Source organism: Ursus arctos, unplaced genomic scaffold (genome assembly GCF_023065955.2).
Source record: "Ursus arctos isolate Adak ecotype North America unplaced genomic scaffold, UrsArc2.0 scaffold_27, whole genome shotgun sequence".
Classification (NCBI taxonomy): domain Eukaryota; kingdom Metazoa; phylum Chordata; class Mammalia; order Carnivora; family Ursidae; genus Ursus; species Ursus arctos.
In genome coordinates this window covers 17,468,639-17,606,432 of record NW_026622952.1, presented here as the reverse complement: position 1 = coordinate 17,606,432, position 137,794 = coordinate 17,468,639, and the positions used below count along the sequence as shown (strand labels likewise).

The 137,794-nt window shown below is 37.7% G+C and overlaps 1 long non-coding RNA gene across 1 annotated transcript; it reads right to left on the bottom strand.

Moving 5' to 3' along the window:
* Nucleotides 1–20,013: 20,013 nt before the first annotated feature.
* On the bottom strand, nucleotides 20,014–88,224 carry LOC130541896 (uncharacterized). Its single transcript, XR_008955990.1, has 3 exons — nucleotides 88,168–88,224; nucleotides 50,015–50,110; nucleotides 20,014–20,127 (listed from the first exon to the last, which is right to left on the bottom strand). It is a non-coding gene; the product is annotated as an uncharacterized LOC130541896 (long non-coding RNA).
* Between the last annotated feature and the right edge of the window lie 49,570 nt (nucleotides 88,225–137,794).

Below are 137,794 nucleotides of genomic sequence, written 5' to 3'. Positions count from 1 at the left end.
CCCTACGGTGGCTTCAGCTCCACTCCCCAGGCTCTCCTACATCTTGCTATTTCTTTCTCTCCCTGATCAAGCCCATCATCAGTCCAGCCTGTCTGAAAATGGAACCCGCTTCTCCTCACTCACGGTAGCAGCCCAAGTCCTTGCAGTGACCTTGAGGACTTTAGCTGGTCCTCAGCCATCCTGCTCTCACCTCGCTCTAGCCACACTGGCCTGTTGACAACTCTCTCAACATGGCACAGCACACTTCCACCTCAGGATCTTTGCACTTTGGATTTTTTTTCCTGCCTTGACCTGTCTTCCTCCAGAGTTCTATGTGACTCAACCCCTCCTCCTGTGCTCTTTGTTCAAATGTTACTTGTGAGATAGTCCCTACACCCCATTTAAGCCTCTCACAATTACCCTGCCGTTTACTATCTTTTTTTTTTTTTAAGATTTTATTTATTTATTTGACAGAGATAGAGACAGCCAGTGAGAGAGGGAACACAAGCAGGGGGAGTGGGAGAGGAAGAAGCAGGCTCCCAGCCGAGGAGCCTGATGTGGGACTCGATCCCATAACGCCGGGATCACGCCCTGAGCCGAAGGCAGACGCTTAACGACTGCGCTACCCAAGCGCCCCCATTTACTATCTTCCTTACCAGCTTTATTTTTCTCATTTCAAATTGATCATTAATTGAAACACAGGTTTTATTTATTTATATAGCGTGTAGTCCACCCTCACACACTCCATGAGAATATGAGATCTATGAGGACAAGATTTTCTTAAATCATTTTGTTTAGTTTTGTTATTGCTTTATCCTCACAGTATAGAAAAAAATGTGGCATGCATAGGGTCTCACTTAATGTTTGTTGAATGAATTGAATGTATCCAAGAAACAGCTAGTTTTCCAAGGATCATGGGAAGGAATATTCCAGGCAAAAGGAATAGCTCAAACAAAGACCCCTATGAAGAGAAAAAGCTTGGCGTCTTTGAGAAAACCAGAGTAGGTCCACAGGACTAGAGCAGAGGAGGAAAAGGGGAGAGGGGTCCAAGATACTTCCTCCTGAGAAGGGTCAAAAAACTGACACGGGTCTTTCCTAGACCCTGAGCATTGTCTGCCATTCCTGATGCTTTTCTCCCTCCTCTGGAGAAGGACTCGGTTGTTAAGTATTGAATGAACTGTACACTTCGATTGTGGCACTTTCGGAACACCATACATTCTACTACCTAACGGCCCTCACAGGATCTGCTGCAGGACTACCATGCTACGGTGGCCCTTGAAAATCACTCTCTGCTGGGTTCTGCCTTTCTCTCCTTGCCCGTCACATTTTTTTCTGAAAACCCAGCCATTTTTGAGAGTCAACTTTTTCCCACAATGACACAGCCAGTATAAAAGCTCTTATTTTTCTAATAAACTATTCTAGGGAGGTGATCACCGGGTCGTCCATCTTTCCCTCTAACTAGAAAATAAGATTACATTTTTATTATATAAAATTGATGATTCCTCCCAAATAGAGGAACAGTTCTGGCGTATTTGAATCCACTGAAATTCATCACCAAGAACTGTAAAGAATTGGAAATTTTTATCCTACTTGCAAGCTAACAAGTTAGCCTGACATATTTTCATGGCTATAGGTAGATGGTATCAGATTCCTCATCATAAAAGACAACCTATTACTCAAAGCGGTAACTGCAGCCAGATCAACTGTATCTTTTCTGCTTGTTTTTCAAGCTCCAATTCCAAAAGAGCAACAGAAAGAAGGCCAGAGGATGCCTAGACATAAAATGGGTTGAATTACAGGAGAGGAACCCTAAGCTTTGGAACCCCAAATGTTTATAATGGGCAGTGATCACATTTCCCCTTTGCTCCAGAGGGAAACGTTATCTTTATTCAACTGGTGAATATGTGAATATGCCTGCCCTTTGCTCCAGAAAAACAAACTGTCTCTGTCTTCCATGGCTGCTGTCTGTGCAAACATATTTTAGAAGCCAATCCAGACCAAAGGGAAATCTGTGCCTTTTAAAATATACAAGAATGTGAGAGGCCCATGAAGATTTATCTCCTAACAATATCTGCTCATTTCCATCCCATCCTGGCTTCTGATAAACCTTCCAGATATCACTCTGACAGCCACTCTGCCACCTGACAGAGGCTGGGACAAATCCTTCATCTTATGTAGCATTTTATTGGGACTATTAGCAGCAGGAGTCCAAGCAGCAGCAATCTTAATTATGGCCTCTGGAATCCCAGACCCAATCACTTGGACAAATCCGTAGGCCATCAGGGTTAACCGTGGAAGGCCAGATAGATTTTGAAGTTTCTGTACTGACCTTTCTATCTGGCTGAAAACACAGATCCATGCACAGCAGGATGTATTAGCATTCGTACACACCCTGCCTTGCCCACACGTAGAAGGCATAGGGCAGTTCTGTCCTCTTAACCACCCTGCCAATGAGCAGAAACTGATCTGATAGTCTTCCAGGGCTAAGCTGACATCACTGATCACTTCAGCTAAAGTCAGGGACCAATTTTATTATTTTTAATCGAAGGACTCCCCATGTATAGATTACTGCCTGCAGGTTGCATATGAATAATGTGTCATGTACTCCCTTTATTAACCAAGGGTGGCCTCGTTTTGGAGAGATCTGACGTCATCTGAGAGCTCTCACGTCTACCTGTAAGGTATGAGTCACCATCTTTTCAGGAGGGAGGTAAGAAATGCTTGTCTTTCTATGAGCAGCATGGACCTGGGAAGACACGCGCCTCTGCAAAGAAAGTGGTGGCCTCCCGACTGACTGGTGAACACTAGGGTTTCCAGTTCAGTTTGAATAATGTAATCAATTCTTCTTCGGGAGGAAGCACTTGAGGTCAGAGTTCCAACCGTTCCTTTGGGTTTATACCACCAGCTAAGAGCCCTTTCTCTACCCCAAAGAATGCCCCAAAGTCAGATGAACAGACTGAAACAGTAACAACGCAAACGGAAAATGCATCACCGGCGCTGAAGCACCATCAGTAGTCCTGAGGAGGTCAATGTTCAATGCAGTCAATCTTCCAGGAGGAGAGTGGACCAACACTCCAAACAATGTAACCTCCCTCACCTGAAGACAAACTCTCCGCACGAGTTGCAAGTCTGACTTGGATTAGCTGCGTCTGCGTCAGAAACACGGGGGCCCTTCCTTGGTTCCCAGGGTGTATTGATGGATGTGATCCATGCCTGGTATCATGATAAGTCCGGGAAGCAGAGGTGACAATCTGGTGCTTCATTCACTTAGTCTCATTAAAGAACAGGCTCTTATTGTGTGTCTACGTGAGTGACCCAGTCTGATAAGCAGCTATGAACAATTCCCAGTTTCAGACCTCAGAAAGGGGTATTTTTAATCTACCACTCTGCAGCTTTCCAAGTGTCACACCCAACAACCATGCCATTGGCTAAGCCTCAGTAAAAATAAGACAGTTCGCCAAGGATTATAGCAGCCAGAGCTACACGAAGGACCTGGAGTTATGTCCACTAGCTGAAGTGAACCACCTACTCTTTCTGCATAGCTGCTACGGAGTTTAAGGAGCCCCAGCAGCCGAATCATACTCGTGGGTTTCAGCTCAGCCAAGCCATCAGTGAACCAGGCCTAGACACTGAAGAAACAAGACATACCAAGGACTACCCATCTGTGTAATAGATTCGACTACTCTTGCAATGTCTGCACCTGCCGAGGCTGTGGGAGGAACAACTGAATTCTACTGCTGATAATCGGCTGCAAACCTCTAGCTCCTGTGAGCTGTTCCTGCTGATTGTGCAAGACTTGAATTCAGCTGGTGCATCTCTTATTTTACTTCCTTACTTTTAGGTCCTTCACTGAGCCCGCAATTTTCCTTCCCCGTTCTGAGATGCTGTACTTCTTCTGTGAGGCCAGCCTGGGAAAGTGGGGATGCAAAGTGGGGAGCAGTTTCCACATTCCACTAGCGGTTTCCTGCATGCGGCTCTTACAATCAAGAGAAGTGCTCACGGCACTAAGGGACAAGGAAGTACAATGATCACACATCAATTTTTACTATACATACAGATGTAGAAACATCAACAACAAGAGAATATAGGATAGGCCCACAAGGTCACATCAGTTCCCTTTCCCTGCTATGAAGTCTTTGCAAACCTGGTCAGCTGCATCTAGGCACCTTTTCCTTCCCTTAGTCTGTTTATAATCATGCCTGAGGCAACTATACCCAAAAGCCATGAAAGTTCAAATTCCTCCCCATTCAAAATTCCTGACCACACTCAGATGGGTAGATACAGTCTTTGAGTCCCCCTTGGGGAGGGAGACCTCAACTATACCTCTGGTTATCATCCTCTGAGTAGCTGAGGTCAGCACCCGCTCAGGAGGGGAGGAGGGGAGTGCAGAGAGCTGGTCTCTGTGCCATTCACCAAGGCTTCACACTGACCTGTCGTTCTGAGCCCTGTAGCAGCAGTTCTGATTCCACCAAATGAACTTCAAAGGTTTTCACCCCGCCCAGTACTCTATGGGGGGAAGGGGACTCTGAAGGGACTTCTGCATGTTAAAGAAGAGTTATAGGATCCTGGGTGTTGGGCTATTGTCAAGATAAAGTTGTTTTTAGTCTCTAGCAAAACATTAAGGCAAAGTTTCTTGAGGAATTTCACCCATATCCCACCTCAGGGTCTGTGGGGGTGAGGGGTGTGGGGTGTTAGCTTGTGCTTGGCCCTCAGCTTACCTTCTGCTCCCTTGTCACCAGCACACTGCTTCCCAACAACACCCCTAAGCTCGCACTCACGCGCTTGCTCAGATGCAGCCACTTTTTAAAGGTGCCCACCCACTTTAATATGGGACACCTGGGGCCCTACTTTCACACTTAACATCTCTTAAGCTCTTGCCTCAACTCAGTATAAGGGCAAGGGAAGTTTTCAACATGGTGGGGCTGGCCACAGAAATTTACTTAAATTTCATTGGGTCAGTTTCTCATTTTCCAGTGGACTTGTTTGTTTGTCAGCATTGTAAATCCAATCTAGGCCAGCATAATCCAGAATACTAGTCAATGTCTCTTCTATGGCTGCCCAGGACTTTAATTTTCTCAGAGAAATCTGCCTCAAAGGGTTAACACTTTCTAATCACAGCCAGGATCTACTGCAAAAAAGAAAAAACAAAAACACCCCGCCCCAACAAACAAGCCAAGCTCTGAGGCCTAGACTGTTGTCCTTTACACCTGGCATCATAGTCCGCGGGGGGACTGGGCTGTGAGATGGCCCAGCTGCTGCCACTCTTCTTGTATGAGCTCCTCGCCCTCACATCCCAAGGGAACCAGGCAAGTTTCTAAAAATTAGCTTCGTTTCTCCGCAGAGTAGTCCCACATTTCCCTCTTCTCACACTCAGTGTAGACACAACTCTGTAAATGTTGCCTAAAAATGGTAGGAAACTTCTGCTTGCCTGGAATGAATCTTAACCTTAGCTGTTACAATGCAGCGGACTTGGGCTGACCATTTGGCTCTTAAGGAAGTTCCTCTGCCTCGAGGAAAGTCGACAACAATAACGTACCACTTAGGCAATTGTTTTTGGTCTGCTTCCTGATATTTTCAGCCTATGACCACTTCCCCCAGTTTCCCCTCATTAATGGTCAGTGGTGAAGGACCATTTATTGTCCAACCAATCACACAATTTGATCAACATGTTCAATTCCTATAGACTCCCCTCCTGTGCTGTTAATGAGACTATGAAGTCCTCATTCCTTATCTTCTAGCAAGGCAAGTCTTTGTCAGCATCCCACCCTCATTGCCAACACTGTCAAGGACTACGAATGGTCTGAAATATTACCCTACTTGTGAACTAACAAGTTAGCCTGTTTCATAGATATTGGTAGATGACATGAAACTTCCGGTCAGAGATGAAAGATAAATCATTACCAAAGCAACAGCAGTAGCCAGAGTGTTTGCATTTTCGTGTCAGTTTCCTGAGCTCCAGTTCCCACAGGGCCACACAAAGAAGACCAGATGACACCAGCCAATGTGGTGGGTTGTGCTACAGAAGGGGGCCCACAAAACCAAAATTTTTATAACATGATGTAGGCATGTTTGACTTTTATTCCAGGGAGACACACTTCTCTATCTTCCAAGACTGTAAGCAAATTTGTTGTTTGCTGTAGATAGACACTACTATCTCTAAGGCTATTTCCTGAATAGACAGTTCACAACAGAGGGCAGTCAGTGCCTTGCTTTCAAGACTTACAGAAACCCAGGAGCGTCAAAATTAGCTCTTTGTAGCTCTTCCCTGACAATACCACTTGAAAACTGCATAGGTAATGCTTTCTTATGAGATGAACCTTCCTTATTTTTTTAATTATTTTTTACACACACACACACACACACACACACACGCACATTTTAGTCGGGTTTCAAGAAGGGATGAAATTGGACTCTTGTGTTCAGTCAACCGTTTTCACCAGGAATCCTAATTCATTTGCAGAAAGAACGATTACCCAACATTTGCAGGAACGTGGACCGCACTGGAGGAGATTATGCTAAGTGAAATAAGTCAAGCAGAGAAAGACAATTATCATATGAAATGAACCTTCTTTATAGCAATGTTGCTTATATGACTACTTAGCCTCTACCAGCTGCTAACTTGCCAACCTGATCCACAGAATATAGACATTCAAAAGGTGCCTTCTCAATAATTCATGCACACCTTGACATCCATGGCACAGTTGTAGTAACACCACTCTTACTTTTCATCCTGGTGACTTATTCATTCCATAACTTTGAGACAATACCTCCCACTCCGCTTTATCTATTCTGCTCATCCCCTCTAGCAACTATCAGTTTCTCCTCTGTATTTATGGGTCTGTTTCTGCTTGTTTGTTCATTTGTTTAGTTTTTTAGATTCCACATATGAGTGAAATCATATGGAATTTGTCTCTCTAATTTCACTTAGCATAATACCGTCTAGGTCCATCTGTGTTGTCACTAATGACAAGATTTCATTCTTTTTTTTTTATAGCTCAGTAACATTTCATTGTATTTATGTATATACATACACACACATACAGTGAAATTACACACACACATACACACACACACACACATCCCTCATCTTTAATCACTCATCTATCAATGAACACTTGGGTTGCTTTCATAGCTTGGCTATTGTAAATAATGCTGCAATAAACATAGGGGTGCCTATATCTTTTCAAATCAGTGTTTTGGTTTTCTTTGGGTAAATACCCAGTAGCAAAACCACTCTTTTGTAATACAAGAAACATGCATAATCTTATTCTTAATTTGATGCACTTTTCCTTGGCTTCTACTGGTCTCCCCCCACATCCTAAGATCCTCACGTGCTTAGTCTAAAAACTCCAAACAATGCAGTTAGGAACTACTTCAGTCAGTTAATCATCCACACAACATTGATTGAGCTCCTACTATATGGCTAGAACTGTTCTAGTCACTGAGGATAAAACTATGAAAACCAGCAAGATTCTTACTCTTGTGAGTGTACATTCTATGGGAGTAAATATCAAAATAAACCAATAGAGGGCTAGTGTAATGGAGAAAAATAAAACAATGAAAGGAAGATAGATGGGGCTGAATTAGAATGATAGGAGCCATCTTACAAGATGGTCAAGGAAGTCGTTTATGGTAAGCTGATAATTGAGTGCAAAGCTAAGGTAACCCTAAGTAAGCCATGTCACCCACTATCTCAGGCAAAGGAAGCAGCAAGTAACCCGGGCTTTCTTGGTATTTTTGAGCCACAACGGACTAGTGTGGCTGGAACAGAATGAGGACTGGAACAAGCAATAGGACATGCAGTCCAGGAGGTAGCAAGAGGAGGGAGAGGGGGGAGATGCTTGTAAGCCATTTTCATGGCCTTTGGATCTTACTGAGTGAAAAGTCAACAGAGGGTTTTTTTTTTTTAAGATTTTTTTTTTTTAAGATTTTATTTATTTATTTGACAGAGACAGCCAGCGAGAGAGGAACACAAGCAGGGGGAGTGGGAGAGAAAGAAGCAGGCTCGCAGCAGAAGAGCCTGATCCCAGAACGCTGGGATCACACCCTGAGCCGAAGGCAGATGCTTAACGACTGCGCCACCCAGGCGCCCCTTTTTTTTAAGATTTTGTTTATTTATTTGACAGAGAGAGAGACAGCCAGCGAAAAAGGGAACACAAGCAGGGAGAGTGGGAGAGGAAGAAGCAGGCTCCCAGCAGAGAAGCCTGATGTGGGGCTCGATCCCAGGACTCCGGGATCACACCCTGAGCCGAAGGCAGGCACTTAACAACTGAGCCACCCAGGGGCCCCTCAACAGAGGGTTTTGAGCATGACATGATCAGATATATTTTAAGAGGATAACTGGCTATTGTAAGGAGATAGACTAAGGGGGTGAAGGGAGAAATAAGAGGGAAAATGTGGAGGTAGAGAATCCAGTAGGGAGGTTTTCATTAAATTATGTGAGAGGTGACGGAGGCTGGAATGGGAGGAGGAAAGTGGAGATGGTCAGAGTCAAAGCTAGAGGGTTTGCTGATGGCTTGCAAAGAGATTTCAAATACCAATGTGGGGACAATTGCCAGAATTGGGATGGGCAGGTAGGGTGAGTGAGGAATCAGGAGTCTGGTTTTAGGTATGCTAATACTGAGACACCCCATCCAGTAGGCAGTGAGTAGGTAGATCCAGAGATCAGAAAAGTTGTAGGGGTGAAAAAAATTTTCCTTCTTCCCTCCTTTGTTCTTTGGCCAGTCTAATAATTAAATTGACATGAGACAGATTAACAGGAGAAAAAAAATAATTTTAGAAGTATATGAAACTCAAAGAAGTGACCAAAGCAGGCAGCTTTTAAAATTTTTCAAGACAGAAACATTAACTTTGTGAAGAATTGACAAGACAAAAGGGTTTGGGCTTGGAGTAGTAAATTGGTGAAGTTAACAAGATTTGTTTATATAGTCTCCTTGATCCTAATTCCCTTTCTCTGGTGATAAAGATGCATTATACCCTCCTCTACTGGAAGGTACCTCACATGGGAGATTTACCTCCTGCTTTCAGGGAGGCAAAGGTGAGTTAGACTGACCTCCTTGTACCAGCTGTTACTAGAGTACCTTCAATTCAAAAGAATTAATATGACAAAATGGTGTATTCTGTTCTCTTTCAAGTACTAGGCAGGAGATCGACATTTGGGAGCTGTCAGTGTACACATGTATTGAAAGCCATGGCAGTGGAAGAGATCACCTGGGAAAGTTGTGTTTATAGATATAATTACAGACTCCCAGAGTCTAATGGAGGATAGTTGGAAGAAAGGCAGGCAAGGGCAAGCCCCCCCCACCAAAGGAAACTACCCTTAAAAGGGTACCCTTAAAAGGAAAAAAAAACCCATCCTGTTATTCTATACCACCCTGGAAGTAGCCCTCCACCCTTTCCCACATGAACAACTACCTGATAAGTAGATGAGTGCATGGACAAAAACCTGATAGGGTGACAGGCTCATAGAGGGCTAATCAGATTAAAACATCTCACACCAAAGAGCCTATAAAAACACCAAATCTGCAACCCTCTCAGGTCCCCTCGCTCTTAAGGAGCTTTGTACCGTCACTCAATAAACCTTGCTTTGCTGCCCACCACTCTTCCTCTGGTCTGCCTCTTCATTCTTCAAAGCAGCATGACTAAGAACCACTGGCACTAAAGGGAAAGAAATCCTGAAACAATACCTCCTCACCTACCCCTTTAACTACAACTCCCCACCACTGCCTCCTGTTCCTTTTTTGGTAACTGTGTCTGGGTGTAAGTAACCCACTGGTCAGCTAGGGCTTATGGATATTTTGAGGTGGATCTCCTAATGGGTCTGTTATTCAGCCAGGGAGGTGGTAGGGGTCACTGTGGGTCCTTCTACCTTATTCAGCTTTCCATTTCTCAAGTTGGTTGCCTAAAAGTAGCCTCTAAACTACCTAGAACATAACATGAGGTCAAGGGTGATACAAGAGTGACTTCATGCAATAATGCAGGAGGAGAGGTACAGTTGCTGGAGCAATGTCCTGACAAGGTGAGAGGGGACTGGATCCAGAGCTCAAGGGGAGTGGCCAGCCTGGAACAAGAGCTGAGAGGGACAGTCCTCCCATGAGGAAGGCACTGAAAATGGGACAATGTTGTTAGCCATGGGAGCTTGTGGAACTTCTCTGATTGATTTGATTTTCTCCCTGAAATAGGAAGCAAGATTATCAGGATGAAAACAGGAGACCAAGTGTTGATGATCTGAGGGAAAAAGAGAAGATGTGAAATTGTCATATGGGGGCATGGAAGAGAAATGGGACTCGGGAAACATGCTGGGATTGTGAGGAAGCATTAAGGGTTCACTTAAGTGTGCAGGTGGGGGTGCGGGGAGAGAATGTAAACTGATGTCAGTCAGGATGACGTTGTGCATGTCTCCTCAGCCAAATTCAGCTGCCCGGGTGCAAGCAGAACAGGCAAACAACTTCTAATTTGGGATTTTGACTTGGTATATTTAAGAGTGCGTTTTTAAAGGACCATGGCATCTAGGATGTTGGCAGGTGAAGAAGGGCCTGAGGGAGCCAGCCCTCTAGGGCTTCGGGCTAAGATGAGGAGGAACCGAGCTGTACATTGCAGGTTGCAATTATTACATCCCTTTCATGCTAGGGAATAAACAGTTCCCATTCTATTACCCCCATTGTAATGCTAATGACCTTTTCAGATTTACTTCAACCTCTCCTGTAGTAGGTGCTTACCCTGCGGCTGCTCCTGGGTCAGCGGGCATATGAGCCTGTGCTGAGCCCTTTGCACATGTCCTCACCTTCATTCTCACAAAAGCCTTATGAGGTAGATATGCTTATCACTGTTTTCCATTTAACAGATAACAGCACACATAAGATAGAGAAAGGTGGAATAGCTCGTCCAATCTCATGCATTGTTGTTACACTTCAATTTGAACCCAGCTCCCTCTGATTCAAAATTGGTGGACATAACCACTACATTTTGTGAAAAAAACCTCAAATTCAGCTGAATAAATTTTAAAGATCTTATTGCCTTTATTCAAAGATTCATGAAGCAGGCAGCATAGAATCGAGCAGGTAGAAAGAAGCTCCAAAGAGGTGTGCAAGACAAAAGATTTTATAGGCAGAGGAAGCAGGAATGGGGAAGCTGTACTTGGCAAAAACTGAACTGGTTCTTGCAAGGTTATATCCCTTGTCGGGGAGAAGAGGGGTCCATCAGGCAGATTACCTAATACTGATCAGGTGACCAGCATAGAACAGTCCTGATTGACTGTTTTAAGATTTTATTGTAATTAAGTCTCAGTTTGGTGACAGGGGGCTTAGCATAAGTGACTCCGTTTTGAACCTGTTGTCTTGTTCATTTTTAACAATTTCCCATTCTTCCAAAATACTAATGTTAACACCAAGTTAGATCTAGGGCATGGCTTATTTTCTGGAGCATCTAACACTAGTATTTATCATTCTTCTAATACCCAACAAGTGTGATTTCAACAACTTCGCAGTCAGGTTGTTCTGATAATAAAGATGGGGTTGCATTTCCATATCGCAGAAAAGACGTAGTTTGAGTTTACCTTGCTGGGAAACACCTTTCCCCATCACAAAATTTACTTCCATTTCCACATGAGGCTTGGGTGTCTTTTAAAAACCCCCATACTTGAGGAATGCTTCAGAAGGAGGCATGCCATCCACGTGCTCAGAATCTGACCTGGAGGGCCTCAGAATGCGGGAGGAGAGCTCACAGGTGAGAAAGAAAAAAGGAAAGAACAAAATAAGGGCACCAAAGACACAATTGCCAAATTTATAAATTTGAAAAGCACAGTTTTTACGAGGGTTTAATTTGAGTAAGAATATCTCTAAGTTTTACTCCCTGTGTGAGGGGAATAAAAATTTTTAAATACATTTTAATTTTAAATAAATGTAAATATTTACATCGAAGAGTATGACTAAAAGAGACCCATTAAGCCTAGCTGGTAAGATATTGAAAGCATGGAAGGAGTATCAAGAATTTCCTGTAAATAATGCCTAGCCGACCGGTGCGTGCTCGTTAAGGGACAATGGCAAGGGTGAGCTCTGAGCTCATTTTCTAAATTAAGATGCAGAAAACTACACAGCAAAGTTGCCTGAAAATCAAGATGAGAGGAAATATAACTATATATCCCCCAGCTACTAATAAAATTGTAACTACAATTATTCCTGATGGTTTACAAAACAGTCACAGACTCCCATGTTGCTGCAAAGAGAAGCATTTAGTGAGGATATCAAATCAATCTCTCTGTCCATTAAACCCTTCAGTGAGTCTGATGCCTATTGTGTTTCTAAACTTTTCAGGGATAAATTTTTACTACGTGGCTTCGTGCTCTAAATCCTGAGAGCATTCCAGGAGACTGGTGGTGTGCTCAGGGGGAGAAGGACAGTTCAAAGAATTCAACAGTTCATGCAGTTGCTAGAGCGTGATTGCTGAAGAAATCATATTTATGTGCTGAAACAGCCTCACAGATTTTACTGTAGGAATAATTGAGCTCTGCTATTATTTCTTGTTAAATCCTTTGAACTAGCATCCATGAGGAGATAAAAAAATGACCTGTTCATTTCCATATCTTGTGGTTTTTTAGCAACCCTGACAACTGCTCTCCTTTGAGAAGAATCTTGGATAATGCCTGCAGGAGAGACGGTATTAGAACCTAATAACTCCAGAGCTATTCAACGTAACTCTTGGCTGTGCACGCTTTTTTCTGAAGACACAGCACCCAGGAGTTGAAAGAGGAATGACTGAGTCCTCAGTTAAAGTGCAACATTTTAATCCACAATAGAGAGTGGGAGGGTGTTTGGGGAGACACTGGGTGAAATCCCACGTTGCAGTCATGAAGAGGCCCAGAAATCACCAGGTCATTAACACTTATCTTTCTTCTTGTTTTGTTTTGTTTTTTTTTAAGATTTTATTTATTTATTTGACAGAGATAGAGACAGCCAGCGAGAGAGGGAACACAAGCAGGGGGAGTGGGAGAGGAAGAAGCAGGCTCCTAGCGGAGGAGCCTGATGTGGGACTCGATCCCATAACGCCGGGATCACGCCCTGAGCCGAAGGCAGACACTCAACCGCTATGCCACCCAGGCGCTCCTTTCTTCTTGTTAAAACACATGGCATTGGGGCACCTGGGTGGCGCAGTCGTTAAGCATCTACCATTGGCTCAGGGCGTGATCCCGGCATTCTGGGATCGAGCCTCGCATTAGGCTCCTCTGCTGGGGGCCTGCTTCTTCCTCTCCCACCCCCCCCCCCCCGCTTGTGCTCCCTCTCTCGCTAGCTGTCTCTCTCTCTGTGTCAAATAAATAAATAAAATCTTTGAAAAACATAAAAATAAAAAAATAAAACACATGGCATTAATAAGCTGTGTTGGTGGTTCATGGTTCTCAAGTAAATTCCACTAAGATTCAAGCGCCCCTTCTCAAATATTATGCATATTGTAATATGAGAAGAAATATGAATAACTGTAAAATTCCTATAAAATATTTTTTTGGCCTAGAAATTTAGCTTGCTTATTTAAAGATATAATATCTCTGTTAGATTACAGAGAGGAACTGATCCTTCAAGCTTCAAGCGAAGTTAAAAAAAATGCTTGAGATTGGACATCTTCACTCACCTTCGAATTTACAAAGAGAATTTTGACTGGATGGGGTCTTAGGCAGCTTGGGCCGTCACAACAAAATAGCACAGACTGGGGATTCCAACAACAGACAATTCTTTCTGCTCAGTTCTGGAGGCTGGATGTCCAAGACGAAAGCAGCAGCGTGGCCATGTTCTGGTAAAAGGTCTCTTCCTCACTTGCAGGTGACACCTTCTCACTGTGTCCTCATACGACTTCTTCATGGTGGTGCTTGGAGTGTTGGAAAGAACTGACAAAGTTTTATAGAGCAGAAGCCTTAAGCTGGTGAATGGGACATCTAGAGATGCTGACAAGGTGGAGACAAGATAATGATGCTGTGACAGGAAACTGGTTTCCTGCAGTCAGAGAGCCTGCCGTCTGTGTGGTGCACTGGATGAGAAGAGAGAGAGGACATCTCTGTACTGGTGTCTCCATTGTTCGTAGACTTACATGGAAAGCCATATTTTCCCTCACGTGTGGCATGGCTATAATTGCATCTACTGAATAAACACAGGGTTAATCACTTTTTTTGTGATCCAGAAATCTCTCTCTGTCATATAACCCACAGTGTGGTCAGTCTGAGAACCATTAATCAGACAGCAGACAGAATTCTTAGGTAACAGAAATGAAGCATATCTTCTCAAAAGAAAAGCTATTTGTGTAGCCACAGACCCAGAATTTGGCTAAATGTAGCAGAAAATTGCTAATTATAGTCACGCTCAGTGGTCATTCCAGCATTAACATTCTAAGGATTAATAAGCATAAGCAATTATTATGCATGTGCTATGTCACCTGCAAATAATTGCTGGATAAAAACAGTATTCACTTTAGGAATATGTGTGATCCTTACAAACAACGCATGGCGATAACGGCCAGAGGAGACAGAAAAAAATTAAAGAACATGGTCAATGTTGATGTTCACTCCTTTCTTCTGAAAGTGTACTCTCCTTACAGCACCATAATCACAGCAGCAAGCAAACAATAAGAGCAAGTCATTTTCAAATTGTTTAAAAAGGACCTCATTATTTATTTATTTATTTATTTATTTTTAAAATGTATTTCTTTGACAGAGATAGAGACAGCCAGCAAGAGAGGGAACACAAGCAGGGGGAGTGGGAGAGGAAGAAGCAGGCTCATAGCAGAGGAGCCTGATGTGGGGCTCGATCCCAGAACTCCGGGATCACACCCTGAGCCGAAGGCAGACGCTTAACCGCTGTGCCACCCAGGTGCCCCAGCACCTCATTTTTAAAAATAGGCTTTCTCCTTTAGGCAAGGTACTTTCATGACTATATTTGAAGATTCTTTTCCAGGGAAGAACGGTAAAGCCTAGTAAGAAATATTACATTGAACTGCTTACATGTCTTAGTAAATTTAGTATTATCATCTTAATTCGACACGTGGAAGGCAGTTTAAACCACTACGAAATCTGTTATTGTTATTAGGCTATAAAATAACTTTATAAGCCTATACATGACTGTAAAAATCTAACTTCTTTCAACATTACAATTTCTGAAATCAAATAAAACCTTTCTAATTAAAGATAAGAAAGGTCACATTCAGCAAATGAGAACTGGGGAATTTAACAACAAAATATATTCTCTTATCCAGGTTGAAATAAATATTCGCAGGAAATTTCAGTAGCATAAAGGCTAAATCGATATGCTTAAAAATGTTTACATTGGCATCATTTTTTAAATTGATGTATAGTCGACACATAAAGTTACATTAGTTTCAGGTGTACAACAAGGTGATTCCACAACACTATACCTTATGCTGTGCTCACAAGGGAGGCTCCCACGTGTCCCCATACAACACCTTCACAATACTACTGACTCTGTGCCTTATGCTGTACCTTTCCTCCCTGTGTACGCATTCCGTTACTGGAAGCCCGTACCTCCCACTCCCCCTCGTCCAATTTTGTCCCTCACCCTCTCCTCCTCTCTGGCAATCATTTGTTTGTTCCTGTATTTAGGAGTCTCTTTCTGCTTTTTGTTTGTTTTGTTTTTTAGATTCCACATACAAGTGAAATCATACAGTATTTGTCTTTCTCTAACTTACTTCACTTAGCATAATACCCTCTAGGTCTATCCATGTTGTCACAAATGGCAAGATCTTATCCTTTTTTATGGCTGAGTATATTCCGGTGTGAGTGTGTGTGTGTGTGTGTGTACCAAATCTTCTTTATCCATCATCTATCCATGGACGCTTGGGTTGTTTCCATATTTTAGCTATCATAAATAACGTTGCAATAAACACAGGGGTGCATATATCTTTTCCAATTAGTGTTTTTGTTTCCTTTGGGTAAATACCTAGTTACACTAGTATCTTTTTAAAGCCTCCTCCATATACTAGCTTATCAACATATTATGAACATACTACCCCATATCATTTTATTGTAGAGACTTGGAATGCTTTATGTTCTGACCTGTAGTAGAAACGATTTGATTGCATAACAATTACCTATCATCTTCAGTGCATACTTCCTTTACCTGGTAACAATTGTTCCCTAAGAAACACTAGCATTGAATAGATTTTTTTTGTCACAAATTTTATCCCATTATCATTTTAATACTAAGTTTTATTTTAAAATATTAAACATAAAATGAACATAATCATTTTGAAAAAATGCTATATCACGAGCAGTGGGGGAATAAAACGAACACATTTACTTCGATATGTAAGCCTGTCTTGATATCCCCTTGCATTCTATTACTGCACATGAAAGTTTTGACGTTCGACAAAGAAAAATTGAGGAGATAGGAAATGTCTTTGTATATACACCTTTCATTGGCCATTTCTGTCTCCAGCCTGAGTTCTGATTTTTCAGATTACTCTTTAACTGATCACCCTCAGACCCGTCATTGTTTCTTCTTCCATGAAACTAAGAACATGGAAAATAGAAGTAGTTCATGTAAAAGTCTTTTATGCTTCCCAAGAGTGAGAAGGCTGGAGATCGTAACTGGAAATTTACCTGATGGCTTCTCGTTTTAAACACCTTCTAGGCTCAAGCGTGTGTTGATGGTCACCTGGGCCTGCCACTGCCCCTAGACACCACGCTTTGTTTCTGGTTTGCCTGCCACCTGGGTTGTTGGTTATGTGCTCAATGAACCTGAAGCTCTTCAACCTACAACAAATCGAGTTTTTAAAGGATGTTTCTGTAGACTACAAACATATGTATAATTGAATGCAATTTAAAGCCTCTCACCATTTGGCTACCTTTACACCTGGTAATGCTGACCGTCCCCCAACCTTAGGGAAAACATTTGACCCTATATTCCTCCTGTTCTTTAGAACCTTAATGTTTTGCAAACTCTAATATACATACGAATCATCTGGAGAATGCACCTTGTTAAATCATCTAGTTAAAATGCAAATTCTAATTAAGCAGAACTGCGGAAAAGGCTGAGCTTCTGAATTTCTAACTTGCTCCCAGGTGATGCCTATCCTGCTGGCCCATGGATCACACTTTTAGTAGCAAGCCTTAGAAGAGTGTTCTCAACGTGTGGTCCTTGGATCACCAGCAGCAGCAGCAGCCGCAGCACTGGAGAACTCCTTTGAACTCCAAATTGTCAAATTACATGAGACTTACTGAATCAGAAATTGTGGGCGTGGGGCCCAACAACATGTATTTTAATAGCTCCTCCGGGTGATTCTGATGCACTCTATAGTTTGAGAATTTCTGGCTTAGAGTATTATATATTAAAATATTTCTTCCACACCAAGTCATTAGACACAAGATGTTGAATATCACAGCAAAACTCACTTTGCACAGTGTGAAACTAAATACCTTCGACTGTCACTTTCTTTATGAAGAGTTGATATGTGAAAGTTAACTCTGCTCCCATGGTATGAAAATAGACCAAGGTATTCAAGATTCACTCCATACAAACAGGTTACAAGGTGCCAAAATGAGAAATAACAGAAAACACCACCTCAAAATATGACATTTTGGCATGTGCATTTTTTTGATTTGAAGACAAGGCCCAAGAGACTCAGAAAGAACTGTTTACCTTCCCCTAACTGCCTAAAAGAATTTAGATAGAGGGCCTTTACCAGGAGAAAGCTAATACCAAAGATAACTTTTTATCAGAAAGACGTATCTGCATGACATACCGAACATATTTTTACCAAACATTTGCTCTATTCATCTTCCTGTGACTTGTTTTCTTCCCCTTTGAAGCTCAAGACTCCTCCTCACTTCTCCTTAGCTCAGCATGGCCTATAAGCCTCCACTGCGGATTATCTTTGAGTCTCATGTCTTTGAGGCTCCCACACACATAAAATTTGTTTTTTCTGCTGCTAATCTGTCTTATTTCAACCTTATTATTACACAAGCCTAAGAACCTAGAAAGGATAAATGGAAAAGTCTTCCGTCCCAACATATGCAATGGAATGTCCACCGTTTCAACCACTAGGGTATGATGGCAACCAAAACAGACAAAAATATGTCCTCGTGCTCATATTGTGTGTAGACACAGAATAAATATTTTATAATATTCTGTTGTGTATAATAGCATGTATAAATTAATATATAAAGATAATATGCTATAAATACAATTATATTAGAAGATAGTAATGACAGGAAAACAAGATGGGACAAAGTAGAACAAAGAATAATATTTTAAATGTAGGAGTGGGGGAGGGGGTAGTTAGGGAAGACCTCACTGAGAAAGTCACTGTGAACAGAGACTTGAAGAAAGTAATGAGGGAACCATGTAGATATGAAGGGTGCCGGGAAAATCATTCAAAGCTGAAACAATAGCCAGTGGAAAGGCCCTAAGGCAGGAGCATGCCATGTGTGTTCAAGGAACAGCATGGACACCAGTGTGGCTGGTGAGGATGGAACAAAAACAGAGGCATTGGGGATGAGGGCAAGGTGGTCATCCAACACTTGATCAATGGGAGTCTGGAAACCCACAGAAATTGGGGTCTTACTCAGGAAAATAAAAAATGACCACCCTAAGGAGAACAAGCAGAGTGACCTATTCAGAGCTTGCTAAAACAAGGGAATCAGTCACCATCACTTGTATTTAGCAGAGATCCAAAGGTAGTCAAGGGGGGCAGGAAAACTTTACGGTAAAAAAAAAAAAAAAAAAAGAGAGATAGAGAAATCTTCAGATAGCGATCTGATCAGAGGATGTTGGCTGGGGGTTGGCTAACTAGGAGTGGGATGCCTTATGTAATTGGTTTGGAGATTTTGTTTGGCTTTTCCTGGTTGGCCCTGACTTGGAACCACGGGTAGGAGGGGAGTGGTTTTAAAAAAAAAAAAAAAAAGGAGAGAAATTTTTCAGTGTTTAACCAAGTCCTGACCATCCTGAACCAACTGCTGCAGAGGTTGTGGCATGGTTTCTGGGATGGTTACTGCAGAATTTGTGGCTCGTCCTCCCTGCCTAGTTGGTGCAGAGGTTGTAGGTCAAAGTTCTATTGTCATGTACAATCTGGCCATTGTCCTTTTATATATTCAATCTCTCACTTTGAGATGTAGTGGGATTATGAACAAAGGGAATGGTCACTGATACACTAAGATGATCATCATGGCTCTTATTTGCAGAACAGATGGTAGGGAGTCAAGGATGGAAGCAGAGAAACCTGCTTGGAGGTCTTTATAATAACCCAGGCAAGATGTGATTCTTCCTGGCAACCCAAAGTATTATTGGTGGAGGTGTGAGAAGCAGTCCACTTTAGAGCATCAGCAGGATTTGCTGACACAATGAACATGAGGTCTAAGAAAAAGAGAGGAGTCAAGGTTGACTACAAAGAATTTGACTTGAGTAAGTGGAAAAGATGGAAGTGCCATCAAGTGAAGGAGAAGACTGTGTGGAACAGGTTAGTGGCAGGGAAGATATGAAGTTCAGTGTTGGACACAGTAGCCTTAAAATGTTTACAAAGCATTCAAGTAAACATGTTAAGTAGGGAGTTGGATAAAAAGAGTTCAGGGTAGAAGTCTGGATGGCATGTAAACTTGGGAAGTGTCAATATAGATATTGTATTTATTTTTTATTTTGTTTAAAGATTTATTTATTTTAGAGCGAGCAGGGGGGAGGGGCAAGGGAGGGGGAAGGAGAATCTTAAGCACACTCTGTGCTGAACAGAGAAGCCTGATGCAGGGCTTGACCTCATGACCCTGTGATCACCACCTGAGCTGAAACCAAGAGTGGGATGCTTAACTGACTGTGCCACCTAGACACCCCAAAAGATTGTATTTAAAGCTATGACTGGATTGGACTTCCAAGGGAGTGAGTGTAGCTATAGAAGAGTGCCAAGCACTGAGCCCCTGAGTGACCTACAATAAGAGATCAGGCTGATGCAGCAGAAGTAGCAAGGAAGAGAGCGAAGGAGGGAGAAAACCATGAGACCAAAGTGTCCTGGAAGCCAAACGGAGAGCCAGCCAACTACATTACCTGCTGCTCCTTTTCCAGGTAACATGAACGACTTGACCACACTGAGTTATGTGGCGGTCAGAGGGAAGAGCAGCTTCAGTGGAGCAAAGGGGGAAAATGTTGACAGGAGCAGTTTTGAGCAAATCTGAAGGAAGAAAAAAATAACAATCATAAATATAAGTATTGATTTTTAGGAATTTTTCTGATAATTTGAGTATGACTGGAATCTTTAAAAAATCCAATCTGATACTCTTTGACTTTTAACTGGAAATTAGTCAATCATATTTACCATAATTCTGGATCTTTTAGACATGTTTCTGTCATATTAATGTGTGTGTGTGTGTGTGTGTGTGTGTGTGTGTGTTTAAGATTTTATTTATTTAAGAGACAGTGGGAGAGAGTAGAGAGAGTGTGAGCAGGGAGCGGCAGAGGGAGAAGAAGCAGAATCCCTGCTAAGGAGGGAGCCTGATTCAGGGCTTGATCCCAAGACCCTGGGATCATGACCTGAGCTGAAGGTAGGTACTTAACCAACTGAGCCACTTAGGTGCCCAATTTGTGTTTTATATTATTGAGAGAAATAATAGCATGTTGGTTGGTGATAAAAATAACTTAATAGAGAGATACTGATTTTGCTAGAGGTTGGAGACTCACTGGAGCAATGTGCTTGAGCAGTTGAGAGGCATGGGGGCCAGGGCACACTGGAGGGTCATCACAGACATGAGCTCTGGGTGAACACTGGGTGAGAGGAGTGTTGAACCAGGTTTGAGGAAAGAAAAAAAGGTGTGAATGTATCATTTAGGAGAACAGACCTGTGAAAAGGGAAATTCAGCATGGTTGTCCTGAGGCATTAGGACTCCCGGTGTTTGGTAAGGTAATTGTATTAATAAGGGTAAGCAGATAACTCTAACAAATGACTCCCAAGCCTCAGAGGCTAAATAAAGGCATTTTATTTCCCTATACCTTGTTATATTCCAGAGAGGTTTAAGGGGAGAAAGAGGTGCTCTGTTCCACACAGTCTTTTCATTGAGCATTTCCAACCCCTCTCAACCCACTCACTAAATTCAAAGTCCTCCACTAAAATGTCTTCATGGATCCGATAAAAGAAAAGAAAAGAAAAGAAAAGAAAAGAAAAGAAAAGAAAAGAAAAGAAAAGAAGAAAAGAAAAGGAAGAAGGGAAGGAAGGAAGAAAGGAAGGAAGGGAGAGAGAGGAAGGAAGGAGGAAGGGAGTGAGGAAGGAAGAAAAGAAGAAAAGAAAGAGGAAAAGAAAGAAAAGAAAAAAAAAGAAAGAAAGAAAGAAGAAAAGAAAAGGGAGAAAGAGAGAAAGAGAAAGAGAAAGAGAAAGAGAAAGAAAGAAAGAAAGAAAGAAAGAAAGAAAGAAAGAAAGAAAGAAAAAGAAAGAAAGAAAGAAATGGACAATTTCCCAGGATTTTAGGAGTCATACATCACATCTACCCACACTCCACTGACGAGACATAAGTTCCAGGTCTCCTGCCAGCTACAAAGGAGATTAGATGTGCTCAAGCTATGTGCCCAGAAAGAAGAGGAAACTGAATCTGGTGAAGACACTAAAGTGTAGGCTACAGACATGAATTTAGAGTGAAACCAGACAGTATGGTTGTGTTTTTTCCCAGACAACATTCAGCTGCATGGATGGTGTGAAACATAGATGTGGAGTTCGATCTGACCAGGCTGCGGGGTTTGCAGGGCAAGCACAAAGAAGCAAGTGAGAAGCAGGGAAGGAGAGGGTGTGAAAAGCCAGATGACTATTATAACTGACCTTTGAATTTAATTTGAAAAAGGAGGCATGTGAGGAGGGAGACTGGAGGAAGTAAACAGGTGGCAGGGTCAATGGGCTTTTTTAAAAAAGCATATAGTTTTTTGACGATGTGGTAAAGGTTAGTATAATTATCTGGTGTTAATTATGTTTTCAAATTTCACTGAGGGCTGTCACATTTATTTGAATAGCAAAAGTCTGCATAAAATGGCAGAGCTCAGAAAGAATGAATTCTCAACATTTGCTACAACATGGACGGCACTGGAGGAGATAATGCTAAGTGAAATAAGTCAAGCAGAGAAAGACAATTATCATATGATTTCTCTCATCTATGGAACATAAGAACTAGGAAGATCGGCAGGAGAAGAAAGGGATAAAGAAAGGGGGGGTAATCAGAAGGGGGAATGAAACATGAGACTATGGACTCTGAGAAACAAACTGAGGGCCTCAGAGGGGAGGGGGGTGGGGGAATGGGATAGGCTGGTGATGGGTAGTAAGGAGGGCACGTATTGCATGGTGCCCGGGGTGTTATACACAACTAATGAATCATCGAGCCTTACATTGGAAACCGGGGATGTACTATATGGTGACTAACATAATAAAAAATCATTAATTAAAAAAATAATAAATAAATAAATAAATAAATAAATAAATAAATAAAATGGCAGAGCTATTCTCCAGTTACTGATTTCAGCAAGATTAAAAATAGAAAAGAAAAAAAAAAAACAGTAATAGGTATTTGAAGAACAGAGGATTTTATGTTCTTTGATGATGATCCATTAAAATATTTTGCCCATGGTTTCTTACTGACTTAATTTGCATTCCTTTTATTCTCCAAAGAAATAGGACACAGGATGCAAGACTACTTTTTTGGCTTTCTTGTCAAGGTTTTGGGGACATCCAACTTCGACGCGAAGTTTTAATTGTATTGTCAGCAGGCATTAAAGTGCATCTTAAGTTGAAATGTATTTGCTGCCATGAATATAAAGCTTATAAACAAATAAGTACGCAATGTAAAATTATCTGAGTTTTTCCATCCAGCGGATTGTAGACTAAAAGTTTCAAAAGAATCACAAACAGTAAATATTTAGAGGGTGTCGTGGAAAAATTCTGAAGACCTTTTTGTATGTATTATCTGAAGGAAATGGTATTGTACACATAACTACTAGTAGCACAATTTTGAAATATTGTGCTTAATTCTAATATATCCATTTGCTTGCTAAAGAAATAGTCTCAGAGATAACAATAGGTAGATTTGTGACTGCTATAAAAATATGGCCAAGTTATAGTTAGGTCACAGGTTTCATCTATCTCAGGTTCCTACTGAGAAAATACATGTACTCCTGGCCATCCACACCTCAGTAGTGGCCGATGGTCCCGAGAAGGGCAACTTATTGGGCAAGGGAGAACAGTGGGTGCTCAGATGACTCCCAGTGGCAGAAGATCCACAGATAACTATTGCTGGAAGTATATGAATGGTGATATTTAAAATAAGTTTTGCATTATTCCATTGAGTCCAATATCCCACGGAAAGTAAGATGGCCTGTGAATTTCAGTAATGTTAAGAAAGAAACAAAATGCAGCCGTTAATGCAGGACACAATTCTTTCAGTCACAGAATTTACGTTTTATACTTGCTGGAAGAGTTTGCTTAGATTTAGACACTGTACATTTGACCAAAAGAAAACGTAATGGAACTAGATTGGTTACAATGTTCCTGAAAGGTCTTGCAATTTGGATTCTGAGTCATCTGAAATAGCTTTCAACTTAAGGGAACTGAGTCCTCTGCACCATTAAGAGTATTGGTGATGCAACATATTATTTAAAAAAAAAAAAGCTGGGGGCGCCTGGGTGGCACAGCGGTTAGGCGTCTGCCTTCAGCTCAGGGTGTGATCCCGACGTTATGGGATCGAGCCCCACATCAGGCTCCTCCACTATGAGCCTGCTTCTTCCTCTCCCACTCCCCCTGCTTGTGTTCCCTCTCTCACTGGCTGTCTCTGTCTCTGTCAAATAAATAAATAAAATAAAATAAAATAAAAAGCTGAAAAAACAAAATATATCACTCCTATCTGGGGTTTTCCTCTGAAGCTCTGATGCCATCGTACAAATGTTCATGCTGTCTATCCTGAGCTTACCAGAATGCATCAGATAACAGTAACCACCTTACAACTATTTCCTTGCTGTTAGCAAATGAAAAATGCTGTAAATTTTAAGGCATATTTTAATGTTTACATTAAAAATGATTTCAAACATAAAAATGTAAATGATTGAAATATAAAAATTATATGTTTCTCAGAATCTAAGAGATACATGCGGGAAAATGGAATCCTCTTCACTTGACAAGTTTGTATTGAGTCCCTGATATCTCTACACTCCCGGAATAGATCAAGATAGCTTATTCCATGATATGAGAGACTTTGCCTTTTAGATTTTCAATATCTTCTTTGGTCGTTCGACATTAATGCTATCAAAGCAGTATGTTAAGGGAGTATAATGAAGTGTGAAGAGTACAATCTCTCTGGAGCTAGACTACCTGGGTCTAAAATCTGGCCCTGCCATTATTTGTTTTGTGACTTTGAGCAAGTTACTTAACCTCTCTGTGTCTCAGCTCCCTCATAGTAATAGTATCTGCCTCATTGGGTTCTTGTGAGGACTACATGAGGTAGTAACCATAAAGTAATTAGAACAGTGCCTGGACATAGGAGACTTTTGTATTATTTTAGTCCTATGTTAGAAAACTTTGTACATATTGTCTGGAAATCTGGGACTTTTTAAAAGAATTTACTTATCATTGTTATTTAGTTTAAGAGAGCATCAGCAGGTATCTCACGCCGGAATTAAGGGATTAAGAACTCAATTTAACTTTTGGCTGACTTGTAGTTATGTTTAGTCTTTCTTTGACAGAGTACGTGTGGTATTCCTACCAAGTTCCATGATAAAAAAAATCTTTCTTTTAGAAGGATGCAAAGACAAGCTGACCAAAATAAATTAATGGTTTGGTTTTTTGTTTTTTGTATTTTTGACCCTTTGCAAGAACAAATTCATGTTTAAGTATGAGTAGTAAATTGAAAAAGTGAGAAAGATGTAGTTTTCAATTTACTAAAATGTAAATATAGATACATCATTTTTAATAACCTCCATGCAATTTACTGCTAGGAAATATGCTTTTTGATTCAACAGTTGGGTGGTTTTCAGGGCATTTTGGTTACTGATAGACTTTAAGTGATTTGAATTTGTTTAAGTCCATAAATATCCATTTGCCCAGAAGCTGAGTGAAAAATTTGCATTTATGTTAACACGCAAATACATAATATGTCCTTATTGTTTGTTCATTTCAATTATCTAAAGAGTTGCCTTAAGCAAAATCTTTCCCTTGAGCAAAACAAAGATTTCAGGTGGCCTCTGGACTTAGAGATTTACCAATGTTAAGTATCAACGAATAATTGTGCAAAAATATTCATGAATACCTAGAGATGTGCTGAAAGCCCCGTGGCCCAGAATTCAAGTACACAGAGAATGAGGACTACGTACTTAATAATAACAGTAAAGTTAGCTCTGTGCAAAGTGTTACCAAGTATGAAAAAAGTAAGATATATTGGTTACTAAGTATGCGAAAATATATGCTGATTATCCCCAGATTGCTTATCGTTTGGTTGCTAAGAAGATACATCAAGAAACAAATAAGATGCACACAAGCACACAAATTAAATGCTGTATTAATTAAAGCACAATTAATACAGATAATGAAACAATGATGTGGTATAAAAAGGTATTAAGTGAGTAATAAACTAAATAATCAGTAAATGATTTGCACATAAAAATCTTGGGAGGAAAGTGACTGTGAACCTTCAAAGGAGGTATCAGGCAGGAGGTGGATCAAAAGATGGATAAAATATTAGTAAATGGAGAGATGATGGAAGGGAATTCTAATAGGGGAAGAGCAGGAGCAAATCCATGGGCAAAATCATGAAAGGTCTTGGGGGTTGGGTAGGGAGAGATAGTAAGGAAGTCAGCACCCTGAATCAGATGGAGTTTCTGGAGGAAATAATAAATAATATTTAGTACAGTTGACCCTTGAACAACATGGGTTTGAACTGTGTAGGTCCACTTATACATGGATTTTTAAATAGTATAGGACTGTAAGTGTATTCTCTTATGATTTTCTTTTTCTTTTTAACCCATCTCCCCACCCACCTCCCCTCTGACAATCACAAGTTTGTTGTCTATAGTTAAGTCTGTTTGTCTCTTTTTCATCATTTGTTTTGTTTCTTATGTTCCACACGAGTGAAATCATATGGTATTTGTCTTTCTCTGACTGACTTATTGCACTTAGCATTATATTCTCTACTTCACCCATGTTGTTGCAAATGGCAAGTTTTCATTCTTTTTTTTTTAAAGATTTTATTTTTAAGTAATCCCTACCCCCAATGTGGGGCTCGAACTTACAACCCCGAGATCAAGAGGCACATGCTGTACTGACTGAGCCAGCCAGGTGCCCCACGTTTTCATTCTTTTTAACAGCCGAGTAAACCTTATGATTTTCTTAGTAACATTTTCCTTTCTCTAGCTTTACTTTATTGTGAGAAAATGTACCAAATACAAAATATGTGTTAATCAACTGTTTATGGTTATTGGTAAGGCTTCTGTTCAATGATAAGCTATTGGTAGTTCAATTTTAGGGAGTCCAAGGTTATATGTGGATTTTTGACTGCACAGGGTTGGCACCCCTAACCACTGTGTTGTTCAAGGCTAAACTGTATTAAATATTGAGTCAAAATTCAGAGATCCTTAAAAGAGGTAAATGTGTTTTCACTAAATACAGTAGACTACTAGGAACTATTAAAATTTTTGAATGGGGCAGCCACATGAAAAAGTGAAAAGCTGGTTTGAAGCTCAAACCAATAGCAATGTATAGGAGAAATGCTAGCAAGGAAAGGAGAGGCACAGGAAGAGCAACTGGAACTGGGAACAGAAGAATCTGTCAGCAGTCTCTGCAAGATAATCTATACCTATTCCAGGGCAAATGTTAGATGGAGTCATGCCTTTCTAAGATAAAGCAAATTCCACTTCTTTTGGCATCCTGCCTCTCTATTTCTCATCCTTTGAGCAATGACTCAGGTAAATTACATCTTGACTCAGGTACATTATATCTCAGCCCCTTATTAACGAACTTGTAGATAGCATCACTAAATGTTTTCTAAAAATGAATGCTACAAATTATAAAATAGCAAACTTAGCATTGTTTCTGGGGGAAGATTCCAGAATAAATTGTCTTACAGCACTTAATGTGGAAGAAGGGCTAACACAGGCCCATAAATAGCAAGTCACGAGGCAACCTCACTGCCTCTTCTGGTGACATTTTCAGAAGAAAGAGGAAGAGGTGCTAGATATATTGAATCTAAATTTCAGTGAGGCAGTTTACCCAGTGCATCTGGTGAACTTCCAACCTCAGTGGCAGTTAGGACAAGGGACTGCATTTCCCCCGTTAGCAGCCATCTTTGGACAAATATAACCTGGAGGGTGGTCTCTAGAGGCTTTTCAAGGCTCAATCTTGGGCTGTGCCCTCGTTTATGAGTCAGAATCCTAAATTATCTCAACAGATATAGGTAATGGAGAGAACTGAAGATGAGTTTTAAGAGAGATAACAGAAGGTCTCATTCTTTGATTTGGGCCAACCATTCCCTACGTGTATGCTGGGAATACTTGAATACTTAGGATATAATGGACAGAATAGTAATACATGCATTTTAACTATTCTCCTGAGAACAAAGCCCAATTTATGTCATCAGACACAGTAATAATGCTCACAGTGAAAATTCACATAATAAAATGAGTAGGGAGATATTATGGGACAAGATGGGTCTTTGAAAAACCCTGACATAGGTAGCTCTCAGCAATGAGTCCTGGAAGGGTGGCCACGGCTATCCTAACGGATTGTGCAGTTTCCTGGTGCCACCTATTGGGAAACTTAATTCAAATGGTTTCCCCCAAGCGACAGTTCATTCAGTGCAACTCTTAGGTCGAGGCTTTTATCCACGTTTTAACCTCTAGTGCCTGGAACATAACATACTTATTCACAAACTCACAATTCAGAGCTTTCTCGATAACTAAAAGCCCTCACGGAGTAGCTGCCTGTAATTCAGTGCCATTCAAATGATATATGAGTGAGTTACAATCATAGCTTCGACGAGTTTGTGCTTACAGCAGAAGTGGGGATTTACAGTGCCTAACAACACTAGCTCTCTAAAGTTACACACGAAAGGAAAAGAGTAAATTTTTTATTTTTATGTTTGTTGCTCCAAAATATCTTTCTCTTCTATTTCATTGGAGAGTGAAATCTAAGAGGTGAAGGCCAGAAACTGAAATTCCCAATTAGTATTTTAGAACTTGCTGTTACAAGTAACATATTAAATTCGTCGGTAATTCCCATATAATGTCATCATCAGCTGTGAGGGACCGCCACTCACTGCTGACCACTACTATTACTGAAGGCACCTACGGAGTTTCTCTCTTTTAAAAACTCTGTCATTTTGTTTTCTATTGGTTACTTGGAAGCATGAGGTAGTAGAGTGAGTGCAACTGTGAACACATTCATCAGGACTTAGGTTGTTCATGGGAAGGGTAACTGTCCCACCTACACTCTCCGCCAAGTTAGTACTTTGGTTTCTGTACAACCACAGAACAAAGAGATCAAGTCTTGAAATGCACATGCTCAAAGGACAGCAATATGATAGATTTAGCAAACTCATAAAAGGAGTTGAAAGAAAATACAAGCAGAAAATGTTATTTTACGTTCCAAATGGCTTGTAGGTAGTCAACATTCACTGACCCCTATCACATGAAAGCATTATATTAGCCATGACTAAATACAAATGCATATAAAACACAGCTATGAACTAAAACATGAAAAGCAAACATCACCAACTACTGTGTCTGTGTTTATGCTATCGTGTGATGTCCTTTATTATTTTTTTTAGCTTGTTGACATATGTTAATATATTGGGGTAAATAATTCTCATCTATTTCACTTGAATGTGGTTATATATATATATATATATATAAATTTTTTTTTTTTTAAGATTTTACTTATTCATTTGACAGAGATAGAGATAGCCAGCAAGAGAGGGAACACAAGCAGGCGGAGTGGGAGAGGAAGAAGCAGGCTCCCAGCGGAGGAGCCTGATGTGGGGTTTTGAAATCCAGTTAAGATGAATTATTTCATTCACTGACTCACTAAACAGGTACTGAGCACCCTCCACAGGTACTGTTTCTTAATAGTAAGAATGATAATAGCAATCATTTCTCAGATACTTTTTATATGAAAGACCCTGACTAAATATATTACCTCATCTATTCCTTACAAGATGGTCTATGAAGGAAATATTGTTATCTGAATTTTACTGAAGAAAAAAATGGAAGCTGAGAGAGGTGAAGTAACTTGCTTAACATTTCATAGCCAGTGAACTACGGTGCCTAGCCATCTGAACTAGGTTCAGATCCCTCAAAGACCAAAGTCCTGGCTCCTATCCCATACATTCTGCTTTCTTGTATTGACTGCTCTAATATGTGTATACAGTATATATGTATATACTATACATATAATATATGTACATGTAAATATACATTTATATTATACCAAGGAAAATTATTGCTGTTCTAAATTATGAACAGATGCCAAGTAAATAATACTTGCTTTCTTTCAACATTTTATATATCAAATATATAAAGTTGAATAATTATTTTAACCAAAATCACACTTATTTTAAAGTAAATGTTGTAATAACAAAACATTCATTCATTAATTTGAAAATGTTCACTACAAAAAATGTATAAAATCAGTCCCTTTCATCAAAACACATAACATAGATGCAAACAAGAGTAGCAAACTTTTAACTGGTTGTGGGAAGATAGGCTGCAAAAAGAAGATCCTGAAATTAATAGATGTGGACTTTTAATATAGGAGAGCAATATTCTTTCTTGAGATGTGTTCTGCTTCTGGCATTTTAGTTTTGGCATTTTTCCCAAATTTCTTTATGATATCCTTCAGTGATAAAGAATTTGGTTCTATATCTGGATTTCTCATTTCTTAGATCACTGGTTCTTAAGTGTGGTCCCAGAAGTAGCAGCTGAAGTATCATCTGTGAACTTGTCAAACTTGTGAATTCTCAGCCACCATCCCCAACCCCCTGAATCAGAAACTCTCAGGTGCGCCTAGCAATCTGTGCTTTATCAAGCCTTCCAAGTGATTCTACATGCATGCTAACGTTTAAGAGCCACTGCCTTGTGTGAATAGCAAAGCCTAGAATATAAATTACCTACCAAACAGGAAATTTTAAACTATGCTAATCTCCAGCAGCACAAAGATTTTATATCATGTTCTTACCTATAAATTTATCATCAGAGAATGAATAGAACCAGGTTTTTTCCTTCATATCATGATTAAAAGCACAGGAGAAATAGTGTCATATAACTAATTGTACAAAAATACTCATGAAATATCTTGGGCTGTACTGAAAACCTGATGGCTTATGGTTTAAGTATTTGAGTGTCTATTGCATATTTAATGCTAATGATAAAGTTATGTCTGCACTAAGTACTTCTTAGCATAAGACAAATATGAGAAATATTGGCTACCCATAAAATGCTTCGAAGCTAGTTGATGGTAAGACGAATATATGAAACAAGATTATACTATATATATATATATATATATATATATATATATATATACAACTACATAAAATGGTGCTATAATTAGAAGACTGATGTAGACCATTTGATAATAATATGATATACAAAAAGATATTAATCATATGACAAATGTCAGTATACGCTTAATACAAAAAAAAAAAATGCTCACCAGAACAGAGATTATGTAACCTGAGCCAACAGGGAAAGTATAACACAGGAGGAAGAAATGGTACCATGTCTTTGGGCTTGGAAGGAGATTGAAAAATGGAGAGTATGTGGAAGGGAATTTTAAAAGGGTAAAGAGCAGAATGAATTCTTAGACAAGATCACAGAGGATTTATGGGGGTGGGTTGGGGAGAGAGTGTAAAAAAGCAAGCAGCTGAACTAGATGGATTTTATGGAGGAAAATCACACACACAAAATTGAGTATTGAATGGGCAAAACAAAGTCAGATTTTAGAGACCTTTAGAATAGTAGAAATATTTTTATTAGATGCAAGATCTACGGTGAAATCTTGAGTAGGGCACTATCATGGTGAATATTCTGTTTTTGAAGTTCAAGCAATCTGTAGGAGAGATTCAAGTTGGGGAAAGAGGTCACAAAAAAACAACAAGGAGGCAACTTGTAGGACCGTTTGGCTACAGTCAGGTCTATAATTATCCTGATTTGTATGCTTCTAGACAGGACAAATTTTGAAGGACAAAACCAAGCAGCAGAGAAATTCTTGGTGTTAAACATAGTTAGATATAAAGAGCTGTTGGTCTGGTTATGGGCCAGCAAGAACATGAGTCTAGTCTTAATGACCTAAGACTGAGAAACAATCTAAATCATTCCAATGGAATATGGCAGAGTCAGGATGTGATAATGGGGAACCGAGAGGGGAGCAGGATCTGGAATCCAGGATGACAAATCCATTCTTGTAGAACAGTTGACCAGTACGGCTCTAAGAATGTAGGCAATCAGTTGCTATCAAATAAAGTTTAAAAGGACAAGTTTGGATTAAAGTGTATAAAGATCACAATGTCCATAAACAAGAAGTTCACTAGAGATGGACTTTACAGAGTGATGATCCCAAAAACGTATTTATGAGCATCATTTTGCAGCCTAGAAAAATACCTGATATTTTACACAGTGGTACATGGCAACTGATGGCCTGATTCAAACTATCCCTACTAGCTTACTGATCAGGTCAAGACAGGAGAAGCAGGGAAGTGGTACAGAAAGAAAAGAAACAATCTGCATTACTGGAGTCCCGGAAGAAGATGAGAGGAAGAAGGGGGCAGAAAACTTACACAAAGAAAACATAGCCAGAAACACCTCAAATGTGGGTAGAGATTTAGACAATCCATTCATGAAGCTAGAAAGTTTCCCCCAAAATTTAACCAAAAGAGATATCTCCAAAACATATTGTAATAAAACTGTCAGAAATCAAAGCAAAAGAGAGAAGCTTAAAGTGGCAAGAGAAAAAAAAAAAGCTTGTAAGGGAACCCGCATAGGGCTATCAATGGATTTCTCAGCAGAAGCCTTACGGGCCAGGAGAGAGCGAGATGATATATTCAAAGTGTTGAAAAAAAAACAACAACAAAACCTGCCAACAGTGAATGCTGTTACATCCAGCGAAGTTGTCCTTCAGAAATGAAGGAGAAGTAAAGAGGTTTCCAGATAAACAAAAGCTGAGGGAGCTCATTATCACTAGATCTGCCTTACCAGAAAGGCTGGAAGGAGTTCTTTAAGTTGAAATGAAAGGATACAAATTAGTAACATAAAAACTCATGAACATATACCCTAGTAAAGGTAAGTATAGAGTCAAGTTCAGAATATTTGAGTATTGTAATATGTTAGTGTGTTAACAACTCTAGGAAAAAGGTTGAAAGACAAAAATATTAAAAATAACTATAGCTACAATAATTTATAAATACGTAACATAAAAAGAGATAAATTGTGAAATCAAAAACATAAAAGGAGTGAATAAAAGGGTAGTTTTAATGCAATTGAAGTCAAATTGTTATCAGTGCAAAATAGACTATTATGTCCATAAGATTTTTACGTAAGCTTCATGATAATCACAAAGAAAAAAAATTATGTAGATACACAAAAGATAGGGAGAGGGAATCAAGGCATATCACTAGAAAATCATCAGTTTACAAAGGAAGAAAGCAAAAAAGAAAGGAGCAAGGGAACTATAAAATAGCCAGGAAACATGAGGTAGCATTAGTAAATTCTTACCAAGCAGTAATTACTGTAAAGGTAAATGCACTGGATTATCCAATTAATGACCTAGAGTGGCTGAATGGAAAAAAAAAAAAAAAAAAAAAAAACGACCAAACTATATGGTGCCTACAAGAAAATCACTTTAGCTTTGAGAAACATATAGGCTCAAAGCGAAAGGATGGAAGAAGATATTTCATTCAAGAGAAAACAAAAGAGAGAAAGGGTAGCTATACTTAGACAAAATAAACTAAGCCAAAGACTGTAACAAGAGAAAAATAAGGTCATTACATAATGATAAAGGGGTCAACTCATCAATATATATATATTGATATAATATAATTGATAATATATTGATAAATATATCAATAATCAATAATATATTGATATAATAATTGTAAATGTGAATGCATCCAATATTGGAACCCTAAATATATTAAGCCAATACCAGCCAATCTGAAAGGGGAAGAAGACAACAACACAATAACAGTAGAAGACTTCAATAGCATACTTTCGACAATGAATAGATCATCCAAACAGGTAATCATTAGAAGACATTGCACTTGAACTACATTTTAGACCAAATAGATGTAACAGACATATGCAAAATATCCCATCCAACAGCAACGGAATGTATAGATTTTTCCTACGCACACATGAAACATTAACCAGGACAAATCGTATGTTAGGTCACATGATAAGTCTTAGCAAATGTAAGAAGACTGAAGTCATACCAAATATTTTTTCTTTTTTTTTTTTTAAGATTTTATTTATTTATTTGACAGAGATAGAGACAGCCAGCCAGAGAGGGAACACAAGCAGAGGGAGTGGGAGAGGAAGAAGCAGGCTCATAGCGGAGGAGCCTGATGTGGGGCTCGATCCCGAAACGCCGGGATCACGCCCTGAGCCGAAGACAGGTGCTTAACCGCTGTGCCACCCAGGCGCCCCCAAATATTTTTTCTGACCACAATGGTATGAAACCAGAAATCAATACAGGAGGAAAACTGGAAGATTCACAAACATATGGAAATTAACACACTCCTGAACAACCAAAAAGTCAAAGAAGAAATCAAAGGGAAAATAAGAAATAACGTGAAACAAATGAAAATGGAAACACAACATGACAAAACTTATGGGATGTAGTAAAAGCAATTCTAAGAAGAAAGTTTATGCTGATAAATGCCTACACTAAGAAAAAAAGATCTCAAATAAACATCCTAACTTCATATCTCAAGGAAATAGAAGAAGAGCAAACTAAGCCCAGAGTCAGCAGAAGGAAGAAAGGAATGAAGATCAGAATAGAAATAAATGAAAGAGAAACCAGAAAAACAATAGAAAAGATCAATGAAACTAAGAGCTGCTTTTTAGAATAAAATTGATAAATTTTATTTATCAATTTAGATAAAATTGACAAACCTTTAGCTAGACTAAGAAAAAAATGAGAGAAGATGCGAAGAAATAAAATCAGAAGTAAAAGAGGAGATATTACAACTGATACCACAGAAATACAAAGGATCATAAGGCACTATGAATAATTATATGTCAACAAATTGGATAATTAGAAGAAATGGATATATTCCATTCCTACAAACACAAAAGCTGCCAAGAATGAGTTCACGAAGAAATAAAAAATCTGAACATAGCAATTACTAGTAAGGAGATTGAGTCAGTAATCAAAAGTGTCCCAACAAAGGGGGCGCCTGGGTGGCTCAGTCGTTAAGTGTCTGCCTTCGGCTCAGGGCGTGACCCCAGCGTTCTGGAATCGAGCCCTGCATCAGGGTCCCTGCTCAGCGGGAAGCCTGCTTCTCCCTCTCCCACTCCCCCTGCATGTGCTCCCTCTCTCACTGCCTCTCTATCAAATAAATAAATAAAATCTTTTTTTAAAAAAAAGTACCTGATTTGATGTAACTTTGCCTTATTAAAAAAAAAAGTCCCAACAAAGAAAAGCCCAGGACCACATGGTTTCATTGGTGAATTTTACCAAACATTTAAAGAATTAACAACCATCCTTGAACTTTTCCAAAAAAATGAAAAGAAAGGAACTAATTCATTTTTCCAGCATTATCCTGACACCAAAGTTAGATAAGGACTCTACAAGAAAAGACAACGATAGAAAAATATTTTTTATGAATACAGACATATACATTCTCAACAGAATATTTCAAACCAAATTCCGTAGTCCGTTATAAAGATGTGCATCCTGATCAAAAGGAATATATCCCTGAGGATGCAAGGATGGTAGAACATATGCAAATCAATAAATGTGATCACCATATCAATAGAAAGAAAGAGAAAAATCACAGGATCATCTCAATAGATGCAGACAAAGCATTTCACAAAATTCAACTTCTTTTCATGAGAAAAACTCTCAAATTAGGTATAGAAGAAACATACCTCAACGTAATAAAGGCCTTATAGAACAAGCCCACAGCTAATATCACATTCAATGACAAAATTTAAAAGCTTTTCCTCTAAGATCAGGAACAGAACAAGGGTGCCCACTATCATCACTCCTATTCAACATAGTACTGGAAATCCCACTCGGAGCAATTAGGCAAGAAGAAGAAATAAAAGGCATCTGAATTGGGAAGAAAGAAGTATAATTGTCTCTGCAGGGAATTATGATTTCATATATAGAAAGTACTAAAGACTACTCCAAAAAACTGTTAGAACTAATAAACAAATTGAGTATTATTGCAGAATAAAAAAATCAACATATAAAAATCATTTGTGTTCCTTATAAACCACCAAATATATGAAAAAGGATTAAAGAAAACAATCCCATTTACAAAAGCATTGACAAAATAAAATACTTCGGAAGAAATTTATCCAAGGAAGTGAAAGAGCTATATACTAAAAACTATAAGATTTTGGTAAAGACACAAATAAATGGAAAGATATCCTGTGTTCATGGATCAGAAGAATTAATATTGGTAACACGTGTCTATTACCCAAAGCCATAGCTTCAATGCAATCACCAACAAGATTCCAATGGCATTTTTCACAGAACTAGAACAAACAATTGTAAAACTGTATGGAACCACACAAGACTCCAAATAGCCAAAGCAATCTTGAGAAAGTGGAACAAAGCTGTAGGCATCACACTTTCTGATTTCAAACTATACTATAAAGCCACAGTAATTATAGTATAGTACTGGCATAAAAAGACACAGATAATTAGAACAGAATCGAGAGCCTAGAAATAAACTCTCACATATGCAATCAATAAATATTTGACAAGATAGCCAAATATACTCAATGAGGAAAGGACGGTGTTCGGAAAACTGGTTAATCGCATGCATAAGAATGAAATTGAACCCTTATACTATTCACAAAAATTAACTTGAAATGAAACAAAGACTTAAACCTAAACCTAAAACCATAGTATTCCTAGAAGAAAACATAGGGAAAAAGCTCCTTGACATTGGTCTTGCAAATGATTTTTTGGATATGACATGAAAAGCACAAGCATCAAAGGCAAAAGTACATAAGCGGGACTATATCAAATTGAAAAGCTTCTGTATAGCAGAAGAAAATCAACAAATGAAAATGCATCCTACAAAATCAAAAAATATTTTAAACCACATATGTGATAAGGAGTTAATATTCAAATATATCAAGAACTCATACAACTTAAAAGCAAAAACCAATCTAATATAAAAATGGGCAGTGGACCCGAATAGACATTTTTCCAAAGAAGACATACAAATGGCCAACAGGCATATAAAAAGATGCTAATACCACTACCCAGCAGGGAAATTCAATTCAAAACCACAATGATATATCTCCTCTCAGCTCTCATGAATTAGCTATCATGAAAAAGACAAGAGATAACAAGTGTTGGTGAGGATGTGGAGAAAAGGGAACCCTTGTGCACTGCTGGTGGGAATGTAAATTGGTGCAGCCACTGTGGAAAACAGGGGAAGTTCTATATGATCCAGCAATCCCACTTTTGGGTGTATATCCAAAGGAAATGAAGGCAGGGTCCTGAAGAGGTATCTTTACTCCCATGTTCATTTCAACATTACTCACAATAGCCAAGATCTGGAAACAAGCTAATTGTCCATGAATACATGAATGGATAAAGAAGACACGATATGTACACACACACACACACACACACACACACACAAGAATATTATTCATCCATGAGAAAGAAGGAAATCCTGACATTTGAGACAACATAGATGCACCCTGAGGGCATTATGCTAAGTGAAATAAGTCAGAGAAAGATAAATACTGTATAATCTCACTTATATATGGAAACAAACAAAAAAAAGAACTCCTAGTAACTGATGTTATAGCATTATAGGAGAGCTAGGAAAATGCAGTATCATAAAAGGGGTGAGATTATAATATCGTGAGAGAGGCTAGTCCCCAATATTTCATGTGTCAAGATGGCCAAGGAGGATATGGATATCGATTTAAGTCCTATTATAGGCTAGCACTATTCTAAGAAATCTGCATTCCTGTGGCACCTGGGTGGCTTAGTCAGTTAAGCAGCCGACTCTTGATTTCGGCTTAGGTCATGAGCTCGAGGTCCTGGGATTGAGCCCCATGTGGGCTTTGGGCTCAGCGGGAAGTCTGCTTGAGGATTCTCTCTCTCTCTCCTTCTCCCTGTTTCCCCTGCCCCCTGCTCATGTGTGCACACACACTCGCTCTCTCAAATAAATAAATAAATCTTATAAAAAAAGAAATCTGCATTCCTGGCCTCATTGAATCCACATAAAAACTCAAATAAGTGTGTGTATTCATTTTTTGACATGTGAATAGGATGCTTGGGGCAATTAAATAATTCACCCAGAGTAAATCACCTAGTAACCTTGAAAGGTTTGGGAACTCAAATTCTTGTTTTTCTGCCTCCCAAATCCATGTTACTGAAACAACTACTTTTTTAAAATGTATTTTTAAGGAAATGAACATGGCTAACATGTCAGGCATGAATGTTGCCCTGCTGTAGAAACTATAGTCTTCAGACAGTCTTAAACTGTCAGGTTTTTCAAGGTCTGGTCAGCACAAAGAGCTGCCTCCCTGAGGTCATGTCTTTTCACTGATCTAGATGGAGTAGGGTGTGTGGATTGTGGAATATAAGCCCAATATGGAAACTCTCAGAGCCAACACCCTGGAAAGCTCTGCGTCTTTGGGACAAACTTTGAGGGGCCTCTCTCATCATGTGCCTCCTTCCTCTCCACTCTGGCTTCCTCCAGCTTTTTTTCCCAGGGGTTGATCCCTAATAAAGATCTTGCCCCCAAACTCCGTGTCAGGGTCGTCTACCAGAGTATTTGAACTGTGAGAGCAAACTGAGGAAAGATGAGGAAATCAGAGAAACCCAGCAGGCTGCCACTGGGTCTAGACTCAAGTCGAAGCCCTGACTCACACTGGAGACCCTAGGAAAGAAAGGAAGAGGCAGCCGAAGAGAGTGTTATGAAGGCGGAAAAGAGGAACAGGGATGGAGGTCATGGTAAACATAAAATTTCAGCTTTAAATTCTAGAACCTTGGAGAAGAGCAGAGATGAGATTAGAGAGATTCAATAGTAGTAGAACTTGGATTACCAGTAGACCCTGTCACAGGATGATGTCAAGACAAACTTTTAAAAAGTTTTCTTTCCTCTGCTAATATGCTAAGAAAAAATTGACACATGCTGTTCCTATTCTTTCTGATGATTGAGAGAACGTGTATTCAGAGCAAACATCAAGTAACAATTGCACGTATCATTGTACAACTTCAATAGAATCTTTTCAAACAGCTTTTTGGGACTTTAGAGCTGTCTTCCTGTTTAAATTATGATTGTACTTTCATTTGCCTCTTTAAAATACCTTCAAATGTACTCTATTTTTAATTTTCATAAAATTGGTAAAATTGAATGTTCTTAGATCATCGATCATGCAGCTTGAATCTAAGCATTTTCCTCATTCTTACCCCACAGTCTTTGCATTTGACAGGTCATTAAAAACGAGCTTTTAAAGAGCATAGCAATCTTTAATTTCACAAATCTTCTCTGATTGACACCAAAGATCAGAAGAGGAAATTTAAGCAGAATGGCACAAATGAGACTGTTTTACCTTTTATGTATACAGATATGAAGGGCAACCACAGTTATGTCTTACAACTGAAACATATGTTTTAAACTGCCTATTCTTTTAAGAACTAAATATCAAAATAAAATTGTTGCAGTTCCAGTTCAGTACAATTATCTATTTGTGGTTCCTGTGTCATTGCTAACTTCATGGTGAAGACTTTATTTAAATATGTAGCATGCTCACCTTGTCTTTCTTAATGAGACAAGTCAATATGGACAAAATCGTTCCTTTTATCTGGTGAAAATGCAGAGCATTCTCGATTATAGAGTTTATTTCATCCTCCATCATGAAAATTCACTGATGATTGTTCTGGAGGTTTATGTTTAAATTAGCATTCTCCCAGATGTAAACCAGCAGATGGAACATCAGTCATTATCTTTAATTCATTGCCAACCCCATCTCCATTGACATATTTGTTATTTTTTTCTTCTTATGCTTTAATTTCCTAAAATTAAAATACGACTGTTCCCTATTCCACTCTGCCTCCTCTCCCAATTTTCTTGGCTTTGTCGAGTTCTCTAGAACTAATTTATCTCCATCATCCATGATCTAAGTAATCTATCTCAACCTTCTCAACATTACCTCTAGGCAGGCCATTCCTCATTTATATTACCATCTTAAATTTTTTCTGAGTGCTAGTCTTAATTTTTAACTGTCACAGGCATATCTACTTGACTGTCCCATCAGCTTCTCATCATAATGACATTCCATCAATTCCTTTCTTTCCATACTATCTAATAGTCTCCTTGAGGATGGTAATTAGGGGTTTCTCATATTTGTATGTCTTTTCAATACTTTGTACAAGTTAGTGTATACAGCTGAAAGCTAATAAAATTCATTTGAATTTAGTAATGTTGCCTTTAGCAATACTCAAAATGAATATCTATTGTATGAAAACGATGCCAAATGGCTAGAGTAGCTATTGGAATATTCTTTTAATTCAAAAGTCACAATGTGGGCATTTAACAGTGGCTGAAATTTTCTAGAATCTGGGCTTATTTATGATAACAGGGAGAATGGGATCTGCCCTTTCTGCCCTATTATCTTCATTTACTCCCTTTTCCAAACATTCTTGTAATTCAACTGGTCTGATCTCTGATTAAAGGCAGTGGTCAGAATTTCTTTTATTTACCTCAAGTTTACTTTAGGTCCCTAAAATGATGAATATTAATGACCTTTATATTTTCTTTGTTTTCTTCTAGTAGGATTAGATACTGAAGGGAAGAAAGGGATCAGCACTGCAGAGCATTTCAGCTTTAAATCTGACTTGCTCCATTATTCCACGTGTATCACTTTTTCTCAAGGTGCTCATTAATAAACGGACTGTGACTATGCTTTTACCACACTTGATTCCTGGGATGGGAATTAATCAGAGGTCTTTAACCAAAAGTGGTTAAGTAGTCATCTGAAAAACAGTCACAAACCTACTATAATTTGCTGAATAAATTATAGTTTATATCAACTGAGACACATGGGAAAGGACATGGGAGATACTCTTGGGATCCATAAGACCCCCTCGCTCAGTTATCAGCTAGCTGTGTGAACTTGGGGACTTTATGTAACCTCTCTGGGCCTTTAGTCCTATAGAAAGATATGGTAATAACCTTCAGTACACCTCTTCTTCCTCCTCTTCTTTATTTCTTAAAAGAAATTATTACCTTTTGAAATTTAAATGGGAAAAAATAACATTTAATCGATATGACTATATATAAGTAGAAATCCAATAGGGTCAGTAATTAGTTGAGGAATATGGGCCTGAGGTCATAGCTCAGGCACAACCACTATCTGTCTGACAATGCACAAATTATTTAGCCTCCCTAACTCTCAGTTTTCTCATCTGTGGTGTGATTAGAGAACCAAAACTTAACCTTAGATGGCTGTTAGCAGTGTTAAGAGATAATTCATATAAAGCATTTTGATGTTTCACATAAAGTAAGCCCATAATAAGTGTTACCTGTTATCATCAATGATATTACCAACTTCATTACATCAAATCCCATCAACATGGCTAAGATGCTCTCTAAAGAAATCATACCTAGAGTAAGATTATTACCAGGAAGTCTAGAATCTGACCAATTATGTTACACAAAACAGTTTGATGAAGAAATAGCGTCCAGAAATGAGGCACCAAAAAGGCAATAAATTGTCAGTTTGTTGCTACCAGATTCAGGATACATAGTTCCTTGGCCATTTCTTTTCTTTCTCTCTTTTTTTTTTTTAAGATTTTATTTATTTGAGAGAGAGAGAGAGAGAGAACATGAGTAGGGTGTGGGGCAGAGGGAGAGGGAGAAGCAGACTCCCTGCTAAGCAGGCAGCCCAATTCCAGGCTAGATCCTGTGACCCTGAGATCACGACCTGAGCAGAAGGCAGATGCTTAACAGACTGAGCCACCCAGGGGCCCCTTCTTGGGTATTTCTTAATGGGAACTTACTCATTCAACAGATATTAGTTGTCATTTTCTATATGACAAATGCGGTTCTAGGTTCTGGAGATACAAGAATGAACAAAACAGAAAAATATTCCTGTACTCATGAAGTTTATATTCTAGTAAGATTAGACAGATAATACACATAATAAATGTTACAAGGTGATAATTTCTGGGGAAAAATAAGTACGATGGATGCAGCGGATAGAGACTGCAGGGAAGAAGGGAAGATTGAACCTTTATTAAGGTGGCCTTGTTGGGTTTTACTGAGAAAACTTGAAGATCTAAATCGTTGTGTGGACATGTATTTTTTTGTTTTCTAGGCATGGAAAAGCTGGGGGCACATGGAAGCTGTATGCTAAACTTTTCAAGAAACTGCCAAACAGTTTTTCAAGATGGCTTTATTATTTAAAACCCCCACTAGTGGTGTAGGAGAAATACTAGCGGCTTCATGTCCTTACAGACGCTATATCTGGTCAATCTTTGTAATTTTAGCTTTTCTGATGCAAGTGTAATCATATTGTAGGGTGGCTTTAATTTGCACTTCTCTTATGACTAATAAGTACAGCATCTTATGTGCGATTGGCCATTTGTGTCTCTTTTATGCAGAATCTACTCAAATCAATTGCCCACTTTAGAGTTTGTTTTATCGTATATCTGTAATTGACCTTTATAAGATACATATTTTGTAAATGTTTTCTCCTAGTCTGTGGCTTGCCTTTTCATTTCTTAATGTTACCTACTATAGATAAAAAGCTTATAATTTAATGGAGAACAGTTTATCATTTTTGTATGAGTGCGTGTGTGTGTGTGTGTGTGTGTGCGTGTGTGCGTGTGTGTGTGTGTGCGTGCATGTTGCTGTTCTAAGGCAATTTTGCCTATCCAAGTTTGGAAAAATTTTCTCCCATGTTTCTGTTTAAACATTTTTATAGTTTCATGTTTTACATTTAGATCTGTGATCTTTTTTGACTGCTTTCTGTGTGTGGGGAGAGATAAAGGTCATTTTTTTTTTTTTTTTTTTTTTTTTTTTTTTTTAGTATAGATATTCAGTTGATGCAACATTTGCTGGAAGGACTTCCCTTTCCTCACTGAATCACCTTTCTGCATTTATTGGAAATCAACTGGCGATAGCTGTGTGGGTCTATTTCTGGATATTCTATTCTATTAATCCACATATTTATCTTTAAGGAATACTAAATTTTTAAATACTGTTGCTTTGTAATAAGCCACAAAAAGCAGGTAAGGTAGTTCCCCAAATATATTCTTTATTTTAATAATTATTTTTGGGTCTTCTATGTCCTTTGCATTTCTATATGTATTTTGGAATCAATAGTCAAGTTTTCAAAACATTCTGGAATTGAATCTATTGATCAATTTGAGATTTGCCTTTCTAATAATATCTTCCCATATTGAGTATTCTATAAAAGATTAAAATTGATATTTAAAAAATACCTTTATGTTCTGTGAACTTGCTCAGTTAATTAAATCTAGTTATTTTATTAATTCCTTGGGATTTTCTACTTACTCAAATCATCTACAAAAGAGAAAGGTTGTCTTCTTTTTTTCTAATCTTTATGCCTTTTCTATTTTCCCAGCTCCCCCTCCCCTGACTCCTTACTCAATAGTTAAGACCTCTAGTATATGTTGTATAGAAGTGGACTTGTTGACTTGTTCCCAATCAGGTGGAAACAATTCAAACTTTCACCAAGTATGATGTTGGCTGTGGGTTTTTCTCACATGGACTTTATCCATTTGAGGGGCTTCCCGGATATTCCTAGTTTGCCATGGTTTTTGTTATAAATTGCTGGTAAATTTTGTCAAATGCTCTTTCTGCATTTATTGAAAGATCATATGGTGTTTCTCCTTTGTTTTTTAATATGTTGAATTACATTAATTTTTAATGATAAACCAATCTTGCATTCCCTGGATAAACACTACTTGTTCATGATGTATCATGCTTTTTATATATTGTTGGATTTAATTTGCTGATAAGTTCCTTAAGAATTCTACATGTATATTCACGAAGAATATTGGTCTGCAATTCTATTATTGTTATATCTTTGTCTGATTTGGTATTTGGGTTATGCTAGACTTTCAAAATTAGTTGGGTAGTAATCACTCGTCTAGTTTTTCAAAATTTTTTGGTAACATTGGCATTATTTCTTCCTTGAATATCACAATCATTTGACCTGGAATTTTCTTTGGGGAAGGTTTTAGATTAAAAGTTCAATTTTTAAATTAGATATAGATCTAAACTGGTTTTTTGTTTCTTCTTGTATCAATTTTGCAAGTGGTATTTTTTCAAAAATTTGTCCATTTCACCAAAATTAGTGAATCTGTTAGCTTACAGTTTTTAATGGCTTACTCCTATTTTCCTTTTAGTGTTTATGGTAACTATACTCATAATGCTTTTCTCATTCATGATATTGATTTTTTCCTCCTCTTTTTCTTGATTTATCTAAAAAGGATTTATTAATTTTATCTTTTCATGGAACCGAGTTTTAGCTTTGTTCATTTTTTTCTAGTATTTTCTAGTTATTGTTTTGTATGCATTTGTATCCATAGCTGGATCCAAAGTTTCTCTGCCTATTATCCAATGAATGGGTGAGGGAGATTTCTCCTGGGTCCCTTGGTATGTGGCAGTGAATCCCACAATTCCCTCAAAGTCACTTTGTCTGTGGATGGATGCTGTATTTTTTGTTGCTGATGAGGGAAAAAAGAGATATCTTTTCCACCATGATACTGACATCCTTGATCCATTTACTTTCACATTCTTTGTGTTTTTATGTTTAAACTCTTGTTGGAAGCATATAGTCGTGCCTTCCTATTGATATACTCTGTCAACATTTGCTTTTTAATCGAAGTATTTTGACCATTAAAATTTAATGTAATTAATTAGATGTTTGGATTTACATCTATTAAGTTATTTGTATTCTCTATATCTTCACTGTTTTTTGTTCTTCTATTCCTTCCCTTTCTTGCTATATTTTGTATTATTTAAAAAATTTTTATTTCAGTTTATCTCTTGGCTCCTTTTTTTTAACCTGCATCTTTTAATATGCATAGTTTTAGCTGTGATTTGGAATTTCAATTGGCATACCAACTTTTCAAAATCTACTTAGAGTGAATATTGTACTAAAGTAAGAGCTAGAAACTTGCAACATCCTCACACTGACCTTTATGTTATTTTATTATCTATTTCATCTATGTAAACTTTTTTTTTACATCTATGTAAATTTTAACCTCCCAGGCTATTTACCATTTTTGTTACAAGAATTGATTTTGTTACAAGCTCTTCTGAACATCCAGATTTCTCTCTAGTGTTATTTCCCTTCAACTTAAGGTGATTTCTTTACTTTTTTTTTCTTTTTTTCCTTTTTGGAGAAATCTGGGTGTTCAGAAATGCTTTGATGATCTCTTAGTTTTCCTTCATCTGAAAATATCTTTATTTTGTCTTCATCTCTGGAGGATACTTATGAATACATAATTCTGGTTGGTAGTTTTTTCCTTTCTGCATTTGAAGCTATTGCTTCATTGTTTTTTTGGACTCCATGATTTCTGAGGCGAAATTTCAGTTATTCAAATAATTGTTCCCATGTTTACAATATGTATCTTTTTGCTAGAAGCATTTGAGATTTCTTTAGTTATCTTTGTTTTTTGCAGTTTGATTATAATATTTAGCAAGTTTTCTTTCAGTTAATCTTATTTGTGGCTTGCTGCATTGTAAATATATGTCTTCCACACAATTTCGAAGTTTTCTACTATGATTTCTTCAAGATTTCTTTTTCTCCCCTAACTGTTTCTTCTCCTCTGGGACTCCACTTACATATCTATTAGACGTTTTGATACTGTCACACATATCCTTGAATTTTTGTTCAAGTTTTTTTCTTTCTTTTCTTCAGATGGGAAACTTTATATTGACCTACATCTTTTAGTTCATTGACTCTTTTTTTTCCCAGTTCTTCTTTTTTATGTTCAATTAGCCAACATATAGTGTACATCATTAGTTTTTGATGTAGTGTTCATTGACTCTTATTGCTCTCATTTTCGTCTTTACATTGAGTCCATCCAGCATGATTTTTATTCCTGATACTGTGTTTTCACCTCAACTTTCAATTTAATTCCTTTTGACTTTTTTCCTTACTGAGACCTCCCATTTTTTTATTCATTCAAGATAATGTTCATTTATATTATGGAGCACAGTTAAAACAGTACCTTAAGTCTCTGTCTGGGTTCCAAGATCTATCTACTATCAGGGCTGGCATTTATTGAGAGTCTTTTCTTTTGAAAATGGTCACATTTTATTGTGTTATTTATTTACCCAGCTTCTACTTATTAATGTATTTATGTATTTTGCATATTAGTAATTAAAACTGTATCCTAGGTTTTGAATGTTGTTATATAGATACTCTGGGTCTTGTTATAATCCTTTGTAAAACATTTACGTTGTTGTTGTTTTAACTGTCAATCAGCTGAGTTAGTTTCAAACATGAATTCTGTATTGCCTTCTGTGGGCTCTAGTTCAAATTTTACATCATTTCTCAAAGCCCTTGACATACTGTTTCAGGTTCATCTCACGCATCAGGAGCTCAGAGACAAGGCTTGGCTGTGTTCGGGTTCATACACAGAATTAGGCTAGCCCTATTTTTTTTTTCCTCCAACAAGATTACCTTCTTACTCCTGAGGAAAGATGAGATTTTGGGGGGAGTATTGTTTACCCTTGCTGATAGTCCCTGGTGTGACTAAAAATTGACACACAGTTGAAGCAAAACCACACAAGAAACAAAAGCAAACACCCCCAGCTAGGTTGCTTCTCTAGGTTTTGTCTTCCTTCTAGAATCTGCTCCCTTTTATTTGTTTTTGAGAGTCTATAGGTAGCTTTGTTTTATCTTTGTATTTTGTTCAGAGATCTTTGTTGTAATGAGGTGGACTGGATTCAATGTGCTTGTACTGTACCATTAAAGTGGAACTGAATTTCCAAATTGTATTTTTAAAGGGTCATTCTAGTTGCTCTGTTGAAAACAGACTATAGGTAGGCATGGAGGGAGGCCTGCTGGCATACTACTGCACATGTCCAGATGAAAGATGATGTTGACTGGACCAGGCTGATAGTAGTGGGGATAATGAGATGTAGTTTTTTGTTTTTTTTTTTTTTTTCAATATATATTTTGGAAGTGGAGCCAACACAATTTTCTGATATATTAGATATGGAGCCTGACAGAAAGTGAGACATTATTGATAACTTCGAGAATTTGGGCTTCTATAACTGGAAGGAAGTTTTGGCCATTAACGGAAATGGGGAATACTACAACTGGAAAAATATTGTATTGTCAGAAACTTAGCTTTGGTACATAACTGTTGAAGCACCTATAATACATACAAATGGAGAAATCATATTAGCAGTGGATATATAAATCTAGAATTCAGAGGAGACTAGGCTACATATATTAAAACAACCAGAATCCTAAGTTTACAAATAGTAAGTTAAAAATCTATAAAATCCCCTAGGGAAATGTTTTTCAAACTTTAGCATTCAGGAGAATCACCTGAAGTGCTTATTAAAACTAAATTGCTGGGCCCCAATCCCAGAGTTTCTGATTAATTAGGTCTTTGGAGGGACTTGAAAATTTGCATTTCTAGCAAGTTTTCAGGTCATGCTGATGCTGCTAGTCTGAGGACCACACTTTGGAAACTACTACCCTCTGGTGAGTGTAGATATAGAAGAAGTTCAGTGACTGAGCTCTGGGGGGACTTGTGCTAAGAAATTGGAAAAAAAAGATGAGGAAACAAGATAGAAGATAGAGAAAGAACAGTCTGTGAGGTGGGAAAACCTGGAAAATGGCGTGCTGGTAATGACTGTTTCAAGGAAGGGAGGGTATCAACTTTCATTTGCTGCAGATAGGAGAAGTAAAATTAGAACTGAGAGTTGACTATTGTACATACCAATATGGAAATTATTAGTAACTTTAACAGTATCAATTTTGTTGGAGAATTAGGACAACAGTCTGTTTGTAGTGGATGTAAGTCATATCTTTACAGTGTAAACAGATTAACTATCCTTGTAGCTCAGTGACACCAGCCACTAAAACCCTTTGCTCTGGTATTATCCTCAACAAGTACTGTTCCTTGTAGATTTTTTAAAGGAAGAAAATAAGCAGATTGACCCATGTGATTTTTCTATTTGCTTTATAGTAAAAAAATCTTTAGTTCAAATTAATATATTGGGTTTTGCCTCATGGCATCAGTCTCTTAAAAGTTAGGCAAGCCTGAACCAGTTTCTCGGATCCTGATAAATCCTGATCCTCTGTCAACACAATAGGGTTTCTGGAGCTCCCTCTGAAGACCAGACTGAACAGCTGAGGCCCCATTAAGGTATCATTGTTCCTCTGAAGTCCAATTTTATCTATTTTTTTAAGCAGCCATAATCTCATTTTTATCTTATGAAAAGTAAGAATTCTGGACTTAGTAATTTCAAAAGTTACTTTCATCTTTAAAGTTCTATGATTCTATGCCTTTACATCAGGATAATATTCATAAAGCAGTCAGACAACATTTCTTTCTCTAAATTTCAATATTTTCATATTGTAGTCAGAATTTCAGGAGTTTTACTTATTCATTATTGTAGGTGTTTCCAAATAACAGATACCATTGTGTATTTAATAAAAAGTTATAGAATTTTTAAGCAAATAGGTCAAATATTTTTTAAAAATTTGACAATGTAAGATCTCTCCATGTAAAATGTTTGTACTTAATTGCAAAATTGATGTAAACATTTCTATTATTTAGAGAGAATTAATAATCGGGTCTAAAGTAACAGTGCAGAAATCAGGTTTCTAATTCAATAGCCAAATCGAACTGAGACTGGAAAGTTCAGCTCTTTAAAGAATAACCATCCCGTGTTATTGGTACACAAGCAGCAAATAACAATAATCTTTCTATTACAAATCTTTTCTGTACAGTGTTATTTATTATTTGGTTTCCATTGAGGGATGATATAATCTAGAACTGAATATGATGCCTTTCCTGTTTTGGCTCAGCATTAAGAAAATTAGATGTAAGAAACAATGTTTTCTATTGTGTTAGAGCTTTGGTTCTCAAAGAATTTAAAATTTGAGAACAAGAAAATGTTTTAAGTGTAAAGTGTAACCTTGTCTTTTAGAAAGAGGAGGAAGATGAGGTTCAATAAGTTCATGGTGGTCCTAACTCATGGCAGTGCTGAACTGAGAATCACTGTGTTGTCTCAAGGAAATAAATAATCACAGAAGTGAAAGATATCTTGTTATTTTTGGTGTCCAACTATTATGTGATGCATGAATCACCCCCATGGTCTCCTCCATAAGGTCCTTTCAAACATCTGTTCATATATATAGAGTGTAAGTAAACATACTTAACACCTAGCAACATTTTCCTGAGGTAGTTCTATTTATCAGCAAATTTTAAGTGTTAACCAATAGGCTTAATATGCACAGTCTTTGTCCTGGGGCCCTTTAAAATCTATGGACCTGTCCTGTTTTTTTCCTATGTAATTGTCAACAGAATTTCCATCACAAATTCAAGCCAATCTCCTAATTCTCCCAAAGTATAGTATTTCTTGCCTCTGTTGAATTGGAATGAAAGATTTTAGTACCTGTTGGCAAAATCTGCTTTAGACTGCCATTTCTGTCTTGGTCAAGTGTATGGTTGCCTCTCCAAAGGAACTAGAAACTTGAGACAGAAGGCAACATTTTTGTAGTTCATTCACTTAAAGTTTCAAAGTTAATATTCCCTGGACTGGTAACTCAGTTTTTACCAAATCCTGTGGCCATGCTCTTATGTCCTTTCAGACACTCATGGTATCTACTGCCAGAAATTATAGTCGATGCCAAGGGCAGGAAGTAAAGACAATGGCAATTTCATTCATTCACTTATTCATACTCATTCCACATTTATTAAGTACCTACTATGTTTTAGTCTGGCAACAAGGTGCTGAGATACTCAAGCACTAATAAGGCACTGTGTTTATTCTTGAGGAAATTGAGATCTGTTAGAAAAAGGCAGGCATATATACAAATATTTGCCTTGAAATATTATAGATCCTGTGGGAGATACACACATTTAGGCTACAAGGCAGAGAGAACCTCCTATGTACCTTTTACTAGTATTTTGTTGGTAAGGCCTTAGCTATTTTATCTTAAGTTCATTCTCTTTAATGACTCTGATAAAATAATTCCCAGTAATCAATTACTGAACCATTTAGGAGTTTAAAAAAATTCTTCAAAAACATTCAACACACTTAATGAATTTCTTTGCCTGGGAAAATTCATGGACAAACTTGAACACATTAAAATGAAAATTTGCTGATGTGATTCAGTTTTTAGTTCTGGGTAAAATATTCCATCAGCATGACATTTTCCACCTCATATTGTATTTCTCTGTACAGATATCTTGGCTTGTGAACTGAGCTTGGAGTCTATAGTGCATAAGTGGGATACCTGATTGATGAGTTTAAACAGAATTCATGCATCCTTTAAAAAGATTTTAGAGATCACTTAAGAATGTAATTTTGAAGGATGGCATTTTTAGCTACAGTGGGCATTTTGAAATGTATGCAGTTACTCTGGACCATTTAGATTATTTTGAACACTCATAGAATTTGCCCTGCTCCACCTCAACCATAATCATTCTTCATCTTCCAAACAGCAAATATGTGACAAGTGAATACCGATTAGCTCCCTCTGTGCTTTTAAAATCATTTAAATTTCTTTTTCAGCAAGTTCTTTCCTGAAAATACGGATACAAAAGATAAGGGTCTTCTAGCTTCATAATGGTACACAAAAAGTCAGTATAATGGTGCTGTTTAGTGAACACTACTCACCAGGGTAGGCAGCTGTGTCCTGCTGCACTTAAGAGTAAATGATCCCAGGTCTGGATTTTCATGAGCCATTTTCTCCCGCTTTTAAGGTGAAGGATTCTGTGGGAATAAATGAAGATCACCCAAATGAGAACAAGCAGAGGCTATCTATTCAGAGACTGCTATAGCACAGAAGTCAGCCACCATTGCTTGCTTTTGGCAGAGATTCAAAGGCAGGCAAAGAAGTACGAAAGCTTTATAGTGAAATAAAGGAAGGATTTGGATGGACTCTGATGAAAAGCTGTTGGCATGGGGAAGCTGGAGATGCATTAACTAGAAAGGACACATTTTAGGTGATTGGGTAGGGGAGCATATTGAGATTTTTCTGGTTTGTTCGGAGTTGGAAGGAGGGGTAAAAAAATAGGGAAGTCCAAGTCTTTGACCAGGTTCTGACCATTCCAGGCTGATTGTTAAGATTCAAATGCTGTAGTCAGAGTTCTGTTGTTACATATGGTCTGCCCATTATCCATTTGTATATTCAGTCTCTCCCTTTGAATTCCTCTCCACATTTCTAACATTAGATTACGACTGTCTGTTGTCACAATCTGATCCAAAGGCAAATTAGGGATCCTGAATACACCCCTCTCTATGATTCTCTGTAACGGATGAAGCCTCAATGGGCTTTTCAGTGTGAGCAGTGTGAGCATTTGTAAAAGCATGAGCTCTCCTGCGTAACACTAAATTCTAACTTGTGTAAGACTGAAAAAAATACCATTTATGGAGGAATAATGTCTTACTTAAGATTCATAGGATAGATTATGATTTTCTTACTGATTATTATACAGATAAAATCTTGTTTCTAGGTTAATATAAGTAAAATACCTTTGGAGAACTAGAAAACGGTAAGTATTCATCTCTAGGGCTTTGGCTCTAAATTGTTGCTATGTTTTCACTACTGCAGCACTTAAAACATATTTTACCCCCAGATTTTGCTAATTTGTACCTCTTTTTTTTTGTACCTTTGGTTTTTGGACTTAGTTCTTCCAGAGCCAGAATGCTTCTCATAAGTTTTATCAGTAAACTTAATCATTTGGCTAGGATGAATCATACCCTAGTTCTCGCCATAGTTAATTGGAATAATTTAGATGATGAGATTTGGGACTTTGAGTTGATTTTGTTGATAACGCTTAAATGAAATTTGATGCCAGAATGTCAAAAGCTTTCCAGGATGTTGGGATGGTGAATATATTTTGCATGTGGGAAGGGCATGAATTTTGGGGAGCCAGAGGGTAGACCATTGCGGGCTGCACTGTATCCCCCAAAACATGTTGAAATCCTAGTGCTCCTACCTCAGAATGTGACTTTATTGGACACCAGGTCTTTATAGACTCAATCAAGTTTAAATGAGGTCATTAGGGTGGGCCCTAAGCCAAAGTTGTGACTGTTGTTCTTATAAAAAAGGGGGAAATTTGGACACAAAGGCATACATGCACTGAGGGAAGATGATGTGAAGACACAGGGAGAAGATAGCCATCTACAAGTCCAGGAGCATGTGAGGCTACTAGGAACGACACAAGAGGCCTGGGGCAGATCCTTCCCTGGTGCCTTCTGAGGGAATATGGCCCTGCTGCCAACTTGAACTGAGACTTCTGGCCTCCAGAACTGGGAGACTAGTTCTTTGTTCTAAACCATACAGTTTGTGGTACTTTGTTATGGTAGCTCTAGGAAACTAATACAGATTTGAAAACCATTTTTGAATCTGCAATTTGTGCCATTAGGTTTTATATTAACATCAGTAGGTACATATATACTCTTAGACCTTTCAGCTAATGTCCTAGTTACCTTTCCCATTTAACAGACTGCTATTTGACTCGAGATACTGACTAGACTCTATATATTTCAGAAGCTACTCTTAACATTTTGCTAGTGGCTGAAGTGTGCTACCAAGCTTTTATTTTATTAAATAGTGGACAAATGAGAATTGTGATGTTTTCCTCCTATCTTTTGGATCAAAAAAGAATGTTAGCAAACTGGAAATACTTTCCTTACAAAAAAATTTAAGTATTTAAAGTAATATCTAATGTTTGACATTTCAGCTAAACTATGATACCAGAGACAGAAGGTGGAACAACTTTTGCCAGTTATTATATCTTGGTGGCAAACATGCCAGACACTGGCTGCCTAACAAACTTATTAGGCTGGAAACTGTTTCTTGTGTCTTTCTTTCTTTGTGTATTAAATCTTCTTGTGCCATTTGTTTTGTCACTGAGGGAGGAAGGGAAGCCAAAGAAACAAAAGTTGGAGTGAAATTAAATACACAAGTTCACTAAATATTTAAATGGTAGTTTCCCATGTTGACAAAAAAGCAAGATGCATCCAATTCTAACAGAAATCATGACAACTTCCAACTCATGCTTTTTTTTTAATTAATTTTCTCCAAATTTTCATTTTTGCTTTATTGCACTTGGCAAGTATTGCACTTCATGTTTTAATTTTTTTAGTATTTTTTTTTTTTTTTACATAATGAAGGTTTGTGGCAACCCTGATTTAGCAAGTTTATTGGTGCCATTTTTCCAACAGCGTTTGCTCACTTTCTGTCTCCATGTCACTTTTGGTAATTCTCACAATATTTCAGACTGTCATTATTATTGCATTTTTTTAATGGTGATCTGGATCAATGATCTCTGGTGTTACTATTATAATCATTTAGGGGCACCATGAGCCATACCCATGTAAGTGGTGAACTTAATAAGTGTTGTGAGTGATGGGGCACCTGGGTGGCGCAGTCATTAAGCGTCTGCCTTTGGCTCAGGGTGTGATCCTAGCGTTCTGGGATCAAGCCCCACATCAGGCTCCTTTACTAGGAGCCTGCTTCTTCCTCTCCCATTCCCCCTGCTTGTGTTCCCTCTCTCACTGGCTGTCTCTGTCAAATAAATAAATAAAATCTTTAAAAAAAAAATAAGTGTTGTGAGTGTTCTGACTGCCCTCACTGGCCAACAGACCATCACCCTCCCTCTCCTCCGGCGTCCGTATCCCCTGAGAAGCAATAATATTGAAATCAGGCCAGTTAATAACCCCTACAATGGCCTCTCAGTGTTTAAGTTAAAGGAAGAGTTGCACATCCCTCATTTTAAATTAAAAGCTAGAAATGATTAAGATTGGTAAGGAAGGCATATTGAAAGTCAGGATAGTCTGGAAGGTAGGTCTCTTGCGCCAAACAGCCAACTAAGTTGTGAATGAAAAGAAGAAATTCTTAAAGGAAATTAGAAGTGCTACTCCAGTGAACACATGAATGGTAAGAAAGCAAAACAGACTTTATTGCTGATATGGAGAAAGTTTTAGTGGTCTGGATAGATCAAACCAGGACAACATTCCCTTAAGCCAAAGCCTAATCCAGAGCAAGGCTCTAAATTTCTTTAATCTCGTGAAGACAGAGAGAGGTAAGGAAGCTGCAGAAGGAAAGTTGGAAGCTAGCAGAGATTGGGTCATGAGATTTAAGGAAAGCAGTCATCTCCATAACCTAGAGGTTCAGGGTGAAGCAGCAAGTGCTGATGTAGAAGCTGCAGCTAGTTGTCCAGAAGACCTAGCTAAGAGAATTAATGAAGGTGGCCACACTATACAGCAGATTTTCAATGCAGACAAAATAACCTTCTATCAGAAGAAGATACCATTTAGACTTTCACAGCTAGAGAGGAGAACTCAATGCCTGGCTTCAAAGTTTCAAAGCTCAGATGACTCTTGGTAGGGGCTAATGCAGCTGGTGGCTTTAAGTTGAAGCCAATGTTCATTTACTATTTCAGAAATCCTATGACCCTTAGGAATTAAGACTAAATCTACTCTGCCTATGCTCTATAGATGGAACAGCAAAACCTGGATGACAGCACATCTGTTTACAACATGGTTTACAGAATATTTTAAGCTCACTGTTGAGATCTACTGCTCAGGGGGAAAAAAAAAATTGTTCCTTTCAAATGTCAATGCTCAATGACAATGCACACAATCACCCAAACACTCTCATGGAGATGTACAACAAGATTAATGCTTTCATGCCTGCTAACACAACATCTATTCTGCAGCCAATGGGTCAATGAGTAATTTCAACTTTCAAGTTTTATTACTGAAGAAATACCTTTCACAAGGCTGCTATAGGTAATGATTCCTCTGATAGACCTAGACAAAATAAATCAAAAACCTTCTGGAAAGAATTCACCATTCTAGATGTCATTAAGAACATTCATGATTCATGGAAAGAGGTTAAAATACCAACATGAACAGGAATTTGGAAGAAGTTCATTCCAGCTCTCATGGATGACTTTGAGGGGTTCCAGACTTCAGTGGAAGAAGTAACTACAGATGTGGAGAGCCAGAATTAGAAGTAGAGTCTGAAGATGGGACTTATTTCAATTCCATAATAAAACTTGGGATGGATGAGGAGCTGCTTCTATGGAGGAGCAAAGAAAGTGATTTCTTGAGATGGAATCTTCTCCTGGTGAAGATGCTGTGAAGATTGTTGAAATGACAACAAAGAATTTGGAATAGTCCATAAACTTAGTTGATAAAGGAGTGGAAGAATTTGCAAGGATTGACTCCAAATTTGAAACAAGCTCTACTGTGAATAAAATGTTATCAAATAGCAGCACACACTAAAGAGAAATCTTCCGTGAAAGGAAGAATCAATTGATGTGGCAAACTTTATTGTCTTATTTTAAGAAATTGCCACAGCCACCTCAACCTTCAGCAAACACCAGCCTGATCAGTCGACAGCCATCAACATCAAGGCAAGACCCTCCACCAGCCAAAATGTTATGAGTTCCTGAAAGCTCAGACAATGGTTAGCATTTTTAGTAATAAAGCATTATTTAATTAAGGTATACACTTTTTTTAGACACAAAGCTATTGCACACTAAAGAGACCATATAGTATAAACATAACTTTTATATGCACTGGGATGCCAAAAAATTCATTCGATTTGCTTTACTGTGATATTTGCTTTGTCCCTATGGTCTGGAACCAAACCCATGATATCTCTGAAGTATGCTGTATATACACTGGATTTCATTTGCCTGTCTTTCATATCTATCATTTTCTCTTATCTTTTTAAATTCTGTATTAAATTCCATTTGATTTCTCTGATTCTTTCTTTCTTCTATGCCTGTTACTGATCAACTATCCTTTAGTTGTTTCTTTTTTTTTTTTTTTTAAAGATTTTATTTATTTATTTGAGAGAGAAAGTGAGTGAGAGAAAAAGAGAGAGCACAAGCCAGGGAAGAGGCAGAGGGAAAGGGAGAAGCAGACTTGCCGCTGAGCTGGGAGCCTGCCGCGGGTCGATCCCAGGAACCTGGGATCATGACCTGAGCCAAAGGCAGACACATAAGCTACTGAGTCACCCATGTGCCCCCTTTCAGTTGTTTCTAATTTCTCCTTTAGTTCAATGATTTTTTTTCTTCTTCTACTTTCTTCCTGAGATCTGCCAGCTTGGCTCCTATTTAATATTTTTCTGGTGCCTTATTATCACTTACCTGAATTTCTTTGTCTTTCCTTAATATTCTTGCTTCAGAGTTAACTAATTTTCTTAGTTCATGGAAAACATTTTATTGTAATTTTTATTTGCTTTTTAACCATTTTCTGGTGAGTGTTCTTTGCCTGCTATTTGTTTTTGCTTTTTTTAAACCCTCCTCTTTTTCCATTGTATGGTGGCTGATATCTTATTTTGGGTTCTATTTATTATTCATTTTTAAATAAAATCAGTTTTTCTTTAGGCAAATATTTACCAGAAGTTTATGTAAAAGAAGAGTATAGGGCTGTGTTCCAGATGGCAGGAATTTTAAACATGACTTACTATTTCTTTAAGTGTTACTTCTCTGGTGCGTGAAATTGTCAACTCTACAGTTGTTCATAATATGAAGTCTCTGTCTCAGCCTCTTGCAAGATCAACAGATCATCTCCTGCAAATAGGCTTTTCCAAAAGAGCCATTGTTTGTGCTCTGAAAATATTTCCCCATCCTTTGCACCCTTCTCTGTTATTGTAGACAAAGGATTTTGGTTTAACATCTTAGAGTGTGCTGCTTGCCTCTGGGACTTATATTTTCATGGATTTTTAGGGATATACAACCAACGTGTCCTCAGTCTGGTTCATTTTGTACCCCTGTTAGATTATCAAAAGCCATCTCAGTTTCAGATAATTTCTATTTTAACCAATGCCACAATTATAATGTCAAGATGTTCAGTTTCCAGACTTGGCCATATATTATGACTATGAACAGCCTTCTCCCATCACCTCTCTTTCCAGATTTTTGAGTGATAGAATCTCCTCTATTTTCAGACACAAAGTTTGACCCATTTCCTGCTCCAGGAAGTAGACATATTATTCAATGGGAATCTTTACTTAAAAAACAAAATTCAGGAGAGCAGAAACAAAGAATGAAAAATCTTAAAGATTTGGTAAGATACAAACTCTAAGTCCAGGAGTAAAGAGCTTAAGATTTTTATATTTAAAAATACAAATACAGTGAAAGCAGAAGATTGTAATAAGATAGAAAGAAGGTGGTAATAAGACATGAAAGAGAAGAAGTGTGAAGTAGGTTTCTACTTTTCGAAGTCCCTTAAGGTTAATTTCTAGTTAACAGTCAATAGCTTTTCACAAGATAGGATAAAAAGATCAGCTCAAAAAGAATCAGAACAAATGTCATAATTTTGCTTGTTTATCCAGAGAAAATCTTATCAAGTCCGTGATTTTCTCTATGTGAAAGAAACAATCATGTCTCTGTCTTTCTAAATTAATTGTACATCCAACAGGATACCAATGGTAAAGTGATAATTAAAAATGAATGTGGGTCGCTGAGCTTAGTTAATAATATAATAAACAAGAAGTAAAGTCACTAATTTAATGGCAAATGCAGTGTGCCTATATGGGGTAGGCTGAAGCAGAACATATTTGGTCCACTGTTTTATTGAAAGTGGTTTCTAGAGGACATTTATTTTTTGTGTTTCATAATCCATTATTAACATCACTAGGAGTTCCTTTAGTCCAATTAAAACCTCTGTTTATATTTTCCATTAGCTGAAGTTGTTCCCTAGTTTGGCATTAATTATCACGGCCATGTAGCCAGTGTCCAAATTTATTGTTCATCTGCTCTTTGGCTTCTGTAAATCTTAAAATTGAACAGAGCTATCTTATTATTCAAATAAAATTTAATAGTTTGTTTCAGTTTCTGTATGTCCAAAGATAAAGGTCCAAACTCAGTATTGTATAGGTTAACCAGACTGGGGATTGGATTACATATTTTAACACAATCCACTGTAGTAATTAATGGATTACATGGAAATATGCAGTAAATAAATTTACTACCCAAGGTCACAATCCTCCCTTCATTCTATTTGTATGTAAATTTTGTTCATGAAAGTTGTATTCTAATATAACCAGACAAATTGAACTAAATTTTATTACTTTCTTAGGAAACTGTTATACTGACCATTACACAGAGAAAGAAATCTACTCTGTTAGGAGACAACACTGTTCTTTTGTTGGGTGTGTAACACAAATGCTTTTCCTGTACTCCATTGTAGTGATTTCAGTTTACACACAAACCATCTATAAAAAATCTGAGCATTTTCTATCTGTGGCTTATTTTGAGGTCCTGAATACTTTATAATCTGTTCTTCATAACCTATAAAAATTGCATAATTAAGTTAAATCATTATCCCATAAGATGGCTCTGTCAGTGACTTGCCACTTGAGATTTAACTGATAAGAATGTTACCCACATTCTGAACTCCTGACAGCAGCAAAGCAATCATTCAACATATGTTTACTGAGCACCTACTGAGTGCCAAGCACTTTTCTAGGCATTAGGCATTCACTGATGAATGAAATAGATAAAATCTCTGGCCTCAAGAAGCTACATCCTAGTGATTAAGAGTCAGTCTGACTTTGGTTAGCAGTTCATCCCAACTAAATAAGAGCAGAGTGACCTTGGGCTGATTGCTTATTAGTTCTGATCCTTAGTCTCTTCATCTATAAGTCAATTCTAATACCTACTCATATGGTTATTGCAAAGATTAAATATGATATTGTACACAGATCACTTAGCACAGTAACTGGAACATAATAAAGCTTGATACATTTTTAAAATCTACGTGTATTTATTATATCCTAACAGTAACCGCAAGCTTTCTGCATCAGAGGCAAACTGATTATTTACTTATTGGTGATTTTAGCATTAGTTTCCTATGTCTGCTCCCTCACAGGGCAACATGAGGAGGGCAGATATCGTGCAGGCAATAGTGGGATTTGCATGTACAAGAGAAGCCCTGAAATTATGAATCTCAGAGCTCATGTGGGGAGCAAGATAACTGCCCCTCCTCCCTCCTAGGAGAGGGAGAAAAACCTTTGTTCTGGAATATAGAATGTGAACAAGTCCTCTCTAGGAAGAGAGTGACTCGACAGGAATGGAGGCTCTGAGTCTGAAGCACAGAAGAGAGAAATCTGACAGCAGGACCTTCCTAGAACTGCTCGAAAATCACTCGACATATAGGTAAGCACCAGTTCAACACACTTTTTTTTATATAGATAGAGATAAAATACATATCTTAAAGATACAAAACAAAGTTTTATTTTATTGTGTGCCAGACTTCACACTGAATATTGAGGACACAGAAATGTCTTATGAGACATGGTTTTGCCCTTGAAGATCTGATGTATACATAAGATCTGTCCTGAACTGTTACTCAAATCTCATAAATATTGCATAAAGTCTCGGGATAATCCTATCTTAAGCACTATGTGAAATATTTGTGTTTAGTAAGTCAATCTCTGGTTTATTGGGAGATAAAAGAGACATCTGATATCTAACAAATCCATTAGCTACACCTTCTCAAATGTCCTAATCAATTTGAGTGAATCTGTAAGTTTATCATTTTCCCAAATTATTCTCTAAGGAGCTATGATCCCTCTTTCCCTTTTCTTTGCTAACGTAGCAGAATCCTCCATGACAGGGAAAGGACAGGGAATGTATGATGTCTGAGGAGACAAGTGCTGTCTGAGGAGAGAGGAGTGAAATTGGAGGCAGACCACGTGCCCATAATTGAGAACTATGTCACTTCTTTTCTGCTTGTTGATGTTGTTAAATAACAAAGCAGTAATGGCTACCTATTGTTACATTGATAATCTGTTATTTAAATGACACATAAGTTTATGACCTCCAGTTATCTACTAGTCCTAAATCATTCTTGAAATCTCTGTGTTAAGATAAACATGCCCACCTCATCGGAACACCTAACAACACTAACTTTAGATTACCATCCTAAGAATTTCAATACAAGGGATACAGCTCAGATACTTTAAAGCCTACTTATTCTAGAATCTCATTTTACTTTAACATAATAATCGAGTAGTAGGAATATCTGATACCCTGAGAACTACCCTTGGGATATCATGAGTGGTCTTAAATTTTTTCTACAACCCCTTAAAGTGATATATTACCCTGACATTTCAAAATCACAAGAAAAAAATAGTAAAAGTACCAGAGAAACAGCAGATCAGAAAATTCAGTTTATGAAATGGAAATAGTACAACCTAATTAAATATCTTTTCATTTGAATTCGTCTAGAAAGTTATTAGTGGTGCCATTAGGGCATAATCTTGAATTACAAAAACAAGAAAAAACCTGATGGTAAACTTTATTAGGTAATTTTAAGTTCCTCAAGTGATGACTTCCTGTAATTTGGGTGGTAACTCTAATCAGATGAGGGTTAAGTATGAGCTACTTGGTTCTTGCCCTGCTCCAACACCAGTTAGCCATGTGATCCTGGGAAAGGCACTTGATCTCTGAAAAATGAGGTTTTAATTTCATTGAGGGTTCCACCAGCTCAGGGGTTCTTAGTTTGATAGCAGGGATAAAGAAATCCTTGCACTTTCTAAAATTATATGCAAACTTACTAAAAATTAATATGCATATGTGTATTTTTTTAGGGAGTGATTTCCAAAATTACCTTAGATTCTCTTATCTCCTCCCCACAAAAGTTAACCACCGAACCAGGTCATTTCTAACATTGCCCTTCAGTCTAAAACATTTAAAGTTTCTGTGATTTTTTTACAGTCTAATATTCTAATCACATTTTCTCAGGGCACAGGCAGTGTTTTGGATCCCGTAAAACAACTGATCCATTTGAAGTCTTGAGTTGTCATTTTTTAGGGGGGAGCAGTATTTTGTTCTGCTCTAGGAGTCTGGAAAAGTAAACGATAGCCACAAGCCCTTCACTCTTAGCCACTTCACCTTTTCCCTATAGGCATGTGCATACGCAAACATTATAAGTCAGTGTTGTTAGGACTTATCTGTAAGAGTTACAAAACTGCTTGCAGGATAATTCTACTTTTTCATGGTAGTTCTTTTAGGGAGAAAGATTGAGATTCATGCATTTACTTATCCAACACAAGTTCACATGCCTCAATTTCTAAAGAGTGCTTCACTTAATCAATCATGGTACATATCAGCAGACAGCCTGTAAACCCACAAATTTAAGCCAGAGGGAAAAAAGATTCCATAATATGTGTGTCCTGCTGCCCTGAGGCCACACAGATGGCCCTGCTCTCAGGAGAAGGCCCTGTTCCCTAAGATCTCTGGGATACCTCAGTGTAAACCCCCATTTACACCAAGCACAGAATAAGACCTGCGATTTTTGAAAATTAGATACATCCTCATACCACTATTCTGTCCCATGGATTTCAAAGACATTTCTGGAGAGGTCTGCATATATTGTGAGGGATTGGAGGTGTAAGGGAGAAGCACAGAAAAAATTATAAACCATAGGGTTCTGGATTCATGTGAAGCTATGTATGAGACAGGGGAAAAGAGAGTGTGTTTTTACATGAATTCTGCAGTAAAGAAGTGTATTCAATTCACATCTCTTTAATTCCTTTTGGTCTGCTGGATAGAGTATCAATTCCTCTTTTGGCTGCTTCTGATTTTCCAACATTCTCTCTCTTGGTGCAGATGTCTCAAAGTACTTGGATCGGAATCCACTTAAACAGCTGTCCCTGTGTCCTTGTCTTGAACACAGAGTATACACAGACGACCTCTTTCTCTGCTCTGTGCTCCTATCCCCATTGACTTCTGTCCTTCTCAAGTGCATTTTCTAACCAAAATTGACTCTACCTAGATGACACTATTTTCTCTGCTGTCCTCCCACATGGCAGGCTGTGAACTGTAATGGAAAGAGTAGGAATTTTAAAGTATTTTTTAAAAGCTTTGATTTGGGAAGCTAACTTCCACTTTTAAGCTATGTGATCTTTAAAAAGTTAGATAACTTCTCTGAGTGTGTAAAATAAAGCTCAGAGGCAGACTGCACGTGCAAATATCAAAGTTCAATCTCCAATATGTCTACTTCCTAACTGAGTAGGGAATTAGAGGCTTTTCTATACCATTATGTCTAACACAGGATCTTCTACTCAATAGAGAATGAGTGAACATTTGCAGATGGAGTGAATAGCTTCAGGGTCCTTATTGAAGCGAGGAATAACCACACCTTGCAGAATTGTGAGGAAATAAATGAGATCATTGAGCCTTTCATCCAGCAAATAGGATTGCTGCATACAAAGCACCAGTCAGTATGGTGGGATACAGTGGACAGACTATACTTGTTAACTTGCTTTTTTCTTCCTTTGCTGTCTCCACAGCTCACGGTAGCTGGGTGCTGGGAACATTCCTCTTACTTCTCCGTGTCAATCCTGGCCTCTTGCACAGTCATCCTTAGCTTCTCCATAAGCGAAGTTAAGTACACACCCTGTCTGTGGTCAACTGCAGAAAGCCAGCTTCCCTGGCACCTCAGTGGTCACGGATCAAGTGCCTGCTTTAATCCTCTGCTGTGACAGGAGTGTGATAGTGAGGTTGGAGTAAAGGGCCCTCAACTTGGAATTAGGAGACTTTTGGTTTGAGTAGATTTCTGTGTTCCTGTGGAGATAACTTCTCTGGGACTAACATTTATATTCTATAAAGCAAGGAGTTTGAATGATTTGCTAAGATACTTCCTGTTTTAAATTCCGAACTTAGCACTTCACCTCACAGACTATCTTATGGTATTTTCTCTTATTTCAAGTCTTACTTCTTTACCTCAGTGGAAAATTTCTTCTAGGCAGAGATTACCATAGGTGTTTCTATATCACTTACATGCCCAGAACACTCTTTAATGAAGAGTTAACATTCTTATTCTCTAATTAGTAATAGGGATACAGAACATTTCAGATTTATGTAACAGCCTCTAGGACTTAAAAATCAAAGGTATTCCATTGGGTAAAGGTGTGAACATTTAGTTTGGGGCATTTAAAAAACTATATTGTAGTCTACTTATATCAAAATATTTGGGGGTGATTATATTACATACATTACTAAAATCATGCATTAAGAATAACATTTATTTCAGAGAGCGGACTCTCCGATGTAGAAATGCTATCACCCAGGAATTCATTTAATGAACGATATATACCTTTCTTATAAAGATCCATCTGTTTCTAAGCAAGAACGTTTCCACATGGTGGACCTAATAATTAAGCACACTTGGTTCTGGGGACAGGTATTATGTTAAATCTGTAGGAGATAAAGTACATGTACAAAGCCTAAATCAAAGAAATCCACGAGGAGGTACAATTTCTACCACAACAGAGTGTGCTTTCAGCTGGGCATCCTTGACCAGAGTCCTCTGCGTCTTTCGACCTCCCTCTCAAACTTGCAAACCCTGCTGGAGGGCTGGCAGGAGAAGGACAAAGACAACTGTGACGGAACCGGGTTCTAAGGAGCCCCGCGCAGTGCCCATCAGCAGACGGACTCGGCTGTTCCCCCATCACAGAGAACTGCTCTGTTTCCACGGCCTTCTCCTGGGTTGAAACCTAACAAAGGAAAGCCAAAGAGCTTGAAAGCCGACTTTGCGTGTCTCACCTCAGGGCCGACCTCCAGAGAGGGGCACATGGTGCTTCAAAGTGGTAAAGGAACGCAAGACAAGTTTCAAGGAAGCAGCAATAACGAAGCTGGAGTGCTTAAAGCATTCTGTCCAAGCTGTTTTCCATTAAAGGAAACATTTGATACCATTCATCTTCAACTTCCTCTGTGTCCTCTATTTCGGGGCCTCTGGGGCCTCTATTTCGACATCTACTATCTTTGTCCTATCAAGGCGCTGGCGGTGATTCATCAAACTGTTAGCTCCTGTCGATCCTTTTGGGCCATGGCTTGTTTTTCAAACATTACGTCTCTGAAATGTCCAATTTAACCTGTCTCGCTCAATAAGGTTTATGGTACTCTGAAACTAGGAAATTAAATATTAAATCAGTGATTCTTACGTGGAGTTAGTATCCATACAAGGCGTGTTACGTTTCAGGCAGAAAGGTTGTTGCAGCGTCTATATCCTCAAAGGGAATATTCGTTCTCAGTAAATCTTTCTATTTTGGGCTTGTTCTCCCGTAGCTGATTGTACAAATGGCTATTCCAATTGAGCTGTATTATTCATGATGTAATATATTTTGTTTGCTGACATTTATATAATTATTTCCTACTTACTTAGCTCACTAGTGGTATTAGTCTATTAACATACTCATTGCTCAAATATTATTTAAATTTGCTCGTTCCTCATGTTATTTTCAATCTTATCACTGTGTGAAAAGGTTTGGGCTCATCAACTCTCTCCCCCTCTTTCAATTCAATAACCATGAATTATTATTGGTTCTTTAAAAATTTCGGTTTGTCTGCCCAAGACTGTCAACCATCATTAATTAAAAGAATGAAATGGAACGATTTAGCAAGAAATGGGAGTGAATGATAACCAACTAATTTTAAAAGGATACTGTAAAAAGAATTTTAAATAACTTTTGAGATAATACTGAGACAAAAATAAATAAAAGAGTGCTCTGTGTATTGTGAGCAACAGAAAAGGCCAGATAATCTTCAGAAACAGGTCAGTTTCATTTCTAGCTTTTCTGAATTGAAACCCTCTTGGAATTCCTGTTCTCTGTGTTCCTATTGTTATCAAATACGGCTCCCATACTCTGGGAAAGTTTGTTACTTTCTGAGTACCGAGAGCTGGCAAGCATATTCCTCCCACATTCTACGTCTTTATTTTAGTGACTAAAGTGGGTTCACTGATTATTTCTGGTAAACAGGTATAACATGTATAAGGCGGTGGGTAGTGTTTGCTAGAAGGCAACACTTTAATAGCACCCCAAAATTAATGATCTAAAACCAGGTTTCATCATCCGGCCTCCAATGTAGTTTCCTCTTTCTACTTATCTATTTTGACCGAAGCTGTGTTATTTTTTTCAGCTTCCAATGTCAAATTATAATGATAGTTTCTTGAACCTATTTATTTAGTGACCATCTGCTATGTTTCTGACACTATTCTAGGTGCTGGGGATACATCAGTGGAAAAGCAGACAAAATCCCTGCTCTTGTAGATCTTACGTTCAAGAGAAAGAAACAATATAATAGAATTCCTTTATGGAAATTATAATGATGTGATGATAAATATCTTTGAATAACTTATTACGATCAGAAACAATAGTGAATTATTTAAAAGTAGTATTTTAACATACACACAACTGTGAGGCACATGTTCTCATCCTCATTTTATAGACAAAGAAACTACTTAGAGAGGTTTACATAATTTCCCAAACACACAGGACAGGTGGGCAGCCTGTTTAGGGGACTGAACCTTCATCATTCTGACTCCATAGCCTAATACTGCAACTATAGTCCATCATTGTCTCAGTTCAAAATTAACTAACTTCATTTCTACATTTCTCCAACTTCTTGGATAGACTCACTTTCTCCATTTCTATAGTTAGTATTATATTATTAGCTTCCCGATTGCTCCGTCATTACACATATTTCTAGCATCTCCTTCTTCTGGTCTAGCCTTTCCATGACAATGAGTTATGTCCTTGAGGCAGTGCATTTATGATTTCTTCATACTTTAGCAACTTTCTATTGTGTAGAGTTGTCTTTTGAAACCTTCATCTTGGTGTTCAAGGATCTCTTCAATGTCACCCTGATCTATCTTAATTTCACTCAATGTTTCTTGGTCTTCCTAAATATAACATGAAAACCCTACCTTGTGAGTCTGGTTCACACATATAGAATTCTTTTATTATAACCTAGTTTAAACACCACCACTCCATGGAAAATTCTTTAAACATCCTGGTTCATATTACAATCTCTCTTGTCTCAAAGTTTATCACGTAATTCATTTTATATTATGACTTCCTCTGCAAGATATTATTTTAGGAATAGCAAGTTTCAACATGTTATAATCCAGGTGGTCATGACTCTTATGAATAAAAGGCAACTTGAATGGCAGATAGCCATAGGATTGTCTTCTCTGCTCATCACTACAACTACTCTTCAAACTCCTTGGGCTCTGAACGTTGCTTCCTTCTCGCCCTTTTAATTCCATTTTCTTTTAAATACGTGGCATTTTATGCCTCCACTTCACCCCTCACTTACTTTGCCTTGGAACCTACCACCTGGGTTCGTCTTTCTCGCCTCACCCCAACACTGCTCCAAGGAAGATATGCTGACCATTCAGGTGGTGGTGAGGATAAGGGAATGGAAAATCAAAGCCCTCATTTCTTTTTTCCTTATCCCGCACCTCTGCTATTGGTTCTCTATTTCTAGTAATGACCCCCAGCTCCACCCCATGTATCCTCCTTCATTCTTCTGACCCTATGCTCGACTCAAATCTGATTTGCTGTATCAAATATGCCAGTACTCTAGCTCAAGTCTCATCTTCTTACCACTCAGAGTATAGTAAAAATTTGTCTTTAAAAAAATTCTTGTAAAAAGTAAATAATCCATGTATGACTTTGTTTTTATCTACCACGTCTTAAAAAAAAGAAAGAGAATTAAACATTTGTTTTTGGTATTGATTGAGGTGACAAGATGGGAAGTGCCAAAAATATGCCAAACAATGTAATAAGCATTTTCTAGGTATGACTCAATCACCACAATCTAATAAAGTGGGTGTTATTATTATTACTATTTTATAGATGTAGAAACTGAGGCACAGAAGGACTAAGAAACTTGCCCCAAATTATACAGATATTAAGCAACAGAATGAAAACTCAGTCTGGCCCCAAAGTCAGTTCTCTCATCTTGCTATGGTTCTCTCTGCTATAATTGCCAGCAGGAAGGGAGGAAGCCAAGTCCATCATGGAACCTTATAAGAAAAGGAATGCTCTGTCTAGATAGTTGCCTAGGACAAGCCATGTTCCTAGCTTTTTCTACAACTTCTTACCCTTTGATCCTCTGGGGGTGCATCCCCGATCCTTATCCTCCTAGATTCCTTTTCTCAGGCCATTGGAGTCACCATTATGCTTGAAGGGACAGAATTCCACTTCTGTTTAAAAAAAAAAAATGCTCCCATGTGTTATCTGTGATAGGTTGAGCTGCTAGTACTCTTTGTCTAGACACTTTATTTCAGGCGATTTATGGACCAAATAAGTTATTTTTGTTATGTACAAGAAATCTATAGAAAATGGTCTTTGTGTTCCAAACAAGTTTTTAAAAAATGAAGTCAGCAATACTTTTGTTTCTTGCATCCCATTACACAACTCTAAACACAGCTGACCTTCAGTAAACCTTGCTGGGGGCTTTCAATTTGATTGAGAGATGCCTCTTCCACGATTTAGTTGACTTCCCTCTGTCCCTCTAATTTGGCCACCATTTCATAGACAGATGCCATTGGTTACTAGGGGTCAAGTGAGGGCCTGTCCTCAAGTTTGCTGAACTAAGATACACAATAAATATAAGTATGTGGGATTCTGAATTCTCTCTTGAACTGCTACACAGAAAACACTTCTTATTGTTGAGACTTCACTCATGTCAATCCATGTGATTCCTTCCATCACTGCCTCCCATGTCCAAGACTGCCTGAGTTGGCAGGAAAAGGGGAAGAAGAACAAGTGAAACACAGTCTCCTCCTAAGCACAATTATAATTGTTCACCTCTTCATTTTAGGATGTAGAAGTACAAATTCACTTAAAATATTATAGCCTTTTCCTCAAGTAGTTAGCAAGCAACTGAATTGTCATCTAACAACAGATGTTTCTGTAAGAAAATTTAAAAAGATGCATTGAAAGACCTTGAAGTAAATAATAGTGCAGCCACCCCTATTTTTCAGAGAGGAAAAAATAATTTTATTCATACATATTCATGGCTGAATAAAATTATTTCTTTTTCGTAAATGTAATAGTGAGAATTAAAAAACATCAAATTACTTTTGTTGGAGTTTGTATAAGCAAACGAAAAATATATAATGGAGTTCTATTTCTGAACAAAGTGTCCCTCATTAATGGAGTAATAGATCATATTAATGTTACCTTTATAAAGAGAAATGGACAAGGACAAATGTAGTACAAATTTTCCCAATGGAAAAAAAGGATAAAAAAATAGTCGGTGTAGTCATTTTTACCATTTATTGCTGCCCATGATCTTCATTTAGAGTAATCACACCATTATAATAGTAAAAGGATTGCAGAAAACATCACCTTACAACAAATGAGAGCTTTAAACTTTAATATATGAACAGCCTGTGTTCTTTCCTACTTCTTCATTTTACACAAATACAAATTTCTGTGGCATTTTTAGATAGATCACAAGAAAAACTAATCTGAGATTTATTAACTCAACCTTATATTAAGGTCGACTCTGCATAGCCTGCCTTAAAGGGGTGGCAGGGTAAATTTGTGATTCAGGAGGCCCTACCTGCGCGTCCGCTCTGGTCCATGAGAAAAGATATCCCTGACGCTCTCATCTTTGGCTCTTGGACCTTACTGAACTGAACTGGCACAAGGAAATTCTCCAAATCAGCTTAAAATGTAAATTATTTGAAAAGAAATAAGGTTATTGAACTGTCTCAATTTTCCTAATGCTATATGAGAACCCAAAGGCAAAAATTGTTCAGCAAGGTCCACAGACTGATTTATGTGTAAAGTTTATTTCCTTACTCTGATTTGAAGAGGACTTCCAAGCAGGCGGAACTCCAAAGAACAGCCAGGTGCAAAGGAAGCTCACATTTTTCACCTGACAGATTACTTCATCAGTAAACATGAAAACAGTCATGCTTACTAGATGTCCTTGAATGTGGATAAGCTGCTTCATGGATCAAAATTTTCCTTTCATCCACCTCTCTGAGTCCCAGATTTTGATCTTGTGAATGTGTTCTATAAGCTTCTGTGGTCTCTACTCAGGTTGGTGATTAAAACGAAAACAAAAACACAAAAACAAAACAGAACAAAACAAAACACACTTTGCCTTTATGTATAAACTATAAATCATTAAAAAAGGAAAATGAAAGGATTATTCAAAACTTGATACAAATTTATTTGCTGTTAGTAGTTCTATTATTTATAATAACTGGCTTAAGTATTGATTTGTCGTATTTGCTGTAGCAAATGAGGATGTGTAATAGCGTGGAAAGAGCATAGACTTTGGAATCTAACATTTTGTGAGTTCTGTCACTTGGTAGCTATGTAATCTTGAGCAAGGTGCTTAAACTTCCCAAACCTTATCTGAATCCCCTAAAAGAGTTTAGCAACACATTATTCTTCATTGGGCTACAAAGATGTGTTGGCATTGGACACTCAGGATGGCATTGATTTTTAGATATTCATGGATAGTCAGTTGGCTTTACTATGAAAAATGTATGCCATTGGAATAATGTCAGTTCAGCAAAGTTATTCTATAGACAAATACATGGAAATGTAGAAGGCTGGCAATGGCATCGACAGGATACTTTATCAACAGATTTCACAGATTCACTGCAGGATTGGGCTCTTCACATGGATTTACTGCCACTTTGGAGGCAAGGCGGTGCCAAGGTCCCGGGAAGAGGCTTTCAGTTGGATTCCCCTGCTTTCTAGTCCAGTTTTGCCCTTGCCACTCATTTACTCTATGTCACTTATAAATTATTTTATTGCTTAAATGATGCTTTCCTCTCTGTAGCACTATGATAACAATACCAAATTTGCAAGGGCATTTGTGGAGTTTAAAACAATGATGTACGTGCAGTGCTTATTTCTGTCTCATTTCTCCCTCTCCTTTCCTGTGTTTTTGATGACAGCTGTATCAGTGATGAAAGTTAATGCACACAAATCTCATTCCTGGCCACAACCACACATTTGAGCATGATTCTGAAGAGCGCTGTTATCAGACTTTCTGAGCCCTCAGAATTGAATGGCTTTGTGCAAAGCTGCTATGCTTGCTTATGACCAGGACACCTAATAAAATCCACAGGGCTTGAGGAACTGGCTGGTAATAGCATTCCTAGGGATAAGAATTTTGGGGGAAACTGCATAAATTATCTCAATACCCCTGTCCCCCCCCCGAGATGTAAACATTGGCAACAGATCATGATATTTTATATTACTATATTCAGAATAGCTTTGTAATAATTTGACTTTTAGAAAGCACTCAGGTGAGAAGAGAGCTGGACTTAGATGCCAAAATCAAAAGAACAAAACATGATCTGGTGAAGATACAATTTTCTCTAGCATTCTCATTCCTAACTCAGGAGGGATTAATCTCTCCATCCTGCACATTCCATAGAGAGAGCACGTCCTTCTCCATATTTATTTGTATTATGCATTATACAGATTTCTTTTCATGACTGGTCCCTGCCAGCAGACTGCAGCCACTTGATGTCAGGGTCTCATTCACTTCAAAGTTCTTAAGGTCTAGTGTAGAAAACATTTTTAAGACAAAATGAATAGCTGGATGGTCAAGAAGGCTATAAATGTGAGAGGCATTATTTAACTTTTTTACTATTGTTATCATTTAGGATATTGATAGTTGTGTATTAAAAGCCAAGAAGAGGGGTGCCTGTGTGGCTCAGTTGGTTAAGCGTCTGACTTCGGCTCAGGTCCTAATCTCAGGGTCCTGGGATCGAGCCCTGAGTCCAGCTCCCAGCTCAGCAGGGAATCTGCTTCTCCCTCTGTCCCCCTCCCCCCCCCACTCATGCTTGCAAATAAATAAAATCTTTTAAAAAGATAAAATAAAGAGGAGTCCAAGATGGCAGAGGAGTAGGAGACCTTAATTTTGTCTGGTACCAGGAATTCACCTAAATATCTATCAAACCATTCTGAACACCTCTGAACCCAACCAGAGATGGAAGGAAAGAATAGCTGCAATTCTACAAATAGAAAAGTGGCCATTTTCCGCAAGGTAGGAGGTGCAGAGAAGTGAATCCAAGGTGATACATGGGAAGATAGACTGCAGGGGAGGGCGCCTCCGTCAGCTGGCTATCAGCAAGTGACAGAGCAGAAGAGCACAGAATCGGAACTTCTGGAAGTCTGCTCTGCTGAGGGACCTCACTCAGGCAGCTAAGCAGGAGATGGAACCCTCACTGGGACAGTGTGGTCTCAGGATCCTCAGGGTCACAGGAAGACTGGGGGTGCCTTAGTGTGGCAGAGCTCCCAGGAATCAGAGCAGGGAAGCCAGCTGCAAAGAGTGAGCCCAGGAGTGGGCTCTCACCTTGGGGCAGCCATAAACCATGATCTGAGGCACAGTTGGGCCCCAGGAGGAGCTGTGCAGGAGCACACCGCAGGAATCTGCTGGGCATGGAGACTCCAAACAGGGTCACGTGCCTGGGACCTAAACGCTTGGCCACAGTCCGGGTGAGAATGGAGTGCAGACAGAGACAGAGGAGACAGGTGTGACTGACTGCTTTTCTCTGAGGGCTCACAGAGGGGTGGGGTCCCAGACTTTTGGCTCCAGGGCCAGACATTGGGAGACCACCATTTTCATTCTCATCCTCTGAACCTGCAAGGAAAGCCTCCAGGGAACAAAAGCCACAGAGAGCAGATTAGTTAGCCAGGCCCCAGGCAAGAGGCGAGCAATTCCATGGGGCAAAGAAATTTGAGAATCAATGCAACATGCCCCTCCCCCAGAAGATGCACAAATCTCTGGACTTTGGTAGGGTCCACAGCAGAGATGGACTGACCTGGAGGATCTGTTGAGGGAGGTAGACCATGACATTGCGGCTCTGGGCCGGAGATTCCTGCATGGCCATGTTCGCTCTGACCCTCTAAAGAGAAGCGGAAAGACACCAGGGAACAAAAGCCCTGCAGCCAACCAGCTCACATTAAGCCCATCCCCCTGACAAGGGGTGGGGCAACTGCACCCAGGCTCACTGAGAAGCCAAGCGGCAGGCCCCTTCCCCAGAAGACAGACTACAAGAACAGGTGAATAAACTTAAGCTTATTTCTCACAGGACTGTAAAACTCCAGCACCAAGAGAAAATAATATAGGGAGTTCCAGGTGTTCCCTCATGACTTGCTTACACTTCAGGCTAAATTTTACATTTCTTTATTAGTTTCTTTTATTTTTTTAACCCCACTCCCATTTCAAATAGATTCATATTTCCCAACCTATGTTTTTAAGTTGCTTCTTAACTTTTATTTTCTTTTTCACTTATATGTTTTATAGATTTATACCCCATACTAGCCCATTTTTCACTCTATTCAATTTTATCTTGACAAATACGTAAGTTATGATTTCTTTGCAATTTTGGGATATAGTGTCTTCTAACACACAGAGCAAAAATCAAGCTGGAACAGGCAAATCACCCTGCTGTGTCCACCCTGAGAGATTATAATCTCTCTCCCCCCTCTCCCCTTTTGTTCCCCCCCCCTTTTTTTTTTTTTTAAAGATTTTATTTATTTATTTGACAGAGATAGAGACAGCCAGAGAGAGAGGGAACACAAGCAGGGGGAGTGGGAGAGGAAGAAACAGGCTTCCAGTGGAGGAGCCTGATGTGGGGCTCGAACCGAGAATGCCGGGATCACGCCCTGAGCCGAAGGCAGACGCTTAATGACTGAGCCACTCAGGCGCCCCCCCCTTTATCTTTCTTTTTTATTGGTGGAAAGAGAGAGAGGACTAGAAGGTATATTTGAGCAAATCATACCTGAGAACTTCTCCAATCTGGGGAAGGAAACAAGCATTCATGTCCAAGTGGTAGAGAGGACCCCTCCCAAGATCAATAAAAATAGACCAACACCCTGGCATATAATAGTGAAACTTGCAATCTTAGAGCCAAGCCAATCCTAAGAGCAACTAGGGGGAAGAAATTTCTTATATATGGAGGGAGGAACATCAGAACATCATCAGACCTATCCACAGAGACCTGGCAAGCCAGGAAGGGCTGGCAAGACATATTCAGGGTACTAAATGAGAAGAACATGCAGCCAAGAATACTTTATCCAGCAAGGCTGTTATTCAGAATGGATGGAGAGATAAAGAGCTTCCAGGACCAGCAGAAACTGAAAGAATATGTGACCACCAAGCCAGCCCTGCAAGAAATATTGAGGGGGATTCTATAAAAGAAGAAAGATGCCAAGAGGAACATAGACCAGAAACTTAACAGAGACAATCTACAGAAGCAGGGACTTTACAGGCAGTATGATGGCACTAAATTCATATCTGCCAATAGTTACCCTCAATGTGAACGGTCTAAATGCTCCCATGAAATAGCACAGGGTTGCAGACTGGATAAAAAGACATGACCCATCCATATGGTGTCTACAAGAGACTCATTTTTGAACCTGAAGACACCTCCAGATTGAAGGTGAGGGGATGAAGAACTATTTTTCATGCCAACAGACCTCAAAAGAAAGCTGGAGTAGCGATTCCCATATCAGACAAATTAGATTTTAAATCAAAGACTGTCATAAGAGCTGTAGAGGGATGCTATATCATACTTAAAAGGTCTATCCAACAAGACAATCTAACAATTGTAAATATCTATGCCCCAACATGGGAGCAGCCAACTACATAAGCCAACTGCTAACCAAAATAAAGAATCATATTGATAATACTATATTTATAGTAGGAGACCTCAACACTCCACTCTCAGCAATGGACAGATGATCTAAGCAGAAGATCAACAAAAAAACAAGAGCTTTGAATGACACATTGGACCAGATGGACTTCGTAAATACATACAGAACATTCCACCCTAAAACAACAAAATACTCATCCTTCTTGAACACACATGGAACTTTCTCCAGAATAGACCACATACTGGATCACAAATCAGGTCTTAACTGATACCAAAAGATTGAGATTATTCCCCGCATGTTTTCAGACCACAATACTTTGAAAATGGAACTCAATCACAAGGAAAAATTTGGAAGGAATTCAAACACTTAGAAGTTAAAGAGCATCCTGCTAAAGAATGATTGGGTCAACCAGGAAATTAAAGTAGAACTTGAACAATTTGGGGAAACTAATGACTGAAAACACATTGGCCCAAAACCTATGAGATACTGCAAAGGCAGTCCTAAGGAGGAAATACATGGCCATCTAATCTTCTCTCAAAAAAGAAAAATCCCAAATGCACAAGCTAAACTTACACCTAAAGGACCTGGAGAAAGAACAGCAAATAAAGCTTAAACCCAGCAGGAGAAGAGAAATAATAAAAATTAGAGTGGAAATCAATGAACTAGAAACCAGAAGAGCAGTAGAACAGATCAATGAAACTAGAAGCTGGTTCTCTGAAAGAATTAATAAGATCGATAAACCTCTGACCAGACTTACTCAAAAGAAAAGGGAAAGGACCCAAATCAATAAAATCAAGAATGAAAGGGAAGAGATTATGACCAACACCAAGGAAATAGAAACAATTATTAAAGTTATTATCAGCACCTATATGACAACAAATTAAGCAACCTGAAAGAAATGGATGCCTTCCTGGCAACTTATACACTACCAAGACTGAAACAGGAAGAAACAGACAATCTGAATAGATCAATAACCAGTAACAAAATTGAAGCAGTAATCAAAAACCTCCCAAAAAACAAGAGTCCAGGCATGGAACTCCAGATGGCTTCCCAAGGGAATTCTACCAAACATTTAAAGAAGAAATAATACCTATTCCACTGAAGCTGTTTAAAAAAAATAGAAACAGAAGGAAAACTTCCAAACTCCTATGAGGCCAGCATTACCTTGATCCCAAAACCAGGCAAAAATCCATCAAAAAGGAGAATTACAGACCATTATCCCTAATGAACATGGATGCCAAAATACTCAACAAGATCCTAGCCAATAGGATCCAACAGTACATTAAAAGGATTATTCACCACAATCAAGTGGGATTTATTCCTGGGATGCAAGGGTGGTTCAACATTCACAAATCAATCAACGTGATAGAGCACATTAATAAAAGAAAAGACAAGAACCATATGATCCTCTCAATTGATGAAGAAAAAGCATTTAACAAAAACAACATCTGTTCTTGATTAAAACTCTTCAGACTATAGGGATAGAGGGAACATTCCTCAATATCCCAAAAACCATCAATGAAAAGCCCACAGCAAATATCGCTACCAATGGGGAAAAGCTGAGCTTTTCCCTTAAGGTCAGGAACACGACAGGGATGCCCAGTCTTACCACTATTGTTCAACATAGTGCTAGAAGTATTAGCCTCAGCAATCAGACAACAAAAGAAATAAAAGGCATCCAAATTGGCAAAGAAGATGTCAAACTCTGTCTCTTCGCAGATGACACGATATGTTATGTGGAAAACCCAAAAGACTCTATCCCCATATTACCAGAACTCATACAGCAATTCAGCAACATGGCAGGATACAAAATCAATGCACAGAAATCAGTTGCATTTCTTTTTTTTTTTTTTAAGATTTTATTTATTTATTTATTTGACAGAGATAGAGACAGCCAGCGAGAGAGGGAACACAAGCAGGGGGAGTGGGAGAGGAAGAAGCAGGCTCATATCGGAGGAGCCTGATGTGGGGCTTGATCCCATACTGCCAGGATCATGCCCTGAGCCGAAGGCAGACGCTTAACCGCTGTGCCACCAGGAGCCCCAGAAATCAGTTGCATTTCTATACACTAACAATGTGACTGAAGAAAGAGAAATTAAGGAATTGATTTCATTTACAATAGCACCAAAAACCATAAGATACCTAGGAATAAACCTAACCAGAGAGGTAAAAGATCTATACTGTAGAAACTATAGAACATTTATGAAAGAAACTGAGGAAGGCTCAAAGAGATGGAAAAACATTCCACGCTCATGGATTGGAAGAATAAATATTGTGAAAATGTCTATGCTGCCCAGAGCAATCTACAGTTTCAATGCAATCCCTGTCAAAATACCATTGACTTTTTTCATGGAGCTGGAACAAACAATCCTAAAATTTGTAGGGAACCAGAAAAGACCCCCAAATTGTCAGGGGATTGTTGAAAAAGAGAACCAAAGCTGGGGGCATCACAACGCCTGACTTCAAGCTATATTACAAAGTTGTGATCATCAAGACAGCATGGTATTGGAACAAAAACAGACCCACAGATCAATGGAACAGAATAAAGACCCCAGAAATGGACCCTCAACTCTAGATTCAACTAATCTTCGACAAATCAGGAAAGAAAATCCACTGGACAAAAAGTCTCTTCAAAAATTTGTGCTGGGAATTTTGGGCAGCCACATGCAGAAGAATGAAATTGGACCATTCTCTTACACCATACACAAAGATAAACTCAAAATGGATGAAAGACCTAAATGTGAGACAGGAATCCATCAAAATCCTAGAAGAGAACATAGGCAGTAACCTCTTTGACACTGGCCACAGAGACCTCTTCCAAGACATGTCTATAAAGGCAAGGGAAACAAAAGCAAAAATGAACTTTTGGGACTTCATCAAGATAAAAAGCTTCCGCATAGCAAAGGAAACAGTCAACAAAACTAAGAGGCAACCCACCGAATGGGAGAAGATATTTGCAAATGACATTACGGATACAGGGCTGGTTTCCAAGATCTATAAAGAGCTTCTCAAACTCAACACCCAAAAAACAAATAATCCAGCCAATAAATGGGCAGAAGACATGAACAGACACTTCTCCAAAGAAGACATACAATGGTTAAGAGACACATGAAAAAATGTTCAACATCACTAGCCATCAGGGAAATACTAATCAAAACCACGATGAGATACCATCTTACACCAGTTAAAATGGCAAAAATTAACAAGACAGGATACAACAAGTGTTGGTAAGGATGTGGAGAAAGGGCAACCCTCTTATACTGTTGGTGGGAATGTAAACTGGTGCAGCCGCTCTAGAAAACAGTATGGAAGTTCCTCAAGACATTAAAAATAGAGCTACCCTATGACCCAGAAATTGCACTACTAATGTATTTACCCCAAAGATACAGACATAGTGAAAAGAAGGGGCACATGCACCCCAATGTTCATAGCAGCAATGTCTATGATAGCGAAACCACAGAAGGAGCCGAGATGCCTTTCAACAGATGAATGGATAAAGGAGATGTGCTTCATATATACAATGGAATATTAGCCATCAGAAAGGATGAATACCCATCATTTGCATTGACATGGATGGAACTGGAGGGGATTATGTTAAGTGAAATAAGTCAAGCAGAGAAAGACAATTATTATATGGTTTCATTCATGTGTGGAACATAAGGAATAGTGTAGAGAACCACAGGGGACGGGAGGGAAAACTGAATGAGAAGTATTCAGAGAGGGGGACAAACCATGGGAGACTCTGGACTCTGGGATTCAAACTGAGGATTATAGAAGGCGGGGGGGATGGGGAAATCAGGTGATTGGTATTAAGGAGGGTACGTGTGGTGATGAGCACCTGGTGTTATATGCAACTAATGAATCACTGAACACTACATCAAAAACTAATGATGTATTTTATGTTGGCTAATTGAACATAATAATAAAAAATAAATAAAATAAAATAAAATAAAATAAAATAAAATAAAATAAAATAAAATAAAATAAAATAAAAAATAAATAAAATAAAAGCCAAGAAGAGAGGGGTGCCTAGGTGGCTCAGTTGGTTAAGCGTCGGACTCTGATTTCAGCTTAGGTCATGATCTTAGGGTCATTGGACTTTACGTTCAGCATGGAGTCTGCTTGGGGTTTTCTCTCTCCCTCTCCCTCTGCCCGTGCTTGTTCTCCCTCTCTCAATAAATAAATAAAATCTATATAAAAAAAAAAAGCTAAGAAGAGAAAAAGAGTCACATTTTAGATAGCACTTCTCAGAAGAACAGTTTTCCCATAAAGAGATTAAAATCAAAGACTTGGGTATCGCTGGGTCTGGCTTTCCTTTTCAAGGGGCAGCCTGGTTAACTGAGGAGCAATCAGAAATCAGTTCATTGTCTCTGTTGTCTGGCTCTTATCTGCCATCTTCTGGATTTCATTCTCCTCTCACATTTAGTGTGAAGACTTGCCCATAACCAACATCTTTGTCTCTTTGTCCATCGCTTTACTCTTTTCTGTGGGTCAATCTCAATTCTTTCCACAAGAGTAGATTTTTGTGCCCTAGGGTTCTTTCGTATGAATAGTAATTCAAGGCATATTAGTTTATTGGGGAAGTAAATATATGGCACAGCACAGCCTCAAGTCAGATTGAATAAACAAGATTTCCCGGTCACTTTAATTGGGACCCAGCTCTTTAGGAAAAATACTACCATTCTCTGCCTGCCTCACATGCCCCATCCTCCTTCATTATGTGGCATAGCTGTCTTTCTGACCCATGAAAAGCCTTCCAGTTAATCAGACTAGCTGTTATTGGGGGTCAGCTTCTGATTTAATTCTTCCAATTCACTTTGTTAGAAAGGTAAGTTAACCCACCCAGCCATAATAATGCGAGGCTTTTTAGAGTAACTGGCATTTGAGTCTTTCACACATTAAAATAACCCACTTATTTAAAAATGTTCATAATAAACCCTGTTGCTTTTACTTTTGCTAATCATGAAAAATAGTTCTCTTATTAAATTAGAATCCTTTCACTTCTTTCCCACTCAGGAGCCCCCATATTTCCATGATTTCAATTGCAATTTTGTAAAGAAATAGAAAGTACCCATCGAAACTGGACATATCCCCTTTGTTATTCTCACTCATGTTGGTTTTATAAGAACACAGATGACACTTTTCTTCAAGAGCTATTTCATATTTATGAAAATGAATAATTCACATTCAATCAAGTTGATGTATGATACTAATATTTTAAAATGTGGAGTTATCCACCCTCAGTAAACATTATCTAGGCATTATTAGAGTAAAATAACTGTTCAAACAAATAACCCCCAAAACTCAGTAGGTTAAAAACAATAAAGTACACTTCTAGTTTACATAAAGTCCAATATGATCAAGCAAGATCTAAAAGGTAGAAAAAGTAAATATGTATTCAGACTATAATATATTTAACCAGGAAAGAAAGCTTGATTGTCTTCTGTTTGACCTTTGATTAATAATTATTTACATACTTTTTGTTACAGTAGAAAAAAATAACCAGACTCAACCTGAATAAATATAATAAAACTTATTAATGCTTAATAAATATTAGTATATCAAGATTAAATTACATGTATCTTCCCTGAAATTTATCCTATCCTTTACTTTATTCTCAGAAGAGAATCGGTAGCTACTGTTCTTCTCACAGATACTTGCAGCATCCCTATTTTTCATGTTTTTGTCTTGGGAGGTAACTTCTAATTTGAAGCTGAACATCTGGTTTCTGAAAACCCAATTCATAGAAATATTTCAATAGTCAAATAATTTTTTCTTGTATGTAGGGCTAGAGTAGACTAAAATCTTCCATTTCTATCTTCTCAAATTGAAGGCTCAAAATGTGACTTCTCTCAAAATTTGTGTAGCACAGCCAATGGGATTTTCATGACAGCATTTCTACCCAAATGGTAACAATGAGGGGAGGGGATGTTGCCTGAAGAAATACAGACACAAATGTGCTCATAGAATAAAATATTGTAAAAATGTGGGTGGAAAAGCACAGGCTACTTATTACTGATCTTATATACACAGCAAAATACCACCGTATTGATATAAATTTGAACAGAATCTCAGCTTTTTGTTGTTGTTGTTTTGTTTGTTTTATTTCAAAGAGTCCCATAGTTGGGCTTAAGTCTACCACCTTGTTTGTTTTCTACTTGCCTCATCTGCTTTTGCCCCCACTTGTTCATCCTTGTTTGATGTCTTTCAGATTAAACCAGTATTTTCTACTATTCAAGTTTTTCTTCTCTATTGCATTTTTAGTTACTCCTTTTTTAAAAAAAAAATATTTTTGATGGTTTCTTTAGGGATTAAGGTATGTCTCCTCAATTTATCATAGTCCACTGCAAAAACTGTATGACAGTATAATTGCATTTATTTTCTTTTATCATTTACCTACTTCATATTTAATTTATACATATATTTAAAACTCTGCCATTTATTGTTGCTATTTTTACTTCAAACATCTAATAAGAGTCTTTTAAGGAAACTTTATGCATAATTTTTTTTTTTTACATTTACCAACATATTTGCTGTTTATGGTGCTCTTCATTCCTTCCTGAAAATAGGGATTTCCATCTGGAAACATTTCTCTTTCACCTGAAGTATTTCCTTATTATTATGGGTTTTCTGTGAAAAATTCTCTTAGCTGTAGTTATGCTTTGGGTTTTGAAGAATATCTTTGCTGGAGATAGAAAGGGAATGCAAGTTGGTATAGCCACTCTGGAAAACAGTGTGGAGGTCCCTTAAAGAGTTAAAAATTGAGCTACCCTATGATCCAGCCATTGCACTACTGGGTATTTACCCCAAAGATACAGACGTAGTGAAGAGAAGGGCCATATGCACCCCAATGTTCATAGCAGCATTGTCCACAATAGCTAAATCGTGGAAGGAGACGAGATGCCCTTCAACAGATGACTGTATTAAGAAGATATGGTCCATATATACAACGGAATATTACCCAGCTATCAGAAAGAACAATTTCTCAACATTTGCTGCAACATGGATGGCACTGGAGGAGATAATGCTAAGTGAAATGAGTCAAGCGGAGAAAGACAATTATCATATGGTTTCTCTCATCTATGGAACATTAGAACTAGGAAGATCGGTAGGAGAAGAAAGGGATAAAGAAAGGGGGAGTAATTAGAAGGGGGAATGAAGCATGAGAGACTATGTACTCTGAGAAACAAACTGAGAGCTTCAGAGGGGAGGGGGGTGGGGGACTGGGATAGGCTGGTGATGGGTAGTAAGGAGGGCACGTATTGCATGGTGCACTGGGTGTTATACGCAACTAATGAATCATCAAACTTTACATCAAAAACCAGGGATGTACTGTATGGTGACTAACATAATATAATAAAAAATATTATTATTTAAAAAAAAAAAATCTGAGTTGATATTTTTCCTGCAGCACATTAAAACTATCCTACTGTTTTCTGATTTTCATTGTTTTTTATGAGAAGTCAGCTATTATTAATATTGCTCACCTGAATTTAGTAACATGCCTTTATTCTCTGGCCACTTTTGCCAGGAATGGCCAGAAATCCCTGTACTGATGGATGAAAGATTACTCCAGACTTTGCTGTGAAAGAGAGAAGGCAAGGGGGTCAACACTCAGAGACAAAGACCCTTTTCTCTTCTTTGCTCTCACCTTTATTCATGCTCCAGGATAATCATAAGTCTTTATCACTCTGTTTCTCAAGCAAATGTTATGTGACAAGAGGTCTTACAGAAAATAGAAGAGTCTGATTATGGGAAGGATACAATGTGCTGATCAGCTTGTTCTATGAATTCAGTTAAACATAGCTTTAGGGGACAATGCATACATCTCTTAGATCACAGGGCAGCTGTTTGGGCTAAGAAAGCTCTGGGGAAGGTAAATCCCTGGGGCATTTCTATGGCAGAGTGGTCGAGCAGGCCTTGCATTCCAAAGGCCTACAGCCTTCTCTGAAAATTTCCATCACCCCCAGCGGCCTCTGTGTTACATTTTAGCAAGCCAGGTATTATGGATGATTTCATACTCTACATTAACCCCAACACACTTTTAGCTTTTCTTCTTTGTTTTTAAGATTTTATATTTCAATAGGTTGACTGTAATATGCCCTGCTATGGTATTCATTGTATTTAAAATGCTTGAAGTTCACTGGGCTTTTGGAATCTATGGATTGGTATCTTTACACATTTTATAAAAAAATCAGTCATTGCTTTTTGTGTATTTCCATTGTTCTACTCTTTATCTCTTCTAGGTATCCAATGTTACCCTATTAGTCCACAGGTCACTGATTCTCTGTTTTATTTATTGTTTTTTCTTGCTTACTTTGGTTTGGATAGTTCTAATTTATTTCAATTGACTTCAATTCACTGATCCACTCATACTGTTTAACATCCTCTTACACCTACATAATGAATTTTCCATTTCAAAATTGTATGTTTCAGTGGTGTACTCATTTGATTCTTTACAGATTTTCATTTCTTTAAATAATGCCATAATTATTGATCCATTTTGTGCATCTTCTAAATCCATTAACATATTTATGACAGTATTTTAAGTTTTAATATACTAATCCAAAACTCATCTTTTGGTTATTTTCAGTTGTACAACATAATGATTTGATATCTGTATATATTACAGAATAATCACAGTAAGTCTAGTTAACGTCCATCAGCACACACAGTAGCTCATCTTTTGATAATGCTTCTATTGACATTTTCTTCTCTGCTTATGGGCTTTGATTTGGCTTCTTCACATGTCTTTCACATGTCTCAAAATGTTTTAATGCATTCCAGATACTATAAACAAAAATAACAGTTGACACTGAAGTTGAATAGATGTAGTATATAGATATAGAGATATATTTTCCCCCAGAAAGGTCTTATGGCTTTGTTAGCCTTGATGGTGAGATCTCTGAACCTATTAGGAGTTATTTGCAACTTTGATTAGTTTTATTTTACTTCTGTTTCCAAATATTTCAAGAGTTTGGTTAGGCCTCATCCCAAAAGGGCTCTGAGCACCAATTTTAAAAAAGCAGCCAGCTTTCTGCACTTGAAAGGTGTTAAAATCTTCAATCCTATGAAGAAATTATGTAACAGCTGGGTTGTTGCTTTATTAGTTTTATTTTATTAAGGAAACTTTTGTTTTGAGGTTGAGGTCAGATGCCTTCTCCAGCAAGACTTTGGGATTAAAACACCACTATATCTTCCTCCATGCCCTCGTTCCCTCCCTACTCATTATTTATTTAATAAAATATACTCTGTGAGAGAATTGGAACACTGGTATTATTGGTTTTGCATTTGGGGCTTTTCCATATTTCAGTTCCTCATGATAGCCCATATGTTCATTAAAAATTCAGCTGATTTTCTTTGTCCTAAGAAAGTCTCCCTGCCTCTGAGAAGACTGGTCCTCTGTCCTCCCCAGAACAGAATAAAACAGACAAGAATGCAGCTTTATTATTTAAGAAGGTCTCATTCTTCTCCAGACTTTAGTTCATTTTTTGACTTCTTTGCATCTATAGCTCTTAGATGGCTTTAAAGAAAAGAATGATGATTTGGTTTCCCCAGTGTTCTTTTGTTACAGCAGGAGCAACCATACGGTGGTTCTTATCCTTGTCTTCATATAAGAATTATCTCAAGAACTTTTAGGAATTCCAGTATTCGGGCTGCACTCTAGGTCAATTAAATTAGAGTGTGCAGGGACAGACCCAAGCATCGGTGTTTTTTAAAGCTCCCAAAGTGAGTCCCACTGTTTAGCCAATGATAGGAACAACTGCTCCAGTGGTGTAGAATTTAGGCTTTCTGAAAAACCAATTCTGCAAAGGGCTGAAGAAACTCAGATGACAGTTTAGAAAAGTGAAGAAGATTGAAGATGATTGGTAAAGAATATTGGTTGGTTGACATTATCATTTCAACCTCAAAAAGCATTTAAATATGAATGCAGGCTATATTTGCACAATATATATTTGCTATTACAACTTTATATTAATCATGATGGTAATGTTGATAATAAAGTTTCTATGAAAGAAAAAAAATTAAATTTATGAGAAATCAAAAATTCTAACCATGAGAAATGGATACTGGGATCGTTTATTTGTTTGAAAAATTAATAATAATTTTCTTCAGATAATAGTCTCTCATTGTTACTGCCTGGTTTCTTAGCAATCAACATTTTTTTTTTCTCCACCTATTTTGTTTTATTTTATCCTTTAAATAATCCATAGGGTAGGGATGGGGAGAGGCAAGAGAACAGCTAAATTTTAAGTAGTGTTTCAATTGTGTTAAAATTGATATTTCTTATGACTCTAATATATAGTGTATTTTTAAAAGGTTTTAAAATAAGGTAAATTAAAATATAAACTAAGAAACACATTTTTCAGTATTTTGTAAAAACCTGGAAACTCAAACTTTGTAAAAATTCTTATGGATAACATTGTATTTATTTTTTATTAGTTGGAAGAAGTAATTGATTTTAAAAGAGCAAAGGAACTGCCTTCACAAATAAGCCATGCATATACATCTTTCTTATTTTTCCTTTATTGCAACTAAATTAACTATTTAGTCCATAGATTACAAAATAATTAAGTAGCTGGCAATGGAACTAAGGGAGAATGAACATCACCTGGCAATCACGGACTCCAATAATAATTATTCAATGACATCTCTTCTGGATGCAGTCAATGAATGTCCTTTTAATGCATTTCATTGGAGAGGAAATGTGTGCATTTGTGTTTGTACACTGGAGAATTGAATCATGACAAATGAGTGCATTTTTGACATCACATGTGAAGAAAGAAGAGCCTGTTTTGGACATCCAAGAAGTGGAGGACTGTAGAAGATAATATTTTAGAGTTGTGTACTCAGCTCTCAAGTCTCCTTTAAAAATCATTCCCCACCCCCAAAAGGAGTAGGTATCAGTAATTATGTTTGTATTATCTTAATACTACTCTCTTAAGCAATACTATTTGGAACTAATGTAGACACGATGAGAAAATCAGGTTCTTTCTCAAGAAAGTTTGAATTGAGAGGTACAGAGATTCAGAAGAAGTCAAGCTAATAGCAGAACAATAAAGTGAAAATTCACAGGTTTCTGCTCCTGAGGTTCCAGAACTTTCTGGGTTTTCCCACTCTTGAGTCCTGTTTTCAACATCCTATTTTATTTCATGATATAGCACAGTATACTTTCAATTAGATACATTTTTGTTTTGTTAAGCTAGATTGATGTGGTTTTCTGACTATGATTCTCAATTTACAAGCAGTTTGATATCCTTTTAGGGTATCTTATTCATTTTTTAGTTTAATGAACTGAGACATGAAAAGCTTTGGTCAATTAACAAAGTTACAAAACTATCTGAAAAAGAATCTCAAAATTGAAGATAATATCCATAATACTTTTTCAAGCTAATATCTTTAAATAGTTAAATAAAAAGCAAATTTGCTTTGTCTCAAGTAATAGTGACATTGATGATTTAATATCACTTGGAAAAAAATCTTGAATTAGATATGAATTATATGATATAAGCATACATACTCTTATTAATGCTAAAAACCTGAGACATTAGCCTCTACAAATTAGGAAATTGAGGAAATGTCACTAATTCCATCCAAGTCTTCTGGCTAGTAAATCATGATGGATTTGAGATAGGATTCCATTTCTTACTGACACCAGTGTTTGTGTTCCATTTCCATACTAGGAACAGAATTTTAGAAAACCAAGCTTGAAAAAAAGTCAAAGTTTATTTACCTATTAGCTATCTCCAAAATTTATTTATCAATTTTTTAAGTATACGTAGATCTAAGTATCCATAGATTCCATACAAGGGTGCCTGAAAATTCTCACTGATATTTGATAGATTTTATTTATATGTAAATAAAGCATTTTTGATAACAACATGTGATTCACCAAATAGCTAAAAGTCATAAGTGGAAAATGAAAGAAGTGAACATCACTTTTAAGCAGATTCTGAATAACAAAATTAGACCCTAGACACAGTGAAAATCTCTCCTGCTTTTTAATTCCTGCGTGTAGTTTTCTTTCTAAGTTTTCACTCCTGACATTGAAATTTTTTCATTGCACTAGAATTCCCTCATTTAAAATTAATCATTGACATTTTGTAGTTTTTGTTTAAGAAATGGCTCCAAGTTACTATGAACACCGTGTATCAAGCCGTTACTGAGAACTCTGGTGAGTACTGCTTTCCACCTCTGTACACTCAAAGAATTAAGTGTCTTTCCATACTTGTATTTAAAGGAAGTTCTTAGATGACTAATTTGTAAACCAGATGTTAGGAACACGTTAATTACAATCAAAGAAGCTTAAAATTTAGGAAGAAAAGAGACACATACATTTAATACAAGGGGTAGAATATAGGGGCAGGGAAGTACACAAGGATTTCCAGTATGTAGAAGGTGTATAGGAGAAGCCAACCTAAAAATTCCACATAGGATAATTGGTGCTTTGCTATGATGATGGCATCATTGCATTTTTATTTTTGTTTTGATGTCCTTATTTGAGGAGCTTGCTAAGTAAGAGTAAAGAGCCCTAAAACTGACCAGAGCAAGGGCAGACTATATCTCTATAGAAACAGCAATACCTAAATTTTTGTTTATCTTATGATGATATTGCATTTATACATTACCCCTTACCTTTACAATAAATCCTGGTATTAAGCTACATGACATACAGTTATTTGTTTATTGAAATTGATCAGATCTGATAAATAATTTTGAGTCCTTGATAAGTGTTATAATCATTCTAAACAGTGTCACAAAATACGGTAGTTTGGAACTCTTATTCTGTAACATGCAGTAAATCAATACAATAATAAAGCCCTGTATAATAGTGCCTACTTTGTCTACCAACATACCACTTGTCTCCCATACGGCACCACCATGTTTTAGTACACTATACTAAGGGGTTATTCTGTTCCAGGCATTTACCTAGATATGTACACATTTTAACCGAATAACTAAAAAGGGCAATGAAAGACTTGGTTAAGAACAAAGTAACCCATATAATGGAATTTTGCAAGTATGTATAATTTATCTTAAAAGTGGTTCAAGAACGATTAGATAAAACTATAATATAGAAACAGTTAATTTTAGAAAACATTCATTTATGAAACAGCTCCACTTGAAACCCTTCTGGACTGGAGGAATAAAGACCTCTGAAAATCTGCTCTCCTATAAAAGTAAGAACACTTGTAAATATTGTGAAAATCAACCTTTTAAGAATTCTGGAAATTAACCAGAAGTTTGCATCAATTCAAGGGGCACTTATTCAAGAAAAACAGATGAATCTCCATAAGAACACAGCATTTTGACCTATTCCATTCCCATTCCTGTCTCCCCAGCTCTGCCTAAGCCTTGAAAAGTAGTAGTCTTGCAACCATGGTAGCTATGAAAACTAGCAGCCTAGCAGTCACTGAGTGAATACAATAGGTTTGAAGCTTTCCAAAAAGTCATGTCCACAAACTTGTTACATTTTTCCTGTTTGGTAGTGTTTTGGAAAAGCTCAAATTCTATTTGACCTAATTCAGAACTCACTCTGTGAGATCAATCTTATCCTCAGAGCATTTGTTGAAAAATATCAATGGCAATTGTTTAGTATCACAGCGGCCCCAAACAGTCATATTAGTTGAGATTAACAAAAGATTGACCAAAAAACTTAAAAGAAAAACCGGGAAATGAGATCAGGGGCTTTGAAAAGTTTCAACATTTTCCTGGAAGTACTGAGCACCACACACATGCAAAGCTATATACATGCCCAGGAAAGACCTCATAAGGCATTAAACTTTCAACTCTTATTGACCATGTGGCTCTGCACAGGCAGAAAGCAAAGGCTAAAACAGAGTTGTGAATTATCTGTAGAAGTATTGAAGACATGTTCCAATATATACACACACACAGGCACAAAGAGCCCCCTGGCAATGCCTGGAGACTTATTGGTTCAATGAAGCTAAGTATATCTTCGTCCAATCCTTAGCTAACTACTAAGCTAACTGAGCACAGACTGCAATGGATATGTACGACAATTAATCCAGGAAAGTCACTGAACAAATAAATAGCACTACCAACAACAGAACCTTGTGAAGAAGGGTGAGGAATCTGATCTCCAGAGCTTACAAGAGCTTCCAGAGTTTTCCAAAGTTTATCATATTATTTTAAATATCTAGTTCTCAACAAAAAAATTATTAGGCATACAAGGAAGCCAGAAATTATGGCTTCCATAATTTCTTCCATACGTGGGGGGAAAAAGCAGTCAATAGAAACTGTCCCTCAGCAGTCATTTATTAGACAAAAACTTTCAATCACTATTATAAATAGGTTCAAAGAACTAAACTAAACCATATCTAAAGACTTAAAAAAAATATGAGAATGATGTCTCACCAAGGAGATATTATTAACGAGGAGATATAAATCATTAAAAACAAAACAAGTAGAAATTCTGGAGTTGAAAGCACAATCATGAAATGAAAACAAATCATTAGAAGGTCTTTCATGGGTTAAATTGTATCCTCCCCCCTCCCCCCATTATATGCTGTAGTCCCAATTCCCATACTTTAGAATGAGACATTATTTAAAGATAGGACCTTTACGGAGGTAATCAAGTTAAAAAAAAAAAAAAAGGATGATTAGGATGGACCTTAATTCAACAGAATAGATTTCCTTATAGAAAAAGGACATTTAGAAACAAAGAGACACACATATAGAACCCATGTAAACACCAAAGCAGAGACAGGTGTGATGTGTTCACAATCCAAGAAACATCAAAGATTGCTGGCAAATAGCCAGATAAGAGACATATGGAACAAATTCTTCCTAACCTCAGAGGGAACCAACCCTGCCAACATCTTACCTCTGACTTCTAGCCTCCAGAATTGTGAGACAATAAATTTGTTATGTCATTCCGTTTATGGTACTTTGTAATGGCAGCCCTAGCAAACTAATACAGGGAACAACAGTAGATTTGAGCAGACTGAAGAGACATTTGGAAAACATGAACATCAATTAAAATTATCTATTTTGAGAAACAGAAAAAAAAAAGAATAAAAGAAAATAAACAGAGCCTTAGAGACTGGTGGGTCACCATCAATCATACCAACATATGCATAATGGAATCCAAGAAAGAGAGAATAGAAAAAAGGGACAGAAAGAATATTTAAAGAAATAATGGCTTAAAATTTCCCAAAGATTATGAGAAACCTTAATCCATACATTCAAAAAGACTACTGAATTACCAGTAGGATAAACTCAAAGATATCCAGAGTTAGGCACATAGTTGAACTGTCAAAAGACTAAAATAATCCTAAAATCAGTAAGAAAGAAAGGAATCATTATGCAAAAGTGAACCTTAATAAGATTAATAACTTACCTCTCATCAGAAACTGTGGAGGCCAGAAGTCAGTGGGATGACATTATTCACAATGCTGAAAGAAAAAATATGTCAACTGAGAATTCTCTATTCAGCAAAATAATCTTTCAAAAATGGAGAAATTATGATTCCCAGACACAGAGAATTTGTCACCCATAGTACTTCCCCACAAGAAATATAAAGGGAGTTCTTAAGGCTAAAATGAAAGGACATTAGATAGTAACTCAAATTCACACAAAGAAATACTGAGCACAGGCAAAGATGATTATATAGGTAAATAGTAATTCTGATTCATGTAGAAATAGACAACCAAATGAACTAGGATTTATAAAACTGTTAATAGGCTTATAATGTATAAAGATGCAATTTGTATGACAATAATAACACAAAAAAGTGGGGGAGGGAATGGACTTATAAAGAGACAAAATTTTCAAATGCTATTGAAATTATATTGTAATCTGAACTAGATTGTGTGAAAATAATGTTAACTGTAATTTCCAGGACAACAACTAAGAAAATAACTCAAAACCTACAGCAAAAGAAACGAGAGAAAAAAAAATGGTACACTACAAATATTTAATACAAAACAGGCAGTAGTTTAGGAATAGAGGAACAGAAAAAATGTAAGATATAGAAAAAACAAAACATAGCAGTTGGAAATCCTACCTTATTATACTTAATTATACTGAGTATCAATGGACTAAGTACTCCAATCAAAAAGCAGAGATTGGCACAATGGATTAAAAAAAAAATCACCATATGCTGCCTACAAGAGATACACTTTAGATGCAAGTACACAAGTAGGTTGAAAATAAAAGGATTCAAACAGTAACCAAAAGAGAACTGAAGGCTATATTGATAGCAGACAAAATAGATTTTTAGGAAAAATCGTTCCTAGAGACCCCCCCCCAAAAGGTTTTTTATGATATAAGGGTGAATCAGAAAGACACAAAAATGATAAACATACATGCCCCTAATAAAATAACCTTAGACTACATGAAACAAAACTAACAACATTGAAAGGTAAAATAGACAAAAAAATAATTGTTGGTGACTTTAATACCCCACTTTCAACAACAGATAGAACTAGACAGAAATGACCAATAAAACAAAACCTTTCAACAATGCTATAAACCAACTATAACCATCTCTAAAATGCTTAACCCAACAAAAGCAGAATACACCTTTTTTTTTTTTTTTTTTTTGAGTACATGAAACATTTCCTAGGACAGACCGTTAGGCCATAAAACAAATATCAGTGAAATTAAAATGCCTGAATTCATACAAAGAATTCTCACTGTACACAACGGAATTAAATTAGAAATTAGTAGCAAGAAAATGAGAAATTTATGAATATTTGGAAATTAAACAAATGCAGTCCTAAATTACCAATGAAACAAAGATGAAATAAGGTAAAATTAGAAAGTCTTTTAAGAAAATAAAAACAAAATATATCAAAACTTATGGGATATAGCAAAAGCAGTATTTAATGGGAAATTTATAGAAATGAATGCCTATATTAAAAAAGAAAACAGCTCTCATCAATTACCTAATCTTTCCCTTTAAGAAACCACAAAGAGCAAACAGACTTAGGCAAATAGAAGGAAGGAAATAATAATAATTACAGCAAAAGAAACTGTAAAGATAATCAACAAAATTAAAAGTTGGTTCTTGAAAAGATTACCAAAATTGACAAAACTTCAGCTGGACTGACTAAGAACAAAAAGAGTTCAGATACTAAAATCAGTAGTGAAAGAGGGGACATTATTATTGCCCTTACAGAAATAATAAAAGATTAGAACACTATTAACAATTGTACTTCAAAAATTAGATAACCTATGGATAAATTGCTAGAAAGACTCAAACTACTAAAACTGACTTAAGAACGGAGAAAATGAATTAGTACTAAAAACAAAACAAAACAAAAAAACCCAAAAAACAAAACTTCTTCCAAAGAAATCCTAAACTCAAATGGCTTCAGTAGAGAATTCAACTAAAAGCCTTAAGAAGTATAAACATCAATCCATCACAAGCTCTTCCAACAAACAGATGACGAGGCAGAAACACTTTCCCACTTATTCCATGAGACCAATATTTCCTTGATACCAAAGACAGGCAAAGAAATAATAAGAAAACAAAACCACAGGGGCGCCTGGGTAGCGCAGTCGTTAAAGCGTCTACCTTCGGCTCGGGGCAGTGATCCTGGCGTTTCGGGATCGAGTCCCACGTCAGGCTCCTCTGCTGGGAGCCTGCTTCTTCCTCTCCCACTCCCCCTGCTGTGTTCCCTCTCTCGCTGGCTGTCTCTCTGTCACATAAATAAATAAAATCTTTAAAAAAAAAAAAAAGTAAACAAAACCACAGACTATTATCTTATAAATATAGACGCAAAATCCTCAACAAAATAGTAGCAAAAAATCCAGTAACATAAAAAGGATTTTACTTTATGGCCAAGTGGGATTCATTCCAAGACTGCAAGATTAGTTTGACATACACAAATCAACCATTGTAATACACCTCATCACAGAACATAGGAAAAAAACACACATGATCAATTCAATAGACAGAAAAAACATTAAACAAAATTTTATGATAAAAACGCAACAAACTAGGAATAGAAGAGAATTTTTTAACCTGATAAAGACATCTACAAAAATCTCATAGCTAACATCATACTTAATAGTGAAAGACTGAACGCTTTCCCCTTAAGTTCAGGAACAAGAAAAGAATGTTCTCTTTTACCATTTATATTCAACATTATACTCTAGCCAGGAAAATAAGGCAAGAAAAATAAAGTTACCCTGACTGGAATGGAAGGAGTAAAACTACTTCTATTCACTAATGGCATGATCATATACCTAAAAATCATAAGTAAATGGAAAAGCAACAAAACAAAACATTAGTCCTAATAAATAAGTTTAGCAGTGTTGTTGGATATAAGATTAATATTCAAAAATCAGTTGTAATGCTACACACATGCAATGAATGAAAGAAAAATAAAACTAAAGAAAAAATTCCCTATTTAGTATCATCCAAAACAATAAACTATTAAGAATAAGTTAATAAAAGGAGTTTAAAAATTGTGTATTAAAACCACAAAACATCACTGAAGGAAATTAAGATCTGAACAACTGGAAAAAATTTCACATACTTGGATTAGAAAATTTACTATTTTTAAGAAGGCAATATTTTCTAAATTGATCCACAGATTCAATGCAATCTCTATCAAAATCCCAGTTTATTTTTCTGCAGAAATTGACAAGCTGATCCTAAAATTTATATGGAATTTCAAGGAATCCAGAACAGTCAAACAATCTTTAAGAAGAAGGACAAAACTGGTGGACCCACACTTCACAATTTCAAAACTTTATATAAAGCTACTATAATCAGCACAGTGTGGTACTGACAAGAAAAGGAAATCAACAGATCAGTGGAATAGCATCAAGAGCTCAGATATAAACACTTACATTTACAGCCAATTGTTTTTTTTTTCAAAAAGAGTACCAACAATTAATGAGAAAACATGGCATTTGAACAAATAGTTGTGGGACAACTAGATATCCATATACCAAAAATTGAAGCTCTACTCACACCAAATACAAAAATTAACTCAGATGGATCACAGAAGTAGATGTCAGGGCTTGAAGTAAAAAAATTCTTTGAAGAAAGATTAGGAGTAAATCTCTGTGACCTTGGAATAGGCATTTTTTTGATATGATGCCAAAGGCACAAGTTACAAGAAAAAATGCAGATAAATGAATATCATCAGAGAAAATTTTTAAGTTGTGCTTCAATGAAAATTATTAAGTGAAATAACTCAGGAAATGGGAGAAAATAATTACAAATCATATATTTGACAAAAGTTTTATTTCCAGAATATATAAAGATCTCTTGCAACTCACCAATAAAAGTACAAATAATCCAATTGATGATTGATTTTTTTGAAACAAATAATCCGATTTAAAAATAGGCAAAGGAATGCCATCAAAAACATGAAATGTGTATGTGGGGGTGGTAAAAATGTGCTTTAGAATGTGTTTGAACTTAAGTAAACCATCAACTTAAAATAGATTGTTATACACATAGAGGGTGTTGCATATGAACCTCATGGTAACAACAAGCCAAAACACAAAAAGTAAAGAGAAAGGAATCCAAACATAATACTAAAAAAAATCATCAAATCACAAGGGAAAAAGGTAAGTGAAAAAGAAAGGATCAGAGAACTACAAAAACTTCCAGAAAACAATGAACAAAATGGCAACAAATACATACCTATCAATAATTACCTTAAATGTAAATTAACTAAGTGCTCCAAACAAAAGATGTAGGGTAAATAAATGTATAAGAAGAACATGACTCGTCTATATGCCACCTACAAGAGACACAGACTGAAAGTAAAGGGATGGAAAAAGATATTCCATGCAAATGGAAGTGGAAAGAAATTTGGGGTATCAATAACATATCAGACAAATTAGACTTTAAAACAAAAAATGTAGCAAGGGACAAAGAAGAGCAATACATAAGGATAAAGGAATTTACCCAGCAAGAGTATATAATACTTATAAATATCCATACACCCACACAGAAGTACTTATATATATAAAGCAAATATTAACAGACATAAGGGAACTTTAAAATTCCATTTACATCAACCAAATGTAAGGTCATCCAGACAGAAAATCAATAAGAAAACAGAAGCTTTAAATTACATATTAGACCACATGGCTTTAATAGATATATACAGAACATTCCATCTAAAAACTGCAGAGTACGTATTCCTTTCAAGTGCGTCTAGTACATTCTCCAGGATTGATCACATGTAGGGCCACCAGACAAGTCTCAATAAATTTAAGAAGACTGATCATATCAAGCATCTTTTCTGACTACAATGGTATGAAACTAGAAATCAATTACAACAAGAAAAATGGAAAAACATAAACACAGGAAGATTAAGCAACATGCTACTAACCAGCCAATGAGTAAATGAAGAAATCGAAGGACAATAACAACAAAAATACAAGACAAATGAAAATGGAAACACAACTTTTCAAAATTTATAGGGCATGGCAAAAGCAGTTCAAAGAGGGAAGTTTATGGTGACACAGGCCTATCTCAAGACACAAGAAAAATTCCAAATATACAATCTAAGTTTACACCTAAAGGAACTAGAAAAAGAAAAACACAGCCCAAATTATGAGAAAGAAGTAAATAATAAAGATCAGAATAGCAATAAATAGAGATAAAAAAAGAGAAAAGATCAATTAAACTAAGGACTAGTTCTTCGAAAAGATAAACAAAATTGATAAACCTTTAGCCAGACTTATCAAGAAAAAGAGAAGGACTAATAAATAAAATAAGATAGGCAAGAGAAGTACAACCAACTCCACAGAAATACTAAGATTATAAGAGACCGTTATGAACAATCATATGTCAATAAACTGGAAAACCTAGAAGAAATGGATAAATTTCTAGAAGCATACAATCTTCAAGACTGAGTCAGGAAAAAATAGAAAATCTGAAAAGACTGATTACTAGTAATAAAATTGAATGAGTAATCAAAAAACCCCCAACAATCAAAAGTCCAGGACCAGATGGCTTTACAGATCAATCTATTTACCATTTAATTTAAAGAAGAGTTAGTGTCTATCTTCAAACTACTCCAAAAAATTAGAGATCAAAGAATGCTGCCAAATCCATTCTACGATGCCAGCATCCTTTGATAACAAAACCAGATAAAGACATTACCATAAATAAATAGTCAATATCCCCGATAAACATAGACGCAAACATCCTCAACAAAATATTGGCATTAAATTAGATCACACATTATAATCAAGTGGTTTTGATTCCAGGGATGAAAGGATGATTCCATACATGTAAATCAAATAATGTGATATACCACATTAACAAAATGAAGGATATAAACCATATAATCATCTCACTATATGTAGAAAAAGCATTTAACAAAATTCAACATGCATTTATGATAAAAATTCCCAACGAAGTATGTACAGAGAGAATGTAACTTAACATAATAAAGGCCATAAATGACAGATCACAGCTACCACCATGCTCAATGATAAAAAGCTGAAAGCTTTTCCTCTAAGATCTGGAACAAGATAAGGGTGCCCACTCTTGCCACTTTTATTCAACATACTGCTGTAAGTCATAGTCACATAAATCAAACAAGAAAAAAGAAAAGCATCCAAATTGGTAAGGAAGGAGTAAAACTGTTACTATTTGCAGGTGACTATTCTAGAAATTCCACCAAAAGCTACTAAAAGTAAATGAATTCAGTAAGGTTGCATGATACAAAAATAATATACTAAAATTGGTTGTGTTTCTATACACTAATATTGAACTAGCAGAAAGAGAAATTAAGAACACAATCTCATCACAATTGAATCAAAAAGAATAAAATTCCTAGGAATAAATGTAACCAAGGAGATAAGAGAACTATACTCTGAAATCTATAAGATACTGATAAAAGAAATTGAAGATAATACAAATAAATGGAAAGACATATAGTGCTCATGGATTGAAAGAATTAATATTGTTAATATGTCCATATTACCCAAAGCACTCTACAGATGCAAGGTAGTCCCTATTAAAACCAAAAGCATTTTTTTCACAGAAGAAAAAATAATACTAAAAGTTGTATAGAACCACAAAAGACTAAATATCCAGAGCAATCTTCAGACAAAAGAGCAAATCTAGAGGCATCATACTCCCTGCTTTCAAACTATACTACAAAGCTATAGTGATCAAAGCAATATGATACTGGCACAAAAATAGACACCTAGATCAATAGAACAGAATAGAGAGCCTGGAAATAAACTCATGCTTATATGCTCAACTAATCTATAGCAAAGGAGAGAAGAATATACAATGAGGAAAAGATATTCTCGCCAGTAAATGGTGCTGGGAGAACTGGACAGCTACATGCAAAGAATGAAATTGGACTAGTTGGTAATACCATATACAAAAATAAACTCTCCCCTCCCCCCTCAATATATATATAATATATTATTTATAATTTATTTATATATTATTTATAATTATATATATATTTACTTATGATATATATTTTTTATTATGTTCAGTTAGCCAGCATAAAAGGAAATGAGAGGAGAAAGAAATATGGGAACAAAGCAAATAGACCTTGAACTACAAATGGCCCAGTCATGTTGCTGCCACATTGCAGAAACTGAAGATTACAAAGAAAGTGTTTGTCATTGAAGATTTGTTAAAGTATAGAACACTCACAAAATAGAAAGTTATGTAGATGTAAAAATGAATGATAAAGTCTTTACGTATCAATATAGAACCTCACAAATATTTAAAATGGAAAAATGCATGAGTAAATAGGGTAGGCAAAGGCTGACTGAAAATAAAATCGTATATTATATGTAAAAACAACAACAACAAAAACAACAACAACACAAAATAAACTCAAAATGGACTAAAGTCTTCTTATGAAACTCCTAAAAGAAAATGTAAGCAGTAAGATCTTGGATATCGGTCTTAGCAATATGTTTTTGGATCTGTCTCCTCAGAGAAGGAAAACAAAAGCAAAAATAAACAATTGAAAGTCCATCAAGCTAAAAAGGTTTGCAGAGTGAAGGAAACCATCAACAAAATAAAAAGGCAAGCTACTGAATGGGAGAAGATATTTACAAATGATATATACAATAAAGGGTTAATATCCAAAATATATAAAGAACCTGGGAATTATATTTATAGGGTTTAACTTTTTGTTCCAAATGTTTAGCTACGATACATTTAGTGTTATAATTAGTAAAGCATCTTTCCTCTGTTTCAACATTTTCTTTTCTGTACTAGTACATTCGTTTTGCTTCCCCCCCTACAAGGGGAAATTTCTTTTTAAAAATATTGAAATCCATCCCACCAAAAATTATCTCATAGTGAATTTTAAGATTGTATTTTTTTTTTAAAGATTTTATTTATTTATTTGACGGAGATAGAGACAGCCAGCGAGAGAGGGAACACAAGCAGGGGGAGTGGGAGAGGAAGAAGCAGGCTCATAGCGGAGGAGCCTGACGTGGGGCTCGATCCCAGAACACTGAGATCACGCCCTGAGCCGAAGGCAGACGCTTAACCGCTGTGCCACCCAGGCGCCCCGTTTGTATTTTATTTTTAAATCAACATCAGGAATGTTAAAAATATTGATGATATTTATTATTTCCATCCATCCATTCAAATTTCTATTTAATCAATGTACAGAATTTAAAGAAAAAGGAAACCAACTTGATCCATGAACTGAAAATCGGGGGGGGGGGGAGGAATTTGAGTCATTAAAAGAAAAATAAAAGGAGTCATTAAAACAAAAATAGAAATGTCAAAATATATTTAAATAATTGGACTGAACATTTCAGAAATAACAATCCACAGGAATAGGCATTTTTATGGACTATTAAATGATGAAGACTAGGTGGGGAGTTCCAAGATGGCAGAGTAATAGGGGGACTCTGAACTTGCCTCAGCCTTCAAATATAATTAGATCGACCTTCAACTATTTTGAACAACCAGGAAGAAAACTGGAGGATTACAGAAACAATCTGCACAGTTGAAAGGAGTGAATTTGGCAGAAGCAACGTTCAGAGCCCTGAACTGGGGGATTGGGAAACCAAGGGGCCAGAAGGGGAGGAAGCCTTGTTCCCGGAACAAAGTCAGGAAGAGAGACAAAGTTGGGAAGAATGCAGCGGTTTGCCACCCCACAATAAGCTGTGGTGACTGGATCCCTGGGCTGCTCAGGGAAAGACTGCTCCCTTCCTGGAGGGCATTTAGAGGAGCATATTTGTCCTCCCAAAGGGGCAGCTGGGGAACCATTGTGGGGAGCTCAGAGCAGGATCAGAGGGGTGTGCAGAGGGCAGGGTCAGAGGGGTGAGCCTCAATAGGTGTAAACCTCTGTGTTTGGGCCAAACCGCTGCTTTTCTGGGACTGATGGAGCGGAGCACAGAAAATGGAGCAGATGGCAGATAACCTGGCCTTGCTTTTTGCTCTGAGCCAGAATAGGCTTAAACCTCTGTGCATACACCATACCTCCACTTTTCTGGGGCTGACAGAGCAGAGTGCGGAGACTGGAGCAGATTGCAGATAACCTGGCTGCTTTTTGCTCTCTGACATAATAGACTGAAGCCTCTGCAAAGGCTTTTCTGGGAAAAAGGGGAGTAGGGGACTGAGTCAAGTGCAGATGGCTGATAGCAGGCTCCAGCTTTAGGCTGAGCATTACAATAAACTCTAGCCTCTGCGTGCACTGTGCAAATGCTTTTTGGCAACAGGACAGTGCTAGGCATGCCCTGAGCCTCCCAGCTGGGGACAAAATCGTGCATGCACATTACCAGACCTTTTAAAACTTGGAGTTTTGAATCCCAGGCACTGGCCAGAGATAAAATACAGGAGACCTATGGCTCTGGGCACAGACAGGTTAAGTAATTGACATAGGCTGGGTCACAGGAGATTACTCACTTCCTTAGAGGACCTCCTGAGCAGTGGCTGCTGGGACTTCTGCTCCCCAGGGACAAAAGGGCGAGGTGATGCCATATTCTACCTCCTCCATCACCCCTCCCTCTTCCACTCATTAGCATAGTCAGACTCTGACTATGAAACACAGCACCTCTAGGGGAGACTGGAGTCCCCTACACTAAATCCCACCCCTCTGACCTGGCAGGGGCATCTTTATAAGGGCAATTTAGCTTGTGAGCCAGCATGGCAGGCTCTTCCTCAGCAGACCAACACAAACCCCCACATATAACAAATCCACTGATTAAAGAAAGCTCCAAAACATCAGGCACTGGCTTAACTTCACAAACAAATGAAAGCATACCCACTTAAAGGAACAAACACTCCCCACTACAAGCAAGGAGGAACTCTGCAGAGGAAAGACCAGTGGGAAAGAACAGCCAAAATACAACAGCAGTGTGCACACAGCGTACATCAGAATCACTTCCTGAAGATATTGTTGTTGCTGCTGTTATTATTATTGCTGGGTTTTTTTTTTTCTTTCTCCTTCTTTCCTCTTTTCTTTTCTTGACAAAATGATTAGAAGGAGAAATTCACAACAAAAGAAAGAGCCAGAGGTAGTACTCACTGCAATAGATTTAATCAATATGGATATAAGATGTCAGAACTAGAATTCAAAACAACAATTATAAATATACTAGCCAGGGTTGAGAAAAGCATAAAAGGCACTAGAGAATCCTTTGCTGCAGAGATAAAAGAACTAAAATCTAATCAGGCCAAAATTAAAAGTGCTATTACTAAGATGCAGTAAACATGGAGGCTTTAACTGCCAGGGTAAATAAGGCGGAAGAGAGAGTCGGTCAAATAGAAGACAAAATGATAGAAAGTAAGGAAGCTGAGAAAAATGAGTGAAACAACTACTGGACCATGAGGGGAGGCTTTGAGAAATCAGTGATACTATAAAGCACAATAAATATTTGAATAATAGGGGTTCCGGAAGATGAGGAAAGACAGAATGGCAGAAGGTTTATTTGAACAAATTATAGCTGTGACCTTCCCTAATCTGGGAAAGGAAACAAGCATTCAAGTCCAAGAAGCACAGAGAACCCCCCTCAAACTCCCTAAAAATAGGTCAACACCCCAACATATAATAGTGGAGCTGGCCAATTTCAGAGATAAGGAGAAAATCCTGGAAGTAGCTCAAGACAAGAGGTCCTTAACATAGAAGGGTAGAAATGGCTGGCAGCAGACCTGCCCACAGAGACCTGGTAGGCCAGAAAGTACTGGCATGATCCATTCAGGGTGTTAAATGAAAAAACCATGCAGCCAAGAATACCTTATCCAACAAGACTTCATTCAGAATGTAAGGAGAGATAAAGAGCTTCCAGGACAAACAGAAACTAAAAGAATTTGTGATCACTAAAACAGCCCTATAAGAAATATTAAAGGGGATTCTCTGAGTAAACAGACAGCCCAAAAGTAACAATGACCAGAAAAGAACAGTGACGATCTGCAGAAACAGTGACTTTATAGGTAATACAATGACACTAAATTCATATCTGAATTTATTCATAAATGAATGTACATTCTATGACTGTAAATGGGCTAAATGCCCCAATCAAAAGACACAGGATAAAAAAGAATAAAATAAAAGACTGGATAAAAAAGAAAAGACCCATCAATATGCTGTCTATAAGAGACTCACTTTAGACCCAAAGACACCTGCAGATTGAAAGTGAGAGGGTGGAAAACCATTTATCATGCTAATGGACATCAAAAGAAAGCTGAGGTAGCAATTCTTATAGCAGACAAATTAGATTTTAAACCAAAGACTGTAATAAGATATGAAGAGGGAGACAAATCATAATTAAAGGGTCTATCCAACAAGAAGACCTAACAATTATAAAAATTATAAATTAAAAAAAACAATTATAAATTATAAACAATTATAAATATAAATTATAAATATAAAACAATATATAAAAAAACAATTATAAAAAATAAACATAAAAAATATTTATGCCCCTAACTTGGGAGTAGCCAATTATAAACCAATTAATACCAAAATTAAAGAAACACATTGATAATAATAAAATATTAGTAGGGGACTTTAACACTCCACTCACAGCAATGGATAGATCATCTAAACAGAAGATCAACTAGGAAACAAGGGCTCTGAATGACACACTGGACCAGATGGACTTCACAGATATATTCAGAGCATTTTATTCTAAAACAACAGAATACATGTTCTTCTCAAGTGCACACAGAACATTCTCCAGAATAGATCACATACTGGGCCACAAATCAGGTCTCAATTGATACCAAAAGACTGGGATTATTGCCTGCATATTCTCAGACCACAGTGCTCTAAAACTTGAATTCAATCACAAGAGAAAATTTGGAAGGAATACAAATACATGGAGGTTAAGGAGCATCGTACTAGAGTGAATGGGTCAACCAGGAAATTAAAGAAGAATTAAAATAATTCATGGAAACAAATGAAAATGAAAACACAACAGTTCAGAACCTTTGGGATGCAGCAAAAGTGGTCCTAAGAGAGAAGTATATTGCAATACAGGCCTTTCTCAAGACACAAGAAAAGTCTCAAAAATGCATGCTAAAGGAGCTAGATAAAGAATATTAAATAAAGCCTTAACTCAGCAGGAGAAGAGAAATCAAGATTAGAGCAGAAATCAATGAAATAGAAATGAAAAGAACAGTAGAACAGATCAATGAAAGTAGGAGCTGGTTCACTGAGAGAATTAATAAGATTGATAAACCCCTGGCCACACTTACCAAAAAGAAAGGACCCAAATAAATAAAATCATGAATGAAAGAGGAAAGATCACAAGTTATAAATATTTATGTACTAAAAAACAAAGCATCAAAATATATAAAGCTAAGAAACTTTGCTGAATAACTTCTCAGTTTTTGAATAGATATAGTGGGCATACAAATAATCAGATAAAACAATTCATGAGTCTGTTATTAGGAAATTATGCTGAATTTTATATACTAAACACAGGGAATGGATATTCTTTCTAAATGTTGAGGGATTATTTCATAACAAAAATAAGTATTCAACCATTTACAATTTTTGAAATACCCTTCTAAATAACTCAGGATCAAAATGAGAATTTAAAACTGCAATTACAGACTATTTAATGAAAGACAATGTAACAGCAGAAACCTAGAAACAACCTGGACGGTTATCAATTGTAGAACGATTCAATAAATGATTGTACAGGGAAAAAATATTAATTGTACATGGTTTGTGTATAATATGAATTACTTTACAGTGATTTGTTAAAAATAAGGCAGCATTTTGAAGATTAGAAAGATACTGCCATTATATTCTTAATCAACAAAATTAAAATAGATCAATAAATATACGCTATGATAAAATTTGGGGGAATTTCTATATATTTGCACTTACACGCAAATGGTATTACGAACTGATACCCCATCAAAATGCTAACAATGGTTACACTGAAGAAGAAAGGCAACTATAAAATTTTGTTCTGAAAGCTTCTATATTGTTTGCACTGTTGCATTGATTAAGTATTGCTTTAGTGTTTCTAATTATTGAATGAAAAATAATTTATAAGACAGGGACTAAGAAGTTCAAAAATACCTATCAAGCTAGATAGCCGAAGATTAACTCCTAGCTCTAAACGTTTGTTATAATATAAAAATGAAGATTAAATCAGCATGATTTTTTTTAAAGATTCTAGTTACCTGTTTGAGAGAAAGAAAGAGAGCACAAGCAGGCAGAGGGAGCATGAGAAGCAGGCTCCCCACTGAGCAGGGAACCCCACATGGGGCTCGAACCCAGGACCCTGGGATCATGACCTGAGCCGAAGGCAGATGCTTAACTGACTGAGCCACCCAAGCAGCCCTGGAGGACATTAAATTAAATTAGCTTTTACCTCAGGCCTCTAGAAAAAACAAAAACAGAAAGAAAATATTTCTAAAGATATGGAAAGATACTGAAAATAAAAAAATACAGTTATATATAATTAGAAAAATATAGTTATAATTCTCCTACTTTGCTTTTATGTCTAAATAGTGTCTTTATTTCTATTTCAACATTAAGGTTAAAACAAAACATATAATTCTCCCTATAACGGATGAGAAATTTAGCCATCTTTTCATTTTTCATCCCTCTTCCACCTATTTTTATTTAAATAATCCAAGTTTTAAGATACCAATTATTAATTATTGTGTTACATTATTTATCTTCTCTGTCAAGATTATTCTTTTTTTTTTTTTTAAGATTTTATTTATTTATTTGACAGAGAGAGAGACAGCCAGCGAGAGAGGGAACACAAACAGGGGGAGTGGGAGAGGAAGAAGCAGGCTCCCAGTGGAGGAGCCCGATACGGGGCTTGATCCCAGGACCCCAGGATCACGCCCTGAGCTGAAGGCAGATGCTTAACGACTGAGCCACCCAGGCGCCCCAAGATTATTCTTTAACACTTACATGCAGTATATAGTCATTAACCATAAAATGATTACCTAAATACTACTTATTAGTGGGGTTCAGTTCCTAAATCATTTCTTTTAAATCATATCTTCCGTATTTTCAATATCAGTGATATTGATATAAAATACTACTTTGAATTTTTTTCTCAGGAAGAATACATGGAGAATATGCTTTGAAATTCTTGCAAACCTAATAATTCCATTTCCCACCCCCCCCAACATTTTGGTTGGTTATTTCTGGCAGCATGGATAAAAACTAATAATTGATTGATTATTGGATATACTACATAGAAAAAACATACTATGTATCAATTTTGTTTTTCTTGTATATAAGATCTTATGGGCTTTAAATTTCAGTATATATCACAAATATATCATAACTATATATTATATGGATTATAATAAAACATCAATATACTTAACATAAAGTACCACTTAATATATGCTAGTACAGTGAATTTAATTCTATAAGAAAAAAGAAGTGTTCATGTTTCATTTATGTACAAAGAAGAATGCTTATATCTGCTTTTTGAACTTTGGTTTATAATAACATAATATAAAAATAATATATAAATATATAAATATAAATAATATAAATCTATATAAATTAAACATTTTATCAGCTACATAAAGTAAGAGAACACTGAAAACTGAAATTGACATTTGCTCATGCACTCATTCATTACATGACTATTCACTGAATAACATCTAAGTGCCAAGAACTATTTTAGGCACCGGAGATGTGTCATCATTTTTCCAATTATTGACGCTTCTGGGGTGCACCATTATTAATGTATGCTACCTTTGATAGAAGAAAAATATAGTGTAGTGATACCACAATTTTCCACAAGGTATCCATTTTGGAATCATTTCTTGATGCATATATTCAAGTACTGACTGAGTGTGTGTTCACAATGTGTCTTCTTCATTTTCACTTAATTTTTATTCTAATGGCTACCACTCTAGTTCAAATTCAGAAAAAAAAAATTGGTAGCTTCATTTACTGGTTCCTTCATGTTCAGATTCTTTGTCAACTATTATAAAAGCATCAGTCTTGTTATTCAACAGTAAACCAGGCAGGCATGCTGGATTCCATGGCATATGAGGTTAATAAAATTATTTCTACTTACAGAGAGCTTACCATCAAGGTAGAGAAGAAAGCTACTTATACCCAAAGAACTATAATTAAAGGTATGATTTTTAAAAATCATATGAGAAAGGAAAAAAAAAAGTGTGTCAGAGTATTGAACAAACAAAAAAGAATTTTGCCATTCGAAAATCATGACATTGCTTCCCGTAGGAAGAAGTTTCCACTGCTTTGCAGACATTAAATTCCTTTCCTGCATGTTCCTGATTGACCATTCGAATCTTATCTCTGTCCAGTCTCCTAGATCAAGATGTACTCTAGCAAAACCAGTCCTTTACTGCATCTCAAGTTCGTTTTGTTCTTTCCTGCCTTCACGCTTTTGCCTCTCTTCTGTTTCTCTTAAAGGCCCAGTAAAAATCTCACTTCCTCCACGAATTCACTCGGCTTACCTCAGATGAGTCCTAGTAAAGCATGTATCTTTTCTATTTGGAACACAATAACTATATTTTGGTTTCTATGGTGGTTAAACATTCTCTCTTGCTCTCAGACATACACATAGTATCTCGCTCCATCCATTAACATTCAGCACAGTGCTTTGCGGAAAGCAGGTACTTAATAAATACTTGATTTCTTGATTGACAGGTTTTTCTTGAAAAGTTTTTCTGGATATATACTCTTTTTTAAGATACTATTTCATTACTATATTCTCCTATCTTCCTTTCATTGTTACCTACATTGGGAGAAGCCTACACAGAATCTATTCTCCAAGTTAAAATGCTGTTCCTCTCTTTAAATGCCCGCTTTCATTGTAACATTAATTCCTTTAATTTGTAACACCAATGTATATAACATCAGCATAAACTGTAGCATTTGCTTTACTCATACTTGAACAAGTCTCAACTATAGTCTACTATGGTAAAAAAGATTTGTTTTCATTGAACTTTCGGCTAATTGATTATACACTTTCCTATAAATTGTTGCATTATTTTCACTTCATTATTCCTACTCAATTTCTCTCTGCTAAATTCTCCTTCAAGATATAAAGACTCATTCAACTATGCAGTTTTTCTGTTAATCATCTGTGTGTGTGTGTGTGCTTAATACAGCTCCCACACAGAAAAATTCACAAATCAAAAATGCATAGCCCAATAGGTTTCCACAAAGCAAAGACCTGTGTTACAACTATAGGACAAGAAAGGGAATACTGGGACGCCTGGGGTGGCTCAGTCAGTTAAGCATTGCCTTTGGCTCAGGTCATGATCCCATGGTCCGGGATCAAGTCCCACATCAGGCTCCTTGCTCAGCGGGGAGTCTGCTTCTCCCTCTGCCTGCTGCTCCCTCTGCTTGCACTCGCCCTCTCTCTGTCAAATAAATAAATAAAATCTTTTAAAAAAGGAGGTGGGATACTGTCAGTATCAAAGAAACTCCTTTCATTGCCTCCTTCCAATTATTACTGACCTTCTTCCCCAACAAAAGTAACCATAATGCTTACTTTTCCTGTATTTCCTCACAGTTTAATCTCCCAAACATTTATCTCTAATACTATAGTTTAAATGGAGTCATATGTGATCTTTTGCAGTAGGCTGTTCTTACACTTAATATCATGATTACTGAGAGCCATTCATTTTGTTGAGTGGTAATGGTAGTTCGTTCATATGCGGCTTTCTTCTATAATATTCTATTGATATAACACAATATTTTAATCCATTCTTCTGCTCAGGGACATATTGGCTGTTTTCTGTTTTTAGCTTACAAATAATACCATGACAATTTTTTTTATCATTCTCTTTCAGATATGCGCAATTTTTGGATACATACCTAGGAATAGAATTTCTGGATTATAAACCACATACATATTCAGCTTTTGTAGATATTGCCAAGCAATTTTGCAAAACGTTTATACCAACTTATATAATCCTGCCAATAGTATACAGAGTTCTATTTATTCCAGATCCTTGTCAACATTTGTCATTCTTTACATTTTTATTAATTCTGGGGGTAGTGGTGTGTGTGTGTGTGATGGTATCTCATGTAATTTTTAATATGCATTTTCCTGGTGACTAATAAAATTGAGTATCTATTCGTGTTTGGATATCCACTATTGTTAAGTCACCCAATGTCTTTGCTGACTCATACTTTTGTTCAATGTCATCAGCCCTTATTGAAAGATGTTATAATAAAAGTTCTAAAAGATTCGTCATTGTTTCCATTGACAGGAGGTTGTTATTGACTTTTTGTTACTATTTTTTCCAACGTTCCCTTTACGAGAACCCTCTGGAAAGATTTCTATCTGGCCCTAACACAAAGACTAGAATTAGCTCCCCCCCCCATTTCTATATCATCACTTTGAATTCTGTAATTGATTAGTTTTCTTTTTGTATATGCCCCTGCAAATTAAGAAATAATTTTCTGACCTACTGGTAGCAAGGCATTAACATTCTACAGCATCTATTTTAACAAGCTTTTTATTATGGAAACCATATTCAAATATACACAAAAGTAGAGAGAATATCATTGAATATCCATTGACCTAACACCCATGTCAACAATGGTACCAACAGTGGTCATACCCATATCATCTACATCCCACCCATCCAGCCTCACTAGACCATGTCTAGGAAGCAATTCACAGACGTCATGTCATTTCATCATTTATTTCACTATAAATATCTAAAGAAGAAAAATTCAACCAGGCAACTTCCACTTGCACTGGAGACGTAGTAAGTTATAGGTCAGTGTGGCTCTCATTTTAAAATGGAGAGCCAGCTAGGCAATCTACAAAGCCATTAAATATATACATATATATCCAAGGGTGCGAAGTAAACAAAAATAAAATCTAGAAAATGGTGAAATGGCATTAAAATCTAAAAAGGTCCCTTTAGGGGCATAGAGATGCAAGGCTGCTTTCATTTTTGGCAGAGCAAGGAGGAAGAAAAAAAAACCCAACCATAGATGGAATGAAAAGAAATCAGAGGATGACTTAACAAATGCTTTGGGGGGGGGGGGGGGCAGAGGGCGAGGGAAAGGCGAGGGGAGAGGAAGAGAGAATCTTAAGCAGGCTCCATCCCACCACCGCACTGAGGCAGGGTAGGGCCGGTTCTGACAACTCTTGAGATCGTCACGCCAGCGGAAATCAAGAGTCAGACACTTAACCCACCCAGCCACCCAAGCGCCCCTAAGGAAAGTGTTAAAGGCCGAATAAGATTGGTTTGATAATTTAGAATCCCTGGGAGCCCCAGTCAGAAAAGAGTAGGCTCACCTGTCAACTCTTCGCCGTGGTTCCCCAAGGGGTGAGCACCCCAGGACTGGATGCGGGGCAGAACGGAGAGAGCAAGCAGCTGAAGTACAGTGAGGGCTGCCCACAGGGTGCGGGGGAGCAGGTGTGCTGAGAGGGTCCCCTTCAACCGCTCTGGGCCCCGTGAAGGCTGAGGGCAGAGCGGGAGCTGAGACAATTCCTTCAGGCCCCGGACGGGGAAGGCGCAGCTCGAGACCCTCCCTCTACATCCTGGCTCTTCGGAGCGCTGAGGGCAGGGCGGAAGAGCTGAGAACGCTCCCTAGATCCTCAGATTACAAGTCCTGCCCACCGAACATCTGAAGCCAATGGTGAACTGAATCTCGGCAGCAACGAGACCCAGATCTAATTCAACCACAGATGAGGTCGATTTAGCGAGCCCCCTCCCCCCACACTGGCTGCGTAACAGGAGACAATTAATGCTTCTATTTCAGTTTTTACTGCTATTTTACACACAATGCCTGGTATACCATAAAAGGTTATGAGATACCATGAAGAAGCAGTAAGAAAAGACTCATCCTCAAGAGAGGGTCTATAGGACCAGACCTAGGATGGCTCAGGTGTTATATGGGTCAGAGAGGGACTTTCAAAATTATTGTGTTAAAAGGAGAAAAGGAACAACATCTGTGAACAGGTTTCAGCAAAGTTCAAAAAACCAAATGGAAATCTGCAAAATGAAAAATGCAGTGTCAGAGAGAAGATAAAACAGCCAAGAAAACCATTATTATGCCAGGACATTAATAATAATTCCTCAGTAGCACCCAATATCCAATCAACATTCACTTATCCCAAATGTCTTCTCAGATTTTTTTTTACAGGTTTTTCAAATAAGTCTCATACATTGAAATGTGTTGAGTTTTGGCTTTTAACGGATCTTTAATAGTGTCCCTTCTCCCGCTTTCAATTTATGAGATGAAAAAACTGGGTTCAGTGTGTCCCACAATCTGGATTTCTCTACTTCGTCTCTACGCTACCATCTAACACATTCCTCTGCCCTCTGCATTTCCTGTAAAACTGGCCATGAGATCTAGATACTTCCTCAGACTCCATTTCAATTTTTTGGAGATAAGTCTTCATAAGGAGTTTTGTGTACTTCCACTGGGATTTTTTAGATTATTTTGGGGAAGACGATTTTGTTTCTTTGCTGTTAGCTCACGTTTATATGTCCCTAGCAAAACAAATTGAAAAGTTACCTATTTGAGTCCATCAATTTTAGTTTGTGAGTGTTAGAATTTGTTTTCAAAATTTTTATGCCAGATAATTTGAGGACTTCCTTGGATTCTTTTTTTGTTATTGCATTAGTGAGTTTGGTTGATTTGGTCAAATACACATGTGGCTTTTTCACTGTGTTGGTTTCTGTTTAAGTTTTCTTTTGAGATGATAGCTATACTCCTCTTCCAGTTTTCTATTGCATTTTTACAGAGAAATAATCAGGAACCCTCACGCGCTATGCCTCCTACTGACTGAACCGTCCCTTTAGGCTCTCGAAGTCTGTACTAAAAAGACACCTGATGAAGTTCAGTGAGGGGGAAGTTGTGCTGAAGGTCGGCTGGAGTGCTTGAGGACAAGCTACGGGGGGCCACTGCTGCCACCTGCTGCTGCCAGCTTGAGGGCAGAGGCTTCCTCACTGTGAGCACGCTGGGAAGGGGGTGTCGCCCTGCTCCCTGCATTGGAGACCACTCACTCACTAAGTAATAGCAGTGGTCCCAGGAAAACACAGTCCCCTTCTTTAGTCTCAGAGGGGAAAAAAAACCAAAAGTGATTTCATTTGCGACCATTTTTGATTTGTTCATTGGCATCCCCACTTCACTGAGTAGAAACAAAACAAAACAAAACATACTTCAGGTAAACCTGTGATTCTCGATTTTGGCAAGTGAAGATGCTTTTCTTAATTTTTACATGCATTTGAGCGTTAGAAACTCTGTTTATAGTATAGATAGACAGATGGCAAGCTTTTTCTACCTGACTGGCATATAGACGACGCCACAAATTTCTAGCCTGGTAAGATTAACAGAGGAGACAATGATTTCTGTTACTGATAAAGCCTAGAATAACTCATTTGATCCAGTGGTCTTAAATATTGAATAAGTTTACACTCGCTGACCATCCTGTCCATCTGGGCCTCACAGCATGTTCATATCATTGGCACTGATAGGGCTTAGGTGCAAATCCTCCTGTTCTATGGGCCAATAACCTTGTAAAATCTCTTCTCAATCTCGTCTCTATCACAACTTTTTGGTTGTCATTTCTACTTTTTTAGACTAAAAATCTAAGTCAGAGCAGAAGAATGAGAATAAAAAGAATGCACACAAAGGTAGGAGCTGGGAAGGAGGAAATAGCATCAACATCAAGAAATTTGCATTTTTAATGTATTATTAGTTTATCACTAAAAATCTTTTTTTGTAAGATTTTATTCATTTAATTGAGATGGAGCAAGAGTGAGCCAGTCAGAGTGTATGAGCAAGGGGAGGGGCAGAGGGAGAGGGAGAAGCAGGCTTCCCACTGAGCGGGGAGCCCGACATGGGGCTCGATCTCAGGACCCAGGATCATGACCTGAGCCGAAGGCAGATGCTTCACTGAGCCACCCGGGTGCCTCTATCACTAAAAATCTTATACTCTACATCTGTGTAGGCAATATATGTGTAGGTGACATAAAAGGATAGAATATATTGAATTAAACTTAATCATCTCCTCAGAGATGTATGTTTAGAAAACTGCTATGTTTCATGAAGTTTTATTTATTTGTATGACTTGTGTGTACAGTCAGAGATAGGGAGGCAGCATATCAGATGGCGCTCAGTGCACGTTCTTGAATCAGATATTCAGAACCAAAATCTGGCCGTGCTACATGAGTGGGGTCCATTCGGGCAGCTATTGACTCTTGTGTGTGAGTTCCCTTACCCTAAAATAAAGATGATGATAAATCTACACACTTCATAAGTTTGCAACAATTAAGTCTATATAAAGGAATATATTTATATTATCATCCATATTTTAGGATAAGAAAACTCACACACAGGAATTTAATAGCTGTCCAAGTTCACATTTTATATAATGAAAGTTAACAGCACAATTATGTATGATTGGAATTAACCAAGTATCTATAATGGATGAGAACATGCCACCAACACGTGGAATCCCCTTGTGATACATAAAATATAATTCACTGGAGTCTATAATACAATGTTTGAATGAAACCAAATCCTGGAGTCTAACAGGGCCTCAGATTCTTCGTTTGTAAGGAGATTTCCTGTTATAGAGACTTGTTTTAAATATGAAATGGGATTGTTTATAAAGTTCCGGGTCACCTATTAAGTAGGTAATTAATAAAGATTGCTAATTTCTTTACCCTCCTCTTTCTTTAAATGTCAGTGATTTGGTAACACAAAAACTGTTCTATGGTCAAAATGTTCACATAATATAAGGAAGAGCAACCATTGAAACTTGAAAACCGAAGTTCGCATTTTTGACTATGGTTGGTTTGCAACCCTCTCGGGGACTTCTCGGTGCAATCTGAAACCAACCCCCTTATGCAGGGGGCAGGGAGAGACTGAAGAAAGAGGCCAGCCACCCCACGTTGGTAGGTGGCAGTTTCAATAAGCAAAAGGAACTTACATAGGAGGCTTATCTTGGGTAACAGCAAGATGAGTGGATTCTGCACCCACCCACCAAATCTTAATCGTTACAAAGATGTCCTAACTGGGTTTAGTCATGTATCCTGTGTGGGTGTTCTCAATACCACATACCTTCTCAAGGCTGTGTCCTTGGATCAGCCTCTGGAAGTGGGAAAGACAAGCGGACCCCACAATCCAAGGACAGGAGAGTGGGTGAGGAGTCTCAGAGCGCTGGTGGGATTCAGCTCACAGGTCGCCTGGAGGTCATGTCTTCTCAGTGATGTTCCCCGACAAATATGCACCTGAAATCTTTATTTTAAAACTGGTTTATTTTAAGCTGTCATCAGAGGCTTTGAACATTTTACTGGAGTCCTTATTGTTTTCAAAACTCACATCATTGTCACAAATACAAATGCATACTCACATGTACATGTGTATCGAGTGAGAAACAGAAACATGATAAACTATTGCTAACCAGACTTGAAAAGGTTTTCTCCAAACATTACTGTGTACTATATAAACCTTCCATAAGAAAACTAGGATGTAAGATAACATTTACGTCCCCATTTTCATTCTTATTAATGGCTCCATTGTTTTTGTCTTGTTTTGGTTTGCTTTGTTTTACCACAGGCTCCAGTGGCAGCCAACTAATTTGATTGCCTTGGGCACAGAATCTCAGACTGGGAGAAGACCTTAGGGATATCTAGTGTTTGTCAAAACTGAATCATTTTCTGGGTCACCTCGGATGCTTTTACAAACTGTAAACTCCCTCGCCCCTGGAAATTCTGAAACTATAGGTGAGGGCAAAAAATCAAGAATCTGTCATTTTTTTAATGTCCTGTGATGATTCCAACCATGAATCAGATTTGACCATCATCCCTTGCAGAATTGAATCCTTTCAACAACATCTTTGCCAAATTATTAGTCTGTGATTGAACACTTTGGTGACAGAGAACTTTACCTCTGTGAGCAATCACTTTTCTTTTTTGACCTATTGGGATAATTTCCCTTTAATGGCATAAAATCTACTCTGTGGCTTCTACCTATGATCTCAGCTATCATTTCTGGCAAAAAAAAAACAAAACGTGTAACTCTTGTTCCACGTGATAGTTCTTTGAATATTTGGAGATGAATTGGGTGTCCTGAGTGTCCTCTGGGATAAAAAACCCAAATTCAAGTATATTTCTGTCTCCCATAGTTTTTTAACCTTTATTATTTGGTGGTTCTCCTTTGGACACTTTCTCATCTGTTGCCATCCAAGTATGTCCCTCCGCGTAGTACGAAGAGAGATGTGTTTTAAACATTATTGCTCTCTAAAGTCTCTAAAGTTATACTTGGTTAAAAATAGGCCTGATAATTCATTTAATTCTTACTCTGAACTAAAATTATTCGGTTACTACTCCCATGTGCTAATGCTAAATCATGTCTTATTCATCTAAGTAATGTGATGATTTTTTTTTTTTTTTTGGACTAGCATTTTTTTTGTACTCTTGTGTAAAGTTCATCTTATTGGATTTAACTTACAAGTGTAAATTTTAATGGCATTTTCAGATCTTGATCTTTTAATGTATTTACTGTCCTTCCTAGCCATTCTTGAATTGATGAACCCACTCTAATGGCTTTATCTGATTGCTGAGAATGGAGAGCTGGCTGTCTCATCTAGAAATCTCTATACAATGTGATATTGCTCCAAAGATCAAAATCCATTGACTGTAGTTATTGAATGTATTTCTATATGGTCCTGGAGAAAGGTGTACTAATCTGCCTTGTTTCTAAAACAATAATGAGAAATCTTATCAAAACCTTGCTGAAGATACCCACTTATCACTGTTCCTTTACTCACCGGACACAGTTAAACAAAGAAATGGGTTGAGTATGACACAAATTGATCTTTCATTACTGTGCTTTCTCTTCCAGATTCTTCCAATCCACCTCACTTTTCAAATTCCCTTCTAGACTTTGAACAGTTGCCATTGGTGAGGTCTTAGGTTTGTGAAATCTACTTTTTTCTCCCCAGTTTGTAAAATTGTACTAAAATTTGCTAATGAGCAGCCTCCAAGCGCCTCTCTTATTTGCCAAGATTTCCCAAAAATTACTGACAGTATTTCCATGATGTCACTCATAAGCTCCCTGTGACCCTGGCTACTTCTCCAAATCCCTCTAGGTGGTTTTGAACTTCCTTTGTGGCAGCAAGGTCAGGAAGAGAAATGAAGGTAACAAGCTGGCGCATTGGCAAGTAATTTAAGCTTGTTAACCAAAGACGTCAGGAAAATGAGCTCTACCACTTCCCAGACCTGAGGCTCCTTCCCATTCAATAATGCAAGTCAGAAGTACAGGGAGAGACAATAGAGACACACGAAGACCTCATTTACTGATACCATCACCATATCTTCAGTAGATGTAACAGATTTAGATCACTTGAGATGTTTCTGAAGGCCTAGGCTCAGTGAGCTTCCTTTTGTCTAGAATCCATTACAATTTATTCCTGAGCTCATCCCTTTCCAAACCTCTCCCAAACTTCTTCCCCAACTTTCTGATATAATGGAATTAACTAGAGGCTGCATTGTTGAACCCACATTACTGAGCACTTCCTTCCTCCTGTCTGCCTAAGAGTCTCATTACCAAGACAACTTTAAGGAGGGTCTACAGAGCTAGATTCAATCAGATGAACTCAGCCAACTCTCATTCTCAACTCTCAAGGTTTAATTTATCCATTTCACAGAGGGAGAGAGAGCACAAGCAGGCAGCGCAGCAGGCAGAGGGAGAGGGAGTAGCAGGCTCCCTGCTGAGCAGAGGCCTCTGGGATCATGACCCAAGCCTAAGGGAGACACTTAACCAACTGAGCACCCAGGTGCCCCCAGCTCTCATTCTTGTAAGCCCAGTCCAATTTACTCATCATGTCTATTTCTTATGTGTTTCAATAGTATCCCCTAAATGTACATGCTTATATTCTATTTCTGTTAACTAAATTGTAATTCGTTTTCTTGCTGATGTATAATAGATTGCCTGCTAATGAATATTACTCAGTCTTGGGATGGAAGACTTGACCTCATTTGGAAGAGTCTCTTCTCTCAGCCCTGTCTGCTTTTACGTATTTTCAGTGTTTATTCTTCCTGTTCTGGTGCAAATATCAGTCTCCTTCACTGAAAAGGGGAGACAAAATAAGAATTGAGGAGTTCTATTTCTTTCTCTATCAAAAAGTATCCATCTTTTATTCTTGTAGATGCTTTTCTTCCTTCCTTTCTCCCACACTCCCTCCCCTTTCCTTCCTTCCTTCCTTCCTTCCTTCCTTCCTTCCTTCCTTCCTTCACCAAAATAGTTCATATTGGATCTTAGCCTTCCCTGTGTAACTCTTATATGTTTGTGTCACTCTTCTGTATTTGGTTTTAATTAGGATCTCACATTTTATTTTAGAATATTTACTGTTAATTTCCACATTGTAAAACCAATGTAGGTCCCTGTAGAACATTTTTTCGATAGAAAAGTGCAAAGGACACCTGGGTGGCTCAGTTAGTTAGCGTCTGCCTTCAGCTCAGGTCCTGATCCCAGGGTCCTAGGATCAAGCCCCACGTCGGGCTCCCTGCTCAGCAGGGAGTCTGCTTCTCCCTCTCCCTCTGTGGGTGCTCTCTCTCTCCCTCAAATAAATAAATAAAATCTTAAAAAAAAAAAGCCCAAGACTTTTTATAATACACGCGCACATACACACACACACACCACCACCACCACCACACAGAAATAGTCACCAATAGGTTTTACATTTTTCTAGTTATTTCATTATTGTTGCTTTTGTCTTTAAACTTTTCCCATATTTATTAAAATTCTGAGGTCATCAGAGATCTTTTTTGTGTTCACAGCTTATTTTAAATGCTGCATTTCTCCTCAGGATTATTTTCAATTTCTGTTAAAATTAACTTTTTGAGAGCTTCTAAATTTTACTGAGTTTTCATTTCAGAGTTTTTGCTAAGAATTTAAGGTCTTTTTCTCTTCAAAATTTTTAGATCAACCTTCCCAAATGATAGGCTTCGCAGATGACCAGGTCCCATTCTTTGCTTTCACAAACAGAGAGACAGCATGATTGCTTCTCCTCACGGTTGTTATGGAAGTTCTTCATTAACTAGTTTCTCCCTGTTGGTCACAATTAGGCCCAAAGTTACTACTAGGTTCCTGGTTACCTGAATAACTCCTATTGCCTCAACTCCTTTTCCTGCGATTTTTCTCAAACTTTCACTTGCTTTGTTTCTACTCTGAAATCTTTGATCCTTGCTTGATAAATAAGAAACAAAATAATACAATCTTCGAGTCCTCAGTGAAAACTATATTCTTTTGTGAAAAAACTACATCTTTTATTGGCTTTAGAAAAAAAAAGAGAGCTCCCCTTTCATAAGCATTTATCAACAGTACCAGTTTCTTGACGCTTTATTGCCATGGGAATTGTATTCATGAGTTTTTGATCGATATTCTTTCTAGTATATTTATATGCTAGCGCTCTAGCATAAAACTGTTATTATTTAAAGTCTAGTTTTGTATTAAAATATATTTGTCTTTGAAATGAGAAGAATAGAATATGGATTTTTTTAGGGTAATATTTGCACAAGGCACCATGACATAAGCTAAGGAGAATACTTGGTAAATTTTTAATTTCCATAATTATAATGCAAATTATAAGGAGACTTATGAAATTAGAAAATTTTATTAAAGAACTCTCTGATTTTATTATAATCCCTCAGCATTGAAAATTGCTTTGCATAGTTGTATTTCAACTTTGTCAGAATTTTAAAATATATATCTATCATGAAATTCACCTCTGGTGAAACAATTTTGGGCGAAAAATTTTTAACTGAATTAAATCCCATGGCACAGGTTGGTTATATCTGAAAATCAGGAATGTATTCCCAGATTTGTATCTCTGAGACCATTTTCTACTCCTAATTCAAGGGGAATTACTAAAACTCATTCGTTTTGACCAATTCTGGTTGTAGTTTCTTTGACAAACCTGTGACGAGAAATGGTGAAAGAAGTCAGATATAGAGGCAGAAGCTGTTAAACATATACGTGACTCATTCCAACATCTTCTCCAACAGTACTACCTGTGTATGTTACCAACATCCTTCCGATGTTGCTGGCATCAGTAGAGAGTTCATAATAAATGAGCAAAAAATGTCAGCAGTGTTCAGGATCTTTCGCTTGGTCGTAGAATCTTTGCTGAGTAATGATGCCGTAAGCATGAGTAAAAGGCAGCTCCGTCAATTTAAAGTTACGAGGCCTTAGGTCTCTTTTTTACCTTTGTGTCCTATCCCAGAATCATGTCATTTAGAATAATGAGACTTTGGTTTTTTGAAAATTAAATAACAACCACTTCTGTAGTTGGGTTATTTTGATGTGGTTTCATTTTATTGTAAAGATGCTTCTCCTTAGTTTTATCCTAAGTTGCATCTGATAATGAAAGCAAATGGAAATATACATTGTTGTCAGTGCAAATGCATGAAATAATTTTACTGGTAGAGATGTTTTTAAGGCTTATGTCTGAAGAGCATTATAAACCTAATAGTCTTGTAATAATGGAAAAGTCTTGTAAAACAGAACAGCCAATGAAAGTACAGCTTTGAGGGTAGGGGAACTCCAATTTCAGAGTAACCTGAATATTTTCACAGAATGTGAAAGAAGTATAGTGGGGTAGTGGTCAGGAGCTTAATCCCGGAGACCTAGGTGGGTTTGCTGCCCCTCATGTCAGGAGCTGTTGGACTCAGGCTGTTCTTTATCAGCGGTCTGCCCCAGTTCCGTCATGTCAAATCAGGCTACAGCCTGTGGTGAGGATTAAATGTGATAATATAGGTAAAGAGTGTGATATACAAACTGGCATCTGGTAATCACTCAGGTGATACGCTGGCTTCGATTACTGAGCAGGTTTTTAAATTTGGAGTCCTAGCCTCACAGGGGGTTCTGAGGGAGTAAAACAGGCAAGAGTGGGTGTGAAGGGTGGAGTGAGTGTGTGTGTGAGAAGCTGAAATTAGTTCATTGGCATACTGATCAGCCCTACTTGCCCATCATTTCACCTGGGCACCTCATTCTCCTCTCCCCGTCATTATATTCTTGGCCCATTCATCCTGCTTCCCCCCAAACTCAGACATACACCTCACAGTCTGGGTCACTACTCAATTTGATTTAAAATCAGTGGAGCGATAAAAGGCAAAAGATGTGACCATCCATCTTTCCAGCATCCTTCACTCAATTCCACAGATATCCCAGCTACTGCTATGGTCGGGTAATGTGACGCAGGATGTGGAGGTTTACAGATGAACAAAATAAAGAAAACTTAAGTCCTCTGAACGTCAGCCAGATAGCACTACCGTTGGGATATTTTGGTTGCTCTTCTGAAAAATTTCCCCTTACACTTATGTGTTCTGTCCAAAACATCTGTTGATGAGCAACAAAGTTTGGAGGAACTGGACCTAACAAAGAATTCAGTGCCCCGCTGGCTAGGGAAAGGGACATCGGCAACTTTGTGCCCCATCCCAGAGGAAATCGGGCACGATGATGGGGAGAGGACAGGAGGGTGTCAGAAGGTGGAGGAGGGTTGGTAAAGTATCCTCCAGATGGAGAAGGCAATTTGGGTGGAAAAACAGTGCAGACTGCTCTGTACAATTTACAGAGTTTTATTCAGGGTAACTTACTGAAAGGGGAATCCAGCGGACGGATGATCCAGGTGCTAAGCAGCTATTCTCCACAAAGACCAGACCTTAATCCACAGCTTTTACAGAGCGAGGGGCATGGTGGTGAGGCCATGAGGTAGTTAGCTAACATGGCATCATCTGTGCATCAGAGGGACAATCAGAACAAGCCTTCTTGCATTCTGGATGGGGCATACATCACCCAGCAAGAATCCCCTGGAGCACACAGCCCTGAGAGAGGTCACTGCCTGGGCACCAGTCAGACGGAGGACCAAAGATGGAGTCGGTGTTGTCAGGACTCCTACAGAGGCGACATGCAGGACAAGGTGTTTCTATGTTACAGCCCAAGTTTGTGTAATGGGATAGAATTTCTTATAATGCAAACTGCACTAAATTCCTAAAAACAAAACCCCAATCATTCAACTAATACTTATGTGACTGCTCTCTCTCCCAGAGACTAGAACCCAGAGGCATTTGGGTATTATTTGGATCATCATCTTTTACATAGACAACCTTCTTTTTCACAAATGTTCTAATGCCTGTAACTACCAAATGACATTGTATTAATATCTATTGTTGTGGAACAAATTACCCCAAATTTATATCAACCACATCCACGTAACGGGGCTCACACACTCTCTTCCTGGTCCGCGACATCCTGTCTGACGTATTCCAAACAAGGCTCCTTTCAGGATCTTCAGGCCATATTATAAATTCTGTCTCTTTATTATTATCCACCCTGATGAGGTTTAAGGAGGTTTTACATATATTGTTGCTTGATAGACTGTTGTTCTTGAGCGTTATATTTCTTAAGTTTAGAAGTCTTTTGTTGTTACTTCCTGAAAACTCTCAAGAAACCTAGCAGTTGTTTTTCTCTATTTGCTATTCTTAATCTTCATTGATATTTATTTTTACATTTGCTGTCTTGTTGCTTTATATTTTAATATTGTAAGGTGTAAGAGAATGAACAAATCCATATAATCATTTTTAAAAATCTCTCAAAATTCTTGGGGTGCCTGGGTGGCTCAGTCGTTAAGTGTCTGCCTTCAGCTCAGGGCCTGATCCCAGGGCCTGGGATCGAGCCCTGCATCAGGCTCCCTGCTCCACTGGGAGCCTGAGTCTCCCTCTCCTACTCCCCCTGCTTGTGTTCCCTCTCTCGCTGGCTGTCTTTCTCTCTGTCAAATAAATAAATAAAATCTTAAAAAAAAATCTCTCAAAATTCCACAATCATTAATGAGAATGTAATTCCTATTAAATTTTTATCACCTTTGTTTTCTTCTGAATGGGCTAGTGGCCTCATCTCTCATATATTGTTTCTTGCCTGAGAATTCCTAGTCAACATATCCCTCTGGTTTGAAAAATAAATGTTGCTTTCTTGAGCTTTTGAGGCAGAGCGGGAGGAAGAATGGATTTCTTTTTTTGCCTGGACCACCAATAATACTATACATTCTCTATTTTACTTCCAGCTCTGGCAACCTAAGCTAGAAGAAACGTTTTCCCATATTTCTTCTTTCACCCACCGAATCCATCACTGGGGTCAGTACCAAACACATCAGACCGTGGCTCTTCAGAAGTCTTAGAAGTGAGTTTCACTGCATTTGGTTTCATCAGTTCACAGGAAAGGCAAATGAAACTTCCTGCATTCAGAAAAAAGAATGGACTTTAAAATACAAGCTCAGGTGAAATTTAAAATAACCAGCTTATACCTTTATAACTATATAAAACCTTTGAACGTAATCACCATTGAATATAATTTTTGAGCTTCTATTGGCCAGACTAGAGGCAATGCTGTATCTCTGCAAAGATATCACTGGCAGCAAGTGTTTAACCCTACGTTCCCCAAGAGCATATTTATACTTCACATACCCCAGAAACTTCCACACAGAAATATGGAGGGTACCAAAGAAGACTTAGTGAGTACACCAGAGACAGACTTAATGAATAACTAAGTATTCTGATTTCTGATTACAGATTTAATATTTATAGGCATCTGAATACAGATTTTTAATATACAGGGATGAAGGTATTCACTATCACGTAGCCTTGTGTGAATTTTGTCAGGTTTGGCTTTCGGGAACTGTAACTAGATACAGCGATGGGCAAGACGCTTTTGAAGAGGTACCGGAAATAAACAATCACACCTTGCCTTCGGCATACTCATGGCTTTTTCCCAGAGTAAGAATTTCAGGAAAATCATCTAAAAAAATATTGAGTTTACACATTGAGAACTTTTGGTTATAAACATTAGGTGTATTGCAGTCTATGATTTAATGCTTTTTGGTTTGTATCAAGCAAGGTATATGTCATCAGAACAGAGAGAATGGGGTAGAGGAAAGCATTCTAGCCCTGAAATGAAAGCTTGACTTTGACTTCGGGTTCCACTCCAGGATGGAGTTTTTCACCTATTCCCCTCTATCCACTCTAAAACAGGGGTAATAATAGCTTCCTTTCCTGCTTCCCGGGGCTGTAATTCAAGTCAAAAACACTCATGACAGTGCTTGGGTAAACTTCAATGCAACTATACAACTTTAAGGTCTTGGTGGGAGGAACCCCTTGAGATATACGTTGTCCTGGGACTATGATCACAGGCAAAAGCCACAGCATTAAAACTCACCATGCAGCAACACTGAGCACCCAAAAGAAGGCTCAAAAATTAATGAGATATGAGAACACTAAATACCTAAGTGAGAAATCATGTTTTCCTATGTGCTCAACAGTGCAGGAAAGTTAACAATAAAATGTCCAACATTCCGGGAAATTTTTTCGTCTGCTCATGCTGCCATCTGTGACCCTGTGGAAGGGGAGGCAGGGGCAAGCAGCAGGTCAGAGGAAGCAGATACGCTGTCAGAAATATCATTCGGATTATAAATGAAAGTATTAAGAAACTTCCTTGGAGAGAGCTGAGTTGTAAGAAACTGAAAATGGGAAATATTTGCCCTAGAGATAAATTCTTTACACAATATTTAGTTTGCCTCCTCAGAGACTCTTCCTTTCAATTTTGGAACAACACTGCCCACTGAGACTGTGAATTTACATAGCTTTTCTTCAGCCAATTGCGGACTCCATTCTAAAAAAGAGCAAAAGAAGCAAACCCATTTGTAAAAAGAGAAAAATACTGCCTGGCTTGAGGTAATTTCTTGGCTCTTATATTCTAGGCATTAAGCATGTTTAATGTCTACTGTACCAATTTTTTTTTAACACATATGCTAAACCTACTTATCTGTACCAACTTGCTGAAAGGGCATCAATTCATGTTTCTGGAATGCTAGCAGGACACTTCCATGAATTTCTTTAGACTTGACAAAGAAAGCAAATGTCAATTTCAGGAATACCTGTAGTTTTAAAAGACATAATGAATAGATGATTTTAACAGAACTAACCAATCCCACCCACCAAAACCAGAACAGTTTTAAGTATATATATGCACATACATACAAACACACGCACTAAGAAAAGCTGAAAACTTCACTACCTGATGTAAGGGAACAGAGTCCTAAAGAAACGGACTTCACCTTTCATACAAGCCAAAAACTCGTGGCAGGTGAAATTATATTCTATAGCCAGAAGCAACATATCTTAGTCATAAAGTCGATGTCACATGTCATCAGGACAATGCAGCAGAACATGGTTTCCCAAACTTCAGGTGGTGAAAACTTCAAGAGGTAGAAAAATCTCTCTCTGGTCTTTATCATGGTACTGACGTACAGTATTTCCTAAATCAGGGTAATAAATAAATGGAACCCAAATTCGTTTTATTAGGTTTCGTGCTGGGGCATGTCAGTGAGTAAAAAGAATTGTAAAGGACTGGGGAAAAAGTTAGCACAGCTGAGACTGTTTTGATGAGTGGACAGCTTCTTTTCATCTCATCCCTGTGTTTTCACAGGTTGCAGTATGACAACGACTGAGACTGGTTTGCTGTATGAGCAGCGACTTCCTTTGATGAGGGAGAAAGTCTGTGAATAGTTGTTCGTGAATTCTGTAGTTAACGTCCCGGGCACTTACAGACCTGGTAGAGATGTGTTCAAAAGTCACCCCTGAATGTATTTTTAAAAAGTAACATGCTGGTTCTAACAAATGAATGTGTTGCATTAGAAATGAAACAAGCAAGCTCCCCATAGACTGTTTAAGGCTGAAATCAATAACTCATCCAAGACAGCATGCGTTTGTAGAAATGTATTTGCTAATAGGTTCACTTGACCTGTCCATTTCCAGTAACTGTACTGCTTCTTTTCTTTACTTGGCAACTGACTATACTTGTTTAAAAAAAGAAATTTATAAAGATACATGATTTTTTTTTTTTTAATCTGGAAAAAAACTTGAAGAATCAAAGGGTTTCAGAGGAGAGCTTCTCCAAGGTGATAGTTGCCATCATCGAGTCTGGTGGGTTTGAAAAATGAAGGTGTCAATTCTGTATCTTTATATAAAAAGGAGTTTTCGGTGATAGGCAGATGGACCAAAAAAAAAAAAAAAAATCCTACTTGGGTCCTTCAAAAGTGTGTGTTTACCTAAGGAAGGAGTTAATTCTCAAATTCACAAGTTACAACCAACATAGTAACTTCTCTCTTAGGGAGTAATCTTCCTTGGAAAGAAGTGCTGTGACTGGTCAGCTGGGATTGTCTGTTGAGAGTTAATAACATGCACGTATTGGTCATGGTTTCATGGCATCCTGTTACAGTAGATTAAAAAATCAGGTCTATGCTCACAGAATACTAACTGTTCAGTATGTTGCTTTACGCAGCTAATTCATTGAGCAATTTTGTTTCCTTGTGGGTACTTACCATACCTTAAAATCAGCCTTACTCTGATGAATTATAATTGAAAAGAAGTCTTTGCCCAAATGTCACTTGTCATGAAGACTTTCTCTCGCCACCCTATTGAAAACTGTAACCTTCCCACCCCGAAGTCTGGATCCCCCTTATTGGTCCTTCTTTTTCTTTGTTTTCTATAGCACATTTACCTTCTAAAATGTTATGTAATTTCCTTTTATTTATTGCTTATTATTTCTCTCTCTTGTAAAATGTATGGATGTAACAAATACTGCATTTGTGAGTTGAATAAGACAGAAAATGGCTAAAAGAAACTTCACAGGACCAGAACAGAACAAAACAAGACACACACACACACACACACACCCAAACCCAAACCCAAACCCAAACCCAAAAAATAACAACTGGGTTTTGGCCAGTACCTCCTGCAGAAGTGTTGCTTGGGACTGGAGCCTTAGCACCCGGACTTGTAGGATAGGAGCTTGCGACAGGGGAAGGGGTTATGAGATGGGAGTTGAGGAGAGGTCTGAAGAAAGTGGTGGGGCCTGAACGCTCTTGCCAACAGCAGGGTGGAACCTGGTCTCTGCTCACGGGATCCACAGCTCCTCTCTCTGCCATCTTGGAGCTTAGTACAGGGAAAAAAGAGAGAAAGAAGGATGTGCCCAGATCACTGAGCTGTATCATTTAAGGTAAGTTTGCATTGGTTATATGCGGATTGAATATAAAAGATTTTTAAGTTTAAAGGTTTTTCCAAATATAACAATATCAGTAATTCCCACATGTCAAAAAACATCATAGGCTGTTGAGTTACTTTTTGAGAAAGAATATATTCCATATATCTCAGGGTCAATAGTATTGGGGCATTAAATATGTCTGGATCTTAAGAAACAGTAATAGTAATGAATGGCATTAAATGTGTTCTTTCTCCCATCCTACTGTGGCAGCATTTAACAATTTGAAGAGGCAGATTCTGTCTCTAGTAATCCATACAAAAGCTAATAACAATTACTAAGTATGTCTTTTGATAGTGGGGGTTATCACTAAGTTTTCTCCATAATTTCTAAAATTTAATGTGTTGCTAAAACTTGAACTAGCATTATCCTCCAAATATATGTTGTCTCAAGTATAATACATGCGTTAAAATGGCCTATGATAATGCCAGTGAGGGAAAACCTTAAAATAAAAAATAAAAATTCATACAAAACACAGGTGAATTTTTATTTTGAAGAACCACATAATTAATTTCATACATTTCTTTTTAATTTATATAAACTCATATGTGAAAAAGATCCCATGGAATAAAATATACTATATGAATTCAACAGAATTTTCTTCTTTTTTTTTTTCGAAGATTTTATTTATTTATTAGACAGAGATAGAGATAGCCAGAGAGAGAGGGAACACAAGCAGGGGGAGTGGGAGAGGAAGAAGCAGGCTCATAGCGGAAGAGCCTGATGTGGGGCTCAATCCCGGAACACTGGGATCACGCCCTGAGCTGAAGGCAGACGCTTAACTGCTGTGCCACCCAGGCGCCCCAACAGAATTTTCTTCTTAACTGAGTGCATTTGGATACACACAGGGAGAACATGGGTGAATCTCATTGGCACACACCGACTGTAAAGATGCAGGTTTACTGCGAAGGCTTGGTAACCCAAATTTTGCTGAATATACCTGCACTGGTCTGGGGAGAGCTTGTAAAAAAAAACTTGTTTAATGACAGTCTGCATATATGCATACTTTTATTCTAATACTCAAGAGCTATAAATGACTGAAGACGTGCTGAACTCATTTGGGGCAAGATGATGCCACATGCCCATGGCTGCCTTAGAACATTGTTTTCTGTAGCCTGTAATTGCTTTTGGACCACCAGGTGTAGCAAAAAAAAAAAAAAAAAGTCAGACCTCATATTTGTGACTTTAAAACCTGGAATAAAAATGCTCTTAGGAAAATGAGCCTATTTTACTGAATATATCCTGAGTAGAGAAGCGTGGGTGAAGAGAAAAGTTTATAGAAAAGAGAGCAAGCTTATATGTATTGTGAGAAAGCAGAATTTTAAGCAGTCCAAAAAGTTTTATTTAAGAACTTGACTTCAAATGCAGCCTACTCCACTCTACAATAAGACAGAGTGATGTTTCAAATGCAAAAGGTAGATCACTCCTGACATATTTGGGCCAGGTGTGAAATTAGAGTATTTACACTCTCAGCGACTCTTCCCAATGTTTAAAAACTCATCCAGCCTTCTGGTGTAATAAGGACTTCCTGTTCATTTAACTTGCCTGATAGAGCTTAAGTAAGCAGTTTACAATTCTGTTTTCCAGAATGTAATGAAGATTTATTCATTTTACCTCCTCCTAATTTGCTCACTTAAGAGCAAAAATAAAAAAGGATCTGGCTTTGGCTGGCACAGAAAGAACCACCCACGTGACAGGGGCCACTGCAAATACCTTTTCCGAGCTGACAGCTCGACACTAGTCATTACAGTTTCACAGGGTTGGGAAGATTTAGCAAGAGAGAAACTTCCCCAGTTCTCTAATTAAAAGAATAGACAATTCAAAAGAGAAATGCAGTGTATTATTTTCATGAAAGGAGAAAGTCATTTAGTTTGGGGAAAAACAACGAGAACCTTGCATTTCCTATTTTTCTGTAACTGGATATATGATAGGGACACCGACCTGCCCCCGGTGTCATTTCAGGTCAAGATGCTATTTTATAGGACCTATATCTGGTCACTCTATCAAAGATGAAGGCTAATTCTGTGTTTGTGACAAACGGGAGGCTTCAGTGTTTCCAAGGGCTCACGCACATCTGTGTACTGCTAAGGGACTTCTGTAGGCAGGGGTTTGGTTCAACACTCATCTATTCTCTCTAGACTTCTCATTAGTGGTGAACAAACTGCTAGAGTTTTGGATGTCCTTTTGAATCTATGATTTAAAGAAAATGCTACTTACGATTTTGTGGCAAGTTGTCACAGTGACCGCCAACAGAGCACCCCAGGTAAAGATTCACTGCTTCACTGAGGGGCATGGAGGCAATGGTAACTTAGGTAGGAACCAGATTCTTGGCTCAAAGAGCTTAATATCTAATTCTACAATCAGAACCCTAAATCCCTTCCAGATGTATTTAGGCACAAAATCACTCTACATACAGTAGATTGTCATGGGCTTTCTGCAAGGGAATACCTTGTTCTCCCTCAGCTTTCTTTTTTTCTTTTTTCTTTTTTGGGCATAAAAAATGGCCTGATTCCAGGGGCTGGCTGGTGCTGGCTCCTGGGGGGCAGACTGACCATAAGTGGTAGTCTCTGCGCATCCTTTGATCACCCTCATGCCACATTTACTGCTTACATTTGTTTTAGTGTATGTAGGTTTGCAAACATTATTGCCAGAGAATGTATATAACCAGGGTTTTGTAGCTTTTATTTATTCAGTAGTCATGTGGCATGTTAATGACTTATGATGGTGTCTTGCTCTGGACAGTGGTATGGGATCATGATACGTTTTAAAAAATACTTCCCTTAGAGCACCTGGGTGATGCAGTCGATTAAGCATCCACTCTTGATCCCAGCTCAGGTCATGATCTCAGGGTCGTGGGCTCGCCCGCATCAGGCTTCATGCTCCAAGCACCATTGCTTGTCCCTCTCCCTCTGCTCCTCCTCACCCTAAAATAAACTCTTAAAAAAAAAAAAAAACTTCCCCTCAAGACAATCTTCTAATGTGGAAACAATCAATTTCATGGACAAAAGGAGGAAATGGGAAATGTAAAATCATTGGATGTTTTTGAGGAAAGCACTAATTTGAAGAAGGTTACTTCTATTCAATAAGATCAAACCCTGCTCCCCAAGCCCCATCTCCCCATCCCCTCCCCAGGAAAGATCACATTCTTTTTTCTTGTTCATGGGAATAAATATGTCTATGGGGATCAAAGGGATTTTTGGCTAAATAGGAACAAGCACCAGGTCAATTATTTCCTCAGGTGTAGGTTAGGGAGACATAAATAAATGCTTAGTTTGATGCACAAGGAAGAAGTGAAAACTTGTATTTTTCATGAGAATTGAGGATAAGCCTCATTTTTGCTTATCATATAGGCTATTGGTGAGGAGAGGGGGATGAGCAGAATGATGGAGATTTCTATTTGCCTCGCCAAGTCCTGGTCCCATGACAATCCACCCGTGAGTTGGACAAAAGCATTAGAACATTTATCAAAACAATTCTGAAAAACTTAAGAAAAAATGTTTAACAAAGTAATGTTGAGTCTATTTGTAATGCATTAATGTGTAGCGATTGCTTAGCACAGTTCCTGGTTATTAGAAATGATTACAAAACACTGATATTTATTCTCAGTATTACCCACTATTCCAGATGAAACATATGTCAATTCCATCTTATTACGAACCTCAACTCAGTAGAATGACCTCCTGGGACCAAAAATGCCTGTGGGAAAGAACCGCATGTTTATGGAGAAATAAGCTCAAACGAGGAGGCAGGACCCTAAACTGGAAAGGAGGAAAGGCATTGATATTTAAGGGCCCCTACCATGAGTCAGCCACCTTGCCACATCTCACATTCTTATCCCATTTGCTAGAAAACTGAAAAGGAAAATTTCTCCAGTGTTTTCTAAAACTGTATCTGTGCAGCAAAACATAATATGTAGCTAGAATCCGAGACTCTGGAAGCAGAATGCCTCAGTCTGAAGTCTGACATCCACTTTTTAGATGGGTTTCTTTGGGCTAGTTACCCCCTGTATGCCTCAGTTTGCTCACACACATAATGAGGAAGATAACCTTACCTAACATTGGTGGCTTCTATGGGATTGTTTGGGATACTGAATGTAAACACCTAGAGAACTGCCTAGAACATAAGTGCTCAACAATGTTAGCTGCTGTTATTCAGTAATAATAATTTACTCTGATATTTTAAGTGCCAGGTGTCAAAGTACTTTCATGTGTTTTATCTTATTTGATTTTCTCTTTCTCCCTCTTGTACACACACATGCTGGCACACATACACACAAACTAATGCGTGTTCACCCACACATCTCAATGGCTCACACGGTTAGGATTATCATTCTCCACTCCGTGGGGCCTAGTTGTGCGAGGCTTACTCAGGTCATGTGTAGACTAGAGTCCATTTTTGATTATTAGTCCCATTGTCTCACTACTGAACATTCTGCCTTAGGAACAACTTGACTGACAATTTGGATACTAAACAGCCAATTTAGATAGGACTGGCCAAATTGTTTAATTAAACAAGAGGCTAGATTTAAGGCTTGATTTACGGAGAACTGGCTTCAGTGTTACTTAAATATGGAAATCTACCCCTTTCTGAGAGATGAAAATATAATGAGGGAAAATGCTTTGGCGGGTTTATGAAGTGCTTATGACTGTGTGATGTCAAACAACTTGTCAAACCCATGAAGCCCACAGACTGCTAGAATGTGAGATATAACTGAAAAATCGGTGGGTTTCCTTTTGTAATTTTCTTATGTAATTTTATGTTAAATTATTCAAATTCTGTATAAGGCATACATGCTTCAAATGGAGGCTGTCTTTAATTTGTTATATTCAGCCTAATGATGATAAAGTAATTCTATGATTATATTATCAAAGCAGCGTGCTACAAAATGTCAAAGACTATTCATTCACCCATCTAGATGAATATTGACTGAGTCATCACCACATAGTAAGTACTCTCTAGGTGTTGAGGATAAACAGGGAATAAAGACAGACATCTTTCCTGCCCTTGTGAAGATCCCATTTTAGTTAGAGAGACAGAAAAAAAAAGGTACATAAATAAATAATTAAGTGATGTAATTTCAGGTTGTATGAAGTGCCATGAAGAAAAAGGAAGTAGAATAAAGGGATAAGAGTGATGATTAATGGTAGGAGGAAAAGGAGGGTGATTAGCGAATGGGTCCACGAGGCACAGCCACCTGGAGGAGATAATTTTGGAGCAGAGATTTATGAGCAGGTAAAGAACTGGATAAAGAACATTTCAAGCAATAGAAACCTGTGAAAATTTCCCGTGGCAGAGCTATGGATGGGAGGCAGGATAGCTGGAGTGGACTGAGCAGCAGCTGGGATGATGAGAGGTGAGGCTGGGACCGCTGCCAGGGGCTAGGGCATGAAGTCCTTGTCTGCGGTCAGGAGTTTAGATTTTATCCTGTGTATGATAGGTAAAAACTTGAGTTTGAAAAAGTCTCTAGTTGCTATCCAGTGAATAGGCTGTAAGGGATGGAATTGGGGGAAAAGGAGATCAGGTTTGAGGTGGTTGATGAAATCCACGTGAGAAATGATGGTGGTGTATTGGGGTTTTCCAGAGATGCAGAACGAATACATACATACACACAAACATATGTATATCTACCATATTCATACAATACACATATATGTATACCATGTACATATATAAACAGGGGAAGAGGGAGAGAGGCCAGGAGTAGAAATGGAGGGCAGGGGAAGATTTATTTAAGGAATTGACTTACATGAGTGTAGTGTCTGAGAGTCCAAAATCCATAGGTCAGGTTGGCAGGCTGGAAATTCAGATGAGAGTTGATGGTACAGTCTTGAGTCCCAACTTTGCAGGGCAGGGATACTCAGGCAGGGTTTCTCCATTACAATCTTGAGGCAGAATTGCTGCTTTCTGGGAAACTTCCGTCCTTTGCTCTGAAGGTCTTCACCTGACTGAGTGAAGCCCATGCATATTATAGAGGGTAATTTGCTTTCCTCAGAGATAACTGATCTAAACGTTAACCACACGTAAACAATACAACCTCTACACTTTTGTCTGCTCAAACAACTGGGCACCATAACCCAGCCAAGTCAACACATAACATGAACCACCACAGGTGGCTAGGACTGGAGTGATAGCAATGGAAATGTTGGAATATCATTAGTTTCTAGATATGTGCGGACGGTAAAGTCAACAGGACATCTCCTCTATGCCAAAGTAGCCAGATGATGACACTCCCGCTCAGCAGGAGTTGTGGGGGGTACTTACTGGAGAAATAGAAACAGAGAGACCCAACCCAGGGACACCAGGCACAGGGTGAAGCAGGGACAATGGACTGAAAATCAGGGATTAAATATAAGAAAGCATATTGAATAGTGCCCCCCAGCACCCTCCCTTTAACGTTCTCCCCAAAAAGTGAGAGCTCGGCAGCCAATCTTCACATCCTAAAGATTCAATAATTTTCTGTAAAGAGACTGAACTGGTCCACTTAGCTGGGTCTCAGCCACGTCAGTGACAGTGAAATCCACATTCCACCAAACTTCCTGTGGACACGGAGCCCCAGTGAGCTCTTCTGAGACTCATTCTTGAGTCCAGCTCCAGCACAAAACCTAGGCCCCAAACAAATAGTAAATGACTTCTGCTTTTGACCATGTTACAGAAACCAATTTCGAACTAGTCCTCCATTGTAAAGAGTTATAAAGATGAAATATATATAATCAATGTTTCAAATGCTGGAAAATACGCTATGTAGGACTGTGATTCTCTAAGACAAAGTAAACAAATGAGACAGTCTCCACAACTGCACTGACTTTTAGCTGGAGGTGTTTTCTGGGCTATTACACACACACACACACACACACACACACACACACACACACACACACAGAGCAGGGAGCTCAAATCAAGCACTATGGTCTTGCTGAGTTGAGGAGATTTCTGTGAGAGTTCAAAGTAACCAGAAATGTCACAGACTGTCTCTCTTTTTCTGTAGAGATGATGAGTCCCTCCCTGAGAGTAGGTTTGTCAATGTCCCAAAACTCTTCTCTTCTTTTCTCTCTCTCACCAAATTCTTCACAATTTTCTGAGGTAGTACCTAATGAATAAATAAAATTATGTGATTTCCAATTCATAATAAATATCATTATTAGTATAATCAACAAAAAATTAAACTGAAAATGGCCAAAACTATAATCGATAAAAAAAATAGAGGAAGCAAATAATCTAGACATTTTAAATTGCCAAATATGACCTAGAAGATAGGAGAAAATGGCCACACACAAAAAAATATATAACAGCAAAAACTGTAATACTTTAAAAAAATTTTATAATAATTTTTATTATGTTAGTCACCATACAGTACATCCTTAGTTTTTGATGTAGTGTTCCATGATTCATTATTTGCATATAACACCCAGTGCACCATGCAATACATGCCCTCCTTACTGGCCTATCCCAATCTTCCACCCTCCTCCCCTCTGAAGCCCTCAATTTGTTTCCCAGAGTCCATAGTCTCTTGTGGTACTTTAAAATTTGATATGGACAAAAAATAATATTATTTATGTATGGAATATATATCATGGAATATTATGCAGCAATGAAAAAGGATGAGATCTTGCCATCTGAAACAACATGGATAGGCCTAGTGGGTATTATGATAAGTGAAATAAGTCAGTCGAGAACGACAAATGCCATATGATTTCATGTATGTGTAGAATCTAAAAAATAAAACAAATGAATAAATGTTGCCAGAGGGAACTAGAGGGATGGCCAAAATGGGTGAAGGGGAGTGGGAGATAGAGGCCTTCAGTTATGAAATGAATAAGTCATGGGAAAAAAAGGTAGAGCATAGGGAATATAGTCAATGATACTGTAAGAGCATTATATGGTGAGAGTGACACTTTGTGGTGAGCATAGCTTAACATATAGAGTTGTTGAATTACTATGTTGTACAGCCAAAGCTAATGTAACAATGTGTTTCAACTCCCCTCAAATAAAAAATAAAAATAAATAAACAATAATTTTAGCATGATAATAAGAAGGAAAATAGCCTGAGAAATTTGCATTAGTAATCAATTAAATTGGTACATGGAGCTTATTTTCAGAAAACGACTTCTGGATGAAAATCTATCAACATTAATACAATTATCATTAAAATATTGTATTAAAAATGGTTTGAGAGTTCAAACAGTGGAGATAGAATATCTTACTGCACAAAAGACAATGCCTATTGCAAAGAAGAATTGTAATACACATTTTCATCTTTTTCAAACTTTCTTCATCCTGGAAATATATATGGTGGTTAAAAAAACACAAAAATACAGACGTAGTGAAGAGAAGGGCCATATGCACCCCAATGTTCATAGCAGCATTGTCCACAATAGCTAAATCGTGGAAGGAGCCAAGACGCCCTTCAACAGATAATTGGTTTAAGAAGATGTGGTCCATATATACAATGGAATATTACTCAGCCATAAAAAAGAACGATTTCTCAACATTTGCTGCAACATGGACGGCACTGGAGGAGATTATGCTAAGCAAAATAAGTCAAGCAGAGAAAGACAATTATCATATGGTTTCACTCATTTATGGAACATAAGAAATAGGAAGATCGGTAGGAGAAGAAAGGGAAGAAGGAAGGGGGGGTAAACAGAAGGGGGAATGAACCATGAGAGACTACGGACTCTGGGAAACAAACTGAGGGCTTCAGAGGGGAGGGGGTGGGGGATTGGGATAGGCCTGTGATGGGTATTAAGGAGGGCACATATTGCATGGTGCACTGGATGTTATACGCAAAGAATGAATCATGGAACATTGCATCAAAAACTAGGGATGCACTGTATGGTGATTAACATAACATAATAAAAAATTATTATGAAAAAAAAAACAGACAAATAAACAACAACAACAAAAAAAACCTTCATTCTTGCCCCTGGATGTTACAGAGAATAAACAAATGAACCCTGACAAAGAATTTCAAAATGTAGAGAGCTATGAAGAAAACGAATATGGTCAGGTTCTGCAGAGTAACTGAGTGGTTGTGGTGGGGCTAGGTAGAGAGGATAATCAAAAAAAAAGCCTCAAGGACAACAGGGAATCAGCTCTGGGGAAAGGCATTCCTGCTGCAGGGTTTGGTATGAACAAAAGGCCATCTGTGGGAAGGAGAGTGCAGGGTATACCCCGGGAATGTCTTGCTGAGTACAAGCCAAGGTTACGTCTTGGGCAGTTGTGGTAAATAAAGGTAAAACCACACCGAGGAAATGTTAGCTATAAAGAATATGAGATTTAGAATTTAATCAGTAGATAATAGGGAGTCACTGGAAGAGCTGTACTTTGGGGAGACTGTTTGGGCTTCACTTTAAAAGGCATTAAGGAGCGAAGAGATTAAAAGGAGGAAGACATTCTAACAAAAATGGCTTTAAGTAAGAAATAATGAACTAGAGGAAAAGAGATGGAGGACATAACTTAGGCTTGGGTCAGATGAAGAAGATGCCAGAGCGAAAGAGGTATGAGACTGGCCCTGCGCTGAGTGTGTTGGGGATGTCGGCACCATTTACAGCGACACAGTGGGACAAGAAGCAGGTTTGGCAAGAAAATTTATGAATTTATTTATTCTGACATGTTCAACTTGAGGCATTCTTGAGAATGCAAGAGTTAAACCTTCAGCGGAGAAATGGATATTAGGTCTGTAGTTTAAGAACCCAAAGGAAGGGTTGATAACAACCAAGGAAATAAATGTGGACGAACTCTACTAAAGGGGAGAGAAAGCAGAGAGTAGAACTCAGATCTCTGGGGACCATCTACCGAGGACGATCTGCCTAAATTTTTCTTTAGAAGTAGATGTAGGTAAGTTTAATCATACGTTTAGAAGTCGGGGATAGAAATTAGTTGGGGGAGCCTAAAACAGACTGCCGGACAAGGAGAATGTGGTGTTGTGGTGGCCAGAGTAAAGTTTCCAGGAGGTCAGCAGGTAATGCAGCGAGAGTGGATGAAGGGGGGCCCCAGTGGAGTAGTTTCTCATGACACCATTTTGTAAGCGTCGCTTACGTATTGTGATAGAATACAACATAAGGAAAGTGTGCTTGCCAGGACTGTGGTTAGAGCACTAGACATCCAGTGGGAAGAAATACTTTGGTAAACTGTTTGAGTAAGGAAGCACATGGGGTCTGGGGCAATGCGCAAATAAACGGAGATGCTTGCTAAACCTCAAGGAGTAGGCCTTGTTGATTCTCTTTGTTTTGCTAAACTGTGTATGCAAGTCTGAGGATAAAATCAGAGTGATTGGGATTCTAGAGAGGATGAGTGTGGTTATCATTAATCCTCCTTCTCCTCCCTCTCCTCCACCTGTCCTTCGCAAAGCCTCCAGTTCTCTTTCACAGAAATGCTGCAGAAAGAGCTAATAAATACCGGTCTGAAGGGGTACTGATTCTGGAGAAGAACTGTACTTTTATACTCACTAAATGAAAGCTGGAACCCCAATCATCACTAATTACTGTTAGTAAATAGAATTTTGGACTTTGGGGATGAAGTATTTGGGAATTCTTTAGTGAAAATTTAAGAACAGAGAATGTCATTAACCCTTGACAAGAATAATTCAGGTACTCACGGAGTTAAATGTACTCTCTTGAAAAGTAAAAATAGCATTGAATTAAAGTTCTCTTTATTGAAGTTAAATGCTTACCTTTTCTTCCACATTAACTAATTTAAAGATTAGCTATTACGAAGTTAAAACAGCTTACAAAAAAATGGAAATTTACATAGTTACATAATTATATTTTTTCTTAGAAGTATATGAAAAAATTTGTCAGTTTCTGAGAATACTTTGATCCTAACAGGTGAATAAAACTTTGTTATATAAACGTTCGAATGACCTGTGAGAAGAAGGTACACACATTTCAGTCTAGATATGAGAGATCTCCAAAGACCTTGTGAATTAGTCAGGCAAACCTTTAAGTAAGGTTATAAAAATATTTTTTAAATTTTCAAAGTATGAAAAGAAACTATGGTCTTTAAGAACTTAAAAGGTAATTTGCCTAGAGAAAACATACAAGAGAAAGTCTATATATTCTTGTTTTAACCCTAGAAAGCTGAAAAGGAACCAGAATCACTTTCTCCGAGGCTGCAAATCCACACTTCAGTTCTAATGAGCCCTCCGAGCAGATAGCCGTGGGACTGGCATTTATTCTGATACACAGAGTGATTTGTAAGAGAAATTAAAATTGATTTTCTGTATTTCCCTCTCGCTAATAAAATGATAGAATCCATAAAAGTATTATTATTACAAACATTTTAAAATTATTGAACTGATCTGTTGACATGTGTCTTTTTTTTTTTTTTTTTTTTGGTCTGATTTGTGTCAAACAGGGTAGAAGATTTAATGACAGGTTGTTATGTGACTTGTGACTTGCCAGTTTGACTTCATATAGAAAAAGTATCTTTGCAAAATATCTTCTTTAAATCTATTTTTTTTTGAAGATTTTATTTACTTGAGAGGGAGAGAGTACACACAGAGAGAGAGAGAGAGAGAGAGAGAGAGGAAGAAGCAGACCCCCGCTGAACAGGGAGCCTGTTGCGGGGCTTGATCCCAGGACCCTAGGATCATGACCTGAGCTGAAGGCAGATGCTTAACCGACTAATCCACCCAGGCACTCCTAAATCTATTTTTTTGTAATCTATCATATTACTTAGTTTGTCAAAATAATTCTTATTTTGTAACTAGAGTTATTCCTTCAGAAGTAATGGTGTGGCAGTTTGACTATTCCCTGAAATTCTACTGACTTTAATGTGATATATACATATATCATGCACATGCACACACACACACAGTAACATATATATACAAATGTATAAATTGGACTGCTCTTTCATTAGAAGGAAATTGGCAAAGTGAACAAAATATTTCAGAACAGTTTCACTTGGTCTAGGTAAAAGTGGTTTCTTCCGTAAAGTCGTACAACAAATTTTGCAATAAACATTTTCTTTTTCTTTTGCAGAATGAAAATAATCTTGCCATGATTGTGAAGGTAGTGTTTTATGATGAAGCAAGCAGTATATGTGCTGCTCGGTATGCAACCTCTTCAATTTCATATTTTCCTTCACAACAATTTCTGCTCTGTATTAAAATCTTAGCTCATAAGTAACACTATTAATAGTAGCAACTGGGCCATTTATATGTGTCTCTCCAGACACTTTGCTAGATACTGTCTCTCATTAGTTTATTGATTCTCATATTTATCTTATTTTACACATGAAAAAACTGAGACTCAGAAAATTTGTATAACTTTCTCAAGCCCATGTAGAAGCAAGTGGTAGAGTCTGGACTGGGTCTTTCTGAACTAATTACCCAGTTTCTAGATAGTATTCTGCTATGCAGTATCCTCTTTTGGCTTAATCATCATTCCTACTAAACTGTGGGCACTAGTAAGATAAGGGGTTTTCTAATAGAATAGTCTGTTCTATATAGATGTTCTGTTGAGGTTTAAGAAATCTTTATGCAATTTCCTACAACCTTGACACGTGAAACAAATTAGGAAGCTATGTTTGGTGATACTATTTATATACTGTAACCATAAATGACTGAAATTTTGAAGGAAGAGATAAATAATTTATAGTGAGTAATTGTGTATCAAAAAAAGAAAATGAATTAGAGAATATTTGAAACAATGTAATTTACCATTTCATAAATTAATAAAAAAGTGAAAATTATCAAACATAGAAACTGATTCCTCCAACTTAATGATGCTAAGAACATTAAGACAATGCCTTGATAAATATTTATTAAGCACCCACAGGGACATAATTTAGTATTAGGATTATGAAAATATGATCCTGTATTTAAGATGTTTTAAAATCTAATTAAGGAAGCACAAAATTAACAAAATTGCAAATATATAAACATGAGTAGAAGAGTGAATTCAAGATAAGGTGTGGGTAGAGATGCTTATGGGTCTGTAACAGTAAGTAAGAGAAATGAAGGGATGTGGTTTGGGGAAAGTAAATGGAGTGATATTTCAGGCAACCTCACTCCAGTAGTCAAATATCATTTTCCACGTGGGAACATCCTGAACAATTAATGGCTGCTTGGTCTTGCTCATCTCATTGACTTTCCTTTCTGTGCACTTTCATAAAAATGAGGATATGTCTCTATTAAATTATATAAGTTTAAAAAAATACTTAGTTTGCAAGTGCATTCTCCACTACTACGGGTTTCTTTATGTCAGAGGCCAAGTCTTACTCATCTTAATGACCCTGGTGTTTACCAGGATGTCTAGCACACAGTAAATGCTCAATAATGAATAAATAATGAATGAATCAATATGTCCATAAGAAATGAGAAAGAAACAGGATTAAGATAATGCTACATCTTTAAAGCTATTTGTTTTTAGGCCTGTTCCCTCTACATCCCCTATTGATCATAGCGAGTTTACATTTTAAACTCTAAATGGCCTGTGCAAGATTACTGAAAATATAAATGATCACAAATATACTAGTGGCACTTTTCTTATACTATTCTTGGATTTCTCCATAGAAAAGGGAAAAAAGGTGCAAATACAACGTTAGTATCTATTTTCCTTTCCCATATTCTACACAGCATGGATAGTTAAATAGATTTGCTGGTTTGAACAAGTCCGCTTTCATTCAATAAGCATTTATGAGTACCTATTATGTGCCTACCATTGCATGTGATGTGAGTACTGATTTGAAAAGCAAAGCCTCTGATTTCAAGAAATTCCTAGTCTATTGGGGGATAGGAAATTACAATAAAATGTATTATAAATTTTATGTCAGAAATGTGCCCAGAGTACTATAAAAGAACATGGGATGTCACCTAACGCAGTTGCAGGAGTCACTGAAGTGACTTGGAAAAGGTGAATATTGAGCTGAATCTCTACGGCGACAGATAAACAAGGTGGAAGGACAGACCAACTAGAGGAAACTGCATAACCAAAATCTGTGGACAAGGAACAACACGATCTCTTCAGGGGCCAGTAAGAAGTCCAGTGTGGTGTGACACTGAATTTGGGGGAGGCAGGGAGCTATGTTGAGGAGTGAGGAATGAGGAATGTGGAGGAATGTGAATTCTGAGACGTGTATACTCAGACTAGATCATAGATGGCCTTGCATGCTGGCTTTTACCCTTAACACGTAGTGCACTGAAAGAATATGACCTCATTCGATTGACTGTCTAGAAAAACTGCGACAGAAGAGTGAAGCAATGATTAGGAGTAGTGAAGCTGGAAGCAGGAGTGAAGGAGTCAGATACTGCAATATTTCTCAAAAATCAAGAGGGCCTGGGCAAAGTGGTGGCAATGAGAACACAGAGGGACATTTGAAGAACACGGAGAAAGTTGGAAAAGTGGATTTGATTTGGGAGGAAAGTGAAGGGACCATGAAAGAGAAGCTCAGGTCAAAATCAACGTCAGGTTTTATTTTGTTTTCCTTTCTTTCAGTGTCTGAGCATGTCAAACTCACTGAAACAGAAAATTTAGGAAAATTGGTTGTGGGGCAACAGGGATAATAATGAATTCAGTAGTACAGAAGTTGAATTGATGATGTTGTGGGTCATCCAAAAGTCTATGACTTCAAGAAAGAAAGTGCATATATATTTTGGAAGTCAGGAAAAAGGTGTTGGCTATGGAAGCCACAAGCAGGAAGTGGCTTGGATGAGATCACACCGGGAGAGAGAAGGCACCAAGGAGTAGGGCCAACAGTGGGACACTCCAGGACACTGACTCTCAAAGGTCAGTCAGAAGAGAAGCCTGAAAATGAGGTCATAAAAGAGTGAGCTGAGACATAGGGGAAAAAAAATCGAGATATTAGGGTGTTTTGGATTCTGAAGGAGGATTATGAGAAGTGTAAGACTGACCAAGTGTCAGATACAGTAGACAGACGGAGCAGAGAAGGGATGAATGAGCCACATTACATTTGGTCACTGGGAAGTTTCTGGTGAAACTGGAAAACAAACAAACATGCAAAGTTCCAACAGTAGCTTGAGGAGTAAAATCAGGTGAGGAAATGATGCAAAGAATTATATACTCTGGCAAGACAGGAAGAAAAGGAGAGGTGTAATTCATGAGCAAGGTAAAAGGGGAGGGTTTAAGGAAGGAAGAGGTTTTAACAGAGCACATGCTTGAGAGAAGGAGACAGTAGAATGCAAGTTCTGGTATTTCTCACTCGATGTGAGTTTACGAGGTAAAGGAGCATTGGTGGATCCGAGTGGCAAGAAGCAGGAGAGGATGGAATCCAGAGTGTAAGGTGAAGAATTAGCTTTAAACCAGAGGAAGGAAAGACGTCTCACCTTCTTTGACTAGAGGAAGGAAAAAGTGAGGCAGAGATATTTGCAAGATATTTTGGCATATGGGAACATGGAGAAATTGCATATTGCATATTAAAGGCCATGTTCCCCTTTTAAAATACCATGGTAGCATGTGGACGTGCAGCCTAACTTTGGGGAGATCAGAAAAATCTTCCTGAAAGAGGTGACATCGGAGTGAAATCCTAAAGGAGGGC